The sequence below is a fragment of the Triturus cristatus genome, chromosome 9 (genome assembly GCF_964204655.1).
Source record: "Triturus cristatus chromosome 9, aTriCri1.1, whole genome shotgun sequence".
NCBI classification, from domain to species: Eukaryota; Metazoa; Chordata; class Amphibia; order Caudata; family Salamandridae; genus Triturus; species Triturus cristatus.
This window is the reverse complement of record NC_140592.1, coordinates 981,413,552-981,557,730: the sequence shown is the minus strand read 5'-3', so window position 1 is coordinate 981,557,730 and position 144,179 is coordinate 981,413,552. Positions and strand designations below refer to the sequence as shown.

The following is a 144,179-nucleotide window of genomic DNA, read 5'->3' as shown; positions in this document are numbered from 1 at the left end:
GGTTCGACACGTACAGGGGTGTACATACACGGGTGGGGGTACGACTCGAACATACAGGGGGGTACATACACGGGGGTTCGACACGTACAGGGGGGTACATACACGGGGGTTCGGCGCGTACTCACGGGGGCTGGGGGGAGTGTCGGGCACGTATGCGGGCACATGTCTCCATGGTTGCTATGGAAGTTCAGTGCGGACGGTGTTTTTTCCATGCGGTTGTAACATCAGACGCACGGGATGGATCGTGATTCCGCGGTCGGACTTCATTTTTCACATTTGTACGGTAAATCGTCCGAGGATGTGTCAGACACATTTTCCGACCCGAGGACGTGTGGGGAATAATTCCCAATGCGATTCGTATGGACTTTTTCCCATGCGAATCGTAATTGGCAGTTTGTACGGCACTTATACGATTCGTACGGTAAAAAGACCGGATACGAGTCATACGGGGAATTTTTTTACCGGATCGTAATCGGCACCTATGAGTTAGTCTGGATTTGACCTCATAGGTACTGATGTGGTATGGTGAATAAGGGGCTGATTATGATTTTGGCTGTGCCACGATACTAGTCGCCCGCTCCAGGACCACTAAAGTCGACTGCCAGATTACAAGAATGTTTGTGCTCTGGTGGGTGGGCGGCATGACAGTCTCTCTGTGATGCAATTTAAAGGCTCATAAGTGAGCCTTACAACTGCATTGTCATGGGACCGCCAATGCAAGTTCCTGCACGCCATGGACTGAGCAGTCCATGCCGTGCAGAACCAGGGGTGTATGCACAGAGAAATGCACAACATGTGCCCCCTGCATGCCCACCCATGCACAGGGGCAACAGGAAGCCCTGTAGGGTCCCTTTGTTTCCCCATCACTAGCCTTTTCGTGATGTGCTCACCTCCCTTAAAAGGCTGGAAGTGGGAGAAACTCGTGATATGCATGGCGGTGCCGCAGTGGCTCCGCCATGCATATTGCTTCCCCAGACTGCCATGCCACTGCCAGTGATCGCAGATCCCTGGCGGTTGTGGCGCTATGACTGCAGTACTCGTAATACGATGGTTGGACAACTGGTGCCGCGGTCTGACCACCAGCACACCTCCACCGTGCGTTTGGTCGTCCTTTGGACCGCCAAACTCGTAATCAGGCCCTTAGTCCCTACATACTCATGTTCTGTGATCCCAGGCATAGTTCTGTTTCTAAACAGAATCCCTGCAACACTATCATGGGTCTGTGTTGCAGGCATAAAGAATGTGAGTATAGGATTTGAGAATTAGAAGTTGAAAGCTGGATAATGAACACACAAGAAATTGGTAGCTGGCTGGTTGGTTCTAGGGTGAACATCTCCACACTTAGTTGATGTAGATTGTGGTGTGCTACATTTAATGAAATTAATGATAATTGCAACATCTATATACTCTCATTTTTAGTAAGATGAAAACTTAGGGCTCTATTATGATGCGTGCAGATCGCCACCGCCCGACTGGCGGTGGCGATCCGCACGCCATAACTCCCCGCCCGACCGCCAATTACCCCCCCCCCTATTTATAGCCATGGCGTGGGGTACCACGGTGGATGGAAAGACAGTCCACTGCTTTTCCGCCGGCAGGCAATCATCATGATTGCCTGCCGGGCGGAACAGGCCCGCAATATGGTGGCGGTGCCTTGCAGGCACTGCCTTCCATATTATGATGTGTGCGGTGGGCATGCCTTTCCATGGTGGAGACTCCGCCATGGAAAGGCATGCGGAGATTGACTTTGGGGGCCTGTTTTTTGGGCCCCTGGAGGGGGTGGGGGGCTGCACGGGGGTACCTGTGGTACCCCCCTTCATTGCCATACACAAGGTGGCAGGCACCACACGGTGCCTGTCACGTTGTGCATTGCAATGCACGACATGCACCTTAAACATTGCGACGGGTGCTGTTTACAGCACTGCCCGCTGCAATGTTAAAGGCAAGAATTCACCCACCAGCGGGCGCATCCTATTTGCCTCGTGGGACCGCCGCACCTCTGGCGGTCGGTCCCATTTTCCGTTACGGTCCGCCCACCATCGTAATGGTGCCCTTAGCTACATTTCTGTTGACATATCAAGATTAAATTGTTTTTTTAATGTATTGTTCATCCATAAACCAACTGCAGATATAATTGCACTTCTTCTGACACTAAATATGAGATTGTCTGGTCATCCTTTATTTAATCTTTGCTTGGCTAGTGGAGGCCAAACTGTATTTTTTTTTCTTAGATTGCCATAAGGCACAGTAAAAAAATTAGACTGTGTTTCATGAATTAACAATGTGACAACAGGGCTTTTCAAGATTTGATATGGGAATGATTGATGTTAACTAACATGATGGATGTTATCTGTTCTGATATATTATTAAGCATTCTGCAGGTATGGATATTAGACGTCTGCTTTAGAGAAAGGAAGAATGGAAAATCCTCCATTCATCCTGAAGGAAGTTCTAAATCTGCAGACAATCCACCAATTATCTTCTTTCATAGAAATATCAGGAAAATTCCACTGATTGACTGAATACCTTAGACCTTGATTATGAGCTGTGGTATCCTACCCGCAGTGGTCAGTGGGATGCCACCTTGGGCTATAACAAGTAGCCTGGAGGATCATTAAAAGTAGCCTGGTGTCTCAGGGTCCAGTAATTCCAGACCCAGTTTTACTTGGTACATGCCTGCACCAGGTGAACCTGTTGCAGGAAATCTGGCAGGGGATGCACACAAAAGCATAGCAAGGCCCCGCCCAGCCTAAGCAGCTTCACTGGGGAAGCAGACAACTCTCCATCCGCTCTGCCTCAACTCTGCACTGACCTTCACAAACCCCTACCTCACCTGACTGAATCCCACTGGCCCTTCTGCAGACATTTCTCACCTGCTCCGAGTAGGAGGAATATGTCAGCGTTTTTCACCACTAAATCAAGGGAAACCTCATGTAAAAGGAGCTAAACTTTTGTTGCCCAAATGGTCACTGTCCTGTAGTGGGCGCCGCACTACAACTCATGCCCTAAGGTAACCATAACTTGCTCCCTCACCATGCACTGCTAATTAACCCACACATTACATCACTCATGACATCTTCTATAACTTCATTAAGATTATCACTTAATATCACTTCAACATTTGAAAAAAATCGAGAACCTCTCGCGGGAGTGGCAAATTAAAAATAGAGCACTCTGATTGGCCCCGGGAGATTTATTTTCCTTAGGCAATCTAGCTTCCTCGGGAGTCAGACTCCTGCATAAGCGGGCGCTCTGATTGGCTGCCACCAACATGAGAAAAATGTTACTGGCAGCCTCACCATTTGGTTTTGGTAGCAGTCACCACTGCCATCATGATAGGGTCCCGCACGATGCAACGATCTGCTGAACCAGCAAGTGGCAGATGACAATTTCAGATTACATTCAGGGCAAATGAGCCTCTTGTTGCAGTTTGGGTGCAATTGTTTTGGATTCTAAAATCTAAATTTAAAAGCATAATTACATACATCGAGCGGCATACATGCATGATGAAGAGGGGCATGTACTGAGAATTGTGACAGTATCAAACATCGCACTCCACCTTTGGATTTTTGCATTGCAATTACTTTCTCGCTGCTTTACATGTTCAGGTGCATGTAAATGAAGTCATTTGTCCAGACATACAGATATTTTTGATCAGTTACCAAAGCCTGTTAGAGAAGACAGGTCTCCAGCTTTACTATTCAGCCACATGGCCACAACTATTTTCCAAATACAAGTTGAATAATAAAACACGAAAATAAGAAAGACCTCTTTATTCATAGTTTGTGCTAAAGCTGCCATGCGTACTTCTGTATGACCCTAATGCAAACCTCTCATGCCTTTACTGCATTTCCCCCCTTTCTGCCACAATTTCATCTCCGTGGTTTTCAAGTCTGCGCATTGCTAAGAAGCAACTTGAACTATCTGCCCCTGAAAGACACAATAAACGAAGACGCCTGAAATTACCTCCAGTTAAGATCGGCTGAAGCACCGCTTATACAGTAACCTTCTAGGTGAACATACATTTGAAATTACAGTGCACTTTAAAAACCTTTAATGCTGAGTCTGTAAGTAATCAACTCTGGCTCAACATATAATATTATTAGAGAGGTCTTTATGTCTCCTGGCTTAAAGCTCAAGTACTACACAGATCCGTTGTTCAGATGATGGCGCTAAAGCAGTTTCCATGTTGGTAATGCAATAGTCTGTTTATTAAATTGAGGTCGGTCACCATTGCCAGTACGTCTGCATTGTTTCATAACATGGACCGCAGCTTGGCCACCTCAGTTCCCAAGTACACGCTGGAGACCGCCGATCATGACCTCTCCTGGGACAATCCGAGCGGCCACTCCTGAGTGGTTCTTGTCATCGTAACTCAGCGGCGGATTCTCAGGTGACCACCGTCGGAAGCTCGGCTCTAATCTGAGTTTAGCTGCAGAGGTTATACCGCGCCAAGGACTAACCGAGTGGAGGCGAAAAGGCAATAACAGGAAATGCAAGGCTTAACAATTGCTGTTCTCTGGCGCACGATGATGAGGATCAGATGCAACCACCTCACTGGTTTCTATAAAAAGACTGAGCAACAGATGGTAGACTGATCAGAGCCAGGCACTGCTGAGAGTGAATATTCATTTTTAAATCATAGTCCCACTGTATTGTGCATTCACTGATGCGCTTCCCATGATGTGAGAAATACTCATATACAGTCGGGACAAATAGAACTTTGCCTTCTTTGCACTTTTACTTACAAGGAGTTGGACGTTTCAGGGTTGATTTACAAATGCATGTTTGAGTACGTAAAAGAGTACCACTTTTTTTTTATAAACACATTCCTATTGATTTTAATGATTTGACAAAAGACACCAGCCAGTCATCACGACACCATGAAAGTCCAGGAGTACATACGAGGTTTTGTGCGACCCAGTATACAGACATTAATAAATACAGAGCAACATGAATTTGAACATTCCCTTTGGGACTAAACCATACCCCCCAACCATTTCCCCCAGACCCTACGATATTTCTTGGGACACCCGCATGCCTCATACATGATTTTTTCTTGCGTGGCACACCAATCCACCCCGGTCAGCCAGCGTCAAACATTTTAGATTAGGGCCATGCTTCATTCTACAGTGATATAGGTGCCGATAATGTGGAGATGCCACTCAGGACATCCAGACCTCGGTTGTCAATATTTACCGTATTAATCCAAAGCATTTCTGTCAGTGCACAATGCATACTTTTCTATACATAACCCTGTTGACCTTAGCTCTGGGAGTTGCACTCAGGTAAATCTGTAGATGTCAAGCATAACATGTTAGATGAGAAATTCTAGATGGTATGCATTGATGGATGCATTTGACCAGTACTTAATTTGAGCCAGGGGTTGCCGGAGGGGGCCACTGCAGTTATTTTTGGGGACCTGCACTTATTTTCCTAGAGAAAACACATTTCCAAAGAATGCAAGAAGAAAAAAAACACATAGTAGAAAGAAGGAGGAAGAGAAAGAGAAAGATGAAAATTTGTCACAAAAGGAGAAAGCACGAACCTGCTAGAGTGGGTTAAAGCGGCAGGAAGCACCAGGTAGTTTATTAAAGAGGAATGAAGTGGAATAAAGACTACACAGTCTTGGTATTCTATGCACAGCATTTAACTGCACCAGCTGCGGGCTTCTGAGCAGAGTTTTGTGCACTGGCACAAGTTGCTTTACAAATTAAACACTGGATTGGACCCTATGTTGAGATCACCAGAGCATCAAATGCTCTGTCAGGATTTGCGATAGGGAGTGTGTGAACGCATGTAAAGCGGTCTGTTTGATGAATGGCCAGCTAAAAATGAAAAATGCTGCAGGCCTAATCACAGTAGATCAAGCAACTAGAATCTGAAGTTCGTGAACACCTAGACCTCCCAGTTAGGCTTCACTTGTTTTCCTTCTTGTAACACTGATTGTGCTATATGGTCTTCAACTTCATCCTAGCTTTAAATTACGAATATTGTTAAGAGCCTGTACTGCTTCTGCCACACTACTTTCATTTCAAAATTGGTTCAAGAGACGGTTTGCTGTAAGGTTACTGCCCCTCTCTCTGCTGTATTTGCCTTTTCTACTCCCCAAATTTGCTCCGAACGATTCCAAAATTAGATCCTGATTCATTAAAACTTTGCATCAGTGGAAAGTCAGCAAAAGTAACGTAAACAGTGCAGAGTGTTGATTTTGAATTTACTTGCCAGTGCAAATCTTGCTTTACATGATTTACACATGAAGCAGAGTACTTCCCACAACTTTGCACCAAGGGGGCCTTCCGCGATGGTGCAGGGGCATCCCCACACTATCACCCTTGGTTTTTTAAGCTAAGCCCTATCTAATAACATTTGTTGACAGGGCTTTGCGCCAGAAAATGCACCTCTTTAAGGCAAGTTCAAAATAGTTTTATTTCTCTGAATGTTTTCCAGCTTGCATGTGTAGTTTACTGCACACCACACCAGGTCTTTGCTGCGATGTAGGAGAAGGAGCTTCCTCTACTTCCGCTTCAATAGGAGTGGGTATATGGGCAAGTGATAGGGAGGCAAACCGTAGTCTTCTCTGTAGTTGGTGGAAGTTCAGTCTGCAGTTAATGTAGGCTGGCCCTTAGTTGTGTAGAGCCTTGTGTGCGTTAGCCAGTAGCTTGAATTGGCATCTCTTCTGTATGGGGAGCCAGTGGAGTTGCTTGAGGTCTAGTGTGATGTGGATTCATTGGGGGAGGTCAAGGATGAGTCTGGCTGCAGTGTTCTGTATGGTTTAAAGTCTCGGTAGGAGGTGTGTGGTGATTTCTACATAGGGGCGTTGCCATAGTCCAGTCGGCTGGTGATGAGGGCTTGTGCCCCTTGAGTCTTTATGTGTGGGGGTAGGCACTTGAAGATCTTACATAGCATGCACAGAGTGAGGAAGCAGGTGAAGGAGATGTCGTTGATCTGTGATTTCATGGTGAGCTTGTTATAAATGATGATTCTGAGGTTTCTGGAGTGGTTGGTGGGTGCGGGTCTTAGGTTTGATAGCCACCACAAGTCGTTCCATGGGTTGTTGCTGTTGATCAGACTTCTGTTTTATCCATGTTTTGCTTCAGGCAGTTATTCGTCATCCAGTCGTCTACGCTTGTCATGCGTCTTTGGAAGTTGGTCCTGGTGATGGTGGATTCATCGGTGAGAGTGGGCGATTTGAGTGTTGTCTGCGTAGGATATTATATTGAGATCGTGGGAACTGATGATATTGGCTAGCCGGGCTATAGATACATTGAAGAGCGTGGGGCTGAGTGATGAGCACTGGGGGACACTGCAGGCAATATCCTAGGGTTCGGAGGAGAAAGGTGGTAGGCAGACTCTCTGTGTTTCGATCAGCATGTGGTGGGATATGGTGTAAAAGCCAACCAAAAGTTTGAGGAGACCCAGACCTGTTGTTTCTCCTTAGTCGAGGAAAATTTGGATGTCATCGGTGGCTGCGATCAGGGTGGTCTTGGTGCTGTGATTGCTACGGAAGCTGGAGTGGGAGGCATCAATTAGCTGGTTCTGTTCCAGGTATGTTGTGAGTTGCTTGGTCATTATCTTTTCAAATACTTTGGCTGGGGATGGGAGTAGGAAGATTGGCTGATAGTTTTGAGTTTGCTGCAGACGGCTCAGGTTTTTTTGGAGTAATGGTCTGACTTTGGCGTGTTTGGCAGGGTGGAGAGGTCTTGGATGATCATCTAGTTTCTGAGGTTGAAGATGTGGTGTGGTATGGGTCTGTGGGAGATCCCAAGTGGATGGATTTCATGATGTAGATGGTATCCTGGGTGGAGAGGTGGCCCCAGTTGGTCAGTCTGTGGTTCGTGTCAGTTGCGGTGAAGGCGGATCTGTTGAGGAAGTCCATAGGTGTAGGTTGAGGTTAAAAGTTTCTGTGTATGGTTGTGATCTTGTCATGGAAGACGTCAGCAAATTTTTCGCACAGCTCTTGTGAAGTTGTGACGTGCTGGCAGCTAGGCTGGACAATTCCATGATGATGTTGAAAAGTTCCTTGCTGTTGTTGGTGCTGGTTTCAATGCATGCTACTAAGGCCACCTTCTTTGTTGCCCTCAGCAGGTGGTGATAAAGGTTGAGGTAGGTCTTAAAGGATGCCCTGTCAGGGGTGTCTTTGTTGGTGCGCCATCTCCTCTCAAGCTGTGTGCTCTCCCATTTCTCTGTTCTTAGTTCTTGGGTGTACCTGCTGGCCATTTTGGAAGATCTTCTCAGCTTGCTGCTCTTGATCGGGGTGATGTTGTCTGCACATATGGTGATCCAGTCTTTGAAGTTCCTAATACCCTGTTCCAGGTTGGTGGCGGCAGCTGGGTTGGAGGCGTGGAGGGTGTCCATCCAAATGGTATCTAATATTTTCCTCCAGTTGCTGTTGGGGACACTAGCCATCTTAGGGTTGTCAGTGTGGGAGCTGGAGATGCTGAAGTGTATGATGCAGTGATCGGTTCATGAGAGTTCTGTGATATGGCTGTATTTGACGTAGTTTTTGGAGGTGAAGATGAGGTCCAGCATGTGTCCTGTGGTGGGTCAGTCCACGGCTGCACATTCTGTCTTGGTGGTGTGCAGTTTTAATGTTGTCAGGGTTATCGATGTGGAAGTTGAGGTCACTGAGGATGATGTAGTTCTTGGAGTCCAGGTCTAAGGGCAGACTCATGGGGCAGTATGTGAGGGTGCCTCTGATGGTCGTGTTATCATCAGTGTGAAACTTGAAGTTGAGGTGTTTAATGGGGTGGTCGTAGTGTTGATGGTGGTAGTGCACTGTATGTCCTCTTTGTAGATGATGGCTATTCCTCCTCCTGGCTTGTCAGTGTGGTCCTATTGGGGATTGCTGTGGTGATGTCTGGGGCGGATGTGGGGTTGAGCCAGGTCTCAGTGAGACACAGGATGTCAGGTACGAGGTTGGCAATGAGGTCCCATTGTTTGGTGGCTTGCTTGCAGATCGAGCGCATGTTGAGGGGTAGGCAGTGGAGTCAATGGGTCACTTCTGGTGTGGTGTCTTGTGGCGAGAGATTGGGATGGTGCTTTGTGGCATGATGGTGGTTGTGTTGTTAAAGGAGAAGATGCATCTCACACAGAAGAATGGTCCTACCATAGAGTGTAGTGTGGCGTGGTGGCAGTGTTTGCTGGGTCGGCCGGTGTTGAGTGCATGGAGGGTGGTGGCATTGTACCTTCAGGTACCTGCAGGTGGGCCAGGAGCCAGTGGTCCTGGAGCAGGACACTGTCCAAGCACAGATGGGCATGTTTCCATTAAGTAGGTCCTAGAAGGACAGAGGGGTGCTGGGAGGTGTTGAGCGGGATTAGGTGGGAGGGGGGAAAATGGCGGCAGCGGTCTGGAGATGGGAGGCAGTAAAAAACAGGCAGCAAGCCATAGATTAAGCAGTGACAATAGGAAAAAGAAAGAGAACAGCACAGCAAGGGCAAGGAGTCAAGCAAAGCCAATAGAATTACAAGGGAACAGCACAGGAATGGGCAAAGAGTCAGCAGAGCAAATAGAAGCACAAGAGAACAGCACAGTTAGGCAAGCTCAATAAGAGCTGTGCAGCAGAGTAGTGACGCAGTGGCGGGGCTGACAGGACAAGGAAGAGCTGGGTTTGGAATGCAAAAAGGTCATCAGGATGTTCACTCACTGTGCACAACATAGAAGTAGAAGCTGTATTCAAGTAGAGATCCCATGTAGTCAGATGGACTGTGTGATACTTCAGATGAGCACCAGACATCTAGTTATGAAAGTTAGAGGAAATGCAGGTACTAAGTGAGGCCAGTTAGTGAGAAATCATAGTTGGATCTGATGTAAGGGTTGGTCCCACTGAAAGTATGCATATTTAGATTTAAAACATTTCTGGAGCTCATAATGAAACTGAAACAACATTTTTTGAGAGTATCATAAGGTCAGCTAGGCCTTGAAGAAGACTCCAGAGAACATCTGAAAGGACTGAAAAACTCTGAGTCAAACAAGTTGATAACACTAAATTGATGGGGTTTGGACAAATGCCTCTGCGGGTCATTTGTCTTCCCGCAAATGCAAAGTTCTAATTCAACACAAAAGTAAAATGTCTTGAAAAATAATGAAGACAAAACTGTGCTGTTTTAGTATTTATTATTTATTTATTTATAAAGTTTTGTATAGCGCGAACATGACCCCAGTGGTTTTTATTTTGATTTCTTCTGGACTGATCTAATCCAACTAACCCTCAATAGACTTAGTAGGTGCATTGACTTCATGCCCTCAAGAGGCAAGCCCTGCTGTCTGTCTCTCTTAATTCCTTTCAGCAGGTCCTCAGAATGGATCTTCCAAATTCCCTCTAACATACAGCAGAGATTCTTCTTAGCTCAGCAGCCAGAAACAACCTCCTTGTTTTTTTGTTTGTATGCCATGTCTAATGGATCAATCATGGACAACTAAATGGTGGGTCTACTTTAGAATGGCAGTGTCCATAAACTAATTCCTAGACATTTTGGTCAGTTCCAATTCTATTTCCCCTGAAGCTTTAACTATTTTCTACACTGAGAGAGTGCATTCTAGCAGTTATATTCCTGATTCTCAAGTAATTCCGAGTTCCACATGATACAACATTATCTATTTCTCAAAAGATAAAAAGTAGAGGTGCAACCCAAATTCTCTTTTCAAATATATGTGTTTTAGACAAACTATGTAATCCTTCAATTTTACAGTGATTAGCTCCCACCAAGCAAAATGTAATATTAAAATGCCATATTAATAAGTCAAATAAATACAGATTGGCAAATCAGCCTGCTAGCCATTTGTGTATGGCCACACATTTATGAGTGTGAAAATTGTACGGCTGTACATCAAATTACCAGCCTTGGCCCATCCAGGTAAGTGTGGGGGGGTATTTTTTTCCCTCGTCATCGTCTGTCGAAATACCCCCCACACGGCCCCACCGCCCCACTGCTCTTACCTGCACGGGCCGCAGCTGCAAATTACATACATATGATTAACTGGTCTGGAGTGATCTGAAGTTAATGCCGATAGCTTATAATAAGTTAATCATTATTAGTTAGCATGCTTTAAGAACATACTGAAGTTATGACATCTAAGTGTAACAACTCCACACTAGCAGTCATTATTGATCGTAAACAGCACTTTATTTCAACTGGGTAAATGGGCCTGAAACTTGGACAGCAGGCCTTAGACAGAGGAGAAGGAAAAAACCCAATAGCCAAAAACAAAGCAGCAAGAAAACCCCCTGCAGATATTGCTATGGTTGTTGCATCTCCATGATCCATAGAAAGGGGTTTTAGTGTTTGCCACATTTTAGAGGTTTTCTCACATATTGACAAACATTGTCAAGCATTTGCACTTTTAATCAACCACAAGCCTGACACCTAGGTGTGTTTTACACTGATAAGGTTTACATGTTTTAGCTCTATGAGGAGTTAGGAGTTTATTTCACACAATTCTCCCATAAAATAGTTTTTATATACACATAAACCCTTCATATTTTGGAATTGTTGTACGTTGATTATTCACAAATATTCTACACTCATGAATCCCAAATCTTTATGGGGCATATGTACAAGCCCCTATGGCCACGGGAACGTCACTTTTTGTGACGTTCCCGTGGCGATAGGGGCCTTGCCTTATGTACAAGGCAGCGTTAAGTCACTTAATGTGGCTTAACGCTGCCTTGTCCATAAGTCACCCTTTAACTCAATGTTTAGCTTGAAAGGGGCATGCAGTAGGTGTTGTGGTGGGTGTTCCACTGCAACACCCATTGTATTTGACGCCGCCCCCTATGTGCAAGGGTGGCATATATAAGAGGCACTGCCAAAATTAAGACCAGGAAAACCCTGGTCTTAAGGTGGCGAAATGAAGAGAAATGCATTATTTCTCCTCGTTTTTGCTTTTTCCATGTGTGCTGCAGCACACATGGAAAAAGCAAAATCCATGGTTTGTTTATGTACAGGAAGGTGCCCCTTCCTGTACATAAACAAACCTTTTCATAAATGCTATTTTGTAATTTTCATATGTGCTGCATAAAGCAGCACACATGAAAGTTACAAAATGGCATTTTAGGATTGTTTATCTGCAGAAAGGGACACCTTCCAACACATAACCAATCCTCTCCTGCACACAGACACCCTTGCACTCTGGTGCAAGGGTGCCTCCGTTGGCACTAAGTTATGAAACTTAGCGCCATCGCAGGGTGAAAGGCAAGGCTGCGCCACATTCTTGTAAATATGGTGCAGCCTTGCGTTTCCGAAGTGGTGGAGCATGTCGTTAAGGCCAGGAGGCTAATGACAGGCTCCGCCACTTCGTCGTACATATGGCCCTATATTTGCACATCCACTCACTGAAGAACACACACGACACATTTTATTAAACATTGGCTATCCCTGGATTTTTTTCAAACTCCATAAATTAGATGGTCCTCACTTGTTTTATTTTTGGGGAAACAGGTGACATCTATGCGTTCTATATCTTTCACGAATGGCTGAGTCTGAAAATAATTGTATACATATCTTTCATGTAAAATGTGAAGTGAAGCATAAGGCTGGTTACTCTCTCCCCAAAACAGAAATTATTCTATTGAAAGATGTTTCCGTTCAGTACGAGGGGCGTAGACACCAGATTTGCATCAAGTGCAATGCACCGGGGCACAGAGGTAGGAGGGGCTCAATCTGCAGCAGCCCCTTGACACCAACTAACATAGACGTTGGAAGTGGGGAGATGCTGAGGGCACCCGCCCAGCAACCCCAAAATAACCATGCTGGAATTTTGAAGAGAATGAGCACTAAAGATGACTTTAAATGTTGAGTTTATCTTGTCACATTTGCTGTGTGTTTAAAGACAGAGGTCAAATATCATTATCAGTCCAGCCTTTGACACATAACTGCTCATTCTTTTAGCATGGAAACTGGTGTTTACTTTTCTTTCTCTTACTGCAAAGTTTGAGGATTTTGTAAAGTAAACTATCTGACAATGTTGCTGGTGTGAAGGCTGTTGTTTTCGTCTACACACAACACAATTTAAATACCTATAAATGAACTGTACAAATATTTCAAAATAAATTAGCAGTTAGGAAAGTACAAATGAAGTGTTTCTTTCTATTTCTGAAGTATGATGGAAATAATGATTTCAATACAATGAAAGCAAATCAAGCTACTTTACTTTGTTATGCGCAAATAACAAATATTCACTGAAACGTACATTTTTCTTTGTGTGCTATATCGTTTTATCAGTAAAACTGTATGTCGTGCAATTGTTTGTGAAAATGTATTGATAATTTCCATGAAAAATTCGCTGTTTGTAAATGACAGTGTGCTACTACACCATGCTTTAATAATATATTTGTGACAGTGTGCTCCTAAATGCTAGACCAGCTACATACTACATCCTTACCATTCTCCTGGTGAATGGGCTTTGCTCATTTGCAACACTTGTTCTTTGTGTGATGCTTGGATTTTTCAGAAACCCTATATGTTCATGATGTGTAATTGATAGCAGGCCGCCAGTCGGAAAATTGCTCCAGCATTACTGCCTACTAGAGCCATAGGGGCTCTCACAGCACTGAGAGCCAGCTGCTAACTCTGTCTGATTCCCTCAACTGTAGGAGTCAGTCTCTGAGCAGCTGAATCCACTGAAACACCATAGAGGGCACCGTAAAGGCCTCATTATGCACAGACTGAATGGCTGAGCGGTGCCCATGCTAACGTTTATGTGCCGCCAGCAGAGGTCAAAGTAGACGTTATGACCATGCTGCTGCATAGCTTCTGAAGACAAGACAGTCACAGTATTCACCCGGTTCAGCCTAATGGATGGAAAGCAGACAACAGCATGGTGGAACTGGGAAAATCAATTATTTGAACGTTGTTTGTTGCATTTTAAACCAAAAAGTATACAGGTGGCTTTAGAACAACTTCTTGGGGTTGCTAATGCACAATTCTTCTTATTAAAACCAAAGAAGAAATAGTTATCCTTCTGAGACCCAAGAAAACCAGTCAAAATCTCTGAAAGTAAGATGTTGCTCCCCAGAACGAGATACATGAGAGTTGGGGAAAATGTGTATCTGTTATACATAGTACTGGAGTAGAGGTGGGTTAACACACAAATTAACAGGGAGATCTGAGCTGAGTGCCTTTTTCGGCTGTCGGAGCCTATATTAGCTCTAAGAGCCTAAGCACGAACTGAGTAGGGGGAACATTTGGCATCATGCAACAAATATTATGTAAAAATATGATACGGTGCCTTCCAAATTTAAAAAAAAAACTATATTTCAACAAGCCAATCACAATTATATCACTGCATTGAGAGACATCAATTAAAAGTGATAGTTTTTCAACTTGCACTTAGAAACATTCGTGCTCCGGCAACACACCTGACAACAATACCACAAACCCAGACTAAGCTCATAGCTATAGAACACTTCCTGTATCCTATCTCCACTCTTTCTTTCCTATGGTCTCTCTTTCTACAATCCTGTTCCTAATTTCCCAGCAAGTCACCGTAGAGGGGCTCAGCTAAACACGTATACCACAGTACCTGTAATTACTGCAACACCAACCACGTTTGGCTGGAACCTCATAACGGAAATGCGAATGTACTTGTTTTAAAAAAAAAAAAAAAAATACTTTGAAATAAAAAAATAAACAACAATACCATTAGTGAACTTAGAGGCAAGTAAATTGTAATGTTCACCATATATATGGGCTACATTCCTAATTTACATGGAGCACCTTTATAGTTTATTAGGTTAAATACAAGCAGACCTTTTGTATAGCAAACATCCTCACATACTTCAAGGTTTCCTCAAATGCAATTAAGAAAAAGTAGGAGGCATAGGATCACACAATTTGGTCAAGTGGCCAAGCAGGGATTGATTCCAGGTTTTCTGGAATCATATTGTGTGATTCAGCCACTAGAGTGGTATCTCTTTCTCGTTCCTATTTGACATTAAAGTTTAATGCTTTGTATTTCATTCTTGCTGCAAGAGGTTAGAGAGTCGGTAGCAGGCATTAACCTGATGAACACTCAGCTCATTTTGGGCTTGACTGCTCAAGAGCCCCTCAAGCTCAACCATAGCCTGGCATCTACCACTAGCCTTCTGTGTCTCACCTACCTCTATACTCTGGGTATTCTGTGCCTCAAATAAGCTTAGATGCTGCTGTCAGTGTGTTTCCTGTTTTGTATGTAAGGCTATCTTAGCTTGCACTGCTTACTGACCAATTTGTACCTGTGCTGGTTGCGATAGGAACTTACACTGCTGCCAAATGGTACATATCGTGAGTGTGTTTACACACAGCTTTGGACTGCAGATGCTGTCCATGTTCTGTGCATGCAAGGGGAGCTTGCATTGTTTCTGGCCAGAATGGTATGTGTTCTATGGGTGTGCGTGGAGCAAGTACTCCTGCCTGGTGCTGTACCTGTGGATGTCTTACTATGCCTGTTAATCAAGCTTGCACTCATGCACCCCAATACTGTTCCTTACACTTGTACAAAATTTGATATGCAGATTATTTGTCTTATCTAAAGGAGATGTTAAATGGTGCTGCCCTGAGCCACACTTGTTCCATGTTTTAGAAAGAAGCATGTTGTGTGGCCCTGCAGACTGTACCACATTTGTGCCATGTATTTGAAAGAAGCTTGCACTAGCTGGCCCTGCAGTAACATGCTCGCACCAGCCCTGCTGTGCCATACTTGTTGAACTAAGCTTGAATTGGCTGTATAGTACCACATTTGTTCAACATCTTTGAAGAAAGCTTGCACTGACTGGTCCTGATGTAGCACCCTTGTTCCACATCTTTGAATGAACCTTGCACTGGCAGGTACTGTGGTACCACACTTGCTCCATATCTTCAAAGAAAACTTGCACTTGTCATGCAGTACCACACTTCCATGTCTTTCCCAGGGAAGATTGTGATGCGCTTGACAAGTGCTGTATGTCTAATGCGTGTGAGTCAAGGACTCATTGTGCTCCTGCTCCTGATCTGTTTCTGTGTGGTCCGGCTAAAAGACTGTTTTATCTGTCTCACCAGCCTTATATTTCTCAAAAAAAATACATAACTCTGCTTAGAGAAGTTATTCATCAGACAGAGTGTCATTCACATATTGGTTTATCCTTTTAGAACACAATACATGCAATTGGGCAGTCTTCAGCCATTGGTTTTATCACCTAGTGATAGACTGCAATGTGGCTGGGCAGTGGGTAGGGTACATACGTGAACACTGACGTCCACCCATCAACTTACAAGTGCACTCACATACTCACACCGACCAATCCACATGCACAATCCCACTCATCCATTCCCAAGTGCACACGCATACTTCTCACCATTCACAAGCACATACACTCACACACACCCATTCACAACATGCATGTTCAAATGCACATACCTTCATACATAGACATGCATGCAACTAGCATTCAACAAACATTTACTCGGCCACAGTGGTGCAATTGATAGAGAAGTAGAAAGGCCTCAGTGGTTCCCAGAGACTTCAGGGAAGGAAGAGACTGCTGCTTCCGCTCATTGACTGACCTTGTCATGGGTCAACCAATGAGAGGAGGACTTCCCTAACTCGGCACAGAGTGGGATAGGGTCACTGTGAGTACCATGTCTCACTCTGTGCCTAGGCATCATCAATAGACGGTCAACCATGGGCACTTCAGGGCTTAAAACCGAATGACCCAGGCCTGAGTCTATCTGTGATGCTCCCCCCAGTCATGAGGGGGAGATTCTCACAAGGCTTTGTTGGGCTATGTAATCTGCCAGGCACCTGTGCATTAGTGCATTAAAAGTGACCTAGCAGCCTGACCCGGTCATGGTGAATGCTATCAGGCTGACCTATGTTCAGCCGGACACTCATCATGCCTGAAAAGAGAGGAATACCACACACCTCCACCCTTAATGATGGGCTGCACCTGTTGTTGCCAATGTTTGGCTCTGCCTAGTAGACAACAGCTGCTTTTTCGGATGTAACGTAGTCTGAGTAACAGTATTTTTGCATACCTACTCTGTGTTACTCTGCGTTACACTGTATCCAGAGGAGATTGACCTAGGGAGATATATCCTTTAGTTCATCCCACAGGCGCTCACCTGCAACTACAGACAAGTGCTTATTGAGTAATGATAGTACCAGCGCTTCCAGTGCCATTACTACTGCACAACAGTTTTCTTATGCAGGGCGCCAAGCATCACTGCTACATGCTTCAAATCCATGCCCCCATCTTGAAACATTATACTGCACACGTTATAATTTGTTACAGTTCCAAGATGGCAGACCAGTGTGAAGATTTTTTTTTTGGTCGGAGCACATGTTCTCTGCGTTTATTTGGCATATTCTTGTCTTTTATTTTTCTTTATTTTCTCCTTTTTTATTTTATCCTATGTTTACACTACAAAGAACACCTCCACCTTGTTTTTAGGAGGCAATGAGACATTTTTTTGATGCTATGGCTCTTCTCCCAAATGCACACGAAGATCAGATTCACATAGTCTGCAGTGCTGGTCTAAGTGTGGCTGATGGAAGATTAAAGAGCCTCTGTGGACATGCAGGCCTCAGTGTAACTTACCTCAACAACTTTGAATTGCACTAGTGGACCGATGCACCAGATACTCATCCTGTGCTTACTGTGCCACCATCTGACCCAAATCTGCTCCTTCATATTGAGGCGTGTACCTGTGTGTGAGGAGTGGGCTTGTGTGAGTGCAGGATAGCCGTCATGTTTTGTGAATGTAATGTGAGGGGTGTGCCTGTCTGAATGGAAGATTAACATTGTCTTTTTTGAGTTCAGGGCAAGTAGTCCATATGTTGAAAGCAGTTCCAGTGTGAGTGCAGAGTGAGACATATGCCTTTGTGATTGCAATGTAAGGGGTGTGCCTATGTGAGGGGGGCAGCGTAACTGTGTGGTACCTGCATATAATTACTTTGTGTGCATGCAGTTTACAAGGGCCTACCTTTTTGCTTTTGTTAAGCTTTATAGGGTTAAGGCTTTGACTTGCAGAAATGCAGTTCAGGGAGTGGAAATGCAATAGTGTGTGTATGAGACTGGTACCGAGTGTTTGATGTGCCAGATGCAGACTATGTCAAAGGAGGTAGAGGAGTTTCGGGGCAGCTAAAAGGCTAACAGGTCACCCTACTGAGGGGGCCAGTTAGTTTTCTTGCAATAGAGCCCATGATAACCTAGCTACACCACTGTTTGTTGCAGTAGGACATGTTTCTTCTTATAACATACAACAATCTAAATGGCCTCTGGGTGCTACAAGTAGAGATGTGAATGCTGGTTGCATATTTCTGCTTTAGAACTCCATGTAATTAGAAAGTAATGGCTGTTCTATACCCAAGCACACTCTGCTGCTTACTCTTTACAGTACTGAGCTCGGACACCTACAGGAAGTTTAGTAATGCTTTAAAAGATCTTAGATGGACACACCAAATGTCCGTCCCCTATGCATCTTTGGCTTGGAATAGGGTGATGCCACAGATGCGTAGTGGACGGACATTTGAGACCCAAAAATAAATCTTTAGGGGCCTTCCACCCCCTGTACTTCCCTTTTTCCCAAATTAAAAGTGACACACCAGATAGATTTCTTTTTGTCTATTTGTTCTGTGTCTAAGATGTCTGTCCTTCTGTAGTGTAGGCTTTCACACCAACCTCAAACAGTAAAAAAAACATGTTAAAATGTCATTTCTGGCAAAAGAGGCTATCAGATGCTCACTGAATTTGCCCACCAGCTGGCATCGCAAAACAATCTGTGTTTCAAACTCTGCCTCCTTCAGCAATGGGCATGACTGTGAGCTGGTAAGTGCTTTGCCAGTGAGATGTGTCAGAGAGCATTTTTAGACCGTTAATGAGGACAAGGAGACGTGTTGTCTTTGTTCTTCTCCAGCCCTGTTTCGGATTGCATGTTGTTATCCAAGCCATTAGACCCACACGCGCCAGAAATCTTTTATTATTGTGAATGCTGGGAAAGCAGCTCCTATTAGTACAAACTGGCTAACAGAGCTGGACTTTTAGCATTCTGATACAAAACACAATCGTTGATATTTCTGCTGTTTTTGTTCTGGGCTGAATCCTATACCTATTTTCTTAGGCCATACGAAGACTTTTTTTTGCTACTTCTGTAACTGGAAATGTTGCAAAGAAGTGTGCTCCATTATATTGTTTTGCACCAGAGGAAGAAAATCAAGCAAACTGGTTTCACATAATTTTTGCTCTGAGAAAACGATATCTCGTTTACAAATCTGAAAGCTGGGATTGAGTTTAATCCCTGTGTTGGTACCCAAAGAGCCAAATCACTATAACATTCGTTTGCTCTGTTTACTTGTGTATTTTTTCAAGTTATTCATGGATTAGGAGTCCTTTGGAAAAATCCCTAAAACACATATACATTGATTTATGTACAATTAATATGTTGCATAGGTGTAGCATCCAGTAAAAAAAGTTGTGGGGCAGATTTACAACCCCCTTGTGCCACTTGTGCGTCACTTTTCCTATGTTAAAAGTGACGCACAAGTGGCGTAAGGGGCTTGTAAATCTGCCCCTGTATATTTATCTCACAGTTACAGTTTCCGCAATATAATTTGCTGCACTTGTAATAACGTTTTCATTCTCATGCAAGGATACTGGCCACTAAACAAGGTTTTACCAACAAATAATCATGTCCTTCCCTTTCAACCAGGCTTCCCTCTGTTACGAAGCGACATGCCACCCGCGTTATAACTTTGGTGTCCAGCGTGTGCCCACGAATCCCTGATCCAGATTTGACATTTTGCAAATCCATTTACTCTATAAATGCGTTCCGTTTTAACTCATCGAACATGAATTTATTTTATGTAAATATTTTGAAATTTGGTAGGGATCTGGCCCCACTGGACCGTTTTTTTGACAAATTAGCTTTACAGCACTCCCAACAGATATCACAATCACATTGTATTACATTATATTGTATAATATGTCACATCTGCATAATGTATCACTAGTGCAACAACTAGTATGTCCACATACATGAAATGGAAGTATGCCCACTTTTGTGTGACCCAAAAATCGTGATCAGTCACAATTCAACATCAGATGTTGACAAAGAATGTCCTTCTGCAGAACCCAATTAATCTGTTGGGTCTATCACAGCACATCTCAGTTCTGGCCTATCCATCAAGGTATCCTGCACTACTTCACTGGATCACCAGCCAAACGCCTCCTCACCATTCCTTCCACTTAAATACAGTTATCAATGCATTGGCACTTTTCCTCAATCCCAAAACTGGCACTTGCTTCCTCTGTCAGATTTTACATGGGCACATCAGCTATCTGCATAGGTCATGGATTCAGGACACAAAATGGCCTACTTGATCCCACCAGCAAACGCCAGGACCCTCCGCACTGGGAAAAAACAAAGTTTAACTCTCCTGTTTAACTTTCAACCCAAATTACAGTGCCAGTGTCCAACTTTGTCTCTTTTCTAAGTGATTTTCTTATTTCCATAGACTTTTGAAGACAGTTATACACATTGGAAATTTATCATCATCTTTATTTCGGTTCATAGAAAACCATAAAAATACACATAAATATACACAGTGCATAAATAGATTAAAAACATGGAATTTTATTGAAACAATCTTTGTTTATAACATTATGGTTAAGGTTAAAATTCACTGCATGCCTGGAAATATGATGCCCAAATTGCTAGTGGTATTCCATAGGACATGTCCAAAGATGCACAACACACTGCTTGTTCACTCCCTGTCTGTAGACATGCTGCATCGCACTTTTATTCAGTCACATAGATGTTATTCTAAGGACATAAATCCCCACCGTCAGCCCTTTATCATCACACAGGCATCGCTTGCAGAGCTTCTCTGTGTACCCTTCTTCCTGCAGAGAGCCCTCACCTGCTCTGGGATAATTCTGAGTTAAACTAAGATTTTATAACCCATGAACATTTGCATTTCATAACATCTGTGGTTTTTGGAGTTTAAACTTCCCGAGGCCGTAACAATGTTCTTTTCAGTGAAACAAACAGCACCGACTATTGACTCAGGTGGCTAGAACGTTTCCCGTTTGTTTTCGTGGTTTGGTTACTGTTCCAGCTTCCTGATCCTGTTTGTTTTAAATGGCCATGTGTTCTGTGATCTCACACGCTGCAGCACTCAAGACCTCCTCTCCATGTGCGCGCTGCAGCAGCAGCACACCACAGAACTACCTCACGCGCAAGTCTCCTGGACCAGACTGGCTTTGTCTGGGTGAACTCCTGCTTACCTTCCCTACTCGAAAAACACGTGCCACGATGGAGGGCCATTTGCAAGGCATTCTGTCGCTATTGGGGTCTGATTCACAAAGGTAAGCGTACACTTTTGCGTAAGTGTATGATTGTTTGCTGTTCACATAAGTATTTTAATAGTAGAATCTTTGCAACTGTAGGGACTCCACACACAAGAATAGAACTCTCCTATCTGTTTAAGTGCTGCAATTCCGCAGTCGCAGAAATACTACTAACAAAATACCTTTGTGAAAAGCAAACAATCACAAACGTACACACTTGGAAGTTTACTTTAATGTGAATGAGGCCCTTGGTTTCCTGGTGAAGAGAGTTGTATAATTAGAAGCACATTAAGAGGTGGCTGGTAATAGGAGAAGGAGATAGTTCTGGGTGTTTTCTTCCTCTTTTTCCCAGTTAAAGGGACCTGGGGGCATAGTTACTAGAAAATGTCAAAGCACAGAGCTGGGCCAAATTTGGCCACGCCGCGCTTCGAGATTTTCAGAATTCACTGTATTTACTACAATATGGCGCACAGCTGTGTTTTCCCTAGCGCTGGCCGTAAATTTAGCTGCATAGTGCCAAAGCTGACACCCTTGCACCACAGTGCAAGGGTGCCTACGTTGCAGGAAGGATTATTTATGTGTAGGAAGGTGTCCCTTCCTGCACATAAACAATCCATAATAGCTATTTGTTACTGTTGCATTCTGCAGCACACATAGAAGTAGCAAATCATAATTGTGTAATGGCTATTTGTTACTGTTGCATTCTGCAGCACACATAGAAGTAGCAAATCATAATTGTGTAATGGCTATTTGTTACTGTTGCATTCTGCAGCACACATAGAAGTAGCAAGTAGCAAGTGTAATGATTGTTTATGTGCAGGAAGGGAGACCTTCCTGCACATAAACAAGACCTTCCTGCACATAAACAATCATTAATGGCTTTTTACTCTTCCTATGTGTGCTGCAGAATATGTAGCACACATGTCGCACACATAGAAAAAGCAAAAATGAGGAGAAATAAAAGCATTTCTTCTCATGTGCCATTCTAATGCCTCCTCTTGCATGGCATTAGTTTTTGGTGCTTCCACAGATATACACCTCCTTGTAAAATCGGAGCAGCATCAAAAAGCATTGGGTGTTGCGATGGAACACCCATAGCAACACACAATGCATTCGACTTTGCAGCAGAGGACTGATGCAGAAAGGGGCATATTTACAAGGTGACTTTAAACCATGATAGGTAGCTTAGCGCCACCTTGTAAATATAAAAAATGATGCTATGCCCCAGGAGCGTCAAAAAAAGTGACGCTCGGGTGGCGATAAGGACTTGGAAATAAACATCCATTAGTTTTTGCCCCCAGCATTGTGGAAAACATGCTTGACTCGTAATTGCCAGGTTCAAGTCAGCATGTTTTCTGCCATGGTGGGGTGATGTCCCGGGTTTTATTCATTGTGTTTCCACAACTGGGTGAGGCATTATTCCCCCTAGGGATGAGGGCTGGACTGGCAGTAGCGGGCACCAGGCATTTTCCCGGTGGGCCGCCAGGTTGGGGACCGGTTTTGGCCCCCTTGGGGGCCGGTTTTGTTACTGGAGGCCTGCAATATCAGCCCCCTGTAACAAAATCACCCGAAACTGGCCATAGCAAACAGCTTGGCCCTTCCCCCCAGGGGGGGCGACTGAGCTGTTTGCCAGGGCTGGTTTTGGTTTCTAGTCCAGCCCTGCTAGGGATACCATTCCAGATGATAGGGAATGGGCTCAAAATGGTTTGTACCTGTCTGATGGAAGAGTTACGCACACCTTCTCCCACCGGCCTTTCACTAACAGCACTTTCTTGCTCAAAGAGTTTCAAAACCTGTGACACCCTTGGGTGCCCCCTTTGCAAAGCCAGTTGGAGCTGTACTCATTGTTTGCTAGGAAATAGAACACAAAAGCTGTGCTACTCACAAGTGCGCGCTTTGAAGAAAGATCTTTCACGATCAGACAGAAGGATCATTTCATGTGAAGCAGATCAATTTGAGCATATTATGGAAACAATAATTTTGCTTTGCACGGGTTGATAATCGCCTTACCAAATAACAGCATGAGGCCACATAGGTTTTGGCAGCTGCGGGCACCCACATTTCAGACCAGGATGCCCCTACAAAGGCAAGAGCTGAAAACTGTTTTCGTCAGACAAACAGGAAGCCTCTTCAGCAAATCAATGAGAGCATCCTGGCCGCCCTGTCCAAGTTCTCAGCAGGCATCCATGCCCTCGCTCCAGGGCTCACTTGATGTTACGCTTTCGTAGGCATTCCTCAAAATTCAAACAATTTCGGCCGGCGTAGAAAATGTGTTTTAAAATAAGTTGGGATTAATTTTCCCTGGAGCTTACCTGCACTACACAGAAATGTTTGCATTTTATCGTTGGCACATCATAGACCTAGCTGTGTCTTAACGGGTCTGGAGACTAAGGCCGTCATGGCAAGGCAGATGGAAACAGAACACTTTCAGAGCCAAAACATGTTCACAATGTTCGTTACTCTCCGCTCATTGACGGGCCATTCCCTCTCCCTTTGCTTCTTGTTCCCATCGAGACTGGTGTTTGATCCTCCCATTGTACCCTTGTATTTTGTCTTTTTTGTCTTCCCTTTCCCCTGTCCCTGCCGTGCTTCTCTCATCTCTCATAGTACTCATCAGTATGAGAAACCACTGCCAACGCAGACAGGCAGGAAGCAACAACGGTTCAGACCAACCCGGCAGAATTGGACCTTCAGCTCCGTAGATGAGATGAGCACGAGCGGAAGCAGCAGTAATGAGAGTACTGATGGCCAACAAGGGAGACGACAGCAAAACTACCATCACCCCATGATGCACCCACCAATGCCCCAGTTCAGGTACTGGCAACAGCCATACTATCCAACAGGTTTTGGCTTTCCACCAGGCCTGCAGCCTCTTTTATACAGGGGCAGGGGAAAGGGAACTGCCCCTCAACAAGCGGAGAGTAACAAACATTGTGAACCTCAGTGACCACACCCATATGAATGATGAAGAATCTGTTCTATCAAAGTGCCTAGGTTTCGTTCCCACACCTACGAATGACCCTTTTATCCTTAATTCAGAACTGGCCTAATTCTTCACGAAAATAAAACTTAGCAACCACTTTGGAGATTCAAAAGATGAGCAGCATGAAAAGACCAGCACAGGCCTTAAAAAAAAATCTACTTTTGTACCTCCAACTCAAAGCATCCCCTGCCACATCTTAGCATTTGAGCAAGTGGTCCTCAAGGAAGTGGAGAAGATCAACTTCACACAACAGAGGGGCTTTCAGAACCTTACCAAACCTGAAAGAATAGCTCTTGAGGGACTTAAGAATAACACAAATTTGATTATCAAACCAGCAGACAAGGGTGGTGCTATTGTCTTGATGAATCAGAGCATGTATCGAGAGAAATGCAACCGGTTACTCTCGGAAGTGACCAGTTACGAGAGATATTCTGAGGACCCAACAAACCGCCTTACCATTAAGATCAAGGGTATGGTGAATGAAGCACTATGCAACGACTGGATTACCAGACAGGAAGCAGATTTCCTCATTAGTGAAAACCCTAGAACACCTAGGTTTTATACTCACCCCAAAATTCATAAGGGGAAGATGCCCCCTCCAGGAAGACCTATAGTCTCTGGCATCGGCTCCATTCTTGAGCCTTTATCACAGTTTTGCGAATGGTTTCTTAAACCAATTGTACAAAAATTACTGTCCTACCTGAAAGATACTAAGGCTGTGCTGTGCCTCCTAAGGGACTTGGATACGAATATCTCTGAAGACCCTTTATTACTATGGCTATAGAGGCACTTTACACGAGTATTCCGCAGAGATGTACACTGGCAGTTGTGGAACAAATTCTACTGAACATGGAATGGGATTTTCTTACCCCATAACACTTCATTTTGGAATGTCCTGAGGTGGCTTTAACCGAGAACTATTTCGAATTTGAGGAAGTGATATACCACCAAAGCAAGGGCACATCAATGGGCAGTACATTTGTCCCGAGTCTTGCATGCCTATATCTACTTCAATTCGAGGAGCACTATATCTGCAATCACAGCAACCCTTTTTTTGAACATCTGAAGACATGGAAACGTTATTTTGATAATGTTTTTATTGTCTGGCGAGGGGATGAAGACACAGCAACAACCTTTGTACAATGTGTCAATACTAAGGATGAGCATCTCAGGTTCACCAAATCCATCAACAAAGACCATGCAATTTTTCTGGATCTTTATATTAGTATGACAACAGAGGGCATCAGCACAAAGGTACACAATCAACCCACGGACAAGAACAGCTTACTTCTGTATGAAAGTTATCACCAGAAAGCCCTGCGGAACAACCTAGCAGTGGGTCAATTTCTCCGGGTACGCAGAAATTGCTCAGAGACAGAAATGTACATGGAGCAAGCAGAACAACTAGAAAATAAATTACTTGATCGGCATTATCCGAAGAAAATGATACAGAAAGCAAAAAAGAGAACCAGAAACAATAGTCGGGAAGCACTTTTAGAGAACAACCCTAAAAAGAAAACAGACAGAATCGTGTGCATCACATTGTATACACCAGTGTCGAACACTGTACAAAAAATAATAAGGAAGAACTGTCACATTCTGGATTGTGCAGAAAAACATTGGGAACCCCCACTGTTCGCATTCAAGAGGAGTAAAAGTCTACGGGACGATCTAGTACATGCAAAAGCGCCTCCTAAGGTGAGGGACGGCCAGGTGACTCTTTGGAACACACAGAGACCCACAGGACACTTTGCATGCGGGGGATGTGTAGCTTGTCCATTTACTATGACCACGAAAGAAGTAGACATTGGTACCACAAACCCTTGGAAACTGAAACACTTTAGCAATTGCAACAACAAAAATGCGGTATACCTCCTCACATGCCCCTGTGGCCTAATGTATGTGGGCCTGACCACTAGGACGATCAAAATCCGCATTAACGAACACCGTAGCACTATAAGATGTAAGAAAACAAATACCAAACTTACAAGACATTTCATGGACAACAATCATAAAGACACCTACCTCAAATGGGTGGTGCTAGAGGTAACAAAAAAATATAAGGCTGACCTGACCAAACCACTACATGTACGAGAACAAAGGTGGGTGTGCCGCCTCCGGACATGGGAGAAGGGACTCAATGATGAGATCCCATGGCTCCAATGTGCATAATAGCCAGCTCCATCCTCTGTGTAGCGCTAAATAACTGCATCCATAGCATGTTTTCCCAGATTTTTTTTTTAAAGACCTAATGGCACAGATTATGACCAAATTTTGAAGCATTCCATTAACTTCATGTACACAAGGAGAGACATCGACACTGGGTAACTTGAACTCTGGTCAAGTGTTGCTTTGAGTGTTTTTTGAGAGTGTTAGGTGATTGACTCTAAGCAAAAAGAGATTGCACACCGGCCTCTGAAAATGCTTTCTCCACTCCGTGCCAGTTATGCCCTCCTTTCTTTTTTCCACCTTTCAGCTACTTTTGAAATTGCTGTAGACAATACGTCTTCTTCTCGAAAAGGGAGGCAGGACCATGCCCGCCCTTTTGTCTTCCTTATGGGCAGTTGACAACATCAAGGCAAAAGAAACGCATGCCTGACTTTCATCCTGCGGCAGCGCAATGGACACCGGATGTCCTTAGAAGGCTGTAATAGATCGGATGACCGATAACTAGGCAGGTCAGGCGACGCAAAGCGCAATTTAGTAATGCTTTTGGAGACACCAGATCTCCGTATATGGTAGTCACCTGCACTCAATTAAACCATCAATTAACGCCTGCTGCATACTATAAATAGCACTCACTCGCGCCCCTCATTTACCGGCGAGGAGGCGATGAGTACAGATCTAGGTGCAGACGTGGAAGACGCACCTTGAGGCAGTAAGCGAGTGACAGGATGAATGCTTGTGTGAATGTTCTGCAGGTGGTGCAAGGGGTTTAACCTTCTAGCTCCCACACAACCAAGCTCATAGAGTCCCATGTTTATCTTGAGTGACGTTTTTCTTCAATAACATTTACCTCTGCTTGTCTGTTTTTATTTTCCCATAAAATTCCAGCGTTTGACTACAGGGGTCTTCCTCCCTAACCCTCCTATGGGGCAAATCAGCACCCTTACCAGGGTAAGAACCGTGGACTATTGCCACGACTATTTTTCGAGAGCACAGATGACTGCCACGTTTGTTGCACACATAGCCACTCACTTTATTAGCTTGTGCATGTGGCTAAATGGAGTTTGATGTAATTTGTGACCTTGCTGCTTCTTTCTAAATTTTTGTCTTTGTTTTATAGGCTTGAAGCATACAAGCCGCACAACAGTGGAGTGTGACAAAGGTCACCCCATGCAGTGAAACCCTCTCACCATAATTTGGTAAGAGTGGAGCCCGCCATTTTTTCTTCTAGGTCCTGGTGAATGCCATGGACACTTCTGGGCCAACTGACAGAAACATGCCGACCACATTCACCACGGTGGGGGGACAATAGAATTCCCAGCACACCGATCACATATTTTAATTACCATATAGAGGCCAGCAGAATTAAAATTGATTTGACATCTATAATGGCCTTTTAATCTCACATTTCCTTTGTAAGGGCCCCCACTTAGTTTAGAAGTGCATCCCTGTCGTCAGGTGTATGCCGGCCCTCTATCAAACCAAGTTTTTATAGGGCGAGGACAGGTCAATGATGAAGCATGACACCAGGTGGTGTGTGAGACCAGTCTTTCCCTTTTGGTAAGATGCCTGCACTGTAGCACCTTGGTTTCTTGTCCTAGGAGTGGCCCATTAGTGTTAATCATTATATGTTGGAGGCTGCCTGCTCCTAGTACCCCTTGCCTCTAGTTCCCTCCCCTAGGCCTCTCCTGGGGTAATCGTGGTTATATACTGTTTGCTCTCTATCAGACAGTAGAGAGATTGACCTTCTGAGAGGGAATCCTGGAAGGCTGTCTGTGATCTTTAATGGACTGGTGCTACAAGAGTGTGACAACCAGAAGGAGGGGAACCCTAACTTCTGCTGACCCTCATGCTCTGCATGTGGCCAAATGAGATAGTGGATCCTGGCGTGTGCAGGCAGGGCAGGTGCTCTGCCTTGGGGTGCTGGGGTGCAGTTGAGGAAGATCCCAGGCCCATGAGATGGGACTTACACCCAGAAAAGAGAGTGGTCTTGTTTGAGGAGAGAGACAGTAAATATTAGGGGTGGATGTAACTTGTGTAATTTGCTGTACTATAATTACACAAAATTACAGCAAAATTGTGTAATAATATGCAGAATTAAACAAGGAGCGGAAACCTGCGTTTAGTGCTATTTTCTTTAAAATGGACCCGAAGATGCATTGTGCACTATGGAAATATTGCTAAATGCAACAAAACATGAACAGCAGCAGCCAGCAGCTGTTCTCACTCTGTTCTTTTGAGCTTGCAGTACTCATTTTTGCTCCAAATTACTCTAAATTACTGTAGCTGGTTCAATCGTGTAATTTCCAATTACATGAAATTAAAATGTTGCCATGGCCTACTCTGGTGTCACCTGATGTATTATAAAGCTTTTCTGAGCAATAAGGCATCGGGCCTAAAACAGGCTTCCAAATTCATTCTTATAAAGCATTTAATGATTTCCTAGACCCCGGCCAGAGTCTTCAACTCTTTTTTAGATATAGGAAAGTTGACTCTGTGGATGGTGGTATTCACCTTGATATTAATAAAGTTCCACAGTCTTGCAGCTCATATATGCCAAATTGTGCTTATGAAGAGTGATATGAACATCTGTACTGAAATTCTAACAACTTGACTCAAGTATATTTGGCCAACTTTAATCTTCCCACTCCAGGCAGGTTTTTATAAAGGATCATTATAAAATATTCAGTAAAACAGGCTGTGTCCTAAAATGCTGCCCTTTATTAATACCATCTTTATAGGCCCCTTCACTAACTTAAAGGTTTGCTCCTGTTGTCCTGACTGTATTGTTTTGACTGGAGGAAAACAAGAGGGTTGGCCCCTCTCTCCACTACATATTGCCTCCCACATGGAACCAGTGATATAAAAAATTAGGTCAAATCCAGTAATCACAGGTTTACACAAACATACTCCAAGTGAAATTGCCATTGTCTTAAATGATGCCATAACTTTACTCACAGCTGAGCTAGAAAGGTGAAACAGCTAAGCAATTTCTTTGTTCAAAATTAACTGCCAAAAGTCAAGAAGCATAGGAATGGTGATGAGTTATGATGAAGTCAGGGATACCCTGCAGAACTATGGGCTACATTTGTTTGGCACTCCCTTCCACAATGGATGAGATGTATAATTGTAATGTTCCTCTGTTGTAAAATCTCCATAAATACCTTTAGTGCTAAGGGCAGTTGGAGCTTTTAGGTAAAGACAAAATACAATGTGTGAAAGTAAATGTTATGGCCAGATTAGAATTATTTGTTTTATAACTCTTTTTATTGCAATGTGCTCAGCATACAATACATCAAGAATACAGTTAAGTTCGGTTGTCCAAGCCTTTATGCCCATATTATTACATGTAGAGTGGGCTCTCCCCTTTCTGGTTCTGGTAGAAATGGGGAAAGCCATTCACAGAAAACTCTGGACTTTCATTTGGGATAACATGTCCCTGTCGAGTCACCAATGAGTGCTGTATAAGATACATTATGGGGGAAACACTGAGTGTCCCTGAAATTAGGAGGCTTGTACAGTGATGTGCTGCAAAATGATAAAGAGCATGAGCAGTGACCCTCAGTCTCTATATCTCACAATATTCATTGGCCTAGGGCTGAAGTGGCCCTCTGAGGAGTCGTAGGGCCCTGAAGGGTTGGGTTTCTACCTGGAGCATGGGGGCTGGGGGATCATGTGTTATCCCCCTGGTATATCATGGTGACACAGCTGGCACTAGCACCTATATGGTTTTCCTAGGCCTAAGATAAACCTCGGTGTTGTCTGAAGCAGGAAGAGTCCAGAGCATCATTACGTAATTTACTGTGGTTGACCCCAGATACCATGGGAGTTAGGATTCTCTATAAATGGCTACCATGATCACACTGATTTACTGGAATGAAGCTGGCAAGACACAGCAACTTATAAGTTATCCTTCAATTTTTAACCCAATAATGGGAAATCCAGATTATGTGTTAGAAAGAGTTGATATGCGGTACTTGTGATGGGGTAATGGGTCATCTTCAGTGTTAGGTCCCTGTTTGAAAATAGTGCTATAAAGGGATGAGAACAACCTGCAAATGACATCCGACTTGGGACAAGACGGCTGGTAGGATGCTTGCTTTACCTGTAGTGTGACTAGGCACAGGTCTCAAACCTGACGGGAATCTTAGCCCTCTGTGAGGATGACCGCCAGGCTACCAACCTCCTTTGGTTCCAATCTACTTGAGTCACAGCCTGAGGATAGCATTCCCGAGTCACTAAGCCCTCGTAGGCCCGGCATGGCACATGCCGCGAGCCTGGGATCAACAGCCGCCGGTAGCTTAATTGCTGTGACTGGGCAGAGATTGTTGATTTACTCGGGTCAAGGTGACTTTTACATGCTTTCCTGTCCCCCTCCAAGCCCGCCTCTTGGCCCCACATGGGACAATAATGCAAACTTTCATCCCCACCCCCTGGCCAGCTTCTGCCTGCCTGCCTGCACTTCATGGGGAAGCACCTAACCCCAGCGGGGCTGGACTCCTCTCTCTCCTCATGGGAGCTCTCATCCTTCCTATAGAGCCTGATCACATGGTATAACCAAGGATGCCATTTTGGGGTCCCCCCTCACCTTCCACAATGACCCATTGTCCTACCTATCATGCATAAACACAAAGAAAGGACCAATAAGACCTGGCTGTGCCCCTCATTTCCCAGGCAATCCAAAGAGAAAGAGTTCAAAAGGGGTTGAAGTCTCTCCTCAACCTCCGTAGCTTGTCTGCCACACCATAGTAATGGAAAGGAGATTACCGGAACCCAGGCTCCACACTTACCACCAGTTTGGCGGCAATCTTGGAATGGGATCATTTCCTATCACCCCCACACAATAGGATTCGAAAGGGGACTTGCTGCACTTAGGCTTCCCACTCACCACCAAGTTGGCGGCCATCTTGGAATTGGCTGCCCCAGTCACACTCAACTGAAATTCACTACTCGGAGCTGCACCCCCCTACTCCAATGATGTTTTCCTCTTATCCCCCCTCTTTTAAAACCACTGGTTAAGCAGAGTTAATCAAAGTTCACATGTTGCCATCCACATTAATTCCTCAGCCTTCAAAAGAAATAAACTTGGAAAAACACCTAACCCTACTCATACAGGAACTACTAACTCTCCCCAAAGAATACATAATTCAGACTTCCACCTTTGTACAACCGCCTCTCCTCAAATCTCACTGTCCAAACTCCTTCTTGATCACTCTTCCCCATCCTCTTCACCACAGCAACTAAGGATTTGAAACAAAAATTGTTAAACAGCACACCAAACTGCTCATTGCTGAATTCTATTACAACGTATCCAAAGGCATAAAGAGAAGGATTTCATCTTTTACATGGCATGTCCTGCGAAATGGACCCCTATCCTAAAAAAAACCTTCATATAATGGAACCACCAAAATCCTGTATGGACACAAACTGACAATCTAAAACTCACCCACATTCAAAGTCAATACTACTGCACCCATCTTCAGAAACTGAACTATCATGATACAAGCTAATGATGGCAACCAGTGCACTTTTGAATCATTTTCCCTACTCTAAAAAATGGCAGCTAGCTGTCACAAAACCCCTGATTACCCAAACAACTCTCCCACAAAGGATACGACACAGAATGAAACAAGCATGAGTTTCAACATCAACTAAAATCCCTCCCTCACAACTTACCTTGCCTTCACGCCAGCTGATACCAAACCGGTTGTACTTGATAGCCCACTGGTCCACACCATTATCCCTCGCTTGCATAGCATGGTCTGCTCACTTACCAATACACTTGAAAGCCCAGCCCAGAATACCAGCTCAGCTCAGACTATCACCACTGATCCCACCCCATCATAATGAATACTCCGTTCACCACCTCCACACACTATCCATAACACCCTCCCCTCCCTCACAGACATCTCAGTTCATCGACCGAGCTGCTACTTTTCCCATCTCTCACAACCTGCCCTTTATGGTCAGCAACACACTGACAACACCATCTCAAAGGGACCTACACTACTCTCCCAACAGGCCCACCATCAACAATACTGAACTTAGCGATCTCTCTAATCGCACCCCCACCAACATCTCAAATCACCCTCCTCAATAAATCAAATGCCCTTGTCCAAGCTAAATGAGCTACTACTTTGCTTGGAAAAACAACTAGAGAAAGCAATACAGGGTTTCAACAATATCATAATGAACTTCAACATGTTTTCGAACATGTTTTCCAAATCCATCCCCCCACATGCAGCAACAGACAACAACAAGGCCAACCCAAGACACAGTCACACAGCTGGACCACAGTGTCTCTCAAAAACAAAGTTTAGAGGTCAAAAAGAACGAATGCCATGATGTTTATGAGCAAGGGAGAGAAGCTTGCCAAATCGTACCACTCTCCTATAAGATCCAATTTATCACAGGACTAGAAAGAAACCCCACACTGAGAACATCCAGGCCACTAGCAAACCTCCTCAACATCCCTGTGACTTCCTCCCTTCCAAATCCCAAGAACTGCAGGAAAACCAAATGTATGCTCATAAACTGCAGATCTGCAACCAAGTATGCATCAGATCTGTCAGAAGCCATCCTAAACTACGACACTGACATTACATTCATCACAGAAACATGGCTAAATTAATCCTCTTACCATATTATGGACATGGTAGTGGCACTGGGATATTCAATCATCAAGAAAGACAGGAAGGGCCGTCACTGTGGAGGCATTGCCATTATCCACAAGACTAACATCAATGTTTGTGGAACCGACAGCTACAACACATTTGAACTTCTAAGGGCCATCATTAGGATTAATGACAACAAGACAATAAACTGCCACCTACTCTACCACCCACAATTTACCATACCTTACAGGTGAACAACTAGCAGATCTGATAACACACTACTCACTCTCGCACACCAATACCATCATCCTAGGGGACCTCAACCTTCCGAAACGATGAATACAAAACATTAATCCAATCCTTAATGGACCTCTTACTTGGGACGAATCTCTTCCAGCTCTGCAAAGGCCAAACACCCACCAAAGGCTCTACCCTGGATGCTATAGTAGCTCAAGATGAAACACTAGCTATTGACAACTCCTCCCTGTCGACTAGTCGAATCACCATATCATTCTGTTCTATATCAACAATACGTTCCACCACCCAATTTGAGCACAAAATACCCTTTGGTGGACAAGAAACATGAGGCAAATTTCTCTATCGGACTACAAATAAAGATTGGGATCACTACTCCCCCATCTACAGATAATCTCTCAACAACTGAACTCGCCACCCACTACAACTCAATGATGTCGTCCATACTGAACCAAGTAGCCCCTCTGAAACTGAAAAGGGTGAGAAACACACCCTCGAGATCCTGTTTCAATAAGGAATTCACCTCAGAAAGAAGGAAGTTTAGAGCAGCAGAAATACTCTGGCAAGCAAATCCATCCTCTGCCCACATGGACCAACTCAGGAGGGAATGCAGGAATTACAAAAAAAAACCAGATCATGAATAAAAAAGCCACTTTCTTCTGGTTGATTAAACCCAGATCTGTGACTGGGGTGAATGCTTGACTGTTTAGAGTTCCATCCATCATCTGTTGTTTTTGCTTTTGTTGCCCTAAGTGGGAAGGGCATAACCAGACATAGGTCCCATGCTGACTGTGCCACTGGATTCAAGCTCGACTGGCTGATGAAGGGTGATACTTGGAAAACCAGTCCCTGGATGCTTGTTTCTAGTCCAGGGAGGACCTGGCCTGGCAGATTGGTCTGGACTGTTCCCATGGGAAGCAGGGTCAAAGGGTGATTTACATATGGCTGGATCCAAACTGGGGCGACGTAGTGAGCAAAAAATAGATGGATTAAACCGCGATCTGTGACTGGGGTAAATGTTTGCTTTGTTCAGCATTCCTTCATCATCTGCTCTTTTTACCTTCTTCTGCAGTGCTCTAGACAAGGCCAAAAACTGCCCCAAAGAGCTTTTCAATATAATCAAAAAACAAACCTCCAAGCCTTCCCTAAAAACCCTCAGACCTCTAAAGATCGTATGTGACAACTTCGCCAATTTCTTCATTAATAAAATGATGAAGATCAAGCTCTCCCCTGAAGAGCACAACCAGTCATCCAAGACCCCCATCCAGGAAAGGAAGCTAACAACCTGAAATAAGTGGCAGACATTGATTGGTAGCCAAAACTATTTAATCAACAAGGTAGTAAGGTACCCCCAGTAGCTTCATGCGAAGACAACTCAACCAACCGTCACACTCTGGAACATGGAGACACTTGTGTTCCAGGAACCACAATAGGGGTTAAAGAGACAAACACTACATTGAGTTTTCCCTTCTTTTTTGATTGACAATTTGTCTCATAAACAAAACATACACAAATGTCAAGTGCAACCAATAAAGGTAGAACATTATCTAGCAGGCACAACATGCACATAAGTCTGATACAACAGAAATATTAGAAAACCAACAATTAATTTTCCCCTTTTTGTTTGCCCACAAACCAACCATTCTAAATGGCTGGACTGAGCACCTGCAAAAAAACCCCAAAAAAACAGACAACAACACAAGAAAATGAGTAGAGACGAGAGAGAGCCACAAGGGCAACGGAAAGGGCGGGGAGAGCCGGGAAAAGAAAAGAAGGACTGAGACAGAAAAAGGAAACAGCATATCACTAAATAAAAACCCCAAGGATATAACTCTGAAACAAAACTACAGCAAAGGTGGTACTAATGATATCTGCTGGGAACCCTCCGAGCCCTAAGGCTCCTCTGCAAACATTCTGCATGAGCTAAATCATCTTCAGCATTGACAGAGAAACCCCCACAAGGCTCGTTAGAGAATGAAGCAGAAGGAGACACCTCCAAATCAGGCCTGAATGAATTGTTAGACAACGACTCAGAATTTACAGGAATTTTGACAAGTTTGGAAGTGTACCACTGATTGCGACCTTGGAGCCTAACAGCATTCCCACATACTTTCTTAATGACAAAAGGATCAGAGAGCTTCGCTCATCTTTCTTCAAAAACCTAGGTATTTTGATGCGAACAGTGTCACCTACCCTAAAAGGGCACACTTTCACCCTCTTCCTGGCATCAAAGTACATTTTCTGTTTATGCTGTTCACATTCAACACTGTGTTGAATCAACTCATAGTGAGATTGATGTGACAATTCCTTTTTTAGAAACGTACTCATCCAAGCCGGCCTAAACTGGGTTGAGGGTTTTCTTCCTTTAAAAGCCTCAAAAGGGGAGACACCAGTGGAGGAATGCTGGGTGGTTCCATAAAACCATAGCATGGATTGAACGGCATTTAGAACATCACACTTATTAGCTAGCGCCCACTTAACACACTCACCAAGGACCCTGTTAAAACGTTCCACCAGGCCATTGGTTTGTGGTTGGTAAAGCAAACTCTTTAAATGGCGAACAGAACACTCACACAAAAATGTCTTCAACTCAACGGAGAAAATTGCACCCCATTGTCTGAGATGATCTCCTCAGGTAAACCCTCACTCAAAAAGATGACCTTGAGGAAAACAATCACAGCTTTGGAGTCAGGGACTCCAATGAACTTGACAAAGGTCCATTTGGAATAGTAATCTATGAGGACTAAAGCAAAGCAACAACTGTGAGACAAAACATTAAATGGCCCTACTAGGTCTATGCCAAGTTTCTTCCATGGTCCAGAGGGACAGACAATAGGTATTAAAGGAGGAGTGGATGTCTTAAAGGATTTATCTGACGTGGAACACACCACGCAACTCGACCAAATAGTCAATTTGCGCATCCATCTGAGGCCACCAAAATGACTTGCGCACCGTTCGTTTGGTCAATGTGGACCCCAAATGGCCTTCATGAGCTTTGGACAAAATACTGTGCCTCAGCTCGATGGGAGGAATACGTTTATTACCTCTCAAAATTAGAACATCCTTAATGGTTAACTCATCTGAGACCTTAAAGTAAGGTTGTAAACTCAACTCAAGCGACCTTTCCCTGGGACAGCCAGATATTCACATTTTCCATAAGCCTTTCCATCATATAGGTACTGCACAAAATGTTCCTCCACACATCTTCTGTGAATTGACTTGAATACTCAACTTCCATTGCAGTAATGAAACAACACTCATCTTCACACTCACGTGCCAATTTATCCTTCTCGACAATAGGATTTCTGGACAAATAATCTGCCCTCACATTTTTCCCTCCAGCAATGTGTACCACTTCAAAATTGAACTAGAGCAACCTGGCAGCACATCTTGCAATCCTAGGAGTACTACTCTTACAGTTGGTGCCATTAAGAATGGAAACTAAGGGTTTGTGATCAGTTTGTAGAATGAAACTTCTTCCCCAGAGATAGCACTTAAACTTTTATGTGGCTCACCAACACGCCAAAAGCTATTTTTCTTTAATAGAATAGTGAACCTCAGCATCTTTTAGGATTCTGGACGCAAACCTGATAGTATTATCAGTCTCAGCATCCTTCTGTGTCAAAACTGCACCAATTCCAAACTTACTCGCATCGACAGTCAAACAACATTTTAGATCTTGATCAAAGGGTTTCATGCCCACACGCTGGCCAACTGCTGTTTGATGTAAGTGAATGCGGCAGAACACCTATAATCCCACACAAACTCAGACCTGTCTTTCAACAGCAGAGAAAAGGCCCTCTCCTGGATGCAAAATCCGGAATAAACCATGCATAAAATTCACGGAGGCCCAAAAAAGATTTTACCCCTGCTTATCTACCCGGGACGGAGCATCCAAGATGGCTTCAATTAACCCAGGCTTGGGACGTACACCCTCTTCAGACACTACGTGGCCAAGATATTCTACAGAGGATTTCATGAACTGACATTTTTCCCTCTTTAGGACCACTCCAGCCTTGTCAAAAGCCAGCAGTACTTGCTTCAAGATCAGGTCATGTTCCGAACGAGAAATGGCATGAATCATCACGTCCTCCTGAAAAACTGAAACATTCAAGATTCCCCTTAGCAAGACAGAGGCTACAGACGCCAAGCCAAACGGCATGCAGCAAAACTCGAATGTCCCTAAAGGGGAAACAAATGCCATTAGATGACGTGACTCCTGGGCTAAAACTAACTGATGGTAGCTAGATGCTAAGTCAAGTTTAGTGAAAAACTTGGCTCCAGAGATTGCAGACAGCATTTCATTGATTCTGGGGAGAGGATGTGAATTCACCCATTTCTCTTTGTTGAGGGCCAACTTGCCATTTTTATTTCATAGCAATGACCAAAGATATGTCTCACTTTAAAAAGCATGGTTTGGTCAAAGAATCCCTGGAGGTCGATCTTCCCTCCCTCATAGGAAATCAGAGATCTGTCAGGTGGGAACAATGTCCGCCAAGGCCAATTCTGTTGGAAAAGCTCTTGGGTGATCGTAGTGATTCTGGAAACTGAATCTACCAAAAGAACACAGCTGTCTATCGCCCACTTGCACATGAACATATGGGTTGATGCACCCTTCTTGCTTAGCCCTGGACAGGTTCTCATCGCCCACAATTACCACCATATCATGGACCACACTCAACAAATTCTCGAGGTCAGTTTCACAATCATCACCTACTGCTGATACTCCAGTTCACTTGCGTCTGGCACTTTGACACACCTTAACAAAATACCCAAACTTCCCACATTGTAGATTTTTAGTCGGGCAAGCCTGACACCCCCTTTTTGTGCGGTAGATACCCACACCTAAAACACATTAGACTGTTTAACCCTTTCGCTGCCAGGACTTTTCCCCTCCTGTGCCACGCCCTTTTTTGGCTATTTGGGGTAGTGCGTGCTGAGGCCCCTGTAACTTTTTGACCACATAAGGTATCCACGCCAAATTTGCGTCCTTTTCTTCCAACATCATGGGGATTCTAAAGGTACTCAGGGTTTGTGGATTCTCCTAGAGGGGTTACAGAAATGAGGCAAAATACCGCAAAATTTTGTTTTTTTTTGGAAAAATGGGAAAAACGGGCTGCAAATGAAAGCATCTGGGTTTTTCCCTGCAAATGTTATCAAAAAAGAGTTTATGGGGTTGAAATCACCATTTTCCCAGCTTTTCGGGGATACCAGACTTTTGTCAGAAACCCAACATTTTTTATACAGTTTTTGGCATTTTTCTGGGACATAGCCTATTTTTGCTATTTTTTGTGCTTTTGACCTCCTTCCAGTTAATGGCAGAAATGGGTACAAAAGCAATAATGGATCCTGGAAAGCTATACATTTTCAAAACGAAGACAAAATTCTGAATTCAGCAAGGGGTCATTTGTGTAGATCCATCAATGTTTTCTTATAGAAACTAACAGTTAAATATAGGATAAATTGAAAATTAGTTGAAAAAAACAGCATTTTGTGTCAACGTTTTTACCTGTAACTTCGTCTAATTATGACAGCTCTTTGAAAGCAATATACCATTACATCCGCTGGACATTACTGGTTGTGGGGATATATAGGACTTGTAGGTTCACCAAGAACCCGACGAACCCAGAGCCAAAAACTGAGCAGCAACTTGCAATGGTTTTTTATTATGTACCGGGTATATAGTAATTATTCTGTAAAAATGTGTACATGGAAAAATCGGTATGAAAGACACCTATGTATTTCTGAAATGGGAACAAAATATAGAGTTTAGAAACAATAGATATTTGCACATTTCTGAAATTGGGAATACTCATACTAGCATGAGAATTATCAGTCATTTTTTAGAATGACTTATTTTTTACACAATATCTTTCATTTGGAAGGCAGAAATGTATCGAAAGTCAATAGATAATAACAGTTCCTTTACAAATCTGAATTACCCTAAGTCTCCCGATAAAAATGGTACCTCACTTGTGTGGGTAGGCATAGTGCCCGCGACAGGAAACGGCGCAAAACGCAACGTGGTCACAACTCAATATCGCAGTGAAAATTTACCCTTTTTTGGCAAAGTGCCTAGCTCTAGTTTTTGAACCCTAGCTCTGCGGGCACCTTGGGAAACCTAGCAAACCTATACATTTTTGAAAACTAGACACCCAGGGGAATCCAGGATGGGGTGACTTGACTGCCTCCCACCAGGGTCTGTTACCCAGAATCCCTTGCAAACCTAAAAAATTGTAAAAAAAAAAACATTTTCCCCACATTTCTGTGCTGGAAAGTTCCGGGATCTGCGTGGATCCACAAATTTCCACCCACCCCGCGTTCCCCAAAGTCTTACAAGAAAAACGGTACCTCACTTGTGTGGGTCGGCCTAGTGCCCGCGACAGGAAACGGCGCAAAACGCAATGTGGTCACACCTCAATTTCGCAGTGAAAAATGACCCTTTTTTGGCAAAATGTCTAGCTGTGGTTTTTGAACCCTAGCTCTGCGGGCACCTTGGGAAACCTAGCAAACCTATACATTTTTTAAAACTAGACACGCAGGGGAATCCAGGATGGGGTGACTTGACTGCCTCTCACCAGGGTATGTTACCCATAATCCCTTGCAAACCTAAAAAATTGTCCAAAAAAACACATTTTCCCCACATTTCTGTGGAGGAAAGTTCCAGAATCTGCGTGGATCCACAAATTTCCACCCACCACGCGTTCCCCAAAGTCTTATGAGAAAAACGGTACCTCACTTGTGTGGGTCGGCCTAGTGCCCGCGACAGGAAACGGCGCAAAACGCACCGTGGTCACACCTCAATTTCGCAGTGAAAAATTACCCTTTTTTGGCAAAATGTCTAGCTGTAGTTTTTGAACCCTAGCTCTGCGGGCACCTTAGGAAACCTGGCAAACCTATAAATTTTTGAAAACTAGACACCCAGGGGAATCCAGGATGGGGTGACTTGACTGCCTCCCACAAGGGTCTGTTACCCAGAATCCCTTGCAAACCTAAAAAATTGTAAAAAAAAAAACTTTTTCCCCACATTTCTGTGCTGGAAAGTTCCGGGATCTGCGTGGATCCACAAATTTCCACCCACCCCGCGTTCCCCAAAGTCTTACAAGAAAAACGGTAACTCACTTGTGTGGGTCGGCCTAGTGCCCGCGACAGGAAACGGCGCAAAACGCAATGTGGTCACACCTCAATTTCGCAGTGAAAAATGACCCTTTTTTGGCAAAATGTCTAGCTGTGGTTTTTGAACCCTAGCTCTGCGGGCACCTTGGGAAACCTAGCAAACCTATACATTTTTTAAAACTAGACACGCAGGGGAATCCAGGATGGGGTGACTTGACTGCCTCTCACCAGGGTATGTTACCCATAATCCCTTGCAAACCTAAAAAATTGTCCAAAAAAACACATTTTCCCCACATTTCTGTGGAGGAAAGTTCCAGAATCTGCGTGGATCCACAAATTTCCACCCACCACGCGTTCCCCAAAGTCTTATGAGAAAAACGGTACCTCACTTGTGTGGGTCATCCTAGTGCCCGCGACAGGAAACGGCGCAAAACGCAACGTGGTCACACCTCAATTTCGCAGTGAAAAATGACCCTTTTTTGGCAAAATGTCTAGCTGTAGTTTTTGAACCCTAGCTCTGCGGGCACCTTGGGAAACCTAGCAAACCTATACATTTTTGAAAACTAGACACCCAGCGGAATCCAGGATGGGGTGACTTGACTGCCTCCCACCAGGGTCTGTTACCCAGAATCCCTTGCAAACCTAATAAAATGTCCAAAAAACCACATTTTCACCACATTTCTGTGGTGGAAAGTTCCGGAATCTGCGTGGATCCACAAATTTCCACCCACCCCGCGTTCCCCGAAGTCTTACGAGAAAAACGGTACCTCACTTGTGTGGGTCGACCTAGTGCCCGCGACAGGAAACGGCGCAAAACGCAACGTGGTCACACCTCAATTTCGCAGTGAAAAATGACCCTTTTTTGGCAAAATGTCTAACTGTAGTTTTTGAACCCTAGCTCTGCGGGCACCTTGGGAAACCTAGCAAACCTATACATTTTTGAAAACTAGACACCCAGGGGAATCCAGGATGGGGTGACTTGACTGCCTCCCACCAGGGTCTGTTACCCAGAATCCCTTGCAAACTTAAAACATTGTCAAAAAAACCACATTTTCCCCACATTTCTGTGGTGGAAAGTTCCGGAATCTGCGTGGATCCACAAATTTCCACCCACCCCGCGTTCCCCAAAGTCTTACGAGAAAAATGGTACCTCACTTGTGTGGGTCGGCCTAGTGCCCGCGACAGGAAACGGCGCAAAAGGCAACGTGGTCACACCTCAATTTCGCAGTGAAAAATGACTGTAGTAATTGGGGGGGTGGGGTGGGGGCTATTTTCATTGCTAAAAAACTTCCCTGGTGTCTAGTGGGCAGATTGGGGGTTAATGCCCCCATCTGCTCCCCAGGGGGGGCAAAAAGACTACATTTTGCCAAACTTACATGGGGGGAGCAAAGGCCCTTGCCCAAGGGGCCGCTCCACCCTCCCTGGTGTCTAGTGGGTGTGTCCCTGCTTGGGGATTGCCCTCCTGTGGTGATCCACAAGAAGGGATCCACTGGGGAGGGGTACCATTGGAAAGGGGAGATTCTCCCCTTTCCACCGATACCTCTCCCGTCTTTGTACGTGCTCAGGGGGCTGAGATAGCCCCCTGAGCACGTAGAGAGTGAAACCTGAAATGAGCCTCTTGGCTCATTTCAGTTTCACTTTCACTGTAATGACGTCGGTGCGACGTGCGCGCCGATCGTCATTACAGTGAAAGGGGGGGGGCCTCGGGAGCTGGGGAAGCTCTTTCCAAGCTCCTGAGGCTATTTTGGTTGAAAGGGAATCCCTTTGGTGCCCGCACCAGAGGGATTCCGTAGGGAATGCCTCATGACGAGCTGGACTCGTCATGGGCACAGCGCGACTGTGCTCCATGACGAGTCCAGCTCGTCATAGGCACAGAAGGGGTTAAAAAAATGAGTCTGTTGCATCTGGTTGGACTGTGAAGGGTGTGTAGAAGAAGAAGCATTAAGCACCCTCTCTGTTAGCTTTGGAGAGAACAGCATTGACCTGTGCAGTGCTTTTGTCCTCAAGTTCACTTGCTGATTTGATCGACATCTCTTTGCTCTTGGTGATCATGATGGACTCAGTTAATGAAGGGTTTCCTAAAGAAAGCAACTTCTGATAGATGGACTTGTCAGAACAATGGCAGATAAACTGATCATGAATGAGCTGCTCAGCAAAGTTCTCAAATTGGCATTCCGCTGCAAGCTTTGTCAGAGTAGAGATGTATGTATCGACATCCTCTGTAGGTTTTGGTTCTATTTTGAAAAAGATGTCTTTCAAAATAACCAGACTGGGGGCTATATCAAATCTTTGATCTCACTTTCTTCAAAGCCTTTTTGCAAACGTCTAGTTCAACCTCGCCTTCGATTACTTCGATATCAGGCAGGTGTTTAAACGTTGAATTACCCTCAAAAGCCAAAGAGTGTAACAGTAGATATCTTTTCCTTTTGGGTCTAAACCTTGAAGCCCCAATCGCCCTAAGTAGGTTTCAAATGCATCATGCCACTCCATCCATTTAATAGGTGGGTCCCCTGGTGTCTCAAGAAAGGGTGGTGGAGGATTTACAGACTACATTACATATTCTGAAACACAATGCTGTAATGGAGTAGGAACACAAATACACCAAAGCAAAAAAAATAAGAAATGAATGTAACTCCTAATGTGTAAGAACAAACTTGCATAAACGTAATGAGACACAATTACGAACCAACTTGAAACAAAATGTCATATAAACTTGTGAAAATGCCTAAAGCGTAGATAATATGACAGTAGAATCCCAATGCAATTGTTACCAAACTAACCCAATTGCATAAGATGGCCGCCGGTTTTCCTCTCTATTTCTAAGGGAAATTAGCACCTCCACATATGCTCCAATGCTTGACCTTCCTTGACAACTATTCCAATTTCCTAAAATGGCTGCCGGTTTTTCGCTTTATTGCTAAGGGAAATGACCACCTCCACTGATGCTGCGATGCCTGAACTTCTTTCCCAAAGAGTTAAAAAGGCCCAGTACATGTTCCATTGTTTTTGCGGTTAATTGAGCTTGCCTATTGAGGTACGCTCCACTGACACATGCGCAGAGGGCTTACCTTGTCAAAATCAAAGAAATATTCTGCACCTCCACAGTAGTTCTGTTAACGGCCAGTATGCGTGCTGATGACAGGTATACACAGCATAGGCGCTCAGCGTTTACCGCAGGAGGCTGGCACGTCACACTGAAACAGGTTGCCCTCACTTCCTCCTTCTCAGCAGGGAACAAGAAGACTTTGTTGGACAATACTGTGCACTGCGCCTTGGCACAGTGAAGGGAGGCAGCGGTCGTCAGATGGAGACTCTCTCAGTGGCAGCCTGCGCTGAACGTGTATTTCCAAGCGAAGACGATCCTCGGATCCGACAGCAGGCACAGGTGAGTTATCTGGGTCTGGACTGTGATTGCACGGCAAGTTTGTGCTGGGGTTACACAAGTCTAGCTCGTGGCCAATGGAAATAAGTGGCCGACGACGATGTGTAGCCAAAACTATTTAATCAACAAGGTAGTAAGGTACCTCGGTGGCTTCAGGCGAAGACAACTCGATCAACAGCCACTCTCTGGAACACGGCATAGGGGTTAAAGAGACAAACACTATACAACCACCTTCTCAATCCACGGCCACCCTACCAGTGACAATTAAGGGGGCAGTCGAATCCAAGGAGCCCACAAATCTCCTAGAAGCTGGAAGGTATTTAATCCACTCTCGGAGGAGGATATCTCTGCTCTGTTGGTTCTTTCCACTAAACCAACACATCAACAATAATCATCAATCGGTCTTCAGAAAAGGATGCAGCATAGAAACAGCTATTCCGAACACAGTAGATGATCTATTCGAATCCCTGGAAACTAGGGGTGAGCGAAGAATTCTGCTCCACTGGCGAAGTTCACAGGGTTTTGTCCTCGCAGAGCGTGGAGTTCTACTACAATCCGCTATGTGACAAGGAGCAGAGTTTTTTCTCTTGCATTGCTCGCCAACTTAGCACTGGCAAGCTGCGTGAGAGAAATCTTGCGGTAGACCTCCTCCTTGTGTGATTTCTCAACGCAGGCAGTCGCAACAAGTGGTGACCCCTCACGTTGAGAAATCTGCGCTTCTGTTGAGGAAGTTGTCACTCAAGTAGAATATCTACTCGAGCAGCACAAAGAATCGGCTCCCACTGGCACAATGTGTAGTACAGTTTGTGGTGATTTTACAGCATGGTACAAACTCCAGATGCTAAAAATCAGTATGAGCAGCATGACTTACCACACACTGCCGCTCACGGAACTCCATTGAGCGCGTCAGAATATATTTGGCACTTCGCAGAGTTCCAGAGATCCTACTGGATACAGACCGACGCTGCCTGCTTCTAGACCTGTCGGCGGCCTTTGACACAGTCAACCACAAGCTCCTCTTGGCATACCTCCAAAAAAGGAGCAGCATAGATGGGGTGGTCCTATGCTGGTTCACATAATTCCTACAAGACCGCTCCCAACAAATAAAAAATAAACAATCTGACCTCCGATAAAACAGAAATTACCCAGGGGCATAGCCCAAGGCTCTGTCCTTTTGCATACACTATTCAATGTCTACATGGAACCCCTCATCATCTTTCTTAACCAAGCAAACATCTCCTTCTATCTATACGCAGATGACACCCAGCTCTACATGGAAATCACCTCACTAGATGACATACACCGGTTACATGTCACCCTCAAAGAAGTCCAACACTAGCTACCTCACAACCACCTAAAACTCAAGCAAGATAAGACTGAAATTCTTCTTATATCCAAGACAGAGCAGTCCTACCAGATGCAAGAATGGCTAAACTCCATAGACACTCTCAACTGCAAGCTAACCCTAGCTGACTCCGCAAAATCTCTAGCAATCTCACTGGTCCACAAACTTATCAAGAAAGATCACATAAATAGTGCAAGGAATGCCTTCTACAACCTGAAACTTCGGAGCAAAATCAAATACTACCAACTACTGAATGATCTTGTATATGCCACGCAAGCTGGTTTTGTCTAGATTAGATGGATATGCCACATTCATAGGCACTGCAAAATCCCACCTTGCTCTCCTTAGAACCACTCTCAATGCAGCTGTCAGTATGGTCACAGGAATCATAAAATGTAACCACATCAACCCTGCTCTGAAAAAAACTGAACAGCTTCCAATTGAAGCTCGCTGCAGCTTCAGAACTGCTTGTCTCCCTCACAAAGCCCTTCACACTGGGAAACCAGCTTACATTTACCAAAATTCAAAAAGGCAGGTCAATTAAGAATCTTAAGGAGCTCTAACACCCTAGTCCTAATTCCACCAAAAGCCCAAAAAACAAAAATATCAATGATTTTGGTAATGTGAGGTGACTTGTCTAAGACAGAAACTACTATGGTGTAATGGTTAAAAAAATCATGTAACGCAGCACCAGTAGGTGTAATCCTTCACATGTGTGCAGACATGTGAATTTTTAGAATTTACAAAGGTTTCCAAAAGTACTCATGGAAAGGTTTGTGAATTCCAAATCTCATGGAACAGCCTCATGGATAGCCTCAAGTGTGATAGTGTGCCTTTCAAAACTGTATAACACAACATGCATTTAATGGCTGTTAATCACGCTTGCACATCTGAAAATCCTTTTGCTAATGTAGATGCACTTTTAATTTTTTTTTTAAACCTCTATGGGGAAACATTTTTCTTTGTGACAAATCTGCTTCAACTATGCATCAGTAATGTTTTGGAGTTGGTCTATTCCCATCTCCCACTAGAAGTGTAAACACTTCTGAAATTGACAGGAGTAAATCCTTAACTGATTTCAAAGTGGGAATGGTTCTTGAAGAACTTTGAGAAACTTACAAGTTTGTGTGCATGCAGACTTTTCAGGTCATTTGAACGGAACGTCAACTGTCTGTCATTAGGAGAAGATGTACTCATGCCTAATGTTGCAACATACTGGGATAATACCACACATAAGTAAATCCCTTTTTGAGCGCATTTTGTGAAATTCAAAAGAGATGCTCACAAATCAAGCAACTTGGGCATGATAGATGACAACAGCTCTCTCTGTGTTTCACTATTGTTTAAAATACAGAGTGGTTAGTGGCATACCATATTATGTCAGACACTACTAGGCCCCGCAACCTCTAGTTAGTACTCAAAAACACAAAGGCAGTTCTTCAGTTAGTAGCCAAGGATGTGTCCAGATAGGCTCCCACTCTCAATATCAAACTACACATTAATGTGAACTACCTCAACAGTATTGGACTAATGTGAGTTGTATTCATTACAGACAAAATGAAAAAAAGGCTTTCATCCTTCCCAATCCTATTCCCTCTGACTCATCCCAAACCTCTGACTACTATCAACTTTCCAAATATCCTTCTCAATCTTTCACCCCTCCTTTTTAGCAATGCCACCCAACTAACAAGCACACACGACCATTACTTACAATAACAACTCAATACTTCCCCTCTTCAAATCCATCCTATAATTATATCCCTACCACAAACTCTACTAAGAACACACAAAATCAAGAGCATAATCATAACTCAACTAATGCACAAGAACAAAACAAAACAATTGTACTAACCTACCTACTAGTATTCCTGGGTTCCAGAGTAGCATGCTATTCACCGAAAAAGTGATTAAATACCTCACCAGTATTCATAAGCGCCATATTAATGCATTTACAATTACAATTACAATCGTTAAACGTACAAACATTACTCACTTTGTCAGTAAGGCCCAAGATTCCACCCTCCACACATTTGTCTTGGATGTAGAATGAATTCTTGTTGAAACTGACCGTACTTTCTGAAAGATAAGCCCATTTTACATGTGACTCACAGAGTAGACTAGTTTCATTTCTGTTGATATGTTTTTTCATTTGTCACACGTCCTCTTCGTGTGACTGGGCAATTTATATCTTTCTCCACACAGAGGGACTCTCTTGAAAATTGATTGTTGATGTCTACTGTGGCATTCTGCTGCCTTAAATGTCATGCTTGAGTACGACATCTGAGGGAAAGAAAGATAATTGCGATCCTGTTTTCAAAGCAATGTCTCCAAGACAAGATCAGCCCTAGCTGAGAACTTTGGATAAAACGTGAAGTTGAAGGAGAAAAAAAGGGTTGGTGTTTAGAAGCTAAATCAAGCCACAGCCTGCACCGCTTTGAAAAGGTTTACAATATGCTTTAGACCTAACTTTCTTTATTTAGAAAAAAGTAGATGCTAAACACATTTGATTGCTAGCGGAAACAGGTCCAATGAAATGACGAGTCGTTTGCTTTCCAGGCGCGGCCAGTACAGGTAAGAGTGTTGCGGTGGTGGGGCAGACAGGGGGGAAGTCGACAGGTGACGGAATAGGGAAAATAAAATAACAAAATAAATAAAACCACTTAGTGTGCGCTCACCGCATCGTTAGTCGGCGATGAGGCAAGAGCAAGGTTTCCGTTTTTCTCTTTTCCATCGTCTGTTGACTTTTCTCCCCTGCCCTGTCCCACACCAATCCAGTACCACTGTTCTTACCTGTACCAGCCATGCCTGTTGCTTTCACTCTTTATTATCAATAACAACGTTTTTGGTATGACCCCTTAGTGCTAGTAGCGGGAAGATGTGTATTCTAATGATTGATTTGTGAACCGAACGGCACTGATCTGAACCCTGATAGATGGGCAAGGGCACTTAAACTTCCCAGACAATGATGCACCCCTCCTTACTTTGCGGTAACAGATGAAACAAGCCTGTGATGGTGTAAAACGGTTGCAGCTTCTTTTTTCACATCTTGACTTAAGAAGACACACAGCTTAGGTAAAACAGGCATCATGTTATCATTGCCCCTAATTCCCCTGTAGCTCAAGTCCAGTAGTGCTTAGTCGTTAACATCACCTTGTGACAGAGCCCTGAGTAAATGCCCCTTACCAGCCAGGGTCTAAAAACTCTCCAGCTCCTTCTGAGCTACACCTTGTTGTGGGTGGCCCTCATGCCTGACCCGAGATGCAAGTGCCATGACCACCATCTCCTGACTCCATGCTGACATATAGCCTGCTCCCCTGAGAATCTCCACCATTGACTATTATACTCCTTCTGCAGTCCCTTTGTGCTGTCCCCGCTTTCTGTTGTTATAGGTGTGGGTGGGTGGGCCAACGGGGAAGGCACACACCACTTGGGGGCCCTCATGCCATATTATCCTTGGGGTGAACCGATGGGGACCCCTTCCGATTGGTCACTTCAAACCAAGCTGACAAATATGGTGCCCAGTGTTTTCCCAGGCCCAGCTGTCACCTGCTCTCATTTCTGCATCCCTGTAGGGGTTTGTCGCAAGCCCCTCACTGGTCCGGCTGCGCCTCTCCAGCCTGCATGTTTTATGGCAACATTGGGTTGCTTTTTTCAAATACAGTGTGTGGGTTTGATGTAATTATTCCCATTGGATATAGAAATCCAAGTGAGTTTGTTAGACAACCAAACAGATGACTGACGGACACATGAGCTAATTAACTTCAAATCTATAATTTAAGAGAGATCGTTTAGAAAAGAAGATAGAAAAGGAGGTGTCAGACTGCAGAGGATGAGTGGATAGGACCTTGTCGATGAGAGATTGTTTGTCGGGAAGTCAAACACCAAAATATTGTGGTACAATATATTGCAGTAAAAATATCATAATGCAAAATAATCACATCCAATACTAAAAACAGATAAGTATGCAGGAGTAAGCGCAAAAACAAAATCTCTAGGCAACAAATGAATAGTATTTACATTTTAAAATAAAACATCAGTTTCCATATATAATTTGAATGCATAAGTCTAAAAATTATTTTGTATAAATTCCCTACAATTAAATGTAAATTAACATTTATATATCCATTAAAAAATTGTCTAGCTTTTTGCCATGCAAACTGCAGTTGCAGTTTCTTAATGAGAGCAGGGAGCGACACCCCCCCCCCCCATCCGCCATGCTAAATGTGAAAAATAAATTGACAATGAAATGATTTCATTGTCACTTTACTTTTCACTATGGAGCCCCACAGCTGTCAGCCTGCCCCCAAGCCAGGAGAAATGGGGGCGTGTCCTCTGCTCTGCTAATTGGCAACACAGGACCGGAGCAGTGGCTTTACTGGATGATCAAAAAGTGCGCTGGTTGTCTTGCACCAGCCAAAGTGACATGCACACTTTTAAGCAGTCCACCCAGCTGTCTTAGGGCCTGATTATGAGTTTGGTGGGTCTACAGTGGACTGTGCAACACGCTATCCATTTTACGACCATCGAACCCACGGTGCAACCGTCTGCCAGATCAAGAGTTTATTCCAGGTCTGGCGGGCTGTCCTGCGGTGGTCTAACTGCGGTGGTCTGTTAGGCTCATAGAAGAGCCTACAATGCAGACCACCACTCTCAGAGCACCGCCTTCACCTTTCTGTACGGTGTGGCATAGATGCCACACCATGCAGGAACTGTGGGTACAAATCAAGCGGGCCACTGCATGTGCCCCCTGCATGCACCCCCTTGGCCCTGAGGCATCAGAGGCCCCTATCTGGGCCCCCTTAGTTGCTTCACTGCCACTCTTTTCATGGCGGGCTCACAACCATGAAAAGGGTGGTGATGGGGCCACTCTGAAGATGCTTGTCTGTGTCGCCTTGGCACTGCTAGCATATTTCTGCCTGTAAATGCTGCGTGAACGTCATGGGATCACATCGGTGTTGTAGAGGCAAGACCACCGCAGTCCAAATACTGGGGGCGGCCCCACAGCTTGGCAGTTATCATATGGCCACCAAGGGTTCGGCAGACCTATGGACCGCCAAATTCGTAATCAAACCCTAAGACAGCTAAGTGGAAAACAAGCACAGGCCTCCTGGGCCTGAAGGAGCATCTAGCCTGTCCATCTGGTCCATCAAATTCTGGTGCTGCTCTCATGCTGGTTAACAGCATGAGAGCAGCATTGGATTGTTTAGGAAAGTTAGGTCTTCAACTTGTGGTCGGAGGCAGAGATTACAGAGGATGTAGTCCGGGTAAGTAACATTTGTTTTATTTGTATTGTTACTGTAATGAATGTCAGTGATTTATTTTTTATTGTTGTGCATGTTTGATTTATTTATGTTGTTGAGAAGCGGTGGAGCACTTCACTCACCGCCCCACTTTCAAAGGATATCAGCCGCCCCTGACAAACAGTAACATTTTAATTTACATTTGCAATTATACGTATTATATTAAAATTAATAAGTATATAACATTGTACAATCTAATTTTACAAAATATAATGCTAAACATAAAGCATAACACAATGGTTTATAATTATAATGTAAAATATTAGAAAGTATTTTCTCTATAAATAAAGATATTTATTAAACTTATATAGTAATATCTATACACATAAAACTAACTAAATTAAAAAATGGATTTTTAGATTTAAATTCAAATACATTATTTATTAAACATGTAAGTATTTCTACACAAAATATTATTATTATAAAATTATAAGAATTTACATCTCCAATCCTCCAATTCTCATAAAAACGTTTGAAATACTTTAAATATAATTAATGAGAATGGAATGTCACTTCATCAAAAACATATAGATATATATATATCTATATATCTATATAGTTATAGTTAGAACCATGTTTCCATAGGAAAAGCATTTTTTGATGTGCTTATAACTTTAGCGTTATTTGATGAATCTTTACGAAATTTGCCACTGACACATCAGGGGCGGAGGTGTGTGTGTCGAGGTTCCTGCAGCAGTCATCTAGGACAGACTCTGTGGCAGCAATGGCAAGATGAGGTTCTGCAGGGCATGGAAGATCCCAGCTACATCTCGCTGGTGTACATCCGTGGCAGCCATCCTTCCAGCCTGCATCCGCTCCATGTTCTCCATTGTCCTCCGCATGTGTCCCAACTCCCGGCTGACATCGCTGGAACCTGTCTGACTAGATAGTTCTTGTATCCGAGTAATGGCTCCAGCGAGCCCAGCCAAGGAGTGTTGTAGAGCATGGTATGGACTGTGGGTGTCCGTTAGGGACTGTAAGTGGTCCCTGATGGGACTCATACACCCACATATGGCATAAAGTTTGGCTGCCATGAGGTCGAAACTCACCCGCACCTGTTCAGCCAGCCCCCTCTGGCAGTCTAACACATGGCGTTGGAATGCCAGGTGTTTTTCCGCGAGGTGCTGGGAGCCAGCCGTGGTGGTGGGTGCATCCTGCTGTGTGGTCTGTGCAGGGGGTGGGGTCACCTCAGTGCAGCTGGGCTGCACTGCTCCTAGGGGTGGGTGCAGAGGCTGTCCACGAGCCGTTTGAGGGTGTCAGAGCAAATGGCCAGGGGGTCCTCTTCATCATCATTGCTGAAGAGATGTCTGGTCTACTCTGCAGGAGGTGTTGATTGTCCCTCTGCAATGTAAAGGGGAGATGCAGGTTTACAGTGTGTTCCATTTATGTGAAAACATTGTACATGTTTACATACAGGCTGCATGACAATGTACATTGTGACTGTTTTAGAGGAGCTGGCTATTTGATGGGAGACAGTGGACATTTTGACTACATGACAAATGTGAGGTTGTACTTGTACATTATCTTCTCACAGTTTCCTGCTATTCCAGATGTAAATGGCCAGTTCCTACACACAAGCGGCACCAGTTGTGTCCTCTGTTCTGTAGTGAAAGTGTTGCACCTTGTACCACATTGTCATCAATGTTGATGAGCTGTGATTGCTATGTGTGTCTGCTGCATTGTGGGAGAGTCGCCCCTGCAGCTCAGATTTTGCTAGCCCTTATCCCTTGAGGCAGTGTGCCTTTGACTTGTGTGCTTTTACGGTGCAGAGATGTTGGTGACTTGGGTCGTTTGTGGTCTTAGACGCTTTTTGTACTCTTGTGCATTGTTTGTCTGCAGATGTATGGTTGATGTCAGGGGTTGTATGTGCATGTGGATGTGTCAGAGTGTGACCTGCTCCTTTGAGGATGTGATCCACACTGGGCCACCTCAGTGTTGTGCACCATGTCATGTATTTTGACTGCAGCCATGCTATTGGTCATGCAGTGTCACTTGCACTATCAGTGTGGCTCACAAAGCCGCTGCTTTGCTGGATTCAGCACAAGTGCATGGGTGGGTTGTGAGATTGGTGATAGGGAGGGGGGCCCCTTTGTGCACTTAGTGGATGGGGGCCTACTTACTTTTTCTATGTGTGCTGCTGTGTGCCAAGGGTCTCAGGGACATGTTCCACAATCATTGTGGGTGTGCAGTCTGCTGGGTCTGGTGGCTCAGTGGACTAATGCATCCTTTGCAGGGGGCTGTGTTCGACCTTATGGTCACAGGTTCAAATCCTGGTGGGTCCACTCAACCTTTCTTCCATCTGAGGTCGATAAAATGAGTAGGGTAACAATGAACATCTGTTATTCAGTGCCAAGAGACCTCTGGGTGAACGTGCCCTTTACAAATACACACGTTATGTTATGTTATGTTAGTGTGCTACACATGATTGTGCATGTCTGCCATTGTGCACATCTCCCCCAATACCCAAGTCCCTGGTCGTTATTCACCCTGTTGCTGTTGGGTCAGGTCTCCCAACTCCTTGCACCGTCTCCACACTGATGACTGTGGCCACCATTTCCTCCAGCTCATCCAGCTCCTCCTGTGGTGCAGGACTCCCACCTCCAGTCGCCGTTGCTACCTACATGTTGGCAGCGACTTTCTGCTTGGTTTGGCTTTTCACTTCATGCCAGCGCCTGTTGACCTCCTCCATTAACGTCATCGACACTCCGACTGCATTCAAGTTGTTCATGAAGGACTGCCATATTTCCGTTTGTGTTGCCAATGACACGTTGGAGGTGATGAACAGTTGTTGGTAGTGTTCTATCACCTCCGTAACGATGATCCTGTTTTCCTGCGGACTTAACCGTGTCTTCCTCGTCCTCTTCTCCTTGGCCCCGAGGTTTCTTGCTGGTCATCTGTGGGGCTTGTGGGGTTCGCGTTGTCCTCTGCACTCGGTCCGGGTGCATCCATGGTGCTATGCAGTTTATTTATTTTTGCTTTTTTTTTGGTTCTGCTTCTATAGTGCATTTTCCCACATGACGAGTGGGAATTGCAGGCCTGTCGCTGGCTATCACTGTTTTTTGTATCACGATTAGCCACATCGCAACTTTTTTCGCTTTTGTATTTCGTGTTTTTCCGGCGTCACGTTGATTTTAACGCGGTCATTTGGCGCTTTATCGTGAGACTATCGCATAGTGCCTCCGGGTTGAGAATACAATGTTAACATGATGATATTTTGTCGCGATAGACTGTGATGTGCAAAGTTGAGTTAAGCTAATTTTGTTATAATTATCACACGTTCTTGAGAATATCCCCCGAAATTGGCAAACTTTGCATTTTGTCCAGTTTGCAAACTGTGCTGAGTTTACCTGCTTTGCTCAAGTTTTGATTTACACTACTAAGTCCGTGAAGGTCAAGGAGATTGGTAAGATTTGTAAAAGTGGGAAGCTGCAGAGAAAAAGCAACAACTTTCCACAACTTGATATTGCCCCGCCAATAAGAAGAAAATGAAGGCCAGAGGAGTAGTTTGTTTCCCTTCAGTTTAATCTTGGGCAGGAGTAGACAGGAATATTAAACATCAGTAGACAATTTTGAAAATCTTCAAATCTACCATTGCTTGCATGATCTTTATTTATATTTCAACCCAAAGAAGGTAGCATCATTTTATTCTTCAGGTTGAAAACGGTGAACTATTATAACCGACACATCTGGGTTACAACCCTCAGACATAATGTATAGCCAACAAAATTGCACTGGAATGGCTGTAATGAGTTAGTAAAGAAGTAAACACTAAAGCCACTCATAAAACACAGCAGCTTCCAAAAATAGTAGAAGACTTTGAAAACACTCCAATAAAACCTATGTCGCACATTAGTTAAGTACTTTGAGTTGTAAATTCATCTTGAATGAGGCTGGAAAAAAATGTGCCTCTTAAGAAAATAACGAGTTTCATAAAGTTTTTGGGTAATCATTTAAACTGGGCAGTCACTGAAGGCTGCTGCTATTAATCCTGCTACAATCATCACTGTTTATGCCTAATTAGCTAAGAAATATAAAACAGAGAATACCTTGGACAGAGTATTTGAAGCTGGATGGAAAACAGGCCAAGTGCTTCTAATTTGAATTGATTGTTGTTATTCAGAAAAAAGACGGCACACCATACGAATTACACAAGACAAAAATGTAAAATGGAGTAAAATGGACAGCTATCCCATGTAGTAGAGTGTATTTACTAATCCACATAGCCCCATGGAACTCTGGCTCAACATATTTCACCCCAGGAATCAAGGGGTTAATCCTACGGTGAAAACCCTGGGCCTCATTTACAAGCCCATTGCGCCGCTAGTGCGTCACCTTTTTAGACGCACCAGCGGCGCAATTGGCTTGCCCATGTTTACATGGCTACTAAAGTAAGTACTGCATGAATGGCCTTGTAAATATGGGCCCATTTTACAGATTACTGTGGGTGAAAGGGGCGTTCTATGGGTGTTGCTGTGGATGTCGCCAAGCAACATCCATGGAACATGACACATTCCGAGATTTACAACTTTTTTGTAAAGCTGGGAATGTGTCAGAATCCTACGCCTCAAAAAGGGAGGCGTAGGAGTGGTGCTACAAGGAGAAATACTTTTATTTTCCATGTTTTTCCTCTTTCTGTGCGTGCTGCATTCTACAGCATGCATATAAATATGAAAATGCCATCATTTATTGTTTTTGTGCTGGAAGGTGTTTCTTCCAGCACTAAAATATTCAGTCCGCAACGCAGGCACCCCTGCAGCATAGCACAATGGTGTCTGCATTTACGCACAGCTGCTGTTTGTGCGCCATGCAGGGGAGATGGACAGTAATGCGCCATATCTTGTAGATACAGCACATTCGTGCCCTTTTATTTTGACACATGGCAGCGCAGCCCGAAGCCTTGCTGTGCTGCCGTGAGTCAAAATATAGTAAATTATGCCCCCTGTTTAAAGGGTTCCAGAGGTGCCAAGAGATGTGGTGATTATCAAAGGGAATGCATCTTATATGATTCTCTCTGATAACATAACGTTTCCATCAATGAATATCATTAGTACATTTTATATTGCTTTGATTTTTGTCTGTACAAAGGAGGAAGAGTTTTGAGGGTTGTGCAATAGAAAAATATATTAAAGTAAAATAGTGCTTCTGAAATGCAGCTTTGGAACAAAAGATCACTGAAAAAGAGTACCTTTAAGTATGCCCATCGGGCATTGCAGTGCCGGCCAGAAGAGGATGAAGCATGACACCCATTGGGGGGTGTGAGAGCCCTAGTTCCAAAAGGAGCAGACTCCTGTTCTATTCTTAGGATACTGAACCAGTGCAAGACCGGAGAGAAAAGGAGGAACTTATATATACAAAACTATCCTCCCTGCGTCGCAGACCCAACTTCACACTAGCTCATTCACACATGCAGTCATTGGTGGGGCCCATAACACCAACACTCACACATCTCCACTCACGAGTCTGCACACAGGAGGGATGATGATATCGCGCTGGACATGTGGGGGAGTACCTTATAACCTATAGGGAAGAAAACTTATTTGACAGAATATACATTAACATTCACCACCTATAGATTCCTAATCTCAAATATCAAGGCACTCCATCCACTTGGTCGACGGACCAATTAGTTGGATTGGTTGATGGTGATTTAGAACCAGCTAAAACACATTTTAAGACTCAGAATCCTTTATTCTCTTTAATGATAACACAAACTCATAATTTCTGTTAATCAATATTTGTTTATCTAAATTTTTCTTGCAATTAATATTAGCATTTGTCAATCAAAAGTTTTAGAATTTCTAGATCAATTTATTCAAATCGCAGGTCATTATATTTACCTATTCTTGCTATCTGGATTTTCACTAATTCATTGGCTCTGCATAGTCATTTAACCGTTATATTGTCCAAATAAAGCAGGCCAAAGCTCAAAGTCCAAAAGTTCTTTGCTCAGCACGTTACAGTCCCAAAGATATCCATAGGACCAGAAATTGTGCAAGCATCTGTCATCGCCAGCATAGACGTCAGGAAATCGGAACAAGCTAGGAAAAAGCCAGCAACAACAGCATCGACCAGCATCAAACACATCGAACGCATCCCCTATTCTACTACTCTTTTTATAATAAATTTCGGAATAACATAGAACATTTTTAGGCGGAGAAAGTCTTGTGATTGGCTGATCGAAAACATCCGATTTTACTTATTAAAGTTCTCATGGATTTTGCTGTTTCACTTCCATCGATGACATAGTCCTTATGTTACAATGTTTTTAGTTTTGCTTGTATGATCCAATTGTTCATTTTAAACCAGTTTTTACTGTTCGGGGGTGCTTGGGTATTCAGGAAGTTCACGGAGCCATCCGAGTCTGCGCAGTAGGTGTCGCGCTCACGAGACGATGGCCACTTCTGAACTCGATTTTCGACTCCATTTTGTGGTCGGCCCAAATGCTAACTTAAGCGAAACAAACACAAAAGAATAATTAATACAAAGCAATGCTGATTCTAATGTTATACCCTCATTAATCCCTTTATGTATTAGTATTTTCCTAGCATATAGCGACATTTAAAGCGATAATATTTACCTTTAGGATCCAATCAGGAATGCAAACATCACGTAAGCAACATAAATCATGCGATATCTCATTACCACATTTACTACTATTAATATGCGTACGTAGTTTAGTTGAGTTATTTTGCCATGCAAATAGCAATTTCCCACGTGTAATTTGTGTATGCAAAAGGTTGATTTAGAATAGCACACCACACCGTTAGTAAAATTATAATCAGTAAGTTATATAGTTAGTCTTTACATGCAAAATAGAGAGGGTATACAAAATTTTGTTCTAGCTGCTCCATCAATCCCCCCTTTGGTGATTTTTAACATCACCACATTACCTTTGAATATGGAAAAATGTTGTACATGGAAATAAATTCAGTTCTCTTAATATTTTGTTAGATCACATTACTGTTTCACCTGTGTCTTCTTCTCTTGTTTTTCTATACATATTCTCTTTCCACTCTTCTAATTCTACTTCTTCAAATTCTCTTTCTTTCCTTTCTTTCTCTCTTTTCTTTACAGTTTCTCTTTTTATGTTATTTCGTAATTTTCTTCTTTTGCTACGTAGACATCCTAATCTTAGAATTAATACTAAAATAATCACACAAGTTACTGGAAATAGAATTTTACCAATAAAGGTACTACCTAGTTTTAGTATAAAGTCCTTAATAATAGAAAACCTTTTGCCAATCTTTTCCCAAATACCTTCAGCCTCCAGTGGAACAATCTCCTCATGCAAATCAGTTATATTCTTAATATACGTCTTTAAATCTTGAGTTTCGTCAGGAATGTAAGTACAGCAATGTTGAACTTTCAGAATTCCACAGACTCCACCCTCTTTTGCCAAAATTATATCAAGGGAAAGTCGATTTTGCATTACCATGGCTCGCATGGCAACCATTTCAGTATATACCAATAAGAATCCTCCAGCGGTGCTTGTTGTCAAGGGATCCAGTACTGGTCATAGTTTTCTAATTTTATGTGCATTCAGAGATATTCCCACTGCTGGTATCAACGCTCCAAAAATGTCTCCTACAATTTCTGACCAAGATTCTCTTCTCCTACGTGTTAGTTGTCTACCTATCTCATGTGCACCATCTTTTCCTCTTCCCACATGAAATATCTTTGGGAAAACCAGGCCTAGATAACATGTGCCATACCAGTGATCTGGCAATCGATAATATGCTTTGTTCCCGCAGATAAAATATAATCCAGGAAAAACCGGATCATTTCCTCCTTTAAATCCCCATCCATCCATGATTCTATAAGTATCATGGCAATCACTTGTGCCTACAAAGTAATTATCATATGCAGTTTGATTCCTTCTAATACACAACTTCCCTTTCTGAGGCCAATCGAAAGCCATTGTTGGACTAGCTTCGACTTTCAAATGTTTTTCTCTTTCAACATCCCAGACTGTCTTTTCTTCTTTTTCCTCAGGTACTTCCTTTTGCATTTTCAATCTCCTTTCTTCTACCATATCTAAGAAAGTTTTCTCCTTCTTTAAACTACAAGTTTGATTGTTTCTAAATATTGACTCTAATGTTAATTCTTTAGTTTCTAAGAAAAATTCACCTAACATTTTAGCAGGTTTTACTTTATTCAGCTTGTTAACTACAGGTATTTGTGAGAATATGTTAGCTACATCTGAAAAATAATATTCTAGTCTCTCTATTTTGTAAAACAAACTTGCTAATACTCTACAGGTTATTCCAAATGTCACAGGGAGGTGATGATATGTCATTCCCTCAGATACTGATGCAGGCAACTTCATGCAGATGTAATAATCCCTCACGTCCATCGTCTTCACATATTCGTATAGTAATTTTGAAAAAACATTGTTAGAAAAATAAGCTATCTTTATGTAAATAATTTCTATCTATTTTAGTCGAATAAATCTTTTGAATCTTTTCTACATTATTCTTATTTTCGCTATGTCCTTCTATTGTTTCTAATGTAACCTTAAATGTAACCATTAAAGCTAACGCACTCCACGGAAGCATTAGTAATCCTGTACAACAACAACACATTTTGAACCATCTTCTAAGGAACACACATTTAGATTTTCTACTTTCTGTGTTTGCCATTTCGAAAAATGATCAGCGTCTTTTGACTTAGCCTCTTCTACTTCACAACTAGTTTTGTCTAACCCAAGGCTCTAAGCACCTACTTGGTTCTTTCAGATAATCTGGCACATGCATCAACAAAGACTTTTGCGATTCTTGAGTTGCGACTTTTAAGGAATCGCAATTAAGGAATTGCAAAAGCCTATGCATGTAGGAATCGCTATAAAAATAGCGATTCCTACAATTTCCTTAATTGCGACTCGCAAATTGCGAGTCGCAATTAAGGAATGCCGTCCCAATCATTCCTATGGGCCTCCAGGCCCATAGGAATGAATTGGAGATTGCATGAGCAAATTGCGAGTACCAGTAGGTACTCGCAAATTGCTCATGCAATTTCAAGGGTGCAAGGGTGTCAAAATGACACCCTATTGCACCCCTGAAATTGATCTGTGCACATATGTTGCACACACACATGCTCTAAGGGCATGTGTGTGCGCAACATGAAACTTTGAAAAATGCACAAAAGTGCATTTTTCAAAGTTTTTGCAAATTACCATGAAGTTCAACTTCATGGTAATTTGCTCCCCCTATTAGCGAAATCGCTAATTTTTTTACTTTAATGCATTGCATTTAAGGAATCTCAATTTGGGATTCCTTAAATGCAATCGCAATTTAAGGAATCTTTTAGAGATTCCTTAAATTGCAATTTTTGCATTTGGGATGATGCATCCCAAATGCAAAAATACCGGTCGCAAAGGGGCAGATTCTGCTAATCTGCCCGTTTGCGACCAGTTTTCTCGTTGATGCATGTGGCCCAATGTCTTTTCCGGTAAATTATTGTTTCTTCCTTTAGAACACTTTTGGTCTCTTCAGTTTGGCATTTGATTGTCTTTCACTTTTCTTTCACAATCTTGATGCAGAATTTCCTGAATATCCGTCTCTTCTCCGATGTCGGACAAGATAACTCTCAGGATTTCCGATTCTTCGTCTTCCTCAAACACTTCTGGTACAGTCACCTCTAGATTCCCTTGACTTCTGCCTCTTCTTTTACTTCAGGCAGCGCCACATATGACCATTCTGGTGACTTATACTTCTGGTTAGGTTTTCTCGTTCTCTTACTTTCTTCTGCTGGTGTTTGTGCCACGTCTTTTGATTTCTCTTGGCTAGACACTTCATTCACCTGTTCAGCTCTAGATGAATTTACTAGTGTCAATCTGTATCTTAATCTCTTTATCTTGTTTGGCCAAATTTTATCTCCTGCAGGCTTTTTTAACTTACTTTCTTTTTCATTTCTCTCAGTTCTCCATGCTCTTTTTCTCAAGACTCGACCTTCTGGTTCTTCTTCATCACTGTCCTCCGATTCAGTTCCAACTTGACCTTTACTTTCAGTAGTCTTCCTTTCCACCACTTCCTTTTTCTTACCTACTTCTGTCCCTCCTCGTGGTTCTTCCACACAATCCTGCTGACTAACTGTCCCTTCTTCTACCTGGATGTATGGTTTCCCTACAACTCCTCGGGGGTCTTCCGCAAAAATCTTTCCCTTACTCTGTGTATCTGGTACCTTACCATCTAATTTTGTTTTTTCAGGTGGAATTTCTCTTGAATTTTCATTCGGGACTTCTTTATCAAGAATTTCTTTGACAGTCTCTTCACTGTTTTTATTTACATTCTTGTGTGCTTGTACTGGTTCAGTGTCTGATCTGAGCTGGTGTCAGAAATCTTCAATTTTCTTCTTAAAGGAAGATTCTCTGGTGCAATAACTGGACTTGGTTCTAACTCCCCCCTTTCAGCAGTTTGTCTTGTTCTTATTTCTTCAGTATCTGATTCAAAACTTGTATCTGATTCTTCAAATTATTCTCCTTGCTTGTTGTCCACTGGATTTGGAATTTGCAAGGTGTGACTAGCATGAATCCAGTTCTTTACTCCTGCACATTTTACAGCTGTTGTCGTGGTCAGAATCACCTGACGTGGTTTTCCCCAACGTGGGACCAAACAGTTTTGTCTTCTGTGCACTTTTATTCTCACCCAGTCACCTGGGCTCAGATCATGAGCTGGCTTCTTTTCAAGAGTGGTGGCATCCGATCTAACCTGATGGAACACAGAATGAACGGAATCAGCCAACCCCTTGCAATAATCCAACACCAAGTCATCAGATATAGGCAATAGCTTGTTGACTGGTATGAAAACATGTTGTATTGCTCTTCCCATGACGATTTCATGGGGACTCAAGCCTGTATTCCTATCTGGAATAGATCTAATAGTCATGAGAACTAGAGGCAAGACATCTGGCCATTTCAAACCTGTGGCTAAACACATTTTTCCCAGTCTGTTTTTAATGGTGCCATTTACTTGTTCCACTACACCAGAAGCCTCTGGGCGATAGGCACAATGTCGTTTCTGTTGTACATTCAATGCTTCACAAATTAATTTCATGATATCATTATGGAAATGTTTTCCTCTATCTGACTCAATCGCAACTAGAAAATCAAACCTAGGAATGAACTCTCTCAATAATAGCTTGGCTACTGCAATTCCATCACTTCTTCTTGTTGGGTATGCTTCCACCCATCGAGAGAACAGACAAACCATGACTAGAACATACCTCAACCTGTTACAGGGGGGCATTTCAATGAAGTCAATCTGCATTCTGGTGAAAGGCCCTGCTTCTCGACCTATCGTTCCCAGATTTACCACTGTTTTTCTTCCAGGATTAAATTGCTGACATATAAGACATCTTTGACAAAGGCTTTCAGCTACAAGTCTAAATTTTTCATTATACCATGTCTGTTTGAAATGCCTGATCATAGCATCTCTTGCTACATGTGCTTGTCCATGATACATCCGTGCCATGACAGAAACCATGCTATCAGGCATAATTGGTCTTCCATCCCGATAAACCCACACATGATCTGTTTCCCGTGGTGCACATCCTGCTTTTACCCGCTGTCTCATTTTCTCATCTCCTGCTTCTTCCTGCAACTGCCTCACTTCTTCCTCTGTATTCACAGTGTTAGTAAACAACAAGGGACATGAAATTAATTTCTCTTTCTCTTCCCCGATTCACTGAGTTCTGATTACGTGCGCAATATTGAGCCATATCGTTGGCAAACTGGTTGCCAGCTGAAATGTAGTCATTTGACCTCGAGTGGGCTGCACATTTCACAACAGCTAACTGCTTAGGCAGCTGTATTGCCTCAAGCAATTTTCCAACCACTTCAGCATCTCTTATAAGAGTTCCACTCGATGTCAAAAACCCTCTTTGGGACCAGACTTGCCCAAGGTCATGCACTACACCGAAGCCATATTGACTATCGGTTATCACAGTCACTCTCACATTCTTTCCCAACTTGCATGCTCTTGTTAATGCAAAAAGTTCAGCAACCTGGGCTGATTTTACTCCTTTTAGGCAAGATGCTTCCAATACAGCTGCTACCGTACATACTGCATATGCTGCACTCAGAATTCCCTCATCCGTTCTCAAGCATGATCCATCCATGAACATCACATAGTCACTTTCTGTCAGAGGTACATCTTTTAAATCTGGACGTGGTTTGGTACAAAAATCAAGCACTTCCAAACAGTCATGATCCACGTCATCTCTTACTTCCACATTCTCAGCATCAGGCAGTAACGTTGAAGGATTCACATTCAGACATCTCACAAGGCTCACATTCGTTGCACCTAGGATGACTTTCTCATATTTAGTCAGATGACTATGCGTCATGAACTGAGTGCGGCTCCTTGTTAAAAGGATTGCCACATCATGAGGTACAAACACTCGCACAGGATATCCCATCACAATTCCTTCACTCTGTTCCAGACTCTTACAAGTGGCTGCTACAGCTTTCAAACAACCAGGCAATGCTACAGCTACAGGGTCTAATATAGCTGAAAAATATGCAATTGGTCCCCTCAGTTTTCCATGTTTTTGTATTAACACAGAAAGTGCACATCCATTTCTTTCACTGCAATAGAGCTCAAATTCTTTCTCATAGTCAGTCACGCCAAGTGCTGGTGCTTCACACAAACTATCTCTCAACTGTTTAAAAGCCGTTAACTCTTCTCTATTTAATTCAATGGGATATTTTACATCACTCCTTGTCAAATGTACCAAACGTTTTGCAATCAGGGAAAAGTTACTTATCCACTGACAACAATATCCAACCATTCCAAGAAACATTCTCACTTCTATTTGCGTCATTGGGGCTCTCATTCCTTTTATTATCTTGATCCTGTCTGCAGTTACTCTTCTCAGTCTTTTTTCAATTTTGTGGCCTAAATATTGTACTTCTTTCTGACAGAATTGTAATTTCGATGGGGATACTTTAAGTCCTCCATCTGCCAAATGATTCAGCAATGCAATGGTATCCACTACACAAGCTTCTCGAGTTCTCGATGCCACAAGCAGTTCATCTATATATTGGACCAGAACCGAACTTTCGGGCATTTTTAAATCTTCTAGGGACTTTTTCAATATCTGATTGAATATTGAGGGACTCTCTGTATACCCCTGTGGGATTCAGCACCATGCCAAAATACGTTCGCTAAACCGGAACACAAAAATCTGTTGGCTGTCAGGGTGCAATGGAATGGAAAAGAAAGCATGACACAAATCAATCACTGTATACCATTCTGCATCGTGAGGAATCTGATACCAAATCACAGATGGATTTGTTACAATGGGACAACATGATACAACAATTTTATTTATTTTTCTCAGGTCTTGTACTAATCTAAATGTTCCATTAGGCTTTTTCAGACCCATAATTGGTGAATTACATGGACTGCTCATTATTTTCTTCAAAATACCTTGTTCAATCATTCTGTCTATTATAGGAGTGACTCCTGCAATTATCTTGGGGGTCAATTTATACTGTGGAATATTTGGGTAACTTACTCCTTCCTTCAAAGCAACTTTTACGGGATCTACATTTTTCATTAATCCTACATCTTCTCCTGTGAAATCCCATACCTCCGTTTTTACTGTCTTTTTCAATTCTTGAGGCAATTCCTTGGGGTCAAATACAGCAAATGCCTCGGTAATCTCAGGTTCCATATTAGCCATAGTCATTTTATACAGTACATCCTCATCAGGAGTCTCAAATGCTATACCATCTGGAGTACAAAATATTGTGCAATTCATCTTGCACAGCAAATCTCTCCCTAACAAATTTACAGGGCTTGAATCGCACACAACAAAACGGTGCATTTCAGAAAATTGCCCTATGTTAACTTTAACTGGTTCAGTGAGATACGTTTTTATCTGGCTGTTGGATACTCCAACTACTTGGATTGTTTCATCCGAGAGAGGAAGATTTTTAACATCAGCTGACCTAACAGTTGAATGAGTAGCACCAGTATCTTCTAGGAAAGTAATGTTTTAATCATTTAACTTTCCATACACAAATGGGCCTGTCTGGTCTACTTCTAGAGTTGCGCCAAGTATGCACTCCTCTTCCTCCCCTCGGCACCGTCAATAATTTTCTTCTGACTCATTCTCATCGCGTTGTAGCCAATACTGCGAGACAGCACTAGCGCGCGGCTTTTTAGTTACCTGTTCTTCGTTTTAGAATCCTGTCTCATTACTGTATTTCTGAGGATTTACGCTCTGTGGAAAAGGCGGTTTTGGCGCCTGATTCTGTTGGGCAACAACCTGCTGCTGTCGCTGCGGTTGATAACTCACCTCATTCTGCACCTGTGAACTCAATGATGCATTATCACCATTAGCACTTGGGGGAAATTTACACTCTGTTTTCCAATGCCCTATTCTTCAGCAATTATGACATGGCCATTTCTTTTTGGCTTCATCTATATTAATTTGTCCTTTCCCTTTTCCAATATTAAGTTTCTGTCTCATACCTGTACCATTTGCTTGTTCAATCAATTGAGCTTCCTGTCTTACTGCTACTTTTACTTGAGCCCACATGGCTTTTTCTTTTAACTTACGCTGCTGCTTTGCTTCAATTTCATCACTAAAATATGTTGCATGTCTCAGTACTTCATCTATCTTTTTATTTTGCCAATCTACTGTATGCTGTTTAATCATTTCACTTACTTCAGGTCGCAACCCATACACAAATCGATACACAAAATAACTCAAATCTTTCTCACTCAAATTTTCATCACCAATATACTGTTTAAAGGCAAGAATCAACCTTTCGTAAAATGCGTGTACAGATTCTTTCGCTTCTTGATGAGTTCTATCAATTTTTACCCAATCAGTTTCTTTAGGAGGTACTTTATTTTTCAGAAAAGTAATTACTTGTTCATATTTTCTCATTACTTCTGGATCAGGGGCACCTGTTTTTGGATCTCTAGGGTATTCGTGTGTAGGCAAACTTATTGTGATTTTACATTCTGTCCATAGATCTGCTGGTACAATTATGTCAAATAGGCTTTTCAAATCAATCCATAATACTTTTGATAATTTTACAAACCTATCTACCTGCCTATACCACGCCACTGGCTTCTCGCGCAGTCGTGGTAAATCATTGGTAAATGACAACATATCTTGTCTGGTCCAGGGGACATGTACATAGCCTCCACCTGGAATCTCTCTCATGGGACATTCAGTTACTACCTTTTCTTTTTGTCTTACTGGGTAAGCTGCAAACGTTTTATCTGTTGTATCGTCTCGTTTTCGAAACCATCTACTTTTCCATTTGTCTACATCGCCCCATTGTCTTAGTAATATAATTAAATCTTTAATCTGAGTTGTTCGTCCTGTAGTATTCAAATTTTCAATGTCTTTTTCAGAAAAATCTACTCTGTATGGTTTTTGTAATGACTTTACCTTTTCGAAGTCAATACCCATTTCGTTTGCTACTTCTTCTAATCTTTCATGTAAATTTCTCGCTCTCCACGTTATACTTTTGCATAGAAACATTAATTCCTCATCCTGATAGGTTTTTAATTTTTCCGTAGGAATAGTCCCTACTATTAATTCTTCTAACACTATTTTTAATTTGGACACATCTAAAGGTCTAGGCTCAGCATCTTTTTGCTGTAAACTTCTTAGCCATTCACTTAATTCATTAGAAGTAGGACCTACAGGAATAATTTCTTTTCGTGTCTGTACTAAATTTTTTGGTGATCCTGGTACTGACTCTGTCGTCATTATTGCTCTATTTGCTAGACTCTGATTTACTGTCAAACTTTTAGGAGTACTCTGTTCAGAAATTCCTACCGTTTGTCCCCATGAATTTTCTCTTGTATCTCTTCTTTGTGTTTCCTTTTCTCTGTTACTGTTATAAGGAATGGTCAGACAATGCTCACTAACCTTTTGTTTATCATAAATCGGCATTACAGGTCCTATTTTTACAGGAACAGTTACAGCTTCCATATTTTTATTTAATTCCCTAATCTTCTCAGTTAACTCTAAAGTAGTTCTGGCTAGTTCAGCTGAATTTTCATTTTCCATTTTACTAGGTTGAGTATTTTCTGTTTCTCTGAAGGGATTATTTCTTCCTACCTCATGTGATACTGTTTCAAATGTTATATTCTGTGGTGATTCTTTTACTGGGGCACTTGCTGTCAATAATGTGGAATTTGGTTGATACGGGGTGGATTTCTATAAAACATGTCCTCAAGAACATCATCCTCCGACTCATGCATACCATACTTATAACCTTCTGCTCCTGTATTATTTCTCTTTTCTGCACATTTTCTACTAATAGTTTCTTCAACATTTCTCATAGGAAACAACCCATCAGTCATATTTGCACTTCGCCATCTCTTCATTCTATCATCATGATTCTCTTGTCCATATGATCTACCAAACATATAGCTGTACCTTCCGCCACTCCGTTGCAGTTCTCTGTCATACATCTCATCTTCCCATTCTGTCAATGCTTCAAATTGTGTAGGTCTAGGTCTTGGTTCTAGTTTCATCATTCTTTTTCTCAAATTTCTCAAAACCGCTAAATTAAATGAACCATGTTCCGTTAATGCTAAAACTCCATCATCTTTTGTATACTCCGCACAATTGTCTAACTAAATACATGTGTGTTAACCATATTTCGCAACCATAAAGGATGCAGGTGATTTTGCTGGAGGAAGCAACTGTCCCTCTCTAGTCACAATCGGTTTGTCCTTTCTAAATAAGTTCTTGATTTTGCCGAACCAGGACGTTTTCTCTTTTTATGGTGGATCGTAATACATAATTTTCTCTTTTCTGTATCGCTAGATTTCTTCTACGACTATTTTTTTTGTATTATCCAATCCTAGCGCGACTCTCACTAACGCACCAATCTGGAGCGTCTATGTCACTTTTACAATTCTCCAATCGCAGCGCGACTCTCACTAACGCACGTCTACGTCACCCTGTAATTCTCCACTCCTAGCGCGGCGCACACTAACGCACCAATCCGGAGCGTCTACGTCTCTTACTGACTATCCAATTCCAGCGCGGTCTTTCTGACATCAGTTTTTCTCGGTACTCCTGCTTCTGCTGACCCCTCCTTTACAAAATTTATCGGCAAACTTTTTACATTTGCTTTTTATTAAAATTCTGTTAGTAACGACATAAAAACGCCACCATTATCTGTTCGCTAACAAAAGAGATAGTCTTAACCTTTTTCACAAGAATTCAGTCTTTCCCGAGAGCAGCGAACAGTCTGCCCTACTACGGAATTATTACATCCGTCGATAAAGTAGCACTTCCCTCTACTTTACCCTTCTAGCGAGCATTAGTTAACCGTTTCTCTAGAAATAAAACACCTGTTGGAGACCCAATGCTCCTGAGAATTAAAACCAGAGTTTCACAATTAACCTGAATGCTATTTCATTTATACACATTTATACGGAAAATGTAGTTCATTCACACAGAATCCTGTCTTTCCCGAGAGCAGGGAACAATCTGCCCTACTACAGAATTATTACACTCGTTAATAAAGTAGCACTTCCCTCTACTTTATCCTTCTAACAAGCTTAGGGAACACTTATTACCTTTCCAGTAATAAGCGTAATCAGAGTGCCTTTTGGACTCCTGGTACTTAAGACCAAAATTTCACAGGTGGCCTTCACTACCCATACACTTCTTTCATACAGAAAATATCCCTAATGGCAACACACAACGATGTTACCAAATCGAACCCAGACAATGCGTCGTGCAACTCCAATCGTCACACGTTTCCCCGTGTACCTACAGGGCACAACAGTTCTGTCTTTCCCGAGAGCAGCGAACAATCCGCCCTACTATGGAATCCTTACAAACTTCCGACTTCCTACATCCCAGAAGTCGTCATACAACATAGAACGCAACGCGACTCAACGTAGAGTGTTAATACATAAACCAATACTTATCCGACATCCACAATCAATAAGCAATAATCAAATCAATAAGCAATAATCACCAAACCAATGCAATAAAACCATCATCCTGCTACTAGAAAAACTGATCCAGCGCGAGACCGGAGAGAAAAGGAGGAACTTATATATACACAACTATCCTCCCTGCGTTGCAGACCCAACTTCACACTATCTCATTCACACATGCAGTCATTGGTGGGGCCCATAACACCAACACTCACACGTCTCCACTCACGAGTCTGCACACGGGAGGAAAGATGATATCGCGCTGGACATGTGGAGGAGTTCCTTATAACCTATAGGGAAGAAAAGGTATTTTACAGAATATACATTAACATTCGCCACCTATAGATTCCTAATCTTAAACATCAAGGCACTCCATCCACTTGGTCTACGGACCAATTAGTTGTAATGGTTGATGGTGATTTAGAACCAGCTAAAACACATTTTAAGACTCAGAATCCTTTATTCTCTTTAATGATAACACAAACTCATAATTTCTGTTAATCAATATTTGTTTATCTAAATTTTTCTTGCAACTAATATTAGCATTTGTTTCATCAAACATTTTGGAATTTCTAGATCAATTAATTCAAATCGCAGGTCATTATATTTACCTATTCTTGCTATCTGGAGTTTCTCTAATTCATTGGCTCTGCATAATCGAATTAACCGTTAAATTGTCCAAATAAAGCAGGCCAAAGCTCAAAGTCTGAAAGTTCTTTGGTCAGCACGTTACAGTCCCAAAGATCTCCATAGGACCAGAAATCGTGCAAGCATCTGTCATCGCCAGCATAGACGTCAGGAAATCGGAACAAGCCAGGAAAAAGCCAGCAACAACAGCATCGACCAGCATCGAACACATCGAACACATCCCCTATTCTACTACCCTTTTTATAATACATTTCGGAATAACATGAAACATTTTTAGGTGGAGAAAGTCTTGTGATTGGCTGATCGAAAACGTCCGATTTTACTTATTAAAGTTCTCATGTATTTTGCTGTTTCACTTCAGTCGATTACATAGTCCTTATGTTACAATGTTTTTAGGTTTGCTTGTATGATCCAATTGTTCATTTTAAACCGTTTTTTACTGTCCGGGGGTTTGGCAGTCCACCAAGATCCTATCCTTGACTGAGGATATTGGGTGCTCGGATCTTTAGGAAGTTCACGGAGCCATCCGAGTCTGCGCAGTAGGTGTCGTGCTCACGAGACAGTGGCCACTTCTGAACTCGATTTTCGACTTCATTTTGTGGTAGGGCCAAATGCTAACTTAAGCAAAACAAACACAAAAGAATAATTAATGCAAAGAAATGATGATTATAATGTTATACCCTCATTAATCCCTTTATGTATTAGTATTTTCCTAGCATATAGCGACATTTAAAGCGATAATATTTACCTTTAGGATCCAATCAGGAATGCAAACATCACGTAAGCAACATAAATCATGCGATATCTAATTACCACATATACTACTATTATTATGCGTATGTATTTTAGTTATTAGTGTTATTTTGCTATGCAAATAGCAATTTCCCACGTGTAATTTGTGTATGCAAAAGGTTGATTTAGAATAGCACACCACACCGTTAGTAAAATTCTAATCAGTAAATATATAGTTAGCCTTTACATGCAAAATAGAGGAGGTATACAAAATTTCGTTCTACCTGCTCCATCAATGGATACAAAACCGACCTATCTTCAACTCTCTCTTGTCATCAAAAAGGAAGTGCATACTTGATTGATACTTCCTGAAAAATAATCCTTGTCACCAATCCCCCCTTCACTGAAAACAAAGAAAGGGGGGCTCACTTCCCTCATGTTGAAGTAGCAGGAATCACATGTTGGAATCAACTATAGAGCATCCAGCTCAATTTTACAGAACTAGATAGTTTTGATATTAAAGTTAAAAAAGGGCTTCTCAAATGCCTGTCAGTTGATTGATCTGTCCCACTGAATAACTGCTGATTAGTTATGTGCCATTACGTCAGGTGGTGACAACAAGCTCAGTTTGTTAATGTCATTCATTATTTGGAATATTTCAAATAAATGTAAAATGCACAAAACTAGAAAGCAGGCTTATAGGGCGGACTAGGGGAGCAGGAGTTGGCCTACATCTGTTGCAGATCACTTTCTGGCTTGTGATGCATGGCAGACTGGAAATAAGTGTATGTGCTTTTTAAGGGGGGTTCACAGGCGGCAAGTGTTGGCCTTCCTTCTCTTTGAGTAGCCCAGCCTGCAAGAACACTGGCAGTGGTACATCTACCTTACTCTCCTTTCCTGCCTGGAGCAAGTGAACCTGACTATAAGTTCTTGCCTGAGGATGAAAGTCAACTTGTGCCTGCTGTATTATGCGATTTTAAAGCACAGAGTGCATTTCATGCAGAACCGATGATCACAGTCAAGAAAAAGAGGGGCTCATGGGTATGATCGTTTTCCCATGACCCAAAAAAATAAAATTGTAAAATCATTTTTGCTCAAATAGCAGCATTACAACAAATTCTATGTGATGTTCTGTCCCCAAACATTAGAGATTAAATATCCAATCAATTTCCTCAGGAGTTTCAATCCACTTTATTGACGTTTTATTCATTATAACAATTGCGGACTTCATCAGGGCTGGGTTATTGCTTAATTCCTAATACTGCACGGAATGCACAAATATTTAAAAAGCAATGTCTGGTGCGAGTTTCAGGTAGTAGGTTGAGTGGTATACTACCCCCTATTCAATCTTATCAGCCATCTTGGATTGGTTCCTGTTAGCGCTGTCCAATACCTCGTAGTTGGGAATCGCTGAGCAGTGGGGTCACGTGAAGTTGAGCATAGATCACATAGATATGAATACTACTATACACTAGTGCGACGTCCTATGGCCCACACTGATATTGTGCCTTATTTAAGTTTTCCCATGAGTCATCACTTAAATCCACTTGTGTGAAATTGTGAAGGACTCTGCTAACCTGCCTTGTCAGCCCACCACCCAAACTCAGAGCTGAAAAAAGAGGAAGAATCACAGAGATGACCAGCTCTACTCTCTTGAGCATGGCGGCAAAGCCTGGAGCTGCTTCCTTCTACCTTTGCTATCCATATTTAGTGATGTCCATGTCTCCTTGCGCCAGGCAAGTCTAACAAAAAACTGCTGTGTGGAAAGGGACCATGGGCAACACGAGGCTGGGGAGCAGATTACAGAGGTTGTGGCTTCGGGAGATCCATTCTGCGTATTCTCTTAAGAGTACCAACAGGAAATGCTACACAGATACCAAACACAGATAACATAGAAGCCTGACCAAGACCCTCACCAGACGCCTGCACTTACTAAAGACAATGCAGAAACATGAGGGTGTCTCTGTACCATAAACACAATCAAGGCACTAGCATAAGATAGAATGCATTCTTCGTGTTCTAGGGTCACTGGATGTTCTTCTTTGCAAATGAAAGATACACAATTGAGACAACTGAGCTACTTCCTTGTGGAACACCAATTTCTTGGAAGATAGACTCCAATATTTTTTGCCTTGTGCTCTACGCCAAAGATGTACAATGAAAGAAAGGTGCAGCTCTTAAAGTAACTTGACATGGACATCTTACTTGAACCTATAACCCTGAATTTTAAATGCAGATTGACTATGCGAATCTTGAAACACACGCAAATGTCAATGATTCACGTTCGTTTACCACACCTGTCATTAGTATCAGATTGATTTGTGTACAGAAAGACAAACGAGTTGCAAAAAATGAGATGAAGAGACTGAGCTGTAACAGCTTCCAAGCAGCATGTCAATAATTGATGAAAAAATACCTAAATGTTGAGATGTTTTGGCGGGAATTGAAGCAGGACTTTCACCGTGAGGAGTGAGTTTGGATCCTCTGACCATGTGATGTGTTTCTGAGCCTCTCAGCTTGGAATTTTGAACATCGGCCAATGTCTAGGCTGAAACGTGCATTGTTTTTTGGAGATTGAATAGGTGTTTAAAAGGGTTTGTAAAATGGATTACAAATTGGTGTAAGGCATCTTGACATAATCAAGACGGGTCTTGGCCTTTAAAAGTGATAGGATTATTTAATTAAAACAGGCATTGGAGATTAGACCTGCCCATCCAAACCTCAGTTAGAGTGGGGGCGTTTTTAGATTAAATAATCAGATAACATGGTAGTGGAATTAGCTTATTAAATAACCAGAAATATAAGACTTTCGAAATTCAGCCGCAATAGGCGGGCAAATCAAAGAACTTGTCCTAATCATCGAGACATTTACAAAGTGGAAAATGTATAAAAATATAAACTGTTTATTTCCTTAAAGAGTTGAGGCTCCGGTTACATTTCATGTCACAGATGTAAATCCGTCCAAGACGGGAATGGTAAACATAACAAAATGACACGCAGGCAAATGAAGCACTTTAATTTCCGATTACTTAAGGTCATTCATTAGAGAATCGCGTTTTTTAAATCAAGATTTTCATAGCCCACAAAATGGAAACGTCTTGCAGTACATTTTCAACCGCTGTGACATTTGCCAGAGGCAAATACTGTGAATTTCCAATTCGAAATTTCGAAGTATTTCTGACATTTTAAAGTTCATTAATAGACAGTTAATAAGATGTGATTTGTCAACATCATTTAGAAGCATCTGTCACATTTCTAAAGAAATGAACATTTAAGTCTCAGAAATGGCAAAAATGTGTGGTATCTACTCTGTCAAGTATAAAGCAATCCCTTCCACACGACCACAACCCAGCACCTGTTTTTCAATATGTTTCTGATACAAAGTAGGAACAGGTGACACAAAGGAAATAAATGTCATTTCTGGCGTCAATACTATAGGTAACCCAGATCTGTGACTAGGGGTGAATGCTTTGCCAATGTGCAACATTCCGTCCATCATCTTGTGTGTTTTGCTGTTCACCCTATGTGGGAAGGGTATGCCCAGACGTGGTCCCATGCTCACTACACCACTGGAGTCAAGCTATCCTGGCTGAAGAGGGGTGAAACCCTGAAACCGGTCTTAGAATGCTTGATTCTGGTCCAGGGAAGACATGGCTTGGCAATTCAGACTGGACTGTTCCCATGAGGCACAGGGTCAAGACTGATTTGCATATGGCCATGTCTGAACTGGGGTGGCGTGGTGAGCAAAATAACGATGGATTAAACCCAGATCTGTGACTGGGGGTGAATGTTTTGCCAATGTGCAACATTCCGTCCATCATCTTGTGTGTTTTGCTATTCGCCCTATGTGCAAAGGGTATGCCCAGATGTGGGTCCCGTGCTCACTACACCCCTGGAGTCAAGCTATCCTGGCTGAAGAGGGGTGAAACCCCGAAACCGGTCTTATTAGTATGCTTGATTCCGGTCCAGGGAAGACATGGCTTGGCAGTTCGGGCTGGACTGTTCCCATGAGGCACAGGGTCAAGACTGATTTGCATATGGCCATGTCTGAACTGGGGTGGCGTGGTGAGCAAAATAACGATGGATTAAACCCAGATCTGTGACTGTGGGTTTATGTTTTGCCAATGTGCAACATTCCGTCCATCATCTTGTGTGTTTTGCTGTTCACCCTATGTGGGAAGGGTATGCCCAGACGTGGGTCCCATGCTCACTACACCACTGGAGTCAAGCTATCCTGGCTGAAGAGGGTTGAAACCCCGAAACCGGTCTTAGGATGCTTGATTCCGGTCCAGGGAAGACATGGCTTGGCAGTTCGGGCTGGACTGTTCCCATGAGGCACAGGGTCAAGCCTGATTTGCGTATGGCCATGTCTGAACTGGGGTGGTGTGGTGAGCAAAATAACAATGGATTAAACCCAGATCTGTGACTGGGGGTGAATGTTTTGCCAATGTGCAACATTCCGTCCATCATCTTGTGTGTTTTGCTGTTCGCCCTATGTGGGAGGGGTATGCCCAGATGTGGGTCCCGTGCTCAATACACCACTGGAGTCAAGCTATCCTGGCTGAAGAGGGGTGAAACCCCGAAACTGGTCTTAGGATGCTTGATTCCAGTCCAGGGAAGACATGGCTTGGCAGTTCAGACTGGACTGTTCCCATGAGGCACAGGGTCAAGACTGATTTGCATATGGCCATGTCTGAACTGGGGTGGCGTGGTGAGCAAAATAACGATGGATTAAACCCAGATCTGTGACAGGGATGATTGTTTGCCAATGTGCAACATTCCGTCCATCATCTTGTGTGTTTTGCTGTTCGCCCTATGTGGGAAGGGTATGCCCAGATGTGGGTCCCGTGCTCACTACACCACTGGAGTCAAGCTATCCTGGCAGAAGAGGGGTGAAACTGGTAATAGGATGCTTGATTCCGGCCCAGGGAAGACATGGCTTGGCAGTTCGGGCTGGACTGTTCCCATGAGGCACAGGGTCAAGACTGATTTGCATGTGGCCATGTCTGAACTGGGGTGGCGTGGTGAGCAAAATAACTATGGATTAAACCCAGATCTGTGACTGGGGGTGAATGTTTTGCCATTGTGCAACATTCCGTCCATCATCTTGTGTGTTTTGCTGTACACCTCTCCCCCTAAGCACATATATATTCTACTACACACAAGTACTAACAGATCCATTTGTGCTCTCCAAGAGAAGCTAGTATTGGGAGATCAAGATTACACGGCTTTGCACTGCTGCATGATAGTTTGTTGACCAGGAGACAAAACTGTAGTTCTGTCTCCAGAGTACAAGCATGTGAAGAATCAATCCCACTGCAAGTGTTGTGCCAAGTTGTATAGCTTTCGCCTCATGAGGTGAGGTGATTCTCATAAAGACCCCCACAGTTCTAGTGTGGTGGTGGGGGGGGGGAGATGTCCGGAGGTTGTGTGAAACTCAGGACGTTTGGTAACATTTTGTAGGCACATTCAAATAGTGCACATTTAAGTACAAATTGCTCCAGTAGTCAAGAGAAAATGGTAAGCAGGGCATTCTGTGCTCGCCTAGTAAATGCTTGCAACTTACCAGAGCAACAAAATTAGAGAATATTAAAAAGTAAAGCTAAGTAAGGAATGCTCTTGCGTTATAAAGACATTTCTTGAGAGTTACTGTTGCCAACTAAAACCAGTGGCGTAGCTATAACTATGGCCGCCCGTGGCGGCCCCTGCATTTCCTGCCCCGCAGCCAAGTGTAAGAAAGGGGAGGGGGGATGCTGGCAATTTCTTCTGCAGCTTCCACGCGAGGTCTGCAGTTAAGAGTGGGGGTAGGGGTGCTGCCGCCCCCAAAACCCTTACTACCCGGGGCAGACCGCCCCCCTTTTGCGATGCCACTGACTAAAACCTTTAGAAGAAAAGAGGAAACTGCTAAAAAGTTGTCCTGAGGAAGTGGAAACTACACAAAACTGTGCTCACCTACAGTAAGCTTCACACACCCCTTCCAATGTCCCAGGTTCCGACATGGGGAGCTACAGTGACAAGGCAACAAGAGGAACAGCATAAAACAATAGACAGGAGACTTTGTCTGAATGCCACTTTCCATTGCAAATTCATCTGTCCAATTGGCCACATCCTTTGCCTATCTCATTCAGTCAGTGAGGGTAGAAAATTGGGGTCTGGAGGCTTGCTAAGATGTTGGATATGACATTTAGTACTCCAGTGTCAGCAACATTTCCATCTCTGCCACTCACACAATTCATGGGTATGGAGGCAACAGCTCAATTCACCATCATATAGCGCATGCACAGCGTGCATGAAAGAACTAAACACTAACCTTATGGCCATATATAATACAGATCAGCTGTTCATTTCTTGAAAGTGGCTGCTTGTGGGTAAGGTTTGGACCTTCTGTGACTGCAGCCTCAGCCATTTTATCTACACAGAGCAGGCTTTTTTTTTAAACTACAAATATTGCTCAATAAATAAAGTACATTAGTAGAAGTTCCTTTACTATTTTTGGGGCACCCATGGTCCCTCCCTTAGCAAGGTAGCAGACCCGTAGGTGAAATTCTATTTTTTAGGGTCCAGCAATATTTAGCATTTGTAAATATGATTTTGTTATATCAACAGGTAGCCTAAACTCTCAAAACAAAGCTTACACTGGGGTGCATGAACTAAGAAAAACTCTTTTAAGTGAGCCAAATACAATATTGCCATATTTTCTACTAGCTGTGCTTCGAATGCTGTTGTCAGATTTATAAAGATCATAACATTTCGACACTGCTATGAATTGAGCCATTTTGAAACATCATTGTGAATAAATATGTTTCCCAATATTGTGGTAATGGCAGATTGCGGCATATATTTCTCGGTGTTACTACCTAAGTATATCAACTCCTGTGTCCATCTCATATTTTTTTCTCACTATCTTTTCAAAGTACTGTAACTCACAAAGCAAACTATACTTTAAAAAAGTGTATCCAGTTTCCATTATAGTGAACAGCATTCGGTATGCCAGTGCTTTTACAGTTCACAGAGTTTGGATCGGTGCATTCTTTCGAATTTCAGTTAATTTCATTGCTCTCAACAGTTTACATCCATTCTTACAAGTATCAAAACTGATGCAGACATTACAGAGCTTTTCCTTCTAAGTATGTTTTGTTTATACAAGTTTTACAATTGTGAACTTTAGAAAGTACATCCATAATGGTTAGAGAATCTTGCCAAGCCAGGCAAAGTAGGACAGGCTTTGTCATTGTCCTCAATTTTATACAATATCCCATTTCCCCAAAGAAGTTTTGATAAGTTGTCTGGCCAATCTCACATAATTGTTAGGCCACTAGCTAGTATAGTCACTGTAGTCTGTTGGCCATAGCAGCTTTTTGGCATAATTTCCATGCTGGTGTAGATTATTCAGGTATGAAGTTAGCCTTTTTTATTTAGTGTGTTAATGATACATGTTCTTTGTACATAAATATGTAAATGTGTTAAAATGAGAATGGGCAAAGATTTTCATTGCTCCAGGCAACATCCTATTTTGATACTGGCTTGCTCCTCTCACACAGAAAATGTTAATTGGTTGATGTTTTTTCTGCCATCCAGTCCCACCAAAGGACTGTTGATATATGCCGCCATGTGGAATTACTCACCTCACCTTGTGTCAGAATCTGTCTGACAAGGTACATAACTATTTATAGTGTTTCTACTGACATTGTGTCAGAATTAGAAAGCATGCTGCTTAAATAGTAATAGTGCTTCTACTGAAATTGCCTGTAAATGTGTTGCAATATAAATGTATTATAACAAAAAAAAACTGTTTATGAGCAAAGGGCCCCAATCACGAATATTGTCTGTGAGCAGGTTGATTTTCTCCAGTTTTGAGAGTGATTTACTTCTGAATTTCCATGAGAAAGTCAAACGTTCTAAAAAAATACATGGTTGGACCATAAGTGATTTGTGACTTTAGAGAATTGTTTGGCATACAGGTGTGTAACAGTTAAAGCTGCATTCTGTGTGTGTGAATCAATGGAAATATCGCTATAAGGGTTTTTTTCTTCTATATCTGTTCCTAGCTGCCACACAACAGAACATTTTATCGCTTTTGTTTATCAAGGAGTATGTCAATGTTCATGAACCTGGGGACAGATTACAAAAGTTCTTCATTCCATTGCCCTTGTGTGAAGCAAGGGGGCGCAAGGCAAAGCAAGGGCATAAGTGAGATCTAAGCCACACAGAGCCACCTTGCGTGGCTCTGAGTGGCTTAGTAAGTTCAGAGTAACACAAGGTGGCACAACTCACTGCCTTGAGTTACTGAGCTTAGGAAGCATGTCTCATTATGTCCTGTTTCTACCAATACTGCATTCTGAAACACAAATGGAAAGAGGACAATACCTCAAAGGATTGTTTTTGTGAAGGAAGGTTCCCTTCCTGTACAAAAACAATCCTGCTTGTAACCCAGGCACCCTTGCAAATGGCACAAGGGTACCTGTGTTGGCGCTCGGCAGCACTAAGTGGACCAGTGAAGAGAGAGAGCAAAAGGGCTGTCATTATATTTGTAATTCTTGGAAAGTTCTTTACTTTCAAGCATAAGTGACATCATCACTTGCTATGTCATCTATGGTTATAAGTAGTTATTTGAAGGTTTAACAATGTATTGGTGACTTTCGCTTTTGAATGTAGATTGTGTGGAGACATTTCGCAAAAGATATTTAAATATATGAGGTAGTACTACAAGACTATTACTTCCCTTACTAATACCAGGAGCGGCCCGTGCAGGTAAGAGTGATGAGCCAGGTTGGGGGTGGGGTGAAATTCGACAAACGTTCACAAGGAAAATTGAAAGAAATAATACATTTTCCCTTGTCATCTGAAGAACCCCCCCGTACCCGGCCCTACCATCCCAGCGCTCTTGCCTTTTTGGGCTGCTCCTGTCTAATACCATTGTAGTCTCACATGAGTCATGCCCCCTCTTCAATCCCCAAACTTTACAATGATAATAAAAAATACAGACACAACCACACACACACACACACACACACACACATATCTATAATATTTAATTTAGTTCCATTTTGAGTTGGTGGGGTCATAACACACTAGAGATGTAGCATCGAGTGAGTCATGATGTTCCTCCCCTCTGTCATTAATTATAACAAATTGAATATTACATGAACCATATCTACAGCTAAAGGGGTAAAATCTGTGCAGTGAGAGAGAATCATAAGGAAGCTTTATGTGTATCTTTCCAGTTGCTTACTCATGTCAACGAATTTTAGAATGGAATTTGGGAATTTGGTGATTAGAATGGAAATTCTGAGGTAGTATGCATTGTTGATCCAAGTCAGTTACACTGTAAAAGGATAATAGTGAGGAAATTGACCTTTGCATTGTAGTAATGAATAAGTCAAAGTGTGTTTATTAGTTTTACAATTTGTTTCAAATAACGTGTTTTATTTTCCAACATTATTTTACATTTATTAAGAAAAATCCCCTTTTGCTTATCACTGTTTATCTTACAAAAACGGATCATGCATTTGAAAGCCAAGCCTCACTATTTTGTTTAAACTGCAGCTGGGATCATGCTTACTCACCTTTCACTCTGAATGGCCAACTTTAGCAACATGTCTTCACAATTAAACTGTCATACTTTATTAGAGTGAAACAGCTACAGCAGTTTCTTATTACAGATGACGCGAGTTGGAACAACATGACTGTAATAGGAATATTAGAGACAGGTTTTTATATGGGGATTGCTAGCTTCCATGCATTATATATGGGATAAAGTACCCTGTGTTGTACATTAGATATTGCAAGTAATCGAGGAGCTCCTTTCTAAAGTTATGGAACTCTGAGGTGACTTGCAATAGACTTATCATGTACGGCACAGGGTACTTTATTCTGTAGCATGCATGGTCACACCATCACCTTTCCCACAAACCACTTAAATCATTGGTGTGTAGCTTTTTCATATGAAAGAGAGAGCATTTTTCTAAATATGAAAAATATAAATAGAGTCTCTAGTGCAAAATTACACAATTAAAAAAGATACTTTATACACAATTGGGTGATGGTTTACCAAGTTACTAGTTGGCGCTCACTATTTATGGCGAAGTTAAGTTCATATATTTTATCCAATAGTAGTGCTCAAAAGGAAGGGGGAATCACCCAACTCCCTTAAATGAGACCAAAAGTGATCTCTCTGTAACTAAAGTGCACTTCCCGAGCACACACTTAACAATCATGTAAACATCTGATAAACATTTATGACACATTTCTTTTTATCCTCTTGATCTTTATTTTCTTTTGTTGTTGCCCAGCCAGCCAACATGTGTTTCGTCATCTGGGGTGTACCCCGCAACTTCCTCAGGACTGAAAAATAATACAAATGTAGTTGTAGTGTGTGAAGAAATGCCACACACTCTACATACGTGTTCGTTTAGTGGAAACCAAAACCGTCCTCTAAATTACATAGTATACGGTGCACTGTGAAACACAATCCCAGTAATTTTTCTTAACTACGACAACAAAATTCAAACAGGGCTTTGCTCTGTATTTGAATAGTATACATGTCCTTGCATGATTATTATGAAGTGAAGTGGGACATGGTGCAGTGTGTCCATCTCTCTAATTGTACTAGTGAGTGGCCAATTTACCTCCTCAGTGAGCCAATGAATCACCCCGTGAAGTGTACATTCATGATCCACATTTCAGCAACACAAGAAGGGGTGCTATCCATACCTAACTTCCTGAAATACTGCTTGTCAATACCAAAATAGTAATACAACACTTTTGGGTCAATATATCCTTACTACTGTGCCCAAATCCTGAATTACAACATTCTGTCAAAGATTTCTTAATGAGACGTCCTACCTCTATGCCGCTTGTACTTCCGTCCCAGCAAGCAGTTCAATTTCTATCCTCCTGGGTGAGTATTCTGTGTAATGATAATACGTTTTAATCCTGATATTACTAGATCATAAGTATACTTTTAATATTGAAGGTGAGTCTAAAATCTCGCTTTCTAATATATATAATAACTCTTGAGTACCTGGTTATAACTTGCTGACAGGTTTAACTTGGGGAGTGAAGGGAACTTCTTTTCCAAGTTTGATTATGCCCTGTCCCTGTGACACGTGGGGCCTCTCTCTTTATTAAGCGTTGTTCTATGTACACATTTTATTCTGCACCAACGCTGAGATTCTTTATTGATGCACTGGGGCATCCTTGTACTCTGGTTGCAGTCCGACCTAATATTTACAGATGATTTATGAATGGAGCTTGAGCCAGGGGGAGACCCCAGGTTGGAGTTGGTGGGAGCTGGCTCCAAGGTCTACAGTTAGTATGTTGTGTAATAAGATAGAGAGGCCAATTGTGAGCTTGTGCTTGGAGAGACTTCCGAGCTTTGTTGTCACCTCACATTGCAGGGGCCGCCATATTTGGGGAGGAGGGAGGGAGGAGCAACTGGGAGGCGGGAGGTAGGGGCAGCGAATGGACAGCCAGGGGGGCGGGGCCGCAGGGGACGCAGCAGCGGTAACGGGAGTGGTGGACGGCATGGAGGGCAAGGGCACCGATCACAGGGGTCACAAAGGAGGAAGCGGGCACAGTTCATGGGGGTCACAAAGGAGAAAGCGGGCACAGTTCACGGGGGTCACAAAAAAAAAGGGCACAGTTCACGGGGTCACAAAAAACAACACGGGCTCAGATCACGGGGGTCACAAAAAAGACCACGGACACAGATCACGGGGGTCACAATGGAGAAAGCGGGCACAGTTCACGGGGGTCACAAAGGAGAAAGCGGGCACAGTTCACGGGGGTCACAAAGGAGAAAGCGGGCACAGTTCAATGGGGTCACAAAAAGGAAAACAGGCACAGATCACATGGGTCACAAAGGAGAAAGCGGGCACAGTTCACGGGGGTCACAAAGGAGAATCTGGCACAGTTCACGGGGGTCACAAAGGAGAACGCGGGCACAGTTCATGGGGGTCACAAAAAAGAAAACGGGCACAGATCACGGGGGTCACAAAAAGAACACGGGCACAGATCACAGGGGTCACAAAGGAGAAAACGGGCGCAGATCACAGAACTTACCTCAGCAGCCGCAGCTGGGGCAGGGACAGGACGCACAGGTAGTGCTGTTCGGAGGGGGAGCGACCTACCTAACAAGGTCAAGCGTCGCTCACCTCACCGCGTAGCGGCCGCCATATATGGGGAGGAGGGAGGGAGGAGCAGCTGGGAGGCGGGAGGTAGGGTCAGCGAATGGACAGTCAGGGGCAGGGCCGCAGGGGATGCAGTGGCAGGAACGGGAGTGGTGGATGGCATGGAGGGCAAGGGCACCGATCACGGGGGTCACAAAGGAGAAAGCGGGACAGTCCACGGGGGTTACAAGGAGAAAGTGGGCACAGTTCACGGGGGTCACAAAGGAGAAAGCGGGCACAGTTCACGGGGGTCACAAAAAAGAAAACGGGCACAGTTCATGGGGGTCACAAAAAAGAACATAGGCACAGATTACGGGGGTCACAAAAAAGAACACGGGCATAGATCATGGGGGTCACAACGGAGAAAGCGGGCACAGTTCACGGGGGTCACAAAGGAGAAAGTGGGCACAGTTCACGGGGGTCAAAAAAAGGAAAACGGGCACAGATCACGGGGGTCACAAAGGAGAAGGCGGGCACAGTTCACGGGGGTCACAAAGGAGAAGTGGGCACAGTTCACGGGGGTCACAAAAAGGAAAACGGGCACAGATCACGGGGGTCACAAAGGAGAAGCGGGCACAGTTCACGGGGTTCACAAAGGAGAACGCGGGCACTGTTCACGGGGGTCACAAAAAAGAAAACGGGCATAGATCACGGGGTCACAAAAAAGAACACGGGCATAGATCACGGGGGTCACAACGGAGAAAGCGGGCACAGTTCACGGGGGTCACAAAGGAGAAAGCGGGCACAGTTCAGGGGTCACAAAAAGGAAAACGGGCACAGATCACGGGGGTCACAAAGGAGAAAGTGGGCACAGTTCACGGGGGTCACAAAGGAGAAGCGGGCACAGTTCACGGGGTTCACAAAGGAGAACGCGGGCACTGTTCACGGGGGTCTCAAAAAAGAAAACGGGCACAGATCACGGGGTCACAAAAAGAACACGGGCACAGATCGCAGGGGTCACAAAGGAGAAAACGGGCACAGATCTCAGAACTTACCTCAACAGCGGCAGTTGGAGCAGGGACAGGATGCACAGGCGGTGCTGTGCAGAGGGGGAGCGACCTACCTAACAAGGTCAAGGGTCGCTCCCTTGACCTTGGCAAGGACTGAGTCTTGATATGTGACTCAGTGATACGGCGGAGATGATGTGAGGAGGATCAAAAGTGCCAGTACGTTCCATGGTATAACCTCAGGAGTCCTGCTATGACAACACTATCCTTCACAATAGGCATCTTCTAGAGGCCAGGACACTATGATGAACTCAATGCTTCAGCCGCAGAGATGTTGCTGGTCAAGCTCAAATGGTGACATTATGAGTGGGGTGGAAAATGTGGGGCCCATGCTAGCTTTCCAACTTTTCCAGAAGGAAGCACAACATACTATCCTGGTAATATGATTTCCCCTCTCAAAGGGTTGTCACCCACTAGGAGGACGTTTGTTACCTACTACAAACAACTGTACAGCTCTGAGAGTGAGGATACTCTCTCCCAGATGGATGGGTTCTTGAGTTCAGTCTGACTTCCAAGCTAACCGGATGAATTAAGGGGCCTGCTTCAGAGGGGGGAAATCAACTTGGAGGAAATATTTACAGCTGTAATGGACCCACTGATCTGCAAGTCATCAGGAGAAGACAGCTTCCTGGTGAATACTACTTGACCTATAAAGACCAGACTGCCCACCTGCTAGATCATGCCTTCTGTGAAGCCGAGGAGGCAGGCTCTTTATCCTTGATGTCTAACAAGACCCTTGTTACAGTCATGCCCAAGGAGGAATGAGACCTGCTGGAGTGTGGGAGCTATTGTCCTATTTCTTTTCTAAATTTAGATCTTGGCAAAAGTCCTTAAAACTTGTCTCTGCATAGTAATCTCCTCTTTGATCCACTACTTCCAAGTGGATTTTGTGCCTGGCAGATCCTACCAGAACATGCACACACTGGCTCACCTTCTCCTGAATTCCAAGGACTCGGATTTAGAGGCAATTGCCATGTCCCTGGATGCAGAGAACGCATTTGACTGTTTCAAGTGTCTCTATCTCTTTAGATTCCTGTCAGGATTTGGCCTGGGGCTGCAGTGACTCTGCAAGGTGCGGTGCAGTGGCTCTATATATCCCAATTGGTGCAGATCTACTTCATAGGCACATTTCTTGCCCTATATGGATCTGAAGGGGAACCCAACAAGGATGCCCACTTTCCCCACTGCTCTTCCTGTTGTCCCTGGAACCATTGACTTCAGCCTTTAGATCCCATCCTCGTATCCAGGGAGTAGCGACAAGAGCATGTCAAATTAATTATTTCCTTTATTTGGATATTTTGCTAACCATGGGGTATCCCTGAACCTCACTGCCCACGCTAATAACTCTGTTGGGCACCTTCCCTTCATTTTCATGATACAAGGTGAATTGGAGAGAAACAATGTGGAGCCCGTGTCCTGGGTTACGACCATGATCTGTGTTGCAAATTTGAGATTGAAAGGGGTCCAGGGAGGAATGAATATCTGGGAGTACTCTTACATGGGGAAATGAAACGCATGGTCAATGATAATATTTGAGCATTGTTCCCTCCCATGAAACTGGATTTTGTTAAATGCTCCCCCTGCTGATTTCTCTCTGGATGAGAGTTCAGGTGGTAAGGATGGTGACAGTGCCCAATTTAACTAAATCATGGGTATGCTACCCTTTCCAATATTGTGGGTGCTGCTCTGGGCGATTGACACGCCGGTTAAGTGCTTTGTGTGAGGCGGCGTGAAGTCTCATCTTTACATGTCTAAATTTTATGCTAGCTCAGCGGTGGGCGGTTTCCACCTTCATCACATGGAGAACTATTTTCTGGCCAATTACTTGTCCCAGGTGGAGGACTGCTCTCCAACCATCTAGGACCCTCCATATTGGATTCATATTGAAAAGCCAATATTACCTTGTGAGAACACTCTTACAGCTCTCTATTCCCTGCAGCCTACTCATCGGTATCGGCAAACCCAATAGTCCACAACACACTGACTATCTCGACACAAGTGCATGTGCTACCACACACACACCCATGGATCCATGCACGCATGTATCTATATAGGTGGTCAACTTGTAGTCTGGCATGGGCGGAAAGAACAAGGCACATGGAACATGGGTCAGTTCCCACTGGAGGGTACAATGATATTGTTTGATGATCTACGTCTAGAGTATGGCCTGGAGCACAAATACCTGGTAGCTGTACACTCAGATGTGGCACCACATCAGGGTTCAGCTGAGGGAGGGTACTCTCTCGTTGCCACCCTCCATAACCCGCTCCTACATCTAGTTGTGAATTACAGCAAAGGGCTCATTATTAGAGCTGTAAAGACTGTTACTAGATGGTTCCTACTCATGCCCCACCCTTGAGGCCATTTTGCTCTACTGGCAACCTGCTATGCAACACACATACTCTTCTAAGACTTAGAAACCTCTGATGTGGGACCCCAAAACCCTACTCCGCGAGCCTAGACTGACATTTATATATTTCTTATACATAACTGGTATTGGTCCCCACTAAATTGTGGAGTGTGGGACTGTTTCCGTCTGAAGTCTGCTGGTGATGTGGGGAGGATGGGTTTGACACAGTGCACATCCTGTAGGGCTATTCATAACTGTCCGACTACTGGGATGAGGTCTGGAGTGTTCTGATGAGAACAAACGATGTTGTGATATGTTGGTCTGTGCATCTTGACTTCTTAACGATGTGTCTGGCTCCTTTGTCTTCTCCAAGCATGTAAAGTGTTGGCCGGCAACTGGACTGTTAACGACTAGACTATGCATTCTATACCATTGGAGGCAGTGGGCGGAAGGTCCCTACTAGGATGGAATAACTTACAGAATTGGTGAAAATAATGGATTATGAGCAAATAATTCACTAACTGAATGACCAGATGGACCTCTATGATGAAATATGGGAATCACTTCAATGACCGGAGGATCAGGTCTAGGAAAACTCTCCCATTGGCCTACGGTGATGTCTATGAACCGCACCCCTACTTTGTTCTACTTGTTTTGATAGGTGACCAAGAGCTCTGGGCCCTAACTTGACCGTTAGGGTGTGCCCCAGGGAGAGTTATGAGGACTTGGACTCATGGTCTACCACCTACCTACAAAACTGACCTAGGACTGTTGAGATTATACAGACAAGCCCTTTTTGACTGAGGCTCATACCTTTTTTGCTTATCCCTGACTAGGGTTTATGGTTAAACCCTCCAGGGTCATGGGGTGGAGGTGGCATGAGAGGGTGGCAGGACGGAAGATGAATTTTTGAATATTACTACTTTGAGAGAGGTCATTGGGCCTTTCTTGGGCTCTCCTGAGATGTTGTTGCTTTTTTTTATTGACCCTCGTGATTTTTTAGGACTTGGGGAGGTTGTGTTGTAATTCTATGGCTAAGATTTCATTACTTGTTTTATGATGGGCTTATGCCCTGCCCTTGTTATATTCTGTTTATTATTGTTTAAAACTCAATAAAGACATTTAGCAAAAAAACAAATCACTTGACCATTGACCTTCTGGTTTATTATGTCACAGTACCCCTTGAGTTTATAAAAGACAATACTATTCAGTTTTTCTGTACAAGCTAGTATTAGTTATTGAGGAGCTGCTTTCTTATGACATTGCTTGCTCTCTAAGTGTAGTGAGCCAGATTGAGTAGTGGTTAGACAGGCCACATATTAAATTACTCATTTCACCTCATAATGATCAACGCCACTGAAAAAGCAATACGTGCTGGGGCAACCAATGGCGTAACAAAACGTGAGGGCCCCCCCTGCAAGATATGCTGAAGCTGCTCTTATAATCACATCAGTAGGGGCTGAGGGCCCCCCTCCAGGATAGGTAAGCCTGCCCCCCCCTGCACCACGAGTGCTGCGTGGGCCTTTGCTGCCACAGTTCTTCTAGCCAGCAAGGGGGAGCGGAGACAGGACTCCAAGCCCCAGGGTCCCTTGTGGACTCCTGACGCCACCACCGAGGCCTGCATTCCACGCCAGGAGGCACGTTAAATTCACCTGCGGGCTCCCGTAGCGCGGGCAGCCCGTTATTGCTGACACAGTTCTTCCAGCCAGCGAGGGGGAGTGGAGCCAGGACTCCAAGCCCCAGGCTCCCTTGTGGCCTCCTGACGCCACCCCCGACAGCTGCATTCTACGCCAGGAAGCACGTTAAATTCACCAGCGGGCTCCCGCAGCGCGGGATGCGTGCAGGCGCGCCCGGGCCAAGGCCGGCCAATCTGCGCCTGTCAGCGGCTGAAAGAGGCCGGGCTGGGCCACCCCTCTTGGCCTCTCTAGCCAACGTGCCAATATAACTTCAAGTAAGGAGGCTTGAGGGCTTACTAAAGTAATAACATCTCCCATTTGCCTTTAAATTCTGATTTGTGTTTGGACCCAAGTACTTTTCTGTCATGGGGAGAAAGAAAGCCATGCCTGCTGAGAAAAGCACAGATGCCACTCTTGATAGATTCTTACAGAAGGCTGTGGGGGCTAATAATAAGGAAATTGAACTGGCCGAGCGTAGACTTTCGCTAGACCCATCACCCCCATCAGATGTTTTGAATACTCAGTCTGTTCAGTCTGCCACTTCCCCTACCTCAGAGGCTCCCATTACCTTAACATCTGTCATCCCCCCTGTCCCTTTGGCACAGCCCCCATTCCCTCTTTCACCAACCATCATTATCCAGAGCCAGGGCGCCTCAGGAGGAGCGCCAAAGGGTGTGGAAGTTGCAATATGCACATTTACGGGGGACCAGAGCATAGCCGGGGGAAAAAGGAAGTGCATCGACCGAATGGGAACTGACCAACATGTAACGGATCATTTGCGAAAGGTCAAGAGAAAAAGGCAAATCCCCACAGGAACAGCGGGGAGATCTTGTGGGGAAGCTGGGTTCATAATGTCTCAGACTGAAATGGACATGATAGTAGCCAGAAATGGCAAAATAATGTTGGACTCCTTAGAGCCTATTTTGTCTCACCTGGGGCATATTGAGGAGCAGCTTGGTCAATTATTGTTGATATCAGGAACCCCTGGGATCTTATCCGTGCAAAGCAAGCAAAGCGGAAAGTGTGACCTGGCAAATGGCACTGGTGAGAGAGGAGATACCGTTCCCCTTAGTGCTGCAGAGGGTGGGAGGGCCCTAATAAACCGTCCCATAGTTACATGCAACGCGATCAAACCATCAGATTCTGCCCAGGATAGGGTTAATAGCGTGGACCACCTAAGAGCGCCGGTAGTGATGGCACCCGGTCACGGTGGGAACCTTAATGGTGAGCGAGGGTTCAGTAACTGTTTAACATCTGATAGGCATAGGGGGTGAGCCTATTGAAAGGGAAAAAGGCCCATAACTGGTTCCGCGCCTGGTCTGCCAAGCAGGCAGGGTGATAACACCATTTTAAAATTACCCCCGGAATGAACACCCTTATATCATGGTCCTGACAGAGGTCCCTTATCTACCACCAGGACATCATGAAAGCTGCCAGGGCCTTATCAATAAATCTGCCCATTGGTGTACTAGTAAAATTCAGGCTCAGAAAAATTGGCACAAGCATATCATCATGGCAAGGTGGGTGAGTTGGCTGGAAAAACAACTAAAAACAGAGAAGGTGTTTGTGTGGTGTTAAATTTTAATGATAAGGCGTGTGTTGGCCTTGCCCTATGGCACCTCAGAGATTCCCCTTCGGAGCAGGTACAGGCCCGCCCCTTAGGTTTTTTCTACCCTTAACAGCAGGGGGCTGTTAAGAGCCAACAGTCACACCCTCAACTCTTGAACAAACCCCCCTCCACCAACACCCAACATGCCTCCACCCTAACCACTTTGAGGCACTCTCTGGCTTAACAGACATAGATTGACTACCTTCCGACCTTAGAAGCACAGACAAGATGTTAGTAACAGGGGGGCTATTAGGGAGAGACCCTAACGTAGTGGTAAGAACAATAGGGAATGGGGTGGTTGAAAAATGTGTGTATCATCCCCCAGATAATATACTTATCATTCATAGCGACACACATGAAATAGAAACCGGGGTTGATTAATCTATACCTCAATTTACATGTAATTCTGGAGAAGGGGGCATGATCTGGATCTTACGACTGCTAGGCTCGCCATCACCAGCAACCCAGAAGTTCCAGTGACAAGGAGCTATAAAGGTAGATCCCTCAGAATTACCTCCTGGAATATTGCAGGCATCCGCCCGAAACTAGAGGATGAGGTGTGGTTAGAGTACATCAAGGCCTTTGATATCATCTGTGTTCAGGAAACATGGTACTTGGAGAACATTGAGCTAGATGGTTACTGCTCTTTCAATGTCTATGCAATAGCCTCACCAGCAGGGAGGGCAAAAGGAGGGCTGGCATCACTGATCTCCGTTAAATATGGGTCTATTAAGGCCAAGACCATTTCTGATTCCCCTTGGTATCAACTTATTTTGATTTCAAATTTATTTCAGTTCAAAATGTTACTGATTAATTGGTATTACAACATATTTGACCAAAATTGCTGTGACATCATTGATACTCTTAAGGATGAAATTGATAAGGTCGCGGGGTAGTGGCAGCCCCAGTGCATTTATTGGGTGGGGTATTTTAATTGTTTCTTATGCCGGCACAGTTCACAACGAGTGTGTGGGCTAGTGGATACGTAGGGGCAATCGCTGACGCATTTCATACATACCCCGCAGGGTGATGCCTTAAATGCCATTATTATTGTAAATTATTTGATTATTGTTGATACCCTGGTTAGCAGTCCACAAATACGGTACCCTACTTACTTGGGCAGAGGAAGGGAAAGTGTCTTTGACTTTATGTTGATATCCAGGAAATGTTCTCTTTTGGTTGATAGCTTGAGATAGAGCCCAATAATGCCAGCGACCATGATCTCCTTATCGTCTCCCTATATGTAACAGCTCAGGAGGAGCAAGGGGATGGCTGCCCTCTCCAGTATACCTCAAACCAAGGGGGGAGATTGAAATGTAGCAGAATTAATCCATCCCAATTCGAGGAGAACATAGTTAAAAACAATCTAAGCTCCGTTCTGGAATGCCTGGATCAAGACTCTCCCCCAGATATGGTAATAAAGGGGTTTCCAACTAATCTGTAGGGATGTATCCACAAACCTGACAAAGACAATAGGAAGAGGGGAGGCCCAGGAAACAAAATGGTTTAATGCCAAATGCTCAAGGACCCAAAAGGACCTCAAGAAGGCGTTGCATGTAATTCCCCGAGATAAAACCTTAATCAAAAATGCAAGGTAGGCTTATAAATAAACAGTCAACAACAGGAAAGAAGAACTGAGAAGGTTAGATTGGGACGATTTAGAGAGAGCAAACACACTTAAAGAATCTTGAAGTTTCTGGGAGGTAATAAACCGCCCTCTATTCTCGAAGGATGCAAGGGGTATGGTCTCAATGGTAACGGGGAAAGTTTGGGAATCTCATTTCTGTAGTATATTTAACCGAATGGAATTATACCCCAGGAGACCTGCCTAGACGTTCCAATAGACCCAATTACCGCACACCAACTGAGCTCCTCTCTGACAGTGAGCGAGATCTAGGATGCGCTTGTGAAGGAGATATGACTGAAAGTCCCAGGCCCAGATGGGGTACCTTTGGATTTGTTTAAGAGCAATCCTCAACTCTGGGCACCCTTCTTGACAAGTGTTTTAGTGCAGTAATAATAGGCCTATTCCATTGACTTGGAAAGAGGCAATAGTGGTACCCGTGTACAAAAAGTGAAAAAAGGATGATCTGGCCAGTTACAGGCCCATCTCTCTTATTGACCCCACGGCCAAGGTGTTGGGGAGGGTCATTCTAGCGTGCCTCGAGACCTGGGCAGAAGCCTCTGGGTTCATGTCCCAAACACAATATGGCTTCAGAAGGGGCATGGGGACTAATGAACAGTGCCTTAACCTGTCATTGATCATGGACAAGTACATGGGGGCAAGGAAGGGGTCAATCCACCTTGCCTTCATGGACTTGTCCAGTGCCTTTGACACGGTTAATAGAGAGAAATGATGGGACCAGATGGGGAAAATGGGGTTTGAGGAACCTCAAGTTACCCTCCTGCGCAGGCTGCATGAGTCCACTACTGTCGCCATAGGATTTGGTCCTGGGTTAGAGAAGACTGGGGCTATTGTTTCCACAGAGGGAGTTCGACAGGGCTGCATATTGGCCCCTTTTCTTTTCCTTCTGTATAATAGAACAGGCTTTAGATTTCCCAAAAATCGGAGGCAACCCGGTCCATTTGTTTGCGTATGCGGATGACACGGTTTTAAGGGCCTTAACCGTTAATAGCCTACAGAAATCCTTGACTATTTTTACTGATTTGATGCTAGCACTGGACCTAAAAGAACATTTTAGCAAATCTTTTATCATGGTGTGTGGCCCGAAGCAAACTAAAACGAGAACATTTATCGTAAAGGGCAAGACCATTGATAAGGTGTCCAATTTTACTTATTTGGGGAATGTTTTGAACAACAAATTGAATTGGGATCACCTTGCAACAGTTAGGGTACAGCATACTAGCTGCGTAGTAGAGGGCCTATTCCACTTTGCTTGTAAGCTGGGCCATAAGCAGGTGGCGGAATTAATTGCTAACCTGTAGGGCAGGAGTGTGGGGTCACCATAAAAGTACCCAATTACAAACCTTAGAAAATAAGTTCATAAAAAGATTGCTGATGATCCTAACAAGTGCTCCCACAGACTTTAGCCACTCTGAGGTAGGGCTTGATTTCAAAGAGGACAGAATTAACATCGCCCCATTAGTCCTCTGGGCCAAAATTTAGCTGTCTGAGGACTTAAAGTTTTCAAGGGAAATTATCGAGGATTGTATGACCCTCGATAATGCCCTGACTATTCAATGGCTCCGATTTGTTAAAGAAATATTTCATGAAATAGGGCTGGGGCACTACTATGATAATCCTGCAAGTATCCACAAAAACATGAAATCTGTCACAAAAGAAGCATATTTTGCAGTATTGACCAATCAGCGTCGGCAGAGAGGAATGCAATGTCACTTTGGTCGGTCCCCTTTACAGCAAGAATTTTACCTGTCTTTTACTACGAATGTACAGTACCGATTTTTTATGACCAGGTTTCGACTTTGCACGTTGTACTTTCTTCTGGCCTTCCCTAAGCAGGCTGGATGGTGTGACAATATCATTCCCTGCCCCTGCAATAATTTAGCCCAACAAAGCACCTTGCACTTCATGCTGTTTTGCACACTCTACAAGGATCAGAGGGCAAAATTCCTCATTCCAATCCTAAGAGAAATTCGTCCTTGTACTTATCAAGAGGGTTTTAATTTCTTACGTTCTTTATCTACTGTTGTTATTTGTACTTCTGTTTTAAAATATATCAAAATTGCACTTTTTATAAGAAAACGGTATGAATTGTAACTCAAAATGGTGCCTCTTAATTGTAAGCAGTTTTTAAAAAACAATGTTTTTAAGTGATGAGCTTAAGAGTTAAGAGCTGCATTATTGTATAAATTGGAAACATCAATTTTAAGTATCATTTTGGTATGTTAAACTTTTATGGTCCATTTGAACGGAGAGAGTTGACATAAATTAGAGTTTCTCTCCTACAATTCTGTTGAATTTTAAATTGATGAAAAATTAAAATATGTAGTTATATTAGCACTATAAAACACTCTGCTAATATGTTGGTAGATACACTTAACACAGAGAGAAAATATGATTATGGCTTAAATCTTGCAATTATTAGAAAACCTGTTATTTTTGGAATTATATCATTTTAGGTCTATATAAAAATGTATTTCAGTGTTGATTTTATTATAACTAAAGGTACATTATGATTTAAAAAGGAAAATCAAAGTTATTTCTCAACAACTCCAACCATGAAAAGGAGATTTTTTAAAAAATTATTTTATTTTCACTTTTTTAATCACTGTGAAAGCCCCTCATACCTCTCTTTTATCTTCACTCCTCTTCTGCTCTCACTAATGGGCATATTATCAAGAAACGGCGTTAAAATTATCGCTAAAGCGGCGATAATGGGCTTGATAATATGCCCTTGAGAATTCCCATAGAAGCTGGTGTCAACATGGGCTTCTATTGGAATTCTCTGCGGCCTATTATCAAGCCCATTATCGCCACTTTAACTGCAGTTTTCTGCCGCTAAAGCGGCGATGATTTTAACGCTGTGCTTGATAATATGCCCCTGAATCCCCTCCCAACAAGGTCAATCTGTAGCGCTGTTGGGCATGAATAGTAAAAACATTATGTGAAACACCATATTTACAACGAATTGCAAGCCAGTGATGTTATCGCTGTGCTTATGCAATAAGTGCAATTTTTGATCATTGTCAAGGGTTGCACTACATTGCAAAGGTGGCCAGCGGAGTCTTTCAAGACATTTGTACTTGGGGTTCACTCTCCAATACATATTTCTATGCAATGACCACTGCTCAAGGGTAACCCACATACAATTTGGCACACTGTAATACAGAGCCGGCTTTAGCACTTGTGGCGCCCGGTGCGACAATGTTTTTTGGCACCCCCAAAGACCACCTCAGTCACGGGATACCCTGACTACCACCCTTTAACACTCTTCATAACCTCTCTCTCAGATGCATTTAATTAATTTTATAGCGTCACTCATAAAAGTGAATGGTGTCAGAGCACTTTAGCTAACACACGCATTACACAGAGACATTCAACCATAGGTGTGTAAATCAGTTTATAGTAAATGTTACGTAAGACAGAGGAGAACAAGGGGTGGATTCACATGTCAGCCATACCAGTAGGCAGTACAGTTGACGAGTACTTGGTCTGGAGAAGCACAAAATCTAACACAATGGATTGGGGCTCTCTTTAATAACAAGAACTGATTTGTACCCAAATGAACCCTTTTGCAACATTACAATGATGAAAGTCTAGGCAAAAAATCCATACACTCTAATCTATACCTTAAAGTCTGCACGCAGTTCTTTGATGACAGTTAAGAGCTCACTGTAAACTGCATCTAACCAAAGGAAGTCTCTTAGAAAAGCAGTAACCCACTGACCTGTTTACATAACATTCACTTTGTGATCTACATGGCAGCAGGCATATTAACCCTCTGAGCTATCTTCAAAACTTCCAGGAGTTAAAACTTCCACTAGACAAAACTTGCCAGGAAGAGCATTAATCACTGGAGTTTCCTTGACATTTTAATTGTCAACTGAAAAGTGCTGGAGGCCTGGAAGGAGGCAGCAGCTGCTATTAAGCAAACAGGCGCCCCCTTGTGAAGCAAGCACCCGGTGCGGTGGCACCGGTCGCACCGCCCTAGAGCCAGCCCTGCTGTAATATGATGCAATATTTCACTTTTTTCATTGGCTTAAGCTTAGTTTCATTTGGAGCAAGCATTTCAAGCAAAGCCAAGCCATGCCACTGTAGTTGATTCAGCTTTGCATGGACTCCCTGGGATGTTCTAGCTGCTCACCCTGCCACTTCCCCTTTGCATATATTTATTATGTGGAGATGCTATATGAAACAAAGCAAACTGATGTTCTGCTGACATCAGATTTTTAGCGCGAACATATTTTCCACAGGAAAACTGAACGACGCTGCTGTTTGTGCTTCCTTACTTCTTCTAGAGCTATTTTGTGCTGCGCTTGGATTTCTGCAACATCACAGTGAATGTGACCCTAATATTGCAGCCATCCTACCTCTTCCTTATTAGGTTCAATAAGTCCTGCACCTGCACTTGTTAAGGCTTTCTTCTCTTTCTCTTTCTTATCTTGGAACTGCCGAGGCTGGCATCAGAAACATTATGTGCATCCGTGGCATAAGGCAAAATGAGTCTTCATAGCTCATAGATACTCAGGAACCTTGTCCTTAGTGAGGACCTCCTGAAGGGTTGGGGACACCTGAAGGGGTCAGGGCCCCCAGTGCCGCCTCTATGGTGCTTCCTAAAATGTGCTCCCTCTGCTGCTTTCGGACTCGTCAACAAAGAGAATGCTAAAGCTCCTCCTTCCATCTGGAGACTATTTAGTTGTGGTCTTGAAGTCCTGATAAACACATAGGGGCAGATTTACAAGAAACTGACGCATCTCTGTTGCGGCGCAGAAGTGTCGCAAGGGGCTTGTAAATCTGCCCCATAGAATAAAACTTTCTGAGATCGCTTTAACAAAACTCAGTTGAACTGCTGAAACTTTGGAAAGGCCTTGTGTAGAAACTTAGTGGTGACAGGCTAAAGGACCTCCACAACCATTGCAAACATAATATTATTTAGTAACCATGGATGAAATTCATGTAATTTCCTTTGGGGCAATTATATGAAATACCCAAAGAATTATGTGAAAATATTTGAAGGCTGGTGTTAGAAATTAATAGTGTTTTGCTTGGCATTCCTCAAGGTGCCTGCTTTCTTTTGCTGAACCTGTTTTTGTTGGCCATAGGATTCTGCGCACTTTACTGCTGTTAACTAGTGGTAAAGTGCCTGTGCTCTCTGTTTTCAAACATGGTAAACTTAGTCAAAAACACACGTACCTGATCCCGGTGATCAGTTTTTCACATTTGGTGTGATTTTAATCATTTTCTGTGACTTCTTTGTACAGAATCTGTTTGGGAATTTTGTCTGCTTCGGCTGTTGGACTTAATATTGTTTTGCTCTTGTAATAATATAAGATTTTTCTCTGTTTATTTCAGCCACAGCCCAAAGGGCTAGGCCAGGATTCTCCACTGAAATCTGCTTTTCGCCTCTTGGGAACTGGGTTAATATCTGTGTAGGAACCCTCACAATAATGCTCTCTATCTGCTTTAATGCACCAGTTTATCACTTGCCATCTAACAAACTACATGTCAAGGATCTTGAAGAAGTAAACTAAAGCCTAACACAGCCACTTATTCATAGAATTGCAACAAAGTCGCAAAAAGTCAAAGTTGCCTCGAAACACAATAATTTCATTAAGCAAAGAAACAGAATCACGTACACCATTATCTAGTATGACTCACGTTTAAACAATACAAAACACAGCCAAATAATATATGAACAAACAACTTGACCCAGGTCAATGTAAATACCAAAAATGTAAATGATGCCTTAATTTCAAAATTGCACCCAGCACAGCTTGATATTTTAAGAGAGACTTAGGAAAATCTGAAAATGCGGAAGAAATGATAGGCAATATGAAACCTTTCATTGTTACAAAATAATTTTGTGGGTATGCTCCATGACCTGAACATCTATTTACATTAATAGTCAGTTTGTCACTGCTGTGTCCCTGAGAACACAATAAATTTGGGGTGCTTTCCTGGTGTCCAAATACCCACCCACTCGGGTATAAATCAACTAGGACTAAAAATAGCCTAGGACGACATCAAACCAAAAATAATAAATTTCAAAGGACATTCACTGGTGACGTGCGAAATCACAGAACCTGAAGATTGAATGATAGTTACACTCAATTGGTGTTCCTTGGTGTTTTTGGTTTGCTGAAACCTTTTATGGTCAATTGTACTCAACGGCAGAGTAGATGTCATAATTGTGTCTATATCATAGCTGCCGTTCTGAAACAAAAAGTATGACATACAAACCTGTTAGGGCGCAACTGGAGTCTTGTGACTGGGGGGGATATTCACAAGAACGTGTGATAACTACCGCAAGAGTAGCGTAATGCAACTCTCAACATCGCAGCCTATCGCGGGAAAACAACTCTGTGTCAACGTGGAATTCACAACAAGTCGGCCGCATGCGATAGTTTGCCAAAACCACGGCAAATGTCTGCGATACAACCACCTCGACGGAGTTAAAAACACAAACCCCAACGCCAAAAAACCTGCAATGGGCAAAAGCGCGATGAGGAAATCAGTGATAAGCAGCGCCAGGCCTCCAACACACAGCTGGCAGGCAGGAAAAATCACCATAAAAGTAGAAAAAACACCCAAACACAAACTGACCAACACCCAAGAACCATGGAGGCAGCTGGAGCAGGTGCAGAGGACGAGCGCAATACCACAGGCACCCCGGACGACCAGCCCGGGACCTCGGGGCCAGGGAAGGGCAAGGACAAGAAGAAGAGGAAGACGAAGTTCAGTCCGCAGGCGAACAGGATCATAGTCACGGAGGTAATGGAACACCATCAACAACTGTTCGTCACCTCCAACGTGCATTGGGCACCAAAACTGGAATATGGCGGGACATCGCGGACAAGGGGAATGCCGTCGGAGAGCACAAGAGGACAATAGACGAGGTCAAGAGGCGAGAGAATGACATCAAGAGAAAGACCAAGGAGAAACTCGCAGCCAACCAAAAGGCAGCAATGCAGACTGGAGGTGGAGGCCGAGTGCCACAGCTCGTGCTGGATGACATGGAGGAGCTGGTGTCGACAGTTATCAGTGTGGATACTGTGGCCGGAGTCGGGGGACCGGACACTGCTCGACAGGACACAACACAACCGCAACAGGGTGAGTGACCACCATGGCACACATGCACAATCAAGCAGAGCACGGTGCACACCCTCAATTACTCTGGGTCATCGCCCGGATCTATAGACTGTCACAATGTACAATGCTATGCTGTCTGAATGTCAACATGTACCATGTGGCTATATACATGTGGACACATTGCAATACAGAATCTCCCCTTCACATTGCAGGGCCACCGTCAACACCCCCTGCAGAGCAGTCTCAGCCACTCTTCACTGATGACAAGGAGGACAACCCCAGCATCGACGCACAAGCCATCCTAGACATCATTGACATCATCCACGACTCACCTCCAGGATCAGGGCTGACCAACTGCATTGAGGAGACCCCACCCACCACCCAAACCACCCAGCAGGAGGCACCCACGGCCCCAGCAGTCTCCCAAGACCCCCAGGAACTACACACGGCCTTCCAATGCTGTGTGCTGGAGGCCCAGATGGAGACGACTGAGCAGGTGCAGGTGGGGTTCGACCTCATGCCCACCAAACTGGACACCATCCATGGGTGTCTAGGCCCACTCCATGGTCTCCAACGAGCCCTGACTGACATCGCTGGAGTCCTGACGTGGAGAGAAGAACACCTGTCCGCTCAGTGGGGCACCAGCGATACCAGCCGTGAGCTGGCACACATGCAGAGGCTCATGGAGGACATGGTGTGGATGGAGGCGGAAAGGATTGCAGCCACCGCTGTACATCAGCAAAATGTAGCTGGAATCTACCATGCCCTGCAGATCATCATCATGGCATTGCTGCCACAAGGCCTGGCATAGATGAATGCTGCTGCCCCCACACCATACACATCTCCGCCCCCTGGTGTGCAATTGCCTCACAGTGCTGCAGAAGTATCCATTCCGGCACGTGATGTGTCAGTGGCACACAGTGCCGCAGCTGGTACTGCAACACCCACAGGTGGGGCAGAGCACACATCCGGGGACGAGGACGTGGATGGGTTTGTGATCAGGAGGCACTAGCATTCATTTACGCCACCTGGCTTGGTTCTGCTTGTTGCCGCACATGGCCTCATGACCGTCCACTGACACCAGATGCACTCCGATGCACTAACCTTGGACAGCGACATGGACTGCCATATCCTGTATGATGACTAATGACATGGCGACCAGACTGTGAACTGTACCCTTCCTCTTCCTCAGTACTAGTCATCCCCGGATGGACTCTGGCTGACCCTCCATGGGCCCATATTGTGTAGTGTGCTTGGCATTGCTCTGTACCGTTCCAGCTGCAGAACTGCACTGGATGTGCAATAAACATCCAGTGACGCACTGCTGTGTCATGTCTTTCATCATTCACGTATGAATGTGTGAATGAATTTAGGGACAGTGATTTCCCTTGCGTCAATGATGCTCATCCTGTGGAATGCCAGTCAGATTTTGCCACATTGCATATTGTGTACTGGGTCCCGTGAACACTACAACAGGGACATACGCATCAGTCACTTCCATGTCCGGACATGGACTGAACCACGCCTAGAGCCCACAAGTCATTTTTGTAGGCCCTGCGCTGGTCCGGCGTACGGCAGGCCAGACCACTCCACTTACGCTCCGAGGGGGGCACTCATTGCTACCCGTCGCAGGCGTACATGCTGGTGGTGTGCAGGTCACTGGTCTAGCTGTCCGCATGTCACAGCCACTCCCTGAGGGCAGGTTTGCATGCACACCACACCCACCCGTCACAGGTGTCACAGACCATGTGATTCCGCCAACATAAGGGGCCTACGGCGCCATGTTCCCCTCTACCGGTGGTGACTGGATGACAGACGCTGCACGGTTCTCAATCATAAAGGCCACATGGGTTGTTGCGCATAGGGTGAGTGGCACCCAAGGCCCTGCATCCGGCACGGGCCTACCACCACGTGACGCTGACTGGCATTGTACAGGGTTAGTGGCACCCGGAGCATTGCGGCCGGCACAGGCACCCAGCCAGGGGACGGTGACTTTGGGTGCACTGAGTCAGTGGCACCTTAAGCTACTGAGCGGGTGTGCAGCCTGCAATGATGCCCCATCCCTGCGGTCCGGAACGCTCAGGTTTTGTGTGCCCTGCTGGACTGCAGTGTAGGCCCAGCACCAAACGTGAGACCTGGTGGCCTGCGGAGCGGGGCTGCATGGTGTTGAGGGTGCCATGTCCGCAGGCCCCGGGCTTGTGGCTTGCAGTGGCACGTGGTGGGACCGTGCCGGTGGGGGAAGGTGAGCAGTGAGGCCTGGGTGTGCATGGGCGGGCATGCTCCAATGGGCAGTGGGAGGGGCTGGGGTGCCTCTGCCTGGGTGTGCATGGGCGGGCAGACAATTTTGTCTTGTGCAATTGTGTGTACTGTGCCAGTCATGTATCTGGACTCTGTTTCAGATGACGGGTCTGTCTCAGATGTGTGACCTGGTGTACTGCTATACATACCGGCAAGTGGTTGGAGATACACCGGTGGCAGCAAGTGAGCAGTGTGACCTGGGTGCGCAGGGGCGGCACACACTCTCTCTCTCTCTCTCCTTCTTCTCTCTCTCTCCCCCTCTCTTCTTTTCTCTCTGTCCCCCTCTTCTTCTCTCTCTCACCCTCTCTTCTTCTCTCTCTCTCCCCTCTTCTTCTCTCTCTCTCTCTCTCCCTCTCTCTTCTTCTCTCTTTCTCTCTCCCCCTCTTCTTCCCTCTCTTTCTCCCTCTTCTTCTCTCTTTCTCTCTCCCCCTCTCTACTTCTCCCTCTTCTTCTCTCTCTCTCTCCCCCTCTTTTCTTCTCTCTCTCTCCCCCTCTCTTCCTATCTCTCTCTATCCCTCTCTTCCTTTCTCTCTCCTTCGCTCTCTCTCTGACCTTTGATGTGTGCAGGACACACCTTCTCATCATGATTTTTGTCTGGTATGTTGTGACCTAAGGATTGTCCCACGGGGAGCCGCCATGTGTCTTCATTTCATTTCAGTGTTCATGTTAATAAAGTTTCATTTGTTGCTTCGAAAGTGAATGTGCGATGCTCATTTTTGTGACGACACATGCATGTCACCAGTTGTGATTGTGTGACATCAAGCGGATTATTTTGGATGTGTTTAGGTGTAGCTGATGTGGCATGTCTTTTGTCGGGGGTGCCGGGGAGGGGGGTCCTGGGGGTGGTGGCGGCAGGTGTTGTTGCCCTTTCGGGCCTCCGGGCTGCATGTTCTGTTGCCCGGGTGCATCTGTTGCCCTTCCGATGTGGCTGTGGGCTGTGCTCCCTTTTGTGGTGCAGGCTGTGGTCCGACTTTGCAACAGGTCAGAGCAGGTGTTTTTTTCCTGCTGCTAACGCACCTTATCGCCTGTTTTGTGTTCTTATCGCAGTTCTGTCTGGTCGTTGTGAATGTTGTGGAGTGGTGTTGTCACTGCTTTTGGCACGGTAACGCCTACTCTGCTTCTCACTAGCGATAGTTGCGGGGCTCATCAGAGGCGATGTTTCTTTCCGCTGCTATCGTGGGTAAACTGATGATGTGGGCTGTTTGCACCGGTTTGTGGGGAGGTAAATTTATCACGACTTTGGCTCAGCTAAAGTGCCGTTAAATCGGAGATTACTCCTTGTGAATATCCCCCTGGGTTTTGTGCAAAACAAGGACCCTCACCTTGTTACCTGTAACTCCATAAATCCCTAGCCCAGCTTACCTCATGCAAACCATGATGCGGAGATCTCCCTTGTGTTTAACTGGTTTGCATGAACTTGGAAATGTAAAATAAATCCATCAATAATGCCATTAATGATGATTAAATCGTTTCCATTGCAGTTTAGTACATCTCAATTTGCAGTGTACTGAAAAACTCTACTGGCCAGTTTTACTAACATTTAGTGCTGGGTTTTGATGCAAACCAGCATTAAATGTTTTTAAGTAATTCAGAGGCTTATTTATCAACAGTATTGTGTCGCCTTTGCAAGGGGGTTGCAGGGTGATGCAAAACCTATGATGAGATTTATCAATCCATGCATGGGCACCATGCATGATATTGGTGGCTTAGTAAATCTGGAGTAATGTACCATTAGTGGTAGACCTGGGAATGTGTCAGAAGGCTACGCCTCTGCAGGAGTGTTCATTTCTCCTTGTTTTTTCCTTTTTCTGCATGAGCTGAGTTCTGCAGAACACATAAAAAGAGGAAAATGCCTCAGAGGATTGTATTTGTATTTGTGCAGGAAGGTATCTCTTCCTGCGCAAAACCAATCCTGCCTACAACGCAGGCACTCTTGCACCATGGTGAATTGGTACCTGCATTAGCGCTTGGCAGCACATTGTATGACAGCACATGCACAGAGCAGCAATGTGCTGTATAATGTTAAATATAGTGCATTCATGCCCTCTCTCTTTCCTGCAGCGCAGAGCAGCAAGGTGGCTTGTTGCATTGCATTTCATGAAAGTGTGCTAAATGTGCCCTTTACTTTCTAGTATAATTCTTTTTTGTGTGCTTGAAAGTAGTCTAAAAGTAATGCAAACATACTTGAAAGTATGTATTAAAAGGAGAATTTGGTTTATTTCTTATTTCTTGTTTCTTTTTCTGACTTTTCATGTGTACTGCAATGTACAGCACAAGTATAAAGTAGGAAACATTGTAAATTTGTCTAGGCATAGTATTTTGTTCTAGAAAGGACCCCTTCCAATGCCAAACCTATGCTAGACTCACACACACACCATTGCACTGTGGAGCAAAGGTGTGTGCATGGGGCTCAGCAGCAAAATTCTGTACCAACGCTACGGAGACACTTTGGCAAATCTGACCCTTTGTGCAATCATACATTGGCCAATTCAGAAGGGATCTGATAAATCTAGGAGACCCTACTCAACTTATAAACGGCTCAAGTGTTTACGTTTCTCGTATTTTGCTATACCACATACCCTACATTACATGAGCTTAATAAAATACATGTAAAAGGATCACACAAACATATGTGACTCATAAAACTAAAAGGATGTCGGTGACGCATTGTTTCTTTAGGTCTGTGCCTAGAAGAGCATATGGACAAATATATTAATGCATATTCTTTCATCAGTTTCCCTTTGAAGGAGAATTCTCAAACCCCTTCCCATTTGAAAGTCTCATTTTTCAAATTTCAAGAAGAAAGTAAATTAAGGTGATAGTTTCCCTTTTGTTATAAACATGGGTTTTAAAAAGAGTTTTAATATTTTTAAAGAATATTAGTATAAGAATACACATTCATTTTCACTGATTTGGGTCGTATGACATAATATCAGCAATACAAATGATAACCGAAATGTTGCAAAAAAAGTATTGAGAACCAACTATCACTTTTACTTACTTTGTATTCATACTACGAAGATACAGAGAGAAAAATATATAAGGAACCAGGATATCGTCAAACAAGTAAGTATATTCATTTAAACAATTAGTACAAATAAATACACTAAAATGTTTACTAACAATAGGAAAAAAATAAGTAATATGGGGCAGATTTCCAAGAAAGTGACGCATCTGTGAAGATGCGTCACTTTCCCTGCGCCACTTTGAGAAACCCTTGCGCCACTATGAATGCTCGACCTAATCAAACACTGCACCCAGTTTATGCTGTGCACCACTTCTGCCATGCTGTATATCATTCCTCTTCGACATGTCAACGTCATCGTGCCCAATAAATTATTTTGACAATGACCAGTGACCTCCCACGCACTCCAGTGGAGCCGGCCAGGTGTCAGTCTGACTGAGAGCCACCCTCAATGCTGTGCCTCCTGTTGGGTTTGCTGCCAATTTCAATACAGGCACCCGGGTGTGGCAGCTGCAGATGGCCTGTGTGCTCTTGTGCAACCTGATGTACCCTGGTCTGAGACTTACCTAGCTCTCATTCACAGTACACTGGTGTTGAAACACACTCACCCTCCCCGAGAGAAAAGGTGTAGAGGGGTTGGAAGGATGGAGAAGAGGCAGAAACATACAGGTTTCCCAAAACTTTAGAGGCAGGATACCCAGGCCTCGCATACGCACAACCTAACTCCTGATTACAGTGAGTGCAAATGACTAATAGTTAATAAATAATTTAGCAGAGGGCGCAAACATTTGTTGTAGTGACTTATAATAATTAGTAGGTTTTGAAGACATTCTAGAAGGCGTTCATAATAGGAGCAATAAGGACCAAGTTATTGGCTTTTGCAAACATTTCACAAACCTCAACAATATGAAAGTCGGAGTGAAGCTGTGGGTATTTGGGATCTAAACCCTACAGGGCACACACACCACTGTTACTGCACTGGAAACAAAACGTCACTCAAAGCCTGTAGGTGGACAGATGTCAGGATGACACAGGTTTGAGGATGTTCTATCTGTTCATTGGATGGTGAACAGGTGAGTACCTCCCAATAGGAGGGGTTTTAGGTATGTCTTGTTAGCTTGAGGGAAATGTCTTGTGTTACTGCTTTTTCCACAAAATGAACAATCTGCCTGTGGTTAGGGCTGGTCTTTTATATATGAGGATTTATATAGCACAAACTTTACCCAAAGAAGGTATCAGAGAACTTTCCATTCTAGAACAGTGTGAAAACTGATGTGCATTGGGTTTGTCAAGGTCTGCAGAGGTACGGTGAACCAAAAATGACAGAAAGTAATGTTATGCAGAGAAGTTCCTGGCGCCTACGATTAATTCCACCATCCGTCATTATTGTTTTTTCTCGGTAGTCGGGTGCAGCCATGCTTAGCTGGGGAACACACTGACATATGGAAACGTGCACAGTCCCATCTTGTCTGCAGCCAGGCGTTTTTTTCCCTTCGCGGATAAAGCATCGGCGGTGGCACATTTATTTCTGGGGAGCCCCTGCTGAGCAGGTCTCGTCCGCCTGCCCTCCGTGACGGCGCGCGCCTAGGAGAGCGTCTTTAGCAGGGGCGCGTGACATGTGTGCTGCCCTTGTCGCACAGCCCCAGAGTTTGCTGCACGCTGAGCCCAGCATTACATCTCAGGATGACTGCTGCAGGCCACCGTACCTTTCATGGGACAACAAAAGAGCATGAAAATGAGCAATTTATTGGATGCTGAAACAGACAAGAATAACGTGTTTCACATAGTGCCTCGCACCTCACTCAAGCTCTCTCTGGGCGCTGTAAATTAGGTATCATGCAATTAAAAACAAGCGCGGCCGCTAACCTGAAAGCGACCGCGCTGCAAATAAAAACAAGCATTTGCAATGCAATAGGACTCGCATTTACGTGAGACCTATTGCATTACAAATGAGAGAGTGTGGGCGGGTGACAAGGCACGAAGGGATAGGCAAGAAGGGATTAGACTGCTGGACGGGTTGGGCAAGGAAAGAAAGTAGTCTGTGCAGTAAAGGGGCCAGTAGCCATGGAAGGACACTAATGATGACATGGCCGTCATGAGGAGGGACTAACAAGCCTATAACCAATCGAAAGGCAGAATTTAAGACACAAGCCAATGAAAATAATGCGCGGAGAGTGGGTGGGGCTTCCACAAAGCTTCCATGCTATATTGAATACTGCATGCCTCGCAAAGCGAGCAGCGCATACACTGCAACGCTAGGTGAAAACCTAAAAAAATTAAAAATACAGGGTGAAGGAATAACAGACCAGGTTGGGAGGGAGCAACACTGCGAGGGAGGAGGCTGTGGGGATGTGAAGAGGGAAGCCGCACATGAGAGAGAGAGAGAGAGAGAGAAAGAGCGCGCGCAGAGGAACACAGGCACACCCATAGAGTGCTGAAAGAAAAATATAAAATTAGTTCCTTGGTTTGAAGCCATGGAAGGCTATGGGTTATCTATTCAAAAGAAGCTATGCTGCAGCAGAGGGACAGATACAAAAAGAGGAAGGAAAGTCTACTGAATAAGAAGCAAGCAAAAGAAAATAAGTGGAAACATCGGCAATTGCAAGAAATAAGCTCTCCCAAAGTCCACTCTGATTGTTGATATTTTTCACAATTGGTCTTCAACAAAAACACTAACTAGTAGAAGGTTGACCACTACTGCAGTGGATACTATTTCAGTTGTAAGAAGGCCTGCCTACAACACTAAGAGAGCAGGCATCTGCCAGCATAGTATATAGTTTAATAAGCTTTTAAAATTGTCCCTTTACTTTACCTGTGCTAAAGAGTAGAAAAAGTAAAAAACAGTTTAACTTGAAAAAAAATATAGTAAAAATATTTTTTTATGTTAAAGAATAACTTGAATTGTACATCTTTTAAATGTAAAACATTTTAAATAATGATACAGCACTATTAACTTAATTTTGAATTAAATATTTAAATGAAATAAAATATTAAACATTTATATTTTTGTATTAGTTTAAAATTACTTCCTATGGGGGTTCATTATAAACCCCTAAACAATTAATTTCTATAGAAGGGTCGTGCAGTAACAGTGGTTGACCATGTGTGGTGCTGGACTTACTAATACGGTTTTGGGTACCTTTTTGGTAGTAGTAACTTTAGAAGTGCAGTTTGTGAATAGCAATGGGCTTACTCTTGTGGGTGGGTGCATTTCCCTAAACCCCTCATTATGTCCCATTTAATAGTAAGTTTACCCCTTTTTCAGTCACTCCCCCTGGTGAATTCCACATTTACTATTAAGTAGTAAACTTGCATGTGGGAGGATCTTCCTATAGAAAAGACAAGAAAAGTAAAGATTTATACTTGTAGGTTTGCGAATACCATTTTGTAGCACGTTAGTAGTATTATTGTAGTACTACTAAACATGCCACAAAATGCAGTTTGTGACTAGGTCCCACAGTCTCCATGGGAACACTGGGAACACTGACTGGAAAGACAGACATTTGTAGATGGCCAATTACTAGTAGACCAAACTCTCCTCACTCACAAGAGGAACACAAGCGAGCAGCAGCTCAATCTGTCCCAATCTGCTGCAGCTGTCAAAGGGAGTCCTTTTGGGAGTTGATTATTTAATATCAGTGTGTCGCTCAGAATAATTCTTCTTTTCCAATCAATGTTTCTCAGATACACTTCAGATATCCACTACTTAAAAAAAAATGTGATTTGAGGTTGAAGGTGTAGCTTCAAGTATGGCCCAGACAGGAGATCTCTGCTGATCTGTGTTAGAGCTGACCGATGTGGATTCATTCAATACTCAACAAGTCTGCATGTAGATATGTGAGACAAGACTAGAGGTCCAGCCTCAAAGTGAGAACAGGCTCAAGTATCAAAAGCACACTATGCTGCACTGCATCAGGAAAGGAGGGCATCTGACAAGCATTATGGTTCAGAGGCATCTACCCAGGAGGGTTTTGCAGGGGTAGTAGCGGGTTCCAGAGGCCAGTGCCTGGCAATATGTTGTAGTGTGATTTGTGAGCGGGGTGCAGAGAGTAGATACTATGCTAAGGAGGAATTACTTTATTTGCCTGGCCAAAGCAAAATTAGAAATATTTGTGAAATGCTGGGGATCGACCCTAAACAAGATACGTTTCAGATATGTAATGACCAATGAGGACTGACCCAATGGCTAAAGAAGGCTGATCCAAAGACACTCTTTGAAGAGTGTGTATGTATGCAAGAGAAGAAATATTTGGCTTACACCAGACCTAACAGATAGTGGAGAAGGAGGCAGCGAGAGTAGTGAAAATCTGTAAATGTTTATCTCTGTTACAAAGACAATGTTTATGAGTAATAGGAATAAATGAAAGAAAGATCTGCAAGTATCCGATGGAGTCTTTAATGGTTATTGTATTATTTGCTAACACTCCTAGGTAGATCTTTGGGAGTCTAACCACCAGAACTCAACCAAGCACAGAAGTAAAGAAAAGGCCTGGGAAACAACTGCATGCAATTACAACAAAATAAAGACTCTTACAAAGTTGGCACATACAACTAAATGATGGGCTTTGCTCCAAAGCTAGGAGCTGGAATCCTCTGAACTAATATACTTCATATCATTTAAAGCATTTCAATTTTTAAAAAAGTACATTGAGACATTTAATATTATGGCTGATATATAGCATAGACCAGATATCACCTATGTGTCTGCAGACTGCAGGCATTGCTCCTTGCCATAGCTTGAACAAGCCTTCCTCTTCGACGATGCCAGCAGCAGTACGCATCATCCCTCTATAGGGTAAGGGAACTCTATCTTCACGAAGGGCTGCTTCCCCTTGAATCTGAAGAAGGGTTTTGGTGAGATCGAGTGGAAAGGTCACTGCAAGAACAACCGTTTGTGAATTACTTTTCAGTCAAATCCCATAAACATCTACTAAGGTATCTTTTCTACTCAAACTTTTGAAATATCATTTACAGATAAGACTGCATGTTAGTGGCTGTGAAAATCAGGAATTTTGGATCTTGTTACATTACTGAACACGATATATGGTCAATATGGTTGAGGTCTTCTACTTACACCGTTGTGGAAATGGGTCTATAGACTCATCATTCGGATTAAACATGTAGGGCCAGACGTACAAACACATTTTCCCATAGACACAGAATGGGTAAAACCCTTTGATACATCTAGTCCCTAGTTATGTAGTGTCAACTCCTGTTTCAGTCAACCTGAAAGGGATCTGAAGAAAAGCGCTTTGGCACACGTATGGAAGACTACAAACAGAAACTGCTTCAGAGTACAAGAATGCTGTAACCTTGCAAATAAGTGCTTTCTTGACAAAATTCAAAACCTTTATTAAGGCAGGTGTAACCTTCCAATGTGTGAGGAACGCTGCTTGTCTCTGTGAAGTAAATTGGCCAGGATTCAGCCTCAAATGCAAAGAACTATCATTTAAATTGACAGATCAAGGCAATTTTTGACTAAGGACTCAAACTAAAAGAAACTAGCAGCCACCAGTACAACTCTTTAAAGCCACTCCCTCACTCACTCCATCCTACTTCGGTATATCAAGAGGATCTGAAATAACTGATTTGGTCTTTGAATAAAGAGCACTATCAAGTTGCTGTCCACTAGCAATCAGAAGAGTTTATGATGCAATACAGTCACAAAGGTCTGAAATTACTATTCAAAATGAGACCAGCTGGCAAAGTATTTCCTAGAACAGCCAGATAGGGCTAGGCTATTAGTCTGAATTAAGGTCATGTTTAAATACAAAAGACCAGGCCCATGTCCTCAAAGAAATTCCAAAATTTCCTCTGGTAATTTTACCCTTGAGGTCAGAGTAAATTCACAGGGGCAGATTTACAAGCCCCTTGCGCCACTTTTGCGTCACTTTTCCCCTGTTAAAAGTGACGCAAGGGGCTTGTAAATCTGCCCCACAGTTTCTTAAAATTTTTTAATGAATCGCAGTACTAGTCCTGGAAAGGTGTCATCTGCGTATCTATTCTCTACAGAAGTAGCTGCATGCATAATAAGCATCTACACACGAGCAAATGTGGAAATTACAGTCACACAAGTAAATATTTCGAAAACGGGGATTTATGGGGTTGGTGTTTGCTGACGTAACTAACATTTAACTGGGGTGAATTTTTCATTTTGTTTTTTCATTTTGCACTGCAGTGGCCTTTGTAAGGGATTTGCACATTCTTACAGGGCCAGGTTTGCTGAATGGTTTGCAGCTTGCGCTGCAGGCACACACCAAGTCAACCTCACAACCATTAATTATTTTACTTTTTTCAATTTGAAAAAAAAATCAAATTTCAAACGAATTGTGATTTTTGCAATTTCTAATTTTGTTTTTTACTGATTTTCGGTGACTGTTTCCGAAATAAAAATATTGGCTGTACGAACACAATTTATGGAGGGGGAAAAAAAATCAGGATTTCCCCACAGCAAAAATGTTGTTTTTCACACCTGTGAGTGTCCCCTAGAAAATCCATGGCGTCAAGCACCTTCCGTAGGGCCTCTCCTTATTTATGGACACAAACATCGCGAAAAGCACACTTTCCGAGTGAAGTTTACAATCTGTCATGTTTCTGCCTCTTTGAGCAACATTTCCTAATGTACGTTCATTAGCACAGTTGCTCCAAGTAAGGTGCTATCGGGCCACATTATTTCCACTGCCAATGCATGAATACAGATATATATATATATATATATTATCTACTGGCGGTCGCCAGTAGATAGTTATAGTTAGGACCGTGTTTCCATAGGAAATCTCAAAATTCTATTTTGAATAACTTTGGCGCCGGTTGACGAATCATCGCGAAATTTTCAAAACTAATGGGGCGCTCCGCTCAGCTCCTACCCTGAAAGTCTCGGGGAGATTCGTCAAGCGGGGGCCGAGAAAAAAGGGGGGTCCCAAAACGCGTTTTCCCTATGCATTTTCCCATAGGACCTTTAGTCGAAGGTACAGCCCGAACGGCTGAAAAGAATTACTTGAAATTTGGCAGAGAGGTGGTGCTCAGGTCAGGGATGTGCCTTTTGCATATATGGAGTCAATCTGTTCAGTAGTTCCTGAGAAAATTGCAGTTAAAAGCACATACATATCTATAGCCGCGCACCGTGCGCGCACCCTAACGTGCGCGAGCGTAATTCTGATTGGTTGTTACATGTCAGTCAACGTTCGAATCGGTCGAAATCAGGAAGTGTCAGCTGCCATTTTGTTTGTTTTCAGTGCAAGAGTGGAGAAGGAAGGTGGCGAACGTGAAAAGGGGGCAGGGTAGAGAGTTCCTGACCCCCTAGCCTTGGTCAGGGGGTCCCTGAAGGACCCGGAAGGCAGAAAAAAACATTTAAAGTTTTTTTTTTTTTTTAAATCGCTGGGGTGCGCGCACCGTGAGCGCGCGGTGAAAAACCATAACATTTTTTTTCCGTTTATTGAAAAATAAATATATAAAAAAATTATAATACATACATAACTTAGCATTTAAAAAACCGTACAAATTCACTGAAACAACCATAGGTTTCACACACATTATAGTTAGGAATTAGCATTTAAAAAACCATGCAAATTCACTTAAAAACCCATAGGTTTCACACATGTTATAGTTAGGTGGATATTTCACTCGTAAAAAACCAATGAAATTCCCCCGTTATAGTTAGTTGAGATAACTATCAGCATTCCACATGGATAAAATGACTGGGTTGTAGTCATTTATATATTTTGACTCTTCTTTTCTTCTTAGGTTGTAGGTATTCTTAGGTGATTTTCTTGTAATAGTATGTCGCACAGCTGACATAAAACAGTTTACTCTTCCTTTTGAAAGAACAGGTCGTGGAAATCCAAATCTACATTTTGTGTAGAATTTATCTTTACTCTTGTACTTTCGTCGACAGTCCACACTGATGACTTTGGAAACGTAAAACTTGCTCTTTTAAATTTTTTTCTTCTGTGCTTTTAGGTATAGCACATGTTGCATATCCTTCAATGAAAGATAAAACTGCATCATCAGAATCTGTTCCAAATTTTGGGGCATCCTTGATCCACAACAGCATATGAATATGAGGAGCACCTCTTGCTTGGTACACTTTTCTCCAAAAGAAATCCACAACTTCTTCAAGAGGTGGATTTTCTTTATTGCAGATGAAGGACATCATAGCCTCAAATCTATGATTGAAATATCTGCAAACATTAACCGGATCCAATGAACACAATTCTCCTGCTGTCTTGTATTGGATGTTTTCAATATTTGAATTTGCCTCTCGAAGAAAATCCAGTAAATCATCCCAAGCATACTCTGCACAGCTTAGGGTAAGGAACCATGTAGGAGTTCCTAAATTCCGTAACATACATTTCAGTTCTCCATGGCGTCGGTACCAATATTCATTAGTCCCACGCTGACAAGCCATTAGATTAATCAATTGAGATTCCAAATGATCATCTCGCTGTTGCACTTTGTTCAGAAAATCCTTTGCAGACACTTTATGTAGATGTACTCCAGTTTTCAAAATGTGATTTACTGCATAAGATAGTGCTGATAAGTCACTTTCAAATAAAAGATGGAACAAATAAGGAATACTTTGATGAAATCTTGGATCTTCTGCATATAATCTTGTAGTCCGATACTCAGAAGCAGGAATCTGTACTGGACGTTCATCATATCGTCCACCTTTTCCTGTAGGAAACAGCTGGGGAAAACAACGAGCTTCCAAGCTCTCCTCCCATACACTCACGGGAGTTCCTTTTGCTTTTTTCATCTGAAACAGATCAATAGTGTTTCCCATAACTTCTTTAGAATGAAGAGGATGTATGCTGAAATGTCTTCTTCTTTAGACTTATCCACGTTTTCAATTTGCCCAGTTGGTATTCCTGTGTCTGCTAGTAAAACTTCTTCATCTTCTTCCATATAAATTGATTCATACCATTTATTATTTCTTTTCAAATATAAATTTGCTCTTTGTACTTTTCGTACATCCACCAGCTCCTGCCAAATTTTCTTATTCTTTGTAGGTACACCATTAACCAGAATAACTAATGGTTCAGTTTCCAAACTATCTGCATCAATTGTTTCAATATTTTTTTTCAAATCTAATGGCAAATAGACAACTCTTCCTTTTAAACCTCTTTGTAAATCTGTAGGAGGTAAATTGCCTGTTTTGGGCTCCATACGAACTATAGTCTGAAACGGATGGACACATTGAATGAATATAGACTCATACCTATTTAGGGCCACATGCATCAACGAGAAAACTGGTCGCAAACGGGCAGATTAGCAGAATCTGCCCCTTTGCGACCGGTATTTTTGCATTTGGGATGCATCATCCCAAATGCAAAAATCGCAATTTAAGGAATCTCTCAATAGCGATTCCTTAAATTGCGATTGCATTTAAGGAATCCCAAATTGAGATTCCTTAAATGCAATGCATTAAAGTTAAAAAATTAGCGATTTCGCTAATAGGGGGAGCAAATTACCATGAAGTTGAACTTCATGGTAATTTGCAAAAACTTTGAAAAATGCACTTTTGTGCATTTTTCAAAGTTTCATGTTGCGCACACACATGCCCTTAGAGTATGTGTGTGTGCAAGATGTACTCATATGCAGATTTCAGGGGTGCAATAGGGTGTCCTTTTGACACCCTGGCACCCTTGAAATTGCATGAGCAATTTGCGATTCTCTAATTGAGAATCGCAAATCGCAAATTGAGAAAGTCTTCCCATGTGGAGAGGTGTGGCTCACTGGTTAGAGGCGGCAGATCCGCAAGCAGAGAATCGGCCAGGGACCAGGGTTCAATTCCCGACGCGGCAGGGTCGTGGACCAGGGTCAAAACGGACTCGATAATTCTCGCCTCGGTACCTACTCTAACCAGGAACACACTCGGCAACTCTGGGCATTAGCTTGCCTCATCTCCACAACGGCCCCCCACATTCGCCGGGGATGCCTGGTTTCACCTTGGAGGTACCATCTCACAGGGATAGCCAGGACGGGTTCCCCAGCGGTCTACAGTGCCACGACGCCTCAGGGCAGCAGTGCGCTTTACAAGACGCATACATTTACATTTACATTCATTCCTATGGGCCTCTAGGCCCATAGGAATAAATGGGGAGGTATTCCTTAATTGCGACTCGCAATTTGCGAGTAGCAATTAAGGAATGTTTAGAAATCGCTATTTTGTAAGTGATTTCTACATGCATAGCCTTTTGCTATTCCTTATTAGCGAATCCTTATTTTTCGCTATTAAGGAATCGCGAATGGCATTGTTGATGCATGTGCCAGTTAAATCACTAAGTTCTGCAGGAATATCATCCAATTCTAAATTATTATGTACAGCTCTAGCAGGCATTTTATTTTCTTCTAACTTGTTATAACAGTATTTACAAATACGCTGATCTTCACCCAAATCAAAACAATTTTCCTGAAACAAATATGTAGCAAAATCCTTCCACTCAAAATTATTTTCTTTTTCACTTTTTTTTATAGAGATCAACATTCCTTGTTTGATTTTTGTAATGGCTTCTCCGGCAACAAATACAACAAATATTTGGTCTTTCATTAGAGATGATAGTAAATGTTTTACTAACAGTGGGTTCTACATTCTCTTCCACATTTTCTTCAATAACTGTGTCATTTCCTGCACTTTCTTGCTCTGGACCAAAGTAACAAAACTCAATATCCTCACAAACCTTCTTCACATCTGTTACAGATCCACGGAACAGAGGACTATTCAACTCATGTAACTTTAGTGCTGGACTTTTAGCAAAATACAATCTTCTCACAAACTTTCTCATTTCAGTATGATGAACTGCCAGCATCCTAAAATGGTGAAAAGCACTTTGACAAACTTTCCTAGAAAGACAAGCCAGAGAATGTCCTTGCAAACCAGTATTCTCTCTCACTCTGCATGGATCTAGTCTTTGAAGCACCTTAATCTTCTGTTTAACACTTTTTTTTACTATATTCTCTTAGAAAGTCACAAAATGTATCATTAGATTCCTGTTGTACAGTACAAATACTACTACAATTCCAGGTGTACACTGGGGCTTTAGGACGTCTCCCCATAACCTCATCAGCTAACACTTCTTCCTCATTTCTTGGAACCATTTTCTCCTTTTCCATTACACAACCATCCTTAACTTCATAAGCTCGACCACTGGTGTCAACTGCATGCAGCAAACTATTACTTTGAAGATAACTTTCTTCATTAAAAAATGGTTCAGTACTTGAACTATGCTTCCATTCTCCTAAGAACAGTTTACAAAAGCTTTTTTTTTTCACTTCTCTTTTTCTTTTGCTTTTTGACTTCATTACATTCACTAATTTATCTAATGTACGGATCCTGTTCAAAATTAAAATGAATAGTTTCCTTTTTAACTCCAAAGCCTTTGCAACAATTGTTTCAATATGTTTCTTTTTCTTATAAAATTTGGCTTTCTTCCTATATTTTTTCACATCCTTTAGCAAATTGAACATCACTCTTCTCGCAAACATTTTTCTACGAATGTTTTTAAAATCTATTTTTCTTTTTAAGTCATTCTTTCTTACTTCTGTTTGCACATTAGCATTTAGTATATTCTGTTGATTGTCTTGTTGTTTTCTACTTAAAACACTATTTCCAGTGGATATATTTTTGACATTTTTTCTTGGCTTGAGGATATTTTTAAAAAAAATCCTTAGTCTGCTTACCAGAAGGCTTTTTCTTTTTTTCAACATGAGGTTCTTCAACTAATTTTTTTTGTCCAGTTGTCTTCAAATATAGATGTTGTTGCTGTTCTTTTCTCTTTCTTGATTTTATAGCCATCTTTAATTTATTTCAGTCTTGTTCAGCAATACCTGAAAGGCACTAAAAAAAAATACCTTTATGTAATTTATATATATTACTATATTTTTTATGAGCTTTTCAAAACATATCATATGAGCTATCCCTTTCCTACGACTGCAAGTCTCACACAATAAAAGCTACACAAATTAAATCTCTGACAACAATTCCTGTGTGCACACAGACTCATGGTGTGATTCTATGCAGAAAACAATATTTGATTGACAATTTCAAAGCACATTTACTACTGTGGTTGAGCAAGTGATAATTACTGTAAGAGCCTGACACATTTTCCTTATAGTTTAGAGAGGCAGAAAAGAGCACATGTCCTAACAGCTACTTGAGAGCATGAGCATGTGGAACCTGAGTGAGTGATTAGACTAGTGCAAAAGAAATGAGCCTTGGTGATGTTGAATGTGTTAGCGTTACACACTACTATCTGAAATACCACAAAGTGCTGAATACTTAGCATGGGAGTGCAGGAGAAGCAACTGTCTGTGTGCTAAGAGCATGCTTCTGGAGGCTGTGTATTGTCAGGTGCAAGAGAGATCTGCATGGACGCTTGCAGAACTACATGAAGACTGCACAGATGTATGTAAGAGTACATGTGGGGTAAGGCTTAATTGCAGTTTTGAACATGTAAGATCTACCTCACCCATGGCAGGAGTGGAAGGAAAATCTACTCTGTTGTTTTCAAATGTGTTAGCATTTGCCTCTTATTTGTGAGATAGTGATTTCTGCTGAATGCAAACCATCACAGTTCAAGAAAACAAGCTGCCCCTTTCCTACGAATGCAAGTCTTACAGAACCAGACCAACACGAATTAAATCTCTGACAACAAATTCCTGTGTGCACACAGACTCATGGTGTGATTCTAGGCAGAAAACGATTTTTCATTTGCAATTTCAAAGCACATTTACCACTGTGGTTTTGCAAGTGATAATTACTGTAAGAGCCTGACACATTTTCCTCATAGTTTAGAGAGGTAGAAAAGAGCACATGTCCTAACAGCTACTTCAGACCATGAGCATGTGGAACCTGAGTGAGTGATTAGACTAGAGCAAAGGAAATGAGCCTTGGTGACATTGAATGTGTTAGCGTTACACACTACTATCTAAAATAACACACAGTGCTGAATACTTAGCATGGGAGTGCAGGAGAAGCAGCTGCCTGTGTGATAAGAGCGTGCTTCTGGAGACTGTGTATTGTCAGGTGCAAAAGAGATCTGCATGGACGCTTGCAGAACTGCATGAAGACTCCAGAGATGTAAGTAAGAGTACATGTGGGGTAAGGGTTAATTTGAGTTTTGAACATGTAGGATCTACCTCTCCCATGGCAGGAGTGGAAGGAATATCTACCCTGTTGTTTTCAAATGTGTTAGCATTTGCCTCTCTTTTGTGAGATATTGATTTGTGCTGAATGCTAGCCATCACACTTCAACAAAACAAGCTGCCCCTTTCCTACGAATACAAGTCTTACAGAACCAGACCACCACAAATTAAATCTCTGACAACAATTCCTTTGTGCACACAGACTCATGGTGTGATTCTAGGCAGAAAACAATATTCCTGGGTGATACCAGTACACCTTTACTTATGGTGAAGACATACTCCATAATATCTGACAAGTTCAAGGCAGTTAAATATCTTCCAAAATATAAAATGTAAAACACAACTTTAAAACAAGAATCTCATTTACATTTTTTTAATCAAAATGCACCACATACATCCCCTCTCAAATTCATAACTCACCTTTAAAAGTAGTTAGTTGAGAAAGAAATGTGGCACTCACACAGCAGATTATCAGAGCCAGAATCTCTGAACTGTACACCTCTCAGCAGAACCAGTAAATGGCAATGTTTCCCTCTCTTTTTTCACACATATACATGTTAACTTCAAATCACAGTGCTTCCCACATTTTTTCAAATGGAAACACACATTTCTATTGGTTGCAAATTTCATCCCTTTCCAAATGATCCCTACCCCCCACCATGACTTCTGCCTCCTACCATAGCAACATGTCATGCAACACTGGTGTGAGCAGAGAGGTCAGAAGTTCAGCACACAATGTTTCTAATCCAAAGAGCAAGAGTGCTTGACTTTTCAAACCTAACAGCAAATCCAAAGTAATGTTCTGTGGGAACACATTTTTCTGAACCAATACAAAACATGCTTTTTAAAATGTAAACATACAGCCTAGTTTTTAGTGTAGAATGGTGTGAAACAGCCAATGAGTTCTTTTTAATAAAAAAAAGTATGTAAGCCTACCTTTTACAACTATCTTTCTTTTCATATTGCCATTCTACTGAAAGACACCTTCTGAGTGCATCCAGATCTCCTTGAAAGATGTTCACAGTGTGGATTGTTGGTCATAGCTATGTCTTCTGGAGTGAAAAGTATGCAGAAAAAAAGAGGTATTTTCAAAGACCTTGCTTTGCCAAATGTAGACATTAAATGGATTGGTCAGAGAGGGTTAAAGTGGCACCAATTAATGCCTTTGGTGAAATCCTTTCTACATCTTCCACAGCCTGACCTTATAATTGTGCACTGTGGTGGAAATGACCTAGGCACTTTAACTGGGGTAGGTCTGGAAATGCTTGTTAAGGACACCTTTGTGCAATTGATGTCACTTTTTCCACAAACTACCTTTGTATATTCTAATATATGCCAAAGGCAAAAGTGGAACTGGTCCAACCAATATTGTCCGCAGATTGACAAAGCAAGAAAGCACGTCAATAAGTCTGTTTCTGCTTTCCTCAGAGACTATGGTATGGGTTCTATATACCACAACAACTTGCGTTACAACATGCAAGGCATTTATAGAGGAGACAGTGTTCATTTCACAGATGAAGGCAACAGAGTCTTCCTCTTGAACTTTAGACTCTGCATCGGTACTTACTTGTAGGTACCAAAAAACACTCAATGAACACAACGGCTCTTTTTAGAGCCAACCAACATCTAAACACTTAAACTTGATATTTTAATCTATTTTTTTAATGTTTTTTTTGCCACCATGTGCGCACCGTACGCGCACCGTGCGCGCACCCCGCGATATTTTTTAAAAAAAACATTTTTCTTTCTTTTTTTGAGACCTAAGAGGTCTTTCATGGTCCTCATGAGAAGGCCTAGGGAGTAAGGGACTCTCTACCCTGCCCCCTTTTCATGTTCTCCACTTGTGTTTTTAGCTCTCTTCTACCTCTAAAACTCAAAATGGCGGCTGGGGGTGCGCGCACCGTGCGCGCACCCCACGATTTTTTGAAAAAAAAATAAAAAAAAATGTCACCCTTCAGGGTCCTTTAGGGACCCCCTGACAAAGGCTAGGGGGTCAGGAACTCTCTACCCTGCCCCCTTTTCACGTTCTCCACCTTTCTTTTTCCCTGTCACACACAACACACAAAATGGCGGCCGACACTTCCTGATTTCGACCAATTCGAATGTTGACTGTCATGAATCCACCAATCAGAATTACGCTCGCGCACGTTAAGTTGCGCGCACCGTGCGCGTACAGTGCGCGTACGGTGCGCGGCTATAGATATGTATGAACTACTGAACAGATTGACACCATATATTCAAAAGGCACATGCCTGACCTGAGGACTACCTCTTTGCCAAATTTCAAGTAATTCTGTTCAGCCGTTCGGGCTGTACCTTCGACTAAAGGTCCTATGGGAAAATGCATGGGGAAAACGTGTTTTGGGACCCCCGTTTTTCTCGGCCCCCACTTGACGAATCCCTCCGAGACTTTCAGGGTAGGAGCTGAGTGGAGCGCCCCATTAGTTTTGAAAATTTTGCGAGGATTCGTCAACCGGCGCCAAAGTTATTCAAAATAGAATTCCTATGGAAACACGGTCCTAACTATAACTATCTACTGGCGACCGCCAGTAGATTATATATATATATATATATATATATATATATATATATATATATATATATACAAACGATACAGATCCCAGAAGATCACAGGTGTGTCATTAAAGGAGTCCTCTAGTTTTTGCCTAGGGTGTTGACATTGTTCAACATTTTAAAACTCTTTCAGCATAATGAGTCCATTAACAATCAACAGGCTTGTATCTAATGCAACCACCTTCTTATAATGACCCCAACCGTAACATGAAAAAGCCCGGGGTGTCGCATAGTGGGACACTGTAAAATGTCTGTGTGCAGATCTCACTCCTACTATTACCCTACTGCAAGGTGCTGCTGGGAAGTGATTCTGGGGTCAAATGGCAGTACCTAGTTCTGCCACCAAGGCCGCGCAGGCGGACAGCACAAACTTCGTCAGGCGGGGCCATCCCTCCTCCGGTTGGGAAGGCATTCACGGGGCTGGTTACGATCGCAAACACGCGCCAAGTACTGGCAAGCCCCAGGCTTCAGTGGTACTTCTCACGGGGTGTCCTCCTTTAAAGAGCTGCCACCTGTAGACGATGCCCTCTGAGATTCCTCTGGCATACCAAGCGGCGTGGGAGCAGAGTCCATGCCTTGCATGACAAGCGCAGGCCGGGGAACCTCTTGGTTCTAGCAGCAAAAGAGAGGTTCCAGAGACATAAATGAGGGACAACGGCGCACACTTGAATCATCAAAATAAACAAGCATTGGCAATGCAGTAACTTGCAATTACGCGAGACCTATTGCATTGCAAATAGCAATGCGTGCGGGCGACGAGGCATGATGGGGGCGGCGGCGAGATAGCATCAGACTGCGGGAGGGGGGGGCACGGGAAGAAAGTAGTGGGAAGAAAGTAGTATGTGCTGTGAAGTGGCCAGTAGCTGTGGAAGGACACAAATGACTGACATGGCTGTTATGGGGAGGGACTAACAAGCTTGAAACCAATCAGAAGGCAGCATTTAGAACCTAAGCCAATGAAGAAGATGGGCCAGAGAGTGGGCGGAGCTTCCACAAAGCTTCCACACTATAGTGTATACTGAATGCTCTGCAAAGCGATGGCAGTGCATTCGCGCTGCAACGCTAGACGAGACCTAAAAACACACAGATGCACACACAAGCGCACACACACATATATCTCTGCGGGTCTTAAGTCCTGCTATTATTTTTTTGTTTAGAAATGTAGTGGAGGCTAAACTGGGATCGGAAGGAAATATCTTTACTCCAAGTTTTTGTTGGCAAAAGTTCAGTGAACATTGAAAGGATTCAGACATTTGCTGGCTCAACAGGGCCATCCCAGAGGTCACAGGTTATGTGTGCCTTCAACTTTCAAGCTCTCCCATGGGGCAGTTTTAAAAAAAACGATTTCATTAGTTTTTTTCCTGATATATCATTGCTAATAAATTATCGTGGTTATTATTTTAAACTTTCAAATAAGGCTGAACCTATTACTCTATTAGATGCTGTTCTTCTGGAAAGACGATTTGTACGTTGCATTTAAAGTGAAATAGTAAGGCCGAATATTATTTATGTCAAGTTAAACTTCTGGTAAACAATACAAATTCATGTGTGTAAGAGATTTTGTTTAGTGGAGTAGCTGTTTTATTTGTCAGAGACGAGAAAGAAATACACAGATGTTTCCGCAGGAAAGCAAATAAGTACATTTACTTGAATAATGCTCAGCAAAGCGACGTAGTGTCTCTGATGTCTGAAGCGGCCAGAAGATTTGGCCAAAACCTTTTATTTAACCAAGAACATGTGTCTATCTCGGTCAATACAGGATTCTGAATCCCAGCCTGGCAGCTTCAAGGACCCTCAATTTTCGCTGCCCGTTTTTTAAATTCATTCATGAGGCTGCGATTTTTAATGGTGGGCATGCAGTCTTTTGAGGAAAGATATGTTCTTCCAACTCATGTCAGCATTTCAACAAAACTAAAACTAAGACGTGTTGTCTTATTGCTGCTATTTGACTAGTCAGCAATAACTAGATACATAATAAGAGATATATATTAATTGCGCTTTAGACTGTAGTCCTGTCACTTCTAGGCGCTGTAATGATAGCAGTTAGGATTAGTCAGTTTATTTTATCCACTTTAGCATCCACTGAGGGAGGTTGCCTCCTTTCCGGGATTCGAAAATCGCTACCTCAGAAACACTGAGGGGCATATTTTCGAGAGCTTTGCGTCACGTTTGCACCACGCAAAATGGTATATGCGAGTCAGATTTCTGAAGCCACATTGCATGCTTTTCAGTGGCCTCATGCATCTTGAGTAAGGCAGCGCAGCGGAAATTGCTGCATTGTCTTACTCTGCAAAAAAGAGGTGTTCCATGGGCGTTGCAGTGGTGTTCCCATGCAAGACCCATGGATTTTGATGCTTTTCCAGATTTACAAGACCATGCAAACCTGAGGATGTGCTAAAACAGTACGTCTCCCTAGGTGAGGCGTAATTAAGAAACATAATTTCATTTCTCCTCATTTATTCCTCTTTCTATATGTGCTGTAGGAGGAACATGCCTTAATGGATTGTTTCTGTGCAGGAAGGTGACAAAACAGGCACCCTTTTACCATGGTGCAAGGATGCCTGCACTGTCACTAGGCTGCCTAAATGGCACCAGAGCTGGGGGAAAGGGCAGGAATGCATTGTATTGGATTAATACAGTGCATTCCTGCCCTTTCACTTTGACATAGGTCAGTGCAACAAGGTGACTTGCTGCACTGCCCTATGCCAAATCCCAATAAATAAGACCCTGAATGTGATAGTGGTGAGCATTCAGCTCACAAAGCCATCCTGCCACCCATTAACCACTATTTATGAAACTATGATTCACTTAAAGCTGTCAATGCTGTTTGCTTCCTTTTCTTCATTTCTATATCCTCAGGCTACTCAGATCACCCATCAGTTGAGTCTTAATTTGTGAATTCAGCAGGTAAAGACTTGCACGAACTGTGCATGTCTTGTTGCAGTGCCTTAATTAGAGGGAAACTCTTGATGCCACTGATTCACCTTCTGAGGAAGTCTGCCCCTTCCCAAGAATTCCCTGCTCTGCCCTGATGTTGAATGACCCTCTTCCTCAAGACTGTATCAGGGTACAAACAGTTTTGCATTTTTGCATGTTATAGAGGGTGTACTGACATCTACTATAATAATATTGACAGTAAAAATAACAAAGAATGTCTAGTACCAAAACGCAGACTTAAAATAATGTGTATCATAAACACACAATCACAATATATAATACAATAGTATTGTATAGAAATTATTGAAACCATATATTTATATAATTAAATAAATATTTACGTATAGAACTGATGTATTAAAAATCTAATAATGTATAATATTTTATCTATAAAGTAAAACAAGTCCTGTCCAATTCTGTTTACACAAAATGTATCTCGAAATTTAAAAAATGGTATCATGCTTTAAGCTCTTATATAATAAAAAAAAAATTCATGTTTATATATTTTAAAAATTACCCATATGAAACTAAATGAATGGATTTAAGGTCAATTCAAATTGTTAAACATTGATATTTTTACAATAAATACAACTAATAATTTCAAATTTACATATTTGGAAAATATATACATTATTTGATCAAACATTATTATAATTACAATAATTAAATCTTTATTCGGGCAAAAAAATCATTAAAACACATGGAAATATGGTCAAAAGCATAATACGAAAAGAGGAAGAAACTTTGTACAGAACAATAATTCATTAAAACCGTCGTACACAGATAAAATCATGTCATAACTAAAGAGCATACACATGACAATTCAAAAACAGTCTTTAAAACAGCATTGAGTTATGAAGTCTAACAGCAGATTTTAATAGGCCCACTCTATAACATACTTCCATTGTGCATAGTGACTGCAAATAAATTAAAGTAGCTATACAATTTTTAAGTTCTACTTTTTGAATCACTGGAATTAGCAGTCCCTTTGACAGATGTTTATAAAATCTACAAAAAAAAGTGAATCACAGTAGGGTTTGGTCACTAGGGCAACAGCTGATGGTCGTAATATGGTATTGAATGAGAGGGAAACATAGTCTCCACCTAACTGAGCCCAGGCGAAATCTAGTGTATAACGTTCTCTCCAAGGCAGGGCCGGACTGGCCATAGTAGGCACTGGGCATTTCCCCGTTGGGCCGCCAGTGTTGGGGGCCGGTTTTGGGCCTCTGGGGGTCGATTTTGTTGCAGGGCCATTTTTGCAGCATAGCTGCAATATCGGCAGCTGTAATGAAATCGGCAGAAACCGGCCCTGGTAAACAGCTCGGCCACACCCCAAACCCCTGGGGGTCTGGCCAAGCACTTTGCCAGGGCCGGTTTTGGGTCCCAGTCCGGCCCTGCTCCCAGGGATGGTTGACCCATTCCAGGTATGGCTCAATTCCAGGACACGTTTGGATTATCGCATAACTTCTAAGGGTGTCCGAGGCAAACATTGCCAAATCCCTATCTCATGCGCTCTTTCTGAAAAGAATTTTCTTTACTTATAACTTGTCTGCCTTTTTGATGGGGGTTGGGTCTCAGAATTGGGTAGGTCTTCTTAAACTGTAGAAGTTTGACTGGATATACTAAAGCCAGGGTATCGAAGAGCCCATGGCACACGTCAAGCAATCCCTAATTACATCTCTATGAAAGGAGGCCTAAACATTACACTAGATGGAACACCAGAGTAACAAGGGGGCCAGTTTAATACAATCTTCGACATAGACTTAAACAAGCTCTTCGTGTACCATAAGGTTATGACTGCTGGGAGCTGCCCCAAATAATCTTTGGAGCACACTTTGTCTTCTAGCTGTAGCTTATTCATACAATAACTGAATCCCAGCACTGTATATTAAAATGGGGACACACCTAGGCTTGTAGAGCTCAACAAACGGGTGAATAGGTTTGTTCCCTATAAAGGCCAAGACATTAAAATAGCACTAGTGGGGCACGTAATAAACTAACACTCCTGTTTACTAGGCATGTGGTCCAACTAAAACTTTGCTCAAAAATGTGACTCCTAGATAGGAGAAAGATCGTACTCTTTCAATACACCTGCTCTTAATGCTCAGGGTCCAAGTTTTCATGATCTTTAGGCCATAGACCATATCAAGAGTTTTAGACCTGTTGGTTTCCAAGTTAAGGCTCTCCATTAAGGACACACAGCCATCAACGAAGGCCTTAAGTCATTTAGAGGTTCTGGCTAACAAGACAGCGTCAATAGCATAGAAGAGTGCTGGCACAGATTTATTCTTTATTACTGGGACATCAGTTCCTAACCCTTGCAATACAAACTCTATCTTTTTAATATATTAGAAAACGAACTTGGGACAGCACACACCCCTGATGACCTCCTTGCTGTAGACAGGAGGATAGTGAACATTCTACATTATTCAAGTATCGCACCGAAACAAAGAAATTAAAGTGCCATGCTCTCAGAAACAACACTAACCCCTTCTCCACCCCCATCGTGGTCATACGGTCCCAGTGCTTGGATCTATTAACGAGCTAGAGAGATCCATAAAGGCAGCACTATGCTTGACCGTTTATACTTGCTAATAATGAGGTGCAAATTAAGACAGTGTTCTATTGTACTTAGTCATAGCTTAGACATTGAAAGTCATACTGAGCCCTGACAGGACATTGTTATCAAAAATCAAGAGTTCCAGCCTGTCCAAGATTATATGCCCCACTGTTTTGACAGAAGAGTCATGGAGGGAGATCATGAAAACGGGCAAGATCCTGCCTGTTCCTTTTTTGAAAACTGGGACAATAATCACAGCCCTCCAATTATAGTAATTATTTATTTGGCCTGTAAAAGTTTTGCATTTTTCATAAACAATTTCAAGCAGAACTAAAAAACACAGAAAACTATAAGGTGGTATTTTTATACACTAAGTCAATCACACATACATTTTTAACCAGGCATTCATTGGGGAAGTTAAAGGTTAGAAATTGGCAAAAAGGGAACCAACTTTTATATTCTTACTCCAATCAAAAAGAAATTGGGGATGTGCAGTATAAAAGTGTGACATTTACTATACTAACCCAAAAATAATTGGCAAAAGTGCATAGATTACAGTGGGTGATATTACCATTGGGGAAAGTGAATAAATCTGAAGAGTGAGATTTACTATTCCTTTTCAAATTCAACTAAAATTTGGGGAAGTGGATACATACAAAGTTTAAGAATTGGCAGCTCTAAATCCATTCTAACAATGGTTGAAGAATATACATTAATTAATGGGGTGAGATTTACTATTCAATATCCAGTCTCACAAGCGTTGGGGAACATGATTAAAATAAAGGGTTGAGAGTCACTCTACAAACCCCAATCCAAATAAAATTGGGGAAAGTGCAGTCCAGTCTCACAAACATTGTGAGCTACATAAATCACGGGTGTGAGATTTACTATTTTATCTCAATTGCAACTAACATTGAGGAAAGTGCATAGATGAAGATTTTCTGTACTAACTCCAGTTCTACAATATTGGAGAAAGTTAAAAAAAGAACAATGGGGCATATCAACAACAACCGGCGATAATTATCTCTAAGCGCACTTAGCGCTAGGATAATTATTGCCGGCTAGCGTGAATTTTTATCGCTGAGATAGCGTGCTATTAGCAACGCTTATCTCAATAGCGATAAAAATCCTCACGCTAATAGGCTAACGTGAGATTATCGCTGGAAACCCAGCGATAATCTCACGTTACCTTGTTGATAGGGACAGGCAAACTTAGCCATGATATCCTCCTTCCATAGGATATCATGGCTAAGTCAGAAAAATACCAGACGTAAAAAAGCAGCGTTAACCGCGGTTAGCGCTGCTTTTTTTGTCTCTAACAGGGTTAGCGACATTCTTAATAATAGGAGAAATGTCGCTTAGCAACATTTCTCCTATTATTTTACTCTGGAACGCCCCCTTTGCATCTCATTAGAGATGCAAGGGGAAGCGTAGAGTAAAAGGGTGCTAACATGCAAATTTGCATGTTAGCACCCTGTTGTTGATAGGGCGCTAGTTTTTTCTCTCCTTTTCTGGCTTTTAAAGCCAAAAAAGCAGAGATAAAACCCTTGTTGATATGCCCCTAGGGGTTTAGATTTACTATTCTAACTACAGTTAAAAAATATGTGTTTAAAGTGAATAAAATACTGCTGGGAAAAAATGTATTATTCTAAGGTCAGACTCACAGAAATTGAGGAAAATGCCTAACTGGTGGAGTGGACTGACAGGTAATATTCTAACTCCATTCTAACAAATATTGGGGAAAGTTTTACGTTTTCGCTGGTGAGATGTATTAACCGTTTGCAGATTCATCGAACATTATCTTTCCATGCCATTTTCTGTAGAAAATTCATGATTTCTATACTTTTTCTCTGCATATATTCTACTGAGTTGCAACTGGCGAATAAGCATCTGGAAAACCTTAAGTGCTCAATAATGACACATACTGATTTGCCACACTTCAGAATCTCAATTCAGTCCTATTCAATTAACTCCTATTACTGCCTGAATCCGGATTTGCTCTGCACTCAGAATGAGGGCCTGAGACTCTGCCAAATTGCTGTAACATATGCTCTGTATGTATTTAAATACAATATTATCATCATAGTCAGCTTGAGAGCTGTACAGATTAAACCTTTTACCGTATGTTATTGTGAAGTTTCAGAACTTTGCTAAATTTAGTTTTAAGTGCTATCCACATTGGGACATTCAAAAGTTCATTATTAAATTAGATTGCTGTGGTGTTACTCACCTTTCTGAAATCTGGGAAGCAATGGTTTGTGCATATTTACTTTGTGAAATCTGATCTGGGAACGGTGCTTTACATACTTTTACATTAAAAAATGTTTCCAGAATATTTTGTGTTCCCAACTGAGGGGCCATAATTTGCCTCTCAGCTGATATTGCCGAGTGGTGCCTTATGGTGTTTGCACTGACTTTTGTGACCATGGCCTCCATTTCAGCAAGCCATTGCATTAAAGTAGTTGTACTCTTGCGGCTATTGTTTTCTAACTAATTTGAGTGACCCTCATGATAAGAATGATTCAGTTGGAGAGGGCGAACTGGGACTAGAGAGTGTGGTGACCCATCCTATCTGTATAATCTTGCTCATGTTCATATAGCTGCTAACTTTTCATCTACTTCTCCAGCCTAATATCTGCTTTTTCAGTGGCAGTGTCAACATACATGTTGCTTCTATTTCACATGCTTTTTGATCTATGATACCTCTAAATGTGCTCCTGCTGACCCCAACCTCCATTACAGGGATTTGATCCTCTCCCTTCTTACCTACCCAAATTTCACTCTGATTCATTCTTCTTCAGTCCTCAAGCCTTTCTGGTTATTGTCCCATATGAGCTTCCACTTCGGGTTTCACTGTATCCTTTCTTTTTGCTTCTCTTTCTCATTCCCCTTTACCTTCTGAGCCTTCCTGGCTGTAACCCTGATGGTCTCTCATTTTTCCATGTCAACATCCTCTTTTATGCTTCCTCCTGCCTGAGGAACCATTAATTCTCAGGACCCATTCTAACCACCTGCATTTTCACCTAGTTATCCCTCTCATCCAAGACTCTGCTTGATTCTCACCCTCACTAAATGGATGTATCTTTGACAGAAATATCTCTCCATCATCCTCACCTAGACCAGTAGCTGCCCTAAAGAACTATTCTGGATTGCCCATTTTTGGAACCGGAACATTCTGGTTGGCTGAGTCGAGGCACTAGCCAGGCAGAACCTACCACTCCCGTCAGGGGTGGGTGATTACACTCAATGTATAACCTGTGCTCACCCTTGGGTAGCTTGGCACTGAGCAGTCAGGCTTATCACAGAGGCAATGTATAAAGCATTGGCACAGCACTAACACAATAAATATACTGAGCCTCACAAAAGATACTTCACATGTGATATATGTAAATAAAATTTGTATTCAACACACACAATAACTAACACAATATGAACATCATGTATTTCTGGGCATAAATCACATTCAGAACTATCACGAGCAGTACTAGGCCCAACGTGTTAAAATTACATCAGTAATATGCACACTGTGGAAGATCCTGTTTTAACCCCCCCAGCACTCTTACGTGGTGCGAAACGTTGTCAGAACAAGGCCCACCCTGGCAATTATTATAACCCAATACCACACAGCTATAGGGTGCACCCCAGATCACAACAATATACAAAATCTGTACACACATATAATTACAACACTTTTAAACAGCACCGTGGGCCAGGGCTGTATGGGTAAAAACCAATGTCAAATGTAGTATTCTTTTGGCAAGGAATCAACGTGTACAGCAACACTGCTGTGCTGTGTACTTAATCACAGGCAGTCACTCCCACACACTCACTCAGCATTGATACGCGGTGCCACGGATATCAGGCAGGTTAGTATGGAGTGGACTCGCACACAGCACGGTAATGTGGTGCAACTGATATTCAGCAGGTAAGTTGATAATGCACATGCAGACCCCATGACCCCGAACCCTTCTCCACCCTTCAGCTAACCACGACTACCCTACACGTGCTGGAAATAAAGAAAAACCTTCCCCCTGATACTAGGCCATCTGCAGCCAGAGTCACACTTATCAGGGTCCCAGGAAAAAAGGTGGGGGTAGGCAGCAGGACTAATTAGGTGGCAGTCAACAAATGGGTGTTTGGCCACTACACGAGAAGTTCATCCACAGTATGCGGAGTAGAAGCAGGCTGAGTGCAAGAGTCGTTCAATCAAAGGATTCCACACTGTGCCATCCAGCACCAGGCTAGTTCTACAAGCTCAGGGGAGGGTCACACATTCTTTAGCCCAGTCAATTAGTCTCACCACCCAGGCCTATTCCAGGCAATACTACCTGTCATTACCAAGTAATCAGGGCATGGTGAGGAGAGGGGAGCTGGTCTGCTGCAGTGAGGGCACAAAAAGGAGCAATCAATGAATGGAGGATGACGCAGGTGATCCTCTCAGAAGTAGGAGGCACTCCATCAGACATTCGCTGATAGATTGAGTAGCACTCAAGCAATCCAGGCACCCCAATCCTGAATCCTCTCCTTTGTGCCTCCCTGGAAATGAGGCATAATGTTTGGTGTGCATTGGTACGAGTAGCACCAGACAATTCGGGTCACACACAAAAAAGAGTTGTCAAATCCGTATCTCCCAGGCACAACGTCTGGTGCACATTGAGCTGAGTCACACCAGACAATTCTGGTCACACACCATGAAGAGTTGCTAATTCCATGCCTCAGTGGAAATGAGGTACAATGTCTGGCGCACATTGATCTGAGTCGCATCAGACAATTCCGATCACACACACAGGTGCAAGTTCAGCAGTGCCCGACATGGTAGAATGAGGCACTACTACTGGCACCACCGAGAGACACAACCTGTGAATTGGACACCACACGCAATGAGCATGGCATGCATTCAGCGTGTCGCATGAGAAAGATGTGGCACGATCAACGAAGTGGGACATGCATGTTCTTGCAGCCGATGAATCCACTTAAAACCAAAAAGATGCTTATGCGTGTTGAGGTTCCATGATGCAGGGGCCACAATCCTCAGATGAGGGCAGTACATTTGGGGCTCCACACCAGGCGATCTGGTCTCCAGGTACAATACTTAGTTCCACACTCACACCGTAATACCTGTTGGGATCCAATAGAGGATGTGGGCATTTAAGAGGACACCCCTCTCCAGGTGTCACAGGTAGATGGTGTGGGACGCTTGTGGGAGATCTTTGATGTCCTTGAGATCTCCACAAGAGAACAGTGAGCAAGCCAGCAAGCCCCTGGAGAACACATTTCAGGGTGCTACACAGCAGCAGGTAGTCAGCCCAGGCAGACCACTATTCAGGAAGCATACACAGTCATTTCCAATGGCAGCAATTCTCCTTGGGCAGAACAGATTCCTCTGGCAGTGTGCACCATGCAGTTCCAGGGTCTCCAGTCCCATGTCCACACAAGTGTATCTCCGCCCTGCTGAAGTATGGCACCAGTAGTTATACTATATTGTGTTTTTAAAGTTTGGGGTGATTCAGAGGGACTTAATGTTTAGTGGGGCCATGGATAGAGTTCAATTGTCAAAACCTCTTCCTCCAATCTATCCAGCTTGGCCCTCAATTGGCCGAGGTCCGTCGGCCCACTTGCATGCCCATTGTTTATAGTTGTCCATAAGGAAGGCTCAGATGTGCTCCTCCAGCCTTCTATGTGGAATATAGAGGCAAACCAAAAGGCACACATAGAGTTTCAGAGCAGAGAAATGCCCACTTTCTAGAAGTGGCATTTCTAAGCTGTTAATGACAAATCCCACCTTTCCACAGGACAGGGTTTGTCATTCTGAATTCAATGATAGGAAACATTATGAGGCTTCTCCACTGTAAGCCCCAATTGCAACTTGAAGTAATGTCAGCCATTCCCTCATGTTAATCTGTGGGAAGAGCAAACCTTATAGGTAGTGAAAACATACATGGGTATTCTTCACTACCTGGGAGGGAACACACGTGTACCTGCCCTGCCTTTCACCTACCACTGGATTCACCCCTTAAGACATACCACAGAGGTGCCCTAGTGGCAGTGAAAGCTCCCCTCAGGAGTGTCCAGTGGTTTAGAAAGGCCAACCTGAGAATAAGTGCAATTGCCCACACACAGACCTGCAATGGCAGGCTTGACAAATATGTAAAAAAATCACAGGTCCAAGTGTGCCCACAAAAGCCGGCCACAGCAGGCTTGAGGCATGTTTAAAACCATCAAGTAAGCACCAATTCCTAATGTGTGTTGGAAGGAAGCATGCACTTTAACACTGCATTGACAGTGGGAAAGTGTCCAAAGCCCTAAGGTCACTAAAAGAGAATCACCAAACCTTGCTGTTGTCCCATGGGAATAGTCGACCTCCTAGGTAGGGAAAACCCATATGGGTATTCTTCACTACCTCGCAGGGAACACCCATGTATACCTCCCCTGCCTTTTGCCTACCACTTGCTTCACTCCTCAGGGCTAACCCTGGGGGTGCTTTAGTGTTAGTGGAAGATCCACTCAGGGTTGGCTAATGAGTTAGAAATGCCAACCTGAGCATAGACGCAACTACGCACCCACAGGCCTGCAATTGCAGGCTTGATACATGTTTGAAAGGCTATTCTGGTGGGTGGCACAATCAGTGCTGTGCCCATCCTTAGCCGGAGCAGTACCTGCCCTGGGTATGTGGTGTACCTTTTTCCAGGGCACATACATGTTGTTGTACTCATACTTTCGCCACTTTGCACAGCGCTCTGATACCCATTTGGGTCCCATCCGCACTTTATAAAACTTTTCAAATAAATAAATAAATAAACACTTAAACCAATCGCGTAAGCACCGCTTCCTTGTATGTGTAGAAGGAGTGCATACACTTTCACATTGCATTACCGTGGAAAAGCGCCCAGAGTCTTAAGGCCACGAAAAGAGAATCAGCAAAAGCCAGGGGGAGAAAAAGCAAAACGTTTTAGGGAAATCCCCTAAGAAGGGCCATGTGTAACACCTATATTGTGTTCTTTTGCCTTATCTACCAAATAGTAATTGGCATGGAGAATTGCGTCTCTCCTTCCTGGACCTTTACTGCTAAGGTAAATTGATTCCCAATTGCCCCTTTCCTGTGTTTTGTATTTCCTTTCAGTTATCTCAATCAGACTTTTAACTGGCTGACTATCCCTTCCTGCTTCCTATTGACCTTGAGGTGCTTCTGTACTCACACTGCTCCACAGCCTTGACATTTGTATTCTTTCTCTCCCTGCCTATCAATGTCTAAATGTATGCCTTCTCTACTAGCCTTGACCACTGATGTTCTTTCTCTCCTGCATGTTCATATCTCTTAATTGTGCCTTCTCCCCATACATATGGCCCTACTTAGCATGGAATCTATAAGGCTGTGCCTTCCTGCACACTAATTTACCCCACACTCCCTTGTCCTGTAGTCCTTTTAGTTTGTTTTTCCTGGGTATCCATTTCTTTTTTGTCAGCCGGCATCCCTGGTTGTGTCATTTTAATTTAAGATCCCCTGGCAATACTATGCCTTTACCTGTCAAATCCCCCCCTTCCTACTTTCCCTGTAAGTTCATTTGTGCCTTCTAATTCTACCATGCCTTTACCAAGCCTTGTCCCCTGTAGCTATTTCCCCCCCTGTCGGCTCATATCCTTGGCTGTAACTTTCCTTATCTTCCTTGTAAAGTAAAATCTGTAATACATATAATGTATCCTCCACTTCTCTATGGCGTTTCCTCTGGTGCCTGGTTTTCTCCCATTGCCCACAAAGAGGGTTGTCCCCATGTGTCTCAGGTGGTGCCTGCCCAGTGCTTGTCAAACATACTTTGCTCTGGGTTTCTCACATGTTCCCAACTCACTTTGCTTTTTCAGCTGTTTTGGATATATCCAGAAGATCTAGTAGTGCATGGGTCCAGATCACAACTTCAACAGCCTTGCCCTTGCTGCTGTGCTACCCACAGACCTATACACATAATTTTGAGTATCCATTGAAGCATGCAGATATATTTCCTGTGGTAATCACCACAGGTATCTTGTCTTTGTGTTGATTTGCATAACTTGCTGGTGTTGTACTCCATGGTGCCCCTGTCCTTCCTCATTTTGGAGTGGCCCAGTGTTGTAAAAGGACTGTTGCCAATTCACAATCATGTGCTGAAAATGATACCTGTTCTTTCTGTCTTAGCTTCTAGACCCTGTTATTACTTGACAATGCTGCCATACTCAAGCTTAACTACTTATTTCCTCACATTTCTGAAGGCTTCTCAAAGCATTATAAAGGAGACATGACAACCTTTTTTCATTCTTCTCACACAAATCTGTTCTATTTAAGTGACCCTCTTCTCTCCTCAAGGGACAGTGTTCTTCTACCAACACATGCTCTTCTACCTCTCAGCTGTCTTCCTTCAGTGGTGACATCACAGTCGACAATGTGGTAGAAAGTACAACACTCTCACCACAGAACAGAGTACACAACTGGTTCCGCTTGTGCGTAGAAACTGGCCAATCACATCTAGCATAGCAGGAAACTGTGAGATGATAATGTACGTGTACAACATCACATCCTTGATGTAGTTCAAATGTACACTGTCCCACATCAAATAGTCAGCTCCTCCCCAAACAGTGACATTGTACATTGTCATGCAGTCTGTATGTAAACTTAAACAATGCATCAACATACATGTCAACACAATGTTAAACTGCATCTCCCATTCACATTGCAGAGGGACAGTCAACACCTGCTGCAGAGCAGACCCAACAACTCTATACTGATGATGAAGAGGACCTACCCACCTTCGACACCGACACCCTCCAACAGCTCATGGACAGCTACGGCAACCCATCACCAGGAGCAGGGCAGCCCAGCTGCATCAAGGAGACCCCACCCCCTGCACAGACCACACAGCAGGCAGCACCCACCACCACGGCTGCCTCCAGGCACCTCACGGAAGAACACATCGCATTCCAAGTCCAGGTGTTAGACTGCCAGAACGAGGTGGCTGAACAAGTGCGGGTGGGTTTCGCCCACATGGCAGCCAAACTAGATGACCTACGTGGGTGTCTAAGTCACATCAGGGACCGCTTATACTCCCTAATGGACACCCACAGTTCACTCCATGATGTCCAACAATCCATGCCCGGCACCGCTGGAGTCATGCCTCTGAGAGGAGAACAACTGTCTAGTCAGAGTGGCCTCAGCGATGTCAGCCGAGAGTTGGCACAGATGCTGAGGACAATGGAGAACATGGTGCGGATGCATGCGAAACGAATGGCTGCCACGGATGCACACCAGCAAAAAGTTGTCGGTATCGTCCATGCCCTGCAGATCCTCATCATTGCATTGCTGCCACTAAGGCAGTCGCTGATGAATGCTGCTGGTATGTCCACACACACATCTCCGGCCCCTAATGTGTCAGTGGCACTCAGTGGTGCAAACCAAACATCAGCACCCACATGTCAGACAGATGACATGGAAGACGAAAAAGCAGGTGATTCCACCTGTGTATTAAGAAGGAGCCAGTAGCAATCTTCTCCAACATATGCCCTGTTTCAGCTTGGTTCTGCCCTCTGCATCATGCTCTGTAACAACACCTCCCACTGTCCCCCGAAACACTCTGCAACACTCACCTTGGACCTCAACATGGACTGCCATATTTTGTCTGCTTAACAATGACACAGCAATTAGAATGCAGACTGTACTCTTCCTCTTCCGATGTACCTGTCAATCCCTGAATGAATCTGGATGGCCCTCCACTGGTCTACAATGTCATGTGGGGTTTGCAGGGCCATGTAATGCTCCAGCTCCGACACTCCACAGAATGTGAATAAATCATTCAAAATCAAACAGATGTGTCATGTCCATAAACGATCAAGTATGAAAGTAAAGATGGATGTAAGGACATTGGTTGCACAAAACGTTACACCCTGGGGAATAAAAGCAGTGCGCATGTGTGACCGTGACACACAGAGAGGCAGTGAGATGATTGGGAATGTGTTCACTAGCTGTGGCCTCAATGCTCTGATACAACAATCATGCAATTTCACAACTTTGTCCCACGCAATGTTAGAAATAGTGCTGTGTGTGAAATATCAAAGTAGTTGGTAGGCCTACACTAGTGTCCCCCATCACATTTGACAACAGAACATCTCTTCACATACCTACTCACACTCAACTGGGTGGACACAGCCTATAGTGATGGATCACATTGATCCACATGGCAAGAAGTTGGACACCATACTCACATCGCTGAAGACACGTAAGAGCACAGGTCTATCAGCAACTATCCCAACCACAATGTCTGGCTCACAGAGGTGGAGCTGGCAATAGGGACTCACCCCTAAATGACATGCGTCAGTCAGTCCCTCACTGTGTACGGACAATGCTCATTGAGGCACACGATTTGTCATTCTAATCAACACTCATCACAGTTGAACACTAGTGTAGTTGCGTAGACCTAATTAGCATGTGCGTGTCAGTACGGGCACGACAAGGGCCACAACATGCAGACCAATGCATCAGACACTAACTGGCAGCATTCGGACAAGGTACAGTTCCACGTGACAGACGTTGTGCATGTGCCCGGGATGTTCTGCCCTTGCGTTGGTGGCTCACGTAGAACCGGCATTCTTCTGACCTGCCGCAGTTATGTGGATGTTATGCCACAGGTCAGAACAATGAGTCGTATATGTGTGCAACGTCTGTACATATGGGTTGTTGTGTACGTAAGTGTTGAGGGCATTCCATGTAAGAGTACCTCGAGCAAGGACATCTGTGTGTGGGGTGTGGGTACGTTGGTCTTTCATGAGCACTGTGCATAGTGTGTGAGTCGTCATCATCTGCCATGGTATCTCTCTCAGGGGGTGCCTGCAGCATGCAAGACCAAGGTCAGAGGTGCAGATGTCCTTCCGCCTTGTGTATTGAGACTGTGAAAGGAAGTACAGGCAAGACAAGAGCCACAACATGCAGACCAATGCATCAGACACTAACTGGCAGCATTCGGACACGGTACAGTTCCACGTGACAGATGTTTTGCATGTGCCCGGGATGTTCTGCCCTTTCGTTGGCGGCTCATGTAGCACCGGCATTCTTCTGACCTGCCGCAGTTATGTGGATGTTATGCCACAGCTCGGAACAATGAGTTATATGTGTGCAACATCTGTACGTATGGGTTGTTGTGTACGTAAGTGTAGAGGGCATTCCATGCAAGAGTACCTCAAGCAAGGACAGCTGTGTATGGGGTGTGGATACGTTGGTCTTTCATGAGCACTGTGCGTAGTGTGTGAGTCATCATCATCTGTCATGCTATCTCTCGCAGGGGGTGACTGCATAATGTAAGACCAAGGTCGGAGGTGCAGATGTCCTTCCGCCTTGTGTATTGAGACAAAGGTGCTTTCATCCCTAATGTTCGTCTGACTACTGCTTGTCTTCTTGAAATGTGATGTGGCTTTCGCGCTGCAATTGAGGCTAGGCCTTAGGCTTATGGTGCACCAATAGCAATGCACACACAACAGTTGGCATGTATGAGCCAGTACCCCGAGCGGTCTTGCACTACTTGTACAGTCCCTTCGTGCCCGGCCGCCCTCCATGTGCATGCGACATTACAACATTGTCGATTGCGGGCCATGTGGCGCCAACACTGCGACTGGGACACACGCATCAGTCGGTCTCCTGTCCATCCCAGAAATGAACCATGCCCAGGGCGCAGGGCAAATTATTCACACCCCTACGCGAGCCAGCCCACTCGGCTTACGTATAAAGGGGGGGGACGCCGCTACGTATCCAAGTTCTTCTTCACTGCCAGAGGTGACATGGCTGCGTCTGCCTGGCATATCACGAGACTCAATCATAGAGGGTCAATGACTTGTGTCGACCTTGAGATATACATATATAAAACATATTTAATTTTCAGAAAAGCACACATTCCCTGGATGATGTCATCAGTGATGTCATTTGAGATATCATGAGTGATGTCATGAGTGATGTCACTGACCATGTCATGAGTGATGTAATATGTGACATCATCAGCAGTGCATTTCTGGCGCGCGAGTTATAGTTAGCTGAACTAACTATAACGGGGGAATTTCTTTGGTTTTGTACCAGTGAAATGTCCAACTAACTATAACGCCTCTGAAACCTATGTTTTTTTCAGTGAATTTCTAAGGTTTTTTAAATGCTAATTTCTAACTATAACGTGCCTGAAACCTATGGTTTTTTCAGTGAATATATATATATTTATTATCCTATGTATACATGTGAAAAATTCTCGGTCCGCCTGTTTGCCTCGGTGGCACAGAAAAAATGGGTGGAACTGACGTCAGCACGCCGACGAGGTCCTCTTATGGCTCCGATGACGTCATACGGTGTCGCGAGCAGAGCCGTGCTATTATGACATCCTTGTCGACGTGGGAGAGCTAGGAAATAATTTCTGTGGAATGCTGGTGCAGGGGATATTCACCTAAGTGTTCAGGCTAGTCCTTTGGGAGCAACTGTTTATGTTGCCACTCCAGAAACCGAATCCAGTGATCCGAGGGCAGAGACCCTGCAGATGGCACACGAGGTGGGGTGCCCAGTTGTGTGCACCGGTGGGGCACCGAAGTGACAAGCACCACAACCCACAAAAAAGGTAACGAGGGCAATGAATAACACAGGATCTTCTCTTTGTATCTGGCAAGAACAACAAAGTTAAAATGCCTTGTACCAAAATGTAGCATTAGAGCTACAATGGTCTTCAAGAGGACCTGCGATGCCGCTTCTGCCTCCCGTACCCTGGATGCGACACATGGGTCAAGCGGTACGGTCATACTGCGGTGGGACGCACACTTGTTGACCTCTCATGGCACTGCTCCACACTTCAGGGAGGACGCTTTCCATTAGCTATATTTTCTGATGACGTGTCGCGCCGGCCCCGTCCAACAACAGATCTCCTTTAGATCCATACACACTCTTTTACTTTCTCACTGGAAGTGAAACCAGGCCACGCGTACACTTTCACAATACAACAGCTGGGAATGCACTTTTTGGTAAAAAAAACACATTCCTTCCTCCTAATTAGTCAAAAAAACGTCTCACTGAAGAACAGGGCCCAGCTTCGATCGGTAAACAGTCGTTACAACGACTTTTTTACTCCGCGATACCATTGCAACGCATGCATTACCACGCATGCGTTGTACATTGCGAAGTCATTAATACACATTTTTTTAGAACGCATGGTCATTTACCACGCATGCCTTTGCAAGAAATTTTGTTGTAAAGGTATGTTTGGTAAATGACCATGCGTTCTAAAAAACTTGTAGACGATCCACGTTGTTGTAAGGAAACAGAGGCTGTTCCGTTTCCTCACAACAACGTGCACCACCCCTCATAGACAACGTGAAGCAGGAACCACAAGGAGAGAGGACCCACGAGGAGTGAGAGGTAAGGGGGATTGGGCATGGGATGTTTTTTTTTTTCTAGGGTTGAGGGTAGGGCAGTGGTGTTTGGGTAGTGTAGGGGGTCTTGCTGGGGGTAGTGTTTTAGGGTTTAGGGTTGTGCAGTGGTGTTTGAGTAGTGTAGGGGGTCGTGCTGGGGTAGTGTTTTAGGGTTTAGGGTAGCGCAGTAGTGTAGAGGGTCGTGCTGGGGTAGTGTTTTAGGGTTTAGGGTAGTGCAGTGGTGTATGGGTAGTGTAGGGGGTCATGCTGGAGTAGTGTTTTAGGGTTTAGGGTAGTGCAGTGGTGTTTGTGTAGTGTAGGGGGTCATGCTGGTGGTAGTGTTTTAGGGTTTAGGGTAGTGCAGTTATGTTTGGGTAGTGTAGGGTGTCGTGCTGGGGGTAGTGTTTTAGGGTTTAGTGTAGTGCAGTGGTGTTTGGGTAGTGGAGGGGGTAGTGTTTTAGGGTTTAGGATAGTGTGCCCAACCAGCCACAATATCCGTGGACAAAGGGGATCCTGACTCTTTTGAACGCTCCGCCAAATGAATAATTTGGGTCAAGGGCCCTACCACGTCCAAGACCTATCAATTCCTTTCTTTGGATCCCTGATATACTTGGAGAAAAAGGTACATAGTTTCTCATCAATTTCAGGCGTGTGTGCCACCTTCCCCTTCAGTGAAGGCCTGGGGCATTCTCCCCTCATCCTATTCCTGACCTCCCTTTCAAGGGGTTGATGCATTTTCCCCACCACATACTCTGCCACTTTGGTGTCAGGGGTCCACTCCGCCGACCTAAGATGGTAAATTTGGGTAGGCTCGAACATGTCCGAGTGGACCCTGTCCCCAACCCGGGACTGAGAGGAGTGGGACTCTAGATGTCAGGGACGCCCGAGTCCTTATCCTCATCGGAGGAGAAATCGTCCTCCGATACATACAGAAATAGCCAGAGAGAGGGGCTTGGTCCACTGCTGGAGAGAGAAGTTGGGGGGCCATTCCTCCTCCACTTCCTGGTCGGAGGAGTAAAAATGGTCTTATGGAGAAGACATGAAAGCAGAGGGTGTGAGTACAGAACAAATGCCCTTAAAATCCTTAAGGCAGCCCCCTCGCCGGTGCTCCAACAGCTGGGCTTTCCCCGAAGCTGTTATAAGAATAGACAGAGGCGCAATACCAATTACAACGTGAAGCAGGAACCACAAGGAGAGAGGGCCCACAAGGAGTGAGAGGTAAGGGGGATTGGGCATGGGATGTTTTTTTTTTCTAGGGTTGAGGGTAGGGCAGTGGTGTTTGGGTAGTGTAGGGGGTCTTGCTGGGGGTAGTGTTTTAGGGTTTAGGGTAGTGCAGTGGTGTTTGAGTAGTGTAGGGGGTCGTGCTGGGGTAGTGTTTTAGGGTTTAGGGTAGTGCAGTAGTGTAGAGGGTCATGCTGGGGTAGTGTTTTAGGGTTTAGGGTAGTGCAGTGGTGTATGGGTAGTGTAGGGGGTCATGCTGGAGTAGTGTTTTAGGGTTTAGGGTAGTGCAGTGGTGTTTGTGTAGTGTAGGGGGTCATGCTGGTGGTAGTGTTTTAGGGTTTAGGGTAGTGCAGTTATGTTTGGGTAGTGTAGGGTGTCGTGCTGGGGGTAGTGTTTTAGGGTTTAGTGTAGTGCAGTGGTGTTTGGGTAGTGGAGGGGGTAGTGTTTTAGGGTTTAGGGTAGTGCGCCCAACCAGCCACAATATCCGTGGACAAAGGGGATCCTGACTCTTTTGAACGCTCCGCCAAATGAATAATTTGGGTCAAGGGCCCTACCACGTCCAAGACCTATCAATTCCTTTCTTTGGATCCCCGATATACTTGGAGAAAAAGGTACATAGTTTCTCATCCATTTCAGGCGTGTGTGCCACCTTCCCCTTCAGTGAAGGCCTGGGGCATTCTCCCCTCATCCTATTCCTGACCTCCCTTTCAAGGGGTTGATGCATTTTCCCCACCACATACTCTGCCACTTTGGTGTCAGGGGTCCACTCCGCCGACCTAAGATGGTAAATTTGGGTAGGCTCGAAAATGTCCGAGTGGACCCTGTCCCCAACCCGGGACTGAGAGGAGTGGGACTCTGGATGCCAGGGACGCCCGAGTCCTTATCCTCATCGGAGGAGAAATCGTCCTCCGATACATACAGAAATAGCCAGAGAGAGGGGCTTGGTCCACTGCTGGAGAGAGAAGTTGGGGGGCCATTCCTCCTCCACTTCCTGGTCGGAGGAGTAAAAATGGTCTTCTGGAGAAGACATGATAGCAGAGGGTGTGAGTACAGAACAAATGCCCTTAAAATCCTTAAGGCAGCCCCCTCGCCGGTGCTCCAACAGCTGGGCTTTCCCCGAAGCTGTTATAAGAATAGACAGAGGCGCAATACCAATTACCATCACCAGGTGGCGCTGGTCACTAACATGGCAGTGTGGGGAAATCACCGAATAGCGGTGTCAAAATAAGGCGAGGGTTGGTCGGGAATCAAGAGGACACTAAAGAATTCCCAAACACGCGTAAAGAACAGCGGGAGTGCTCGACGGAGCTACCTCGCTCGGACCAGACACGCCTGACAGGATCTCACCGCGTGCAGAGCGCACAGCAGGAGAAACTGAGGGGGATAACGCTCTCGGGCAAGAGCCTGCTGCGCAGGGAATATGAAAAAATACCAAGGCAATAATGCTAATAATGTGCACAAGAAACCGCTATACAAACAGCAACAATGTCAGATTAAGCCAAGAATGTAAGGAATGCACTTAACTGACGAGCAGTGAAGAAAGAGGAAGCGGAAGGGACGTCACGATATTATATACAATGTAATATGATTGGACTATAGTTGCCTTGGAGACTACCCCCCGAATGGTTCATGGGTTGTGCAGTCTATTGTTTAATAATTGTTGTGTTACGTTTTCTTTGAACTGCTATGCAAATAAAGTGAGGAAAGAAATGCATAATCCTCGCCTCCGTCCTCCCATAGAATTCATTAAACTTTGTTCGATCTGATTTAGAAACATAGATCATAAAAGTGTACATAAAAACAGTAAATCCTCTTTCCAATACAATACAGTGAGAATTAATTAAAACCAGTAGGTAAAAACGGGTGTTACAAAGCCCGGTTCAGAGCAACTTCAGGATAACAGAATTGTAAAGTTCAATGTTTTGCAAGATCAATCTCATGTACTTCGTGCAAAATACGCAATAAGGGGTCCAAGTAAGACGTAACGCTCCAATACCTGACCAGTCTGCACTATATAAAACTGCAGTAAAACAAAAAATAACAAGTGTTTTGCACACTTCTGTCATTGGGCTATATGTGGGCTACATCTGGGTGATATTTGTGCTACATTTGGGCTCTTTTTTCTCTGGTGGCCATCTTGGGAGACTTAATTGTTATGAAGTTTCCTAATTTCCTCATTTACTGCAGTGTCCTCAGTAGGAAATGCTTTCAGTTTTTTACTTTGATTCCATCAAGAAGGCATTCAGATGTGTCACACATTTGCCGTAAATTCAGAATGTTAGAACTCTAGTTGTTCATTAGATCACTGTGGTAAAGCTAGTGCTCACCAGGGAGTTAACTGGAAGTCTACTGCTGGTATTGAAAGTGATTGTTTCAGTCTGCATGTCAGAATTTTCTAATGAAAAAGAAGAGGATTTGAGATCTCACTTAAAACATGACCTAAATTTTCTTTCTGCAGCACTAACCATAATTTCTATGGCAAAATGAACCCCCTCATTTTGTTCCTTTTAAAATTAAATGTTTTAAGTGTTACCAGTCTATTCCAAACAAGATGGCTTCAGGTGTGCCATCATTTTGTCATATGTAAGACTGTTAGCTCTCTAGTTGTTATTTAGAACACTCTGGGAAGCTGCAGTAGAACACAAAGATATCAACTGACAGGGTGCTCCTGGTGAAATATAACAGGAAGACTTTTGAGATCACACTCGAAACATGTCCTAATTTTTCTTTCTACAGCACTAACCATAATTTCTATGACAAAATGAACCCCTTCATTTTGTTCCTTTTTAAATTAAATGTTTTAAGTGTTACCAGTTTATTCCAATCAAGATGGCTTCAGGTGTGCCATACTTTTGTCATAAGTAAGGCTGTTAGCGCTCTAGCTGTTCTTTAGAACACTCTGGGAAGCGGTAGTAGAACACAAAGGCATCAACTGACAGGCTGCTCCTGTTGAAATATAACAGGAAGATATTTGAGATCTCACTTAAAACATGTCCTAATTTTTCTTTCTACAGCACTAACCATAATTTCTATGACAAAAGGAGCCCCCTCATTTTGTTCCTTTTTAAATTAAATGTTCTAACAGTTACCAGTTTATTCCAATCAAGATGGATTCAGGTGTGCCATAATTTTGTCATAAGTAAGGCTGTTAGAGCTCTAGTTGTTCTTTAGAACACTCTGGGAAGCTGCAGTAGAACACAAAGGCATCAACTGACAGGCTGCTCCTGTTGAAATATAACAGGAAGATATTTGAGATCTCACTTAAAAAATGTCCTAATATTTCTTTCTACAGCACTAACCATAATTTCTATGACAACATGAACCCCATTGTTTTGTTCCTTTTTAAATTAAATGTTCTAAGTGTTACCAGTTTATTCCAATCAAGATGGCTTCAGGTGTGCCATACTTTTGTCATAAGAAAGGCTGTTAGGGCTCAAGTTCTTCGTTAGAACACTCTGGGAAGCTGCAGTAGAACACAAAGGAATCAACTGACAGTCTCTGCCCTTGTTGGGTGTACATGATTTGCTGAGAATGACAGACTTCATTCTCACATGACTGAGAAAGATAATGTGAATTTACAGAAAATATGCTCTCATTTTATCTTCAGTTTTTTCTCAAATATGATTCATGATATCCCAACAGAAGGTTTTTCACAGGGTAAAATCACCTTAGAACACAACACAATTCCTGAAATTAGTATGGTACCATCAACAAATGAATTCTAATGTAACTAAAGTCTGTTATAACCCTTTATATTTCTCCTTTTGGTAACCCTCAAAATCTTCGAATCACTACAATGCATTTCAATGGGGTACTATCATGTGTATTGGTCCCAAGATGGCTGGCAGCAATTCCAGGATGAAGTGCTGACAGCCAATCATATCTCACGATGAGATGTGTTGTTAGGCTCCGCCCAGATATTGAAACTTTTTCTTTTTCTAATTTCTCATGAACTAATGAACGGATTTACACCATTTAACAAAAAGCGATCTTTCAGTAACAAGGGCTACCTTTTCGCCAAATTTGGTGTAATTCCGTCCAGCAGTTCGGGCTGTAGCCGTGTCTAAAGTTTCCTATGGGAATTAACATGGAGAAAACACATTTTAGGACCCGCCTTTTTTCTTGGCCCCCGCTTGTCGAATCACCCCAAAACTTTTAAGATAGGAGCTGACTGGAGCGCCCCACGAGTTTTGAACATTTTGCGAAGATTCGTCAACCGACGCCACAGTTATTGGGAAATGAATATTACGATTTTCCTATGGATAATAGGTCCTAACTATAACTACCTACTGGCGACCGCCAGTAGGTAATAATGATTTGTTTGGGACTTCAGAGATGAATGAATGATTCTCCTTTTTCTGACCACACATGAATGTAAATTGTTGTAATTGTGCGACATCAGACGAATTATTTTGTTCATGATTTTGTAAATCTGAGGTGAAATGTCTTTGTCCGGGGGGGTGCCTGGGGTTGGGCCCCGGGGGGGGGGGGTGTAGTGGCCCTCTTGGGTGTCGGTGCTGCATGATCAGTGGCTCCATGGCATCTGTTGTTTTTCAGGTGTGGCTCTGGGCTGGGCTCCCTTTCATTCTGCAGGTAGTCGTCTGACTTAACACCAGGTAGGAGCAGGTGTTAAATCCCTGCTGCTAACGCGCCTTATCACATGTTTTCTGATCTTATCGCCGATCTGGCTGGTTGTTGAGATTGTTGCGAAGTGGTGTTGTCGTGACTTTTTGGCCGGGAACGCCTACTCTGCATATCATTAGCGTTCGTTGCCGGTGTCATCTTTGGGGATGTTTTTTTGCAGCTGCTATCCCAGGGAAACTGGTGATATGGGCTGTTAGCACCAGCTTGTGAATAGAGCGATACATTTATCTCCACTTTGGCTGTGATAAAGTGCCGATAACTCACGATAAGTCCTTGAGAATATGCCCCTGAATGTTTAGTTTATAGAAGAATAGGGTTGGGCTCAACTATATATTTTGAATTTATGAGTTTGCTAAGTTTAAATTGTTTCTATTTTGATCAAATGTATATTTGTTATTTTCTATTTTTCATTTGTAAGTATGTAGAATGCAATTTATTATGTTTGAATATTTTTATATTTTTTTTACTTTTAATCATTATGATGGTGTTAATTTCATTTTGTAGATTTTTTTCCTATTTCAAGTTCTTTTAATTTTAATAATTTGATAAAACAATGCATTTTCTAAAATGTATTATATTTTATGTGTTCAACTGAAACCGGTTTTGTAAATTCTTTTTTAATTGGTAGGTAAAAAGTCATGTAATTTGATTATAAAATGTCATATATTGTTACATTTCTATTTTTAATAATTGTTTTCTGATATTTATAGTTATTTTAAATAATTATAATTGTAGGTTATAAATAATTGTTTATTTTTTGGTCCTACTCCGATAATTAAAATAGTTTCCTCTAAAGTATTAATTTCAGCATGATATCTATAATAATCTTTTGGGAGTACTGAAATACGAACCTTAGAAGTCCCACACTTTACCCAATCTGGTTATGTTTATAATGGAAATATTAAATCTGACCCCCAAAGTCCTAAACTTTCCCGGGTGTGGTTTAGTTTGCATGAGAAATTGTAAATTAGAACTCTGTAAAGCCCAACACTTTCCCCAATGTTCTTCTGTTAGGGGTGGTATTATGAGGTATTATTAAATTTGACTCCCCCCCCCCCCCCCAAAGTCTAATACATTCCCTAATGTGGAAAATGTAGAGATGGCATAGTAAATCTGACTCCTCCAAT

The 144,179-nt window shown here is 43.3% G+C and overlaps 1 protein-coding gene across 1 annotated transcript; it reads left to right on the top strand.

The window, feature by feature from the left end:
- Window positions 1–43,784: 43,784 nt before the first annotated feature.
- Window positions 43,785–133,446, top strand: LOC146799161 (uncharacterized). Its single transcript, XM_085628054.1, has 2 exons — window positions 43,785–43,824; window positions 132,504–133,446. The coding sequence occupies exon 2, from the start codon at window positions 132,602–132,604 to the stop codon at window positions 133,301–133,303; it is 702 nt and encodes a 233-aa protein (XP_085484180.1). The 5' UTR covers window positions 43,785–43,824; window positions 132,504–132,601; the 3' UTR covers window positions 133,304–133,446.
- Window positions 133,447–144,179: the final 10,733 nt, after the last annotated feature.

Excerpts from the sequence above, each read along its gene's own strand:
- LOC146799161 (XM_085628054.1), top strand. The coding sequence starts at position 132,602 with ATGGACAGCTACGGCAACCCATCACCAGGAGCAGGGCAGCCCAGCTGC.